The sequence below is a fragment of the Dromaius novaehollandiae genome, chromosome 15 (assembly GCF_036370855.1).
Source record: "Dromaius novaehollandiae isolate bDroNov1 chromosome 15, bDroNov1.hap1, whole genome shotgun sequence".
Lineage (NCBI taxonomy): Eukaryota > Metazoa > Chordata > Aves > Casuariiformes > Dromaiidae > Dromaius > Dromaius novaehollandiae.
The window spans coordinates 1546814-1668709 of record NC_088112.1 but is presented as its reverse complement, the minus strand read 5'-3'; the positions used below and the strand labels follow the sequence as shown (position 1 = coordinate 1668709).

At 55.6% G+C, this 121896-nt stretch overlaps 14 protein-coding genes and 1 long non-coding RNA gene across 25 annotated transcripts; 7 read left to right on the top strand and 8 right to left on the bottom strand.

Moving 5' to 3' along the window:
- Positions 1-435: 435 nt before the first annotated feature.
- Positions 436-8656, bottom strand: ZMAT2 (zinc finger matrin-type 2). Its single transcript, XM_026105491.2, has 6 exons — positions 8500-8656; positions 5476-5569; positions 4846-4969; positions 3425-3498; positions 2839-2984; positions 436-1280 (listed from the first exon to the last, which is right to left on the bottom strand). Exons 1-6 carry the CDS (start codon positions 8515-8517, stop codon positions 1137-1139), a joined length of 600 nt encoding a protein of 199 aa, XP_025961276.1. The 5' UTR covers positions 8518-8656; the 3' UTR covers positions 436-1136.
- Positions 8657-8760: 104 nt separating this feature from the next.
- On the top strand, positions 8761-16026 carry LOC112986291 (histidine--tRNA ligase, cytoplasmic-like). Of its 3 annotated transcripts, none has more exons than XM_064520745.1 (12): positions 8761-8952; positions 9173-9292; positions 10360-10455; positions 11279-11404; positions 11694-11801; positions 12005-12103; positions 12539-12632; positions 12874-13001; positions 13103-13345; positions 14182-14298; positions 14575-14721; positions 15170-16026. In XM_064520745.1, exons 1-12 carry the CDS (start codon positions 8887-8889, stop codon positions 15257-15259), a joined length of 1434 nt encoding a protein of 477 aa, XP_064376815.1. In that variant the 5' UTR covers positions 8761-8886; the 3' UTR covers positions 15260-16026. The 3 variants fall into 3 exon arrangements, with proteins under 3 accessions (XP_064376815.1, XP_064376816.1, XP_064376817.1); XM_064520747.1 differs by lacking the exon at positions 8761-8952 and adding an exon at positions 8954-9078; XM_064520746.1 differs by lacking the exon at positions 11279-11404 and having other exon boundaries at positions 10360-10506.
- A 57-nt stretch (positions 16027-16083) lies between these two features.
- Positions 16084-29757, top strand: HARS1 (histidyl-tRNA synthetase 1). 2 transcript variants are annotated; one of them, XM_026105492.2, is made up of 13 exons: positions 16084-16238; positions 16582-16668; positions 18561-18680; positions 19136-19231; positions 19817-19942; positions 21058-21165; positions 23089-23187; positions 25328-25421; positions 25663-25790; positions 25892-26134; positions 27472-27588; positions 28368-28514; positions 29234-29757. In XM_026105492.2, exons 1-13 carry the CDS (start codon positions 16161-16163, stop codon positions 29291-29293), a joined length of 1503 nt encoding a protein of 500 aa, XP_025961277.2. In that variant the 5' UTR covers positions 16084-16160; the 3' UTR covers positions 29294-29757. The 2 variants fall into 2 exon arrangements, with proteins under 2 accessions (XP_025961277.2, XP_064376814.1); XM_064520744.1 differs by having other exon boundaries at positions 16209-16317.
- A 1508-nt stretch (positions 29758-31265) lies between these two features.
- Positions 31266-34980, top strand: DND1 (DND microRNA-mediated repression inhibitor 1). 2 transcript variants are annotated; one of them, XM_026105490.2, is made up of 4 exons: positions 31266-32145; positions 32254-32715; positions 33533-33937; positions 34259-34980. In XM_026105490.2, the coding sequence occupies exons 1-4, from the start codon at positions 32061-32063 to the stop codon at positions 34273-34275; spliced, it is 969 nt and encodes a 322-aa protein (XP_025961275.1). In that variant the 5' UTR covers positions 31266-32060; the 3' UTR covers positions 34276-34980. The 2 variants fall into 2 exon arrangements, with proteins under 2 accessions (XP_025961275.1, XP_064376813.1); XM_064520743.1 differs by having other exon boundaries at positions 33533-34980.
- A 5295-nt stretch (positions 34981-40275) lies between these two features.
- On the bottom strand, positions 40276-45888 carry LOC112986309 (UDP-glucose 6-dehydrogenase-like). Of its 2 annotated transcripts, none has more exons than XM_026105514.2 (12): positions 45807-45888; positions 44046-44252; positions 43670-43771; positions 43332-43532; positions 42905-43102; positions 42688-42835; positions 42251-42345; positions 41990-42120; positions 41385-41524; positions 41136-41227; positions 40722-40832; positions 40276-40571 (listed from the first exon to the last, which is right to left on the bottom strand). In XM_026105514.2, the coding sequence occupies exons 2-12, from the start codon at positions 44205-44207 to the stop codon at positions 40467-40469; spliced, it is 1485 nt and encodes a 494-aa protein (XP_025961299.2). In that variant the 5' UTR covers positions 44208-44252; positions 45807-45888; the 3' UTR covers positions 40276-40466. The 2 variants fall into 2 exon arrangements, with proteins under 2 accessions (XP_025961299.2, XP_064376811.1); XM_064520741.1 differs by lacking the exon at positions 45807-45888 and adding an exon at positions 45018-45167.
- A 54-nt stretch (positions 45889-45942) lies between these two features.
- Positions 45943-48352, bottom strand: WDR55 (WD repeat domain 55). The gene is made up of 8 exons (XM_064520742.1): positions 48279-48352; positions 48017-48201; positions 47783-47883; positions 47535-47622; positions 47127-47306; positions 46898-46997; positions 46619-46788; positions 45943-46382 (listed from the first exon to the last, which is right to left on the bottom strand). Exons 1-8 carry the CDS (start codon positions 48294-48296, stop codon positions 46061-46063), a joined length of 1164 nt encoding a protein of 387 aa, XP_064376812.1. The 5' UTR covers positions 48297-48352; the 3' UTR covers positions 45943-46060.
- Positions 48353-50043: 1691 nt separating this feature from the next.
- IK (IK cytokine) lies at positions 50044-59208 on the bottom strand. The gene is made up of 20 exons (XM_064520738.1): positions 59105-59208; positions 58736-58802; positions 58400-58492; positions 57905-57964; positions 57155-57322; positions 56956-57070; positions 56594-56664; positions 56445-56491; positions 56015-56178; positions 55787-55895; positions 55310-55349; positions 54682-54901; positions 54299-54317; positions 53617-53693; positions 53213-53295; positions 52542-52599; positions 52013-52101; positions 51571-51679; positions 50780-50814; positions 50044-50340 (listed from the first exon to the last, which is right to left on the bottom strand). Exons 1-20 carry the CDS (start codon positions 59118-59120, stop codon positions 50313-50315), a joined length of 1668 nt encoding a protein of 555 aa, XP_064376808.1. The 5' UTR covers positions 59121-59208; the 3' UTR covers positions 50044-50312.
- A 50-nt stretch (positions 59209-59258) lies between these two features.
- Positions 59259-61071, top strand: NDUFA2 (NADH:ubiquinone oxidoreductase subunit A2). Its single transcript, XM_026105511.2, has 3 exons — positions 59259-59416; positions 59693-59799; positions 60872-61071. Exons 1-3 carry the CDS (start codon positions 59313-59315, stop codon positions 60961-60963), a joined length of 303 nt encoding a protein of 100 aa, XP_025961296.1. The 5' UTR covers positions 59259-59312; the 3' UTR covers positions 60964-61071.
- On the bottom strand, positions 60993-69733 carry TMCO6 (transmembrane and coiled-coil domains 6). Of its 3 annotated transcripts, none has more exons than XM_064520739.1 (12): positions 69580-69733; positions 69065-69186; positions 68700-68809; positions 68360-68543; positions 66620-66724; positions 65957-66042; positions 65157-65273; positions 64318-64429; positions 64052-64229; positions 63475-63569; positions 62659-62826; positions 60993-61618 (listed from the first exon to the last, which is right to left on the bottom strand). In XM_064520739.1, the coding sequence occupies exons 1-12, from the start codon at positions 69662-69664 to the stop codon at positions 61451-61453; spliced, it is 1530 nt and encodes a 509-aa protein (XP_064376809.1). In that variant the 5' UTR covers positions 69665-69733; the 3' UTR covers positions 60993-61450. The 3 variants fall into 3 exon arrangements, 2 of the variants coding, with proteins under 2 accessions (XP_064376809.1, XP_064376810.1); XR_010391704.1 differs by having other exon boundaries at positions 61485-61618; positions 62659-62839; XM_064520740.1 differs by lacking the exons at positions 64052-64229; positions 64318-64429 and having other exon boundaries at positions 65161-65273.
- A 189-nt stretch (positions 69734-69922) lies between these two features.
- Positions 69923-76599, top strand: CD14 (CD14 molecule). Its single transcript, XM_026105507.2, has 2 exons — positions 69923-72089; positions 73209-76599. The coding sequence occupies exon 2, from the start codon at positions 73219-73221 to the stop codon at positions 74584-74586; it is 1368 nt and encodes a 455-aa protein (XP_025961292.2). The 5' UTR covers positions 69923-72089; positions 73209-73218; the 3' UTR covers positions 74587-76599.
- A 117-nt stretch (positions 76600-76716) lies between these two features.
- LOC112986285 (uncharacterized) lies at positions 76717-83742 on the top strand. Its single transcript, XM_026105483.2, has 16 exons — positions 76717-77441; positions 77773-77843; positions 78216-78263; positions 78795-78920; positions 79107-79184; positions 79821-79903; positions 80094-80219; positions 80396-80497; positions 80874-81004; positions 81259-81476; positions 81717-81800; positions 81890-81977; positions 82167-82288; positions 82418-82579; positions 82786-82938; positions 83038-83742. The coding sequence occupies exons 6-16, from the start codon at positions 79881-79883 to the stop codon at positions 83209-83211; spliced, it is 1383 nt and encodes a 460-aa protein (XP_025961268.2). The 5' UTR covers positions 76717-77441; positions 77773-77843; positions 78216-78263; positions 78795-78920; positions 79107-79184; positions 79821-79880; the 3' UTR covers positions 83212-83742.
- Positions 83743-83852: 110 nt separating this feature from the next.
- Positions 83853-86151, bottom strand: SLC35A4 (solute carrier family 35 member A4). Its single transcript, XM_026105510.2, has one exon. The coding sequence runs from the start codon at positions 86148-86150 to the stop codon at positions 85179-85181; it is 972 nt and encodes a 323-aa protein (XP_025961295.1). The 5' UTR covers position 86151; the 3' UTR covers positions 83853-85178.
- Positions 86152-86234: 83 nt separating this feature from the next.
- LOC112986284 (SLC35A4 upstream open reading frame protein) lies at positions 86235-87495 on the bottom strand. Its single transcript, XM_064520737.1, has 3 exons — positions 87369-87495; positions 87122-87220; positions 86235-86934 (listed from the first exon to the last, which is right to left on the bottom strand). Exons 1-3 carry the CDS (start codon positions 87381-87383, stop codon positions 86737-86739), a joined length of 312 nt encoding a protein of 103 aa, XP_064376807.1. The 5' UTR covers positions 87384-87495; the 3' UTR covers positions 86235-86736.
- A 59-nt stretch (positions 87496-87554) lies between these two features.
- Positions 87555-92026, top strand: LOC112986288 (uncharacterized). Of its 4 annotated transcripts, none has more exons than XR_003259974.2 (4): positions 87555-88175; positions 88308-88373; positions 88460-89804; positions 90474-92026. It is a non-coding gene; the product is annotated as an uncharacterized LOC112986288 (long non-coding RNA). The 4 variants fall into 4 exon arrangements; XR_003259972.2 differs by having other exon boundaries at positions 88308-88608; positions 89029-89804; XR_003259973.2 differs by having other exon boundaries at positions 88308-89455; positions 89715-89804.
- A 10504-nt stretch (positions 92027-102530) lies between these two features.
- STING1 (stimulator of interferon response cGAMP interactor 1) lies at positions 102531-109473 on the bottom strand. The gene is made up of 7 exons (XM_026105503.2): positions 109232-109473; positions 108537-108781; positions 107692-107872; positions 106515-106623; positions 106119-106357; positions 103840-104026; positions 102531-102964 (listed from the first exon to the last, which is right to left on the bottom strand). The coding sequence occupies exons 2-7, from the start codon at positions 108779-108781 to the stop codon at positions 102795-102797; spliced, it is 1131 nt and encodes a 376-aa protein (XP_025961288.1). The 5' UTR covers positions 109232-109473; the 3' UTR covers positions 102531-102794.
- Positions 109474-121896: the final 12423 nt, after the last annotated feature.

The window sequence follows — 121896 nt, the reverse complement described above, 5'->3', positions numbered from 1 at the left end:
TAAATGAAAGCAGCAATGAAGCGGATTTAAGGAAGGGCAGAGGTGAAATGACGCTCAAAGCCAATACACAGGAAAGAAATGGGCCTTAATATATTAGCTAGTAAATTCTGGAACATAGCCCAGTCCCCTCTGGGATTCCCTAATGGAAACACAGGTCCCCAGCCCTGTCCTGTCCTTCCTCCCCCCTCCCAGTTTCTTACACACATCTCCAGCACTACTTTAGAAACCAAAGAATGAGGGCAACAGCTTGCACAGGGGAGTTGGCAGCTGAGCAAGTATCCACTGAGGGAGAGGGGAGACAAGCCCTGCCTTCGCCTTCATCAAGCACCCCAGGAGACCACCACCAGCTTTGCATACCTCAGGAAATGTCAGCCACTCTTCTCAGCAAGATGCAGAAGCTCTCAAAACAAAAAAGGAATCAAACTCCCACCAAAGGACCAATTAAAACTATCAATTTATTTATTTTTGGCAAATTGCACACACTTTTCTGCCATTTGCTCTATCCTAGATCAATCCTGAGGAGGAACTTCTCCCTTGGATTAAAGACACCATACTTATGCCATGAAACGCAAGGAAAAAACAGGAAAGTAAAACAGTCAAATCCCTTACTGATAAAATACACAGGAAAGTTTCGGCAACCCAGACTCCAAGCAGCCACCAGCTCTGCTCAGCACAAGCCATAAAGATTCAGGCTATACAAATCAGCACCACTCACTGTGGCACATTTCCTTCAGTTACATGATCTGAAAAGAAACTGAATCACTCTCTGCATCTCGAACGCACAGCTCCAAAACAACGTCCATTTGACAACTAGAATAATTCTGAGTGATGCTGTCTGTACAGAACTGTAGTACTTTATTGACACAAAAACATACCCAGCTGAATATTTCTCTGCACACACAAGGCCAGAGCACAGTGATGAGTAGCCAGATCTAGGACACAGAAGGAAATGAGAAGCTAATGACAGGTGGAGCTTGTTCTGCAGCACAGGTAGAGCGTGGAATCAGTTTTCAATTCCTCCAGCCAGCTTCTACTGGGAGATTTACATACAAGTCCTCAATCAAGTCTTTAAAGAGTCATCCAGAATCCCCTGGTAAAAACAATCTGTTTCAGGAAAGAGGAGAGTCCACAGCTGCTCAGTGATTCTTTTTGGTTGAACCAAAACCAGAGAAACCCATCACAGCTGCCATTTCATCGTCCTCTTCAAATGTCAAGTCTTCCTCTGCCCTCCTTTTCTTCTCTCTCTGCTTCTCCTTTTTGTAGGCTTTGGCCTTTTCCTCCTGCAGCGAGGAAAAGATAAGCAAAGTAATTTGAACCTCTTTAGCCAACTAAGCTTTTGAGACACTGGGCACTGCACAGTCATCCCCAGACCTACCCAGAACCCAAATCATATCTGAAGAAATAAAATAGCCAGAGGGAACCATGGACTGCAGTCTCCCAGGAGGTTTCCCATCACCTACAGACCCCCAAGAGTGAAGTCACACACACAGCGATTGTAGTCAAAGAGAAATGTCACGAAATTGTCAGCTCCTGCTTTAGAACAAATGTCAGAGACTTCATGTGGAATCAACACTGAGGCGAGAAGGAGCTGTTTTTAAAGCAGGAGGTGTTCCCTTGTACCAATGCCCTGTTTCAACGACTGCAATGTCAAAAGTCACTGCCTGATGCCTTTCAGAGTGGCAGAGTGACAGCTGCTCACTGGAACAGAAGCTGAGCTCTGAGTGGCTTTGGGGGTTTTGGCATCAAAGAGTTTGCACTGCTCTAATCAAAGTGTTTCACTATGCAAGGATCACAGGCCGTGGAACAGTGCCAGCCTTGTACTGGGTCGCGTAGAAGCACGGCTTTGGCTCCCAACTTCGCAACTGCTCCCACCATTCCCATCGCCGTTCACCACTCGGCAACTACAGAAGACAGCCATGCCCTGGAGAAAGCTACACCACAAAGTTGCTGCTGCTTTCTTTGTTGCCATGCATTGATTGGCAGCAGCTTTTCAACCCACAGCACTCCCTGTGCCACTGGGGCATCCATCTCTTACCTCCTCCAAACAGATTAGGCTCAGCAGCACCAAAGCCTGCTGGAGACAGAGCACAGGGCTGCTTTCTGTGCTAGGACTCCAGTAGCATCTCTAACAGGGCATCCAGCTGTGCAGCAAAGCTCAGGGCTCAGACAGGGAGACTCAAACACGCAGCAATTTTAATATTTGGCTTTTAAACGACCGCTGATCAAAAAGAAGCATCCACAAAAGCTCTCCAGTTCCCAGGAGAACTTTGTCAGCTGCTTTTCCAATGAATTCAATCTTCATTTCATGAAACTGCCATTTAAGCCCGGGTTTCAGAGGGATTTGATATCTTTCACTGCCTCCACACATCTTACAGCACATCACACCCCTCACAAGGCTCTTCCACACATTGGGAGGCCATGCAGGGGCAACGTGCCACATGGAGAAGGAACCCCAACAATCCCAAGGACCTTGTCGAACTTCAGGACGACAGGGGACAAATCTACAGATCTGCTTATCAGAGCATTTAAGTTCAAACACAAGGAATGGGAGATACAAAACAGGTGCACTGGCAGAGCTGTGCTTCTCTCAGTGGGAGCCTGAAGCATCAAAAGTTATTCTTGCACATAAAGAGGGAAAAGGATTTCCAGGGAGACCAGCAGAGAGTTAAAGAAAAACAAAAACAAATCAAACAAACTCAAAGCAGCATACCAGAGGCCCATGCTACCAAGAATAAGACTTCTGTTGAACAGAATTAGCAACTGGAGCTGCTTTCTTTATGAAACACATTTCTTGGGGGCCCACCAAGACAGCAGCATGCTGTCATTGTCCACGCTCACCTCCTCACGGAGCTCCTTCATCCTCTCCTCAAAATCATAGTCCTTCTGCTTCTCCTCCATCTTCTTCTTATTCACCTCAAAGCGTTTTTTCACCTGGTCCAGTGTGGAACGTTCCACCCTCATGGACATGCCCAGATTCCTCTGGTCTAGAGAAAAAGGAACGGAGCCAGCCATGTTCAGCAATATTCTTAGCCTTTAAAGCTCTGTGCATAGCCTCTTCCCTGACTCTACTTCAAATGTCTCAGCATGGCATCCTGTTACTGCTTGCCATCTATCCCCTTAAGACAGCTTCTATTGCCAGACTAGACTCAAGCACAGGCTGTACATGGTCATTCACTCCAGAAGCTCAGTACTGCCAACCTGACCTAGCCGCATTGAATCCTCATCCAAAGGGTGAGCACACAACCACTGAAAGTGCAGACAGCAGTTTTGCCCCCCATGTTCCTGAGTGACAGAGCCTAGCACAGCACTGTGCAACCACCCAGCCTTCAGTATGAAGGCCCAGAACACGTATCAACAGCCTGGAGCACTGCAGCAACCCTCTGAGTCAACCAACCCTCCAACAACCCACAAAAATTATCCTTACGTTTTTTGCCATTGATGTGATCCAAGAAGTTAATGGAGTCTTTCACCACACAGTCGCACACGTTACAGTAATACCTGACAGGAGAGAGAGACATTAGCTCCAATGCATGAGACAAACTTTGCTTCACAGAACCACCATTTAAGAACATCTGAAATGCAAAATCCATACATCATTTGGATCCATTGGTTCTAACCCAGCTGCTGCTCTAGGCTAAAATCAAACCAGACCAATGCCACAAAGCCAAAACTCCTCATCAGCATTACAGAAGCAAGCATAAGCCCAGCATTATAAACTGAATTTCCATTGCATCATCTGGTCTCAGAGTCACTGGAGGACCATGCCTTCCTTTGGGACAAAGCTCTTTTATCAGGACAACAGGGAACTTACTTCCATTGCAAAGAGCTTCAGTGAAAGGAAATGCGCAAGGCCATGCCCCAGATTTACACAGCTACCCGAGTTAACACTGGATTTGCCACTTCTGACCTTGATGCCTGTGCTACTGTGATGGAGGATAGAGGCCAAGACCCAAGCTGACCCATCACTAGGGCAGCTGTGGCATCTTTCCCTTCCAGTTGCAAGGAACAGGGTTGCATGGACCCTAAGATGTCACAGTGCTCGGCTGCCCTCCTCCAAGGCAGGACTAGCCAGGCAGCCCAGGTTCCTACCTGAGCTCCTGACTGCAGTCTGCTCTCACCTGGCTGCAAGGTAAGTCCTCCCACACCTATCACCTCTCAGAAGCGACTCTTAGCTTTAAACGGCACTGCTCCAGTCCTCTTTAACAGCTCTTGCTGCAAAAACCCAGCCAGGGCCTGCACTTCCATCCCTGGATTCTGTATAGGGCTGTGCATTTCCTTGGGCATTGCTGGCTACTTGGCTATGCCAGTGAGTCACTCACAGGCTTACTCTTACAATAGCACAACCTTAAAGCATTTTTTTTTAGCTGCTCAATGGCTTAGGGTGAGCTAAGAATCCTTTCAGCATTTGGCCAAACCCAACTGTCACAAATAGCAACCAAACACCATTCCTACAGACAGGCCTCTGGCTGCTTCTCTCACTCCCAGCACAGAGATATCAAAATCACAGACCCAAATCAACAGCAGCTAGCCTCTTCCTGCAAGCAGGCCTCCTGGCTAACCGAACCCAAGTGGGCAGCAGAGATCTGTCCCAGCTGCATTTTCACAGCAGGGCTAAGCAGCGCTGATATCAAGCAGTAATGCTGTAAGGGGCTCAGCCTGCTGCATCTCTTCCATACATCATCCCAGAAGGCTCAGTTTAGGTGTAATACTGTACAGCGCTATCTCACCAGGCTCAAAAGCCAGGAGGAAATCACTGCCTGGTACTCTCTAAGGATTCACCGCTTTACCAGAATCCCCAAGTCTTACCAACACAACCCTGACTCCAACACAAAGGCCACAACCTACCCTCCCATCTCTGACTGAGGGGTAGTTTTGGTGATGACGATGGTCTTCCCCAGCTTTGATTCCAGGTCCACCTTATAGTCTCGGTGCCGCAGGAGTTCCCTTTTGACAGGCTGAGCTGGTTTGCCTACAACATAAGCAGAAAACCCAAGTTCTCATCAGGAAAGGTCAAGCTTTACATGCTGGATTTCGTGTTGCCCTCAGTGAAGAGGGGCCCACCAAGAACCTGAGAACTATATGGTTCATTCAGGAATTACACATTTTTTGTCAAAAAAGGGTTCCATTTCCTCCTCGTTGTGCAGGCCAGAATTAAGACTCTTAGAGAGATCAGTAAGGCATCTTCAGCTCTGACTTGGGTCATCCCCTGAGATTTTCCTGTTTCCAGAGGCTGATCGTTCCTCTCCCTCCACAAAGAATAGGCAGACAGAGGCAAAGGTTCTCAGTAATTGCTTTTGTAACAATTATATTCAAACGGCGAGCACAGGAAAAAGGATCAGAGCAAGCCAGCCTTGAATTGCTGTTATTTCCCTTTGGGACTTTACTTTTAGCTGCTCTCTCCCTCTCAAACTCAAAGGGTTTGGGTGACTCACTGCCAAATGAGCAAAGCTTGCCTGGAGTCAGTACGTTACCCACCATCTTTCTTTTCTCTCTCTTCTGTGAGCCGCTTCTCTGCAAGTTTCTCATATTCATCTTTGTCCCACTTTCGGCGGAAGTCCAAGTTCTTAGTCTGAGAAGGAAATACAGTGCATTTACATTTGTTATACAGTTTGACTAACTATGAGGAGAGACTGGGGGAAGAATTGGAATCATTTGGCCTGTGATGCCACAGCAGTAAATTAAGGGCATTACATTATATCCCCATCTCCTCTGTTTCATACACAGAACCAAGGATATAGCTTAAGAGAATAATGCTCAGCATGCCTATATCTACTCGTTTCAGAAGGATTTCAAAGCACTAAGCAAAGTAATGAGTTCATCTTAATAGTTCCTGAGATGATCATCCATGTTTTACATTTGAAAACCAGGCACAAACGGGATTTAAACTGTTTGATCTAAGGACTTAAAAGTGCCACCTGACAAAACACAACATAGCCATTAGCTGATTATACCTACTTTTTCCAAAGTCAATTAAATGTGAGTTCCAAAAAATCATATGAGGAGACCACAAAACACAACATGAGCTATAAAGAGCTTAATTAAAATACATGCAGAAGTACAAAAGGATGTAAATACCTGCTCTCAAAGACATCAGCAGCATGTGTTTACATTATAGGAATCACAGCACTGAGTTTGCTATTAAACTCACAGTAAACTGTCCCATCCCCATAATTCCCCCATTCCAAATTTCAGAGAAGTAGGGAAAGGAAGAAATATCTTCAACACAGACCGGCTCTTAACCAGCTCCCCAAAGCACTCGAAACTGGGAATGACAGGATAAATTGCAGGAACAGAAGCAGAGTTCAGGTGAAGCTGGCAATGAAGATATACAAAGACTACTATTTTTGCAGGTAGCTCTGTCACCACCTGTTATACGTGGATTTTTATCTAGCCACCAACACTTGAGGGCAAAAGTGACATGAGAAGAACCCCTTTTCCACCCACATCTATTCATTCATTAAACTGGCAGAGTCTCTTCTTGATGGCTGCGTGTCATACAGTACAGGCCACACAGAAAACGTCTGAGCTGTAAGCCCTGGCCGTTACCGGGTGTTGGACACTTCTTTACTTTCTAAAGAAGGTAAATCTCAGATGATTAAAAAGTTTCACTTGGCATGGCAGAGGCAGTAATAAGTTCTCAATTTCATATTGAGAATGAGGATGGCTGTACTTTAAATCACCTCTGGGAAAAAAAGGACCCACATACACCCACCACCTTCTCCAGTTTAGTCAAATCAAGAATCCAATCACAATCCAAAGAAAATAAATCCCATGTGAAGCTACAGCAGCAGCACAATCGTTTAAGGTTTTCTCCTCTGGCAATCCTTCGAATGGAACGAACAACTACTGATAAGAATAAAAATGCCTTAGAGAAATGTAGAAAAATTCTCATTTATTCCCAGAGCTTCTTAAGCACTTTAAGTGTATCATAACAGGTTTTATTAGCCACCCTGAGCAAAGGAAAAAGGAATTATCATACAGTATAAATTAATGTTTTGGGGTGTTTTCCAGAATCTAGATTCTCCTGCATACTGACATATTATCACAAATCAAAGCTGGTTGGAGCCCAGAGAGGAGGAAATTTACTTGCTGCTTCACTCTCTGGTTATAATAAAAGAAAAATAGTCTTTCATAGATCTTTACCAGTCTCCCTAGGCCAGACACAATGAAACAAATCAAATCCAACTGCGAGCTATCTGTAGCAAGATTTTAGCTATACATTATCCAAAGGAACTTTCCTTAATTGGTCCAGTGGAAGCAAGGGTGGCTGCAAGCCCCAAAATCTTTATCTAACAACTGCTCGGGGTGACATCCAGTATTTCCCAAATAAGTAACAACAATTAAAAACTGAACCGTGCTCCAAAGCCTCCTGTTTGCTGCAGATGTAGACACTGAACGATCTGTTCAGTATCAAAGCCTATAACAGAATTCAGTAGTCTCAAGTTTGGCTTTAAGCTAGAGGAACACAACCACCAGCAGCTAAAAATAAAACACAGGCTCCAACCCATTCCCCAGTAGACATCCTGGGTTTTGCCCTCTCTCAGCATTGCTCACTTCTCAGCAAGTGGCTTCAAGTGATAAAATATTTGCAAAGAAAGCAGAAAAACACAGCCCCTGGTGCTGTGGTACTGACAGCTGCCTTGGGTATTACTGGAAGCGTTTACAACAGTCTGGCTCTCCAGTTTGGTTATACAAATGGCAGCCACTTCAGGCATCCGATCTCAGGAGGCCCAAACCCAAATCCTGCAGGATCTTGACAGGCAGAAAGACCTCACTGCCACAATACACAGATCAAGTAATGCCAGTAAAACAATGAAGTTAAGCAGGAGCCATCAGAGACTTGAGGATCACGATGAGGGGAAGGAACGTTTCTCTATGTGGGGTAGACAGTGACAAGTAGCAATTTTGGCAGAACAGCGCGAGAACCAGCCGGGACACAGGCAATTCCCAAAGAAACTGAAAAGAAGCTGGGCGAGACAAGAGGAGGAACAGAAGGAGGAAACTGCCTCTACACTCCATCCCTGACCCCAGGGAAGCCCCTGCCATGGGCCAGTCTCCCCCAGGAGGGTGAAGGGAGGGGGATATCACCACCCCAGGTCTAGCGCAGGCACAACTCTCTCTGTGAAGCCCAGCAGAAAGCAGGGCCCCCTGGCCCTAAGAAGGGGGCTCGGGGTGGGCTCCATCCCCCCTTTTGGCCACGAAGGCATCGGGGCCTGGCAGTGCAGCTGCCCACCTCGCACCGCCCGCTCCCGGGGCACGGTGAGGGGCACAGGCGGGGGCGGGGCCGCCCCCGGGACCCGGCCCCCAGGGGCCCTCACCCCGCGGCCTGCCAGCAGGCCCCGAGCACGGCCTGCCTGCACCGGGCACCCCTTCCCGGCGCCGCTGCCACCCGGCACCCCAAGAGCGGCCCCAGCCGGCGCGGCCCTGTCCCCCAACAAGGCCCAGAGCCCACGAAAAGAAAGGGGAACAGACCACCACGACCACACCACCACCACCTACCCCACTGCCCGACGCCATGTTGAGGATGCAGGCGATAAGGGAACGGAAACTGTCGCGCTCTGCCCCCCGGGTCGTAAAGCGAGGCAGTCCGCCCAACTACCACCGAGGCCCCGCCGCTTTGGCCTAGAGCGCCACGGGGAAGCGGCGCGGGAAGGGTCACGTCACGACAGCTCAAGCCTCAGCCGCCTGCGGTTGGCTTTCCGGCCAGAGCGCCGCGTCTCTATGGTTGCCAAGCGCTGCGCGCCGCTCTAGCTGTCCCATCGCCTGCTGTAGCGCCTAGAAACTCTATGGCGCCGGGGGCGGCCCCGCGCGCCGGCCCGCGCGAGGCGTCCGCTGCGCGCTGAGGGCAGCCCGGGGCGCAGCGGGCCGCGCTCGCCGCCACCGGCCATGCTGCGGCTGCTGCTGCCGCCCGCGGGCCTCCGCCTCTGGCCGCTGCGCCCCGCCGCCGGCCAGGTGAGGCCCGGCCCGGCGCGGCCGCCGGGCCCGGTCGGGGGCCGCAGGCTCTTGTCCCGGCCGGTGCGGGCGGCGGCGGCGGGCTCGGCGGGAGGCGGGCGGGGCCCGGCCCTGAAGACGCCCAAGGTAACGGGGGCGGGGGGAGGAGACGGGGGCACCGGGGCCGGTAACCGAGGGCAGCGCCGGCCCGGCACTGACGGCCGTTCTCCCGCCGGGCCAGGGCACCCGCGACCACCCCCCCGTGCACATGACGCTCCGCGACCGCCTCTTCGCCACCGTCGTGGCCTGCTTCAAGCGGCACGGGGCGGCCGCCATCGACACGCCCGCGCTGGAGCTCCGGGTGAGGCGGCGCCGGGGGACTCACGGGGCTGGGGGGCCCCTGCTCGCCTTGCTCGGGGCCGGGCGGGGGGCAGCTGTGGGGGCCCCTGCTCGCCTTGCTCGGGGCCGGGCGGGGGGGGGGAGCTGTGGGGGCCCCTGCTCGCCTTGCTCGAGGCCGGGCGGGGGGGGGAGCTGTGGGGCCCCCTGCTCGCCTTGCTCGAGGCCGGGCGGGGGGGGGAGCTGGGGGGCCCCTGCTCGCCTTGCTCGAGGCCGGGCGGGGGGGGGAGCTGTGGGGCCCCCTGCTCGCCTTGCTCGGGGCTGGGCGGGGGGGGGGAGCTGTGGGGGCCCCTGCTCGCCTTGCTCGGGGCTGGGCGGGGGGGGGAGCTGTGGGGGCCCCTGCTCGCCTTGCTCGGGGCTGGGCGGGGGGGGAGCTGTGGGGGTCCCTGCTCGCCTTGCTCGGGGCTGGGCGGGGGGGAGCTGTGGGGGCCCCTGCTCGCCTTGCTCGGGGCTGGGGGGGAAGTTGTGGGGCCCCCGCTTGGCATGGGGAGCCGGGCATGGGGCAGGGAGGCTGTTGGACTCTCTGTTGGGGCCAGCGTGTGTGTGGGGGGTGGGACTGTTGAACTCTTTTGCCCCCTAGGGCAGACTGGTAAGGCACGAGGCTTTGGGGGGGGGGGGGAATATGTGCCCTCCCCCCCACACACACTGCTCTGCTTGTGGGGCTGCAGCGCTCTGTCCATGGGGCTGTGGGAGGTCTGGGGAAGTTTTCCATCCCATGCTGCTTCTGCGGTGCTTGCCCATCCCTTGCCCACGTTTGTCTGTGGGGCTGGGGGGACTGAGGGACCCCAGGTGGTGGGGCGAGCTCTCCCCCGTGAGGCTCAGGACCTGGCAGTGGCTTTTGTGCTGAAAACCTGTGTGCATTCCCCTTGCTCCCCACCAAGTGATTCCTCACAGCAAGGTTGGGGATGGGGTTCAGGCCAGCCCGCCTGCTCAGGGGGTTGGGCTCTGGTGGCCGTTCTCCATCCCAGGGGCTCAGAGCTTCAGCTGGTGCTGCCCCATGCCTCCCCTAATGGCTGCCTCGCTTCTTCCTAGGAAACGCTCATGGGGAAGTATGGAGATGACTCCAAGCTCATCTACGAGTTGCAGGATCAGGGGGGAGAACTGCTGGCCCTGCGCTACGACCTGACTGTATCCTGCCACAGCCCTGACCACGTGGGGAGTGTGAAGTTCTTGTGGAGGGTACAGTGACATGCTGTGGTCTCTGCCTAGGTTAAAGCCATTAGCGTGAGTCATCCTTGCCCATGTAATGTTGCCCTGACCCATCCACATATCCCAGCTTCCTACGGTCTGGATGACCAAAACTCCGACTCCCTCACTCTGACCAGTTCATCCCAGCTGGTCTGACTGTCTCTATGAGACTCCCACCTCTAGCTGCCTCCTGGTCAATCCAATATCTGCAGCAAATCTGCTCTTTCTTCTGCAGTCTGTGAGTGTGCACCGGTGTCCTCCACAATACTGGTTTTACCTCTTCGTAGTCATGATCCCCACCTGTGTGCACTCCTCCTTCCCTGCCACCTTTCCCATGCCTCTGCACAGCTTTGGTAGTTCTGAGAGCAACAGTGATTACTGCAGATATGAAACAAGCATCTTTCTTGGATCTTCTCCATCTCTGCATGTTTCCCCTGGAAGCTCTTTTCTTTAATATCTCCTGCACTGTATATTGAATTTTCTCTGTATCACACCTTAAGAAAGCAAAGTGACCCAGCAAAGGTCTGTGTTTGCAAGGTGTTAATGTACTGCAGTTAAAAAAAAAAAAAAAAGAAATTAAGTTGTCCCTGTATTAGAAGAGCTGAGCACAGTTTCTCATACTCTGCATCAGCCCAGTCTGTGTTTTAGAGACCTCTTATGCAGGGAGCAGCCTGCAGAGTGACAGGAGGACAGGGCTGGCCTTGGGATTCACTTGTCTGGCTCAAGAAATCTCTGGATTCTGTCCTTAATCCTTTGGTCCCAGGTGCCGTTCGCTCGCTATTTGGCAATGAACAAAATCACCAACATTAAGCGCTACCATATCGCTAAGGTGTACAGGAGGGACAACCCGGCCACGACCAGGGGCCGCTACAGGGAATTCTACCAGTGCGTGAGTGTTGTAGCTGCTGTGCGAGAGGAGCTGGGCCGGGTCCTGCCAGGAATGTGGGAAGAGAGAGCTGGGGAATGGCGAGAGGGCTGGTTACCTCCAGGTGCTGTGTGGTTGTGTGATGCTTTGTGCCCTATTGAGCTCTGCAGCTGGAGCGGAGGCCCTGCACAGCAGTCCTGAAGCTGGGCTCCTGCTGAAGTAGAGAGAAGGGGATGCTATGTAGGAAGATGGGCTGGATTTCAGGAGTAGCCCAGCTATGCCAAGAATTTCTCTGCCTTTTCTTGTGCCCCAGGATTTTGACATTGCTGGCCAGTTTGACCCTATGATTCCTGATGCTGAATGCCTCAAAATAGTGCATGAGATCCTGAGCGAGTTGCAGCTTGGGGACTTTCTCATTAAGGTGAGAGGAGAGCCAAGTGGCTTTCCTGCATATGTGCCTTCCCTCCCATCCCCTGCTCCAGTGCACTGTGGGTCTGAGGGACCAGTGAAAAGGTACAAGGAGACTCCAACAGCCGTAGCTTCCAGCACCCCTTGGGCAGGGGCAAGGAGAAACTGCAGTGGGGCGATCTGCCCTGGGCTGAGCATGCCTCTTCCTCCCTCCAGGTCAACGACCGACGCATTTTGAATGGTGTGTTTGCCATTTGTGGCGTCCCAGACAGCAAGTTCATAACCACGTGCTCTACCGTGGACAAGCTGGACAAGGTAAGGGAGTACTGGGGGCTCTTCTACCTGCATCCAGTGCTGTATAGGATAATAACAAACGCCTGGAGGTAGCCCTGAAGCTGCAAAATGTGCATTATGCTCTTTTGGCAGATCACTTCCAATTTCAGGGTCTCGATGTCCAGGCTGGGCAGTGGTGTTGCTATTCCCATCAGAAAGAAGTATCACAGCAGTTAACTCATTAACGTTCATAAGAGGTTCTGAGTGCTCTTGGGCTGGTAGCAGTGGCCAGGAATAAAGCCTGGCATTGTCTGCGATTTCCGTTAAGGATTCCTGTGACATAGACACAGATCATTAGTGAGAGTGCTTGCTGTGAAGCATCTGCTCTCCTCCCACACATACTCTGACTCCATGGGCTGGTGGAGACCACGGATGAGGGCGTTCTGCAGTGACTGATGTTTTTGTCTCCCCTCACAGATACCGTGGGAGGATGTGAGGAGTGAGATGGTGGGAGAGAAGGGGCTCTCTCCTGAGGCTGCAGATCGCATTGGGGAATACATCCAGCTCCATGGTGAGTGCTGTGGGGTGGATGCCTTCTCCCTCTCAGCTGAAAGCCCCCCTCCAGCGTGCTCGATCTCTGTCCCTACAAGCGTGGCCACTCTCTTCCAGGGCAGGCAGACAGAGAGGGGCCAGTGCACCCTGGGCAGGGCCAGAGGGTGCAAAGCAGCCCAGGTGACTGGCTGGGCCCATCGTTGCCAGTGCTGCCCTGTTGTTGGCCCATGGCAGAGCCCAGGCACGCCTTGTTCCCACAGGTGGCCTGGACCTAATTGAGCAGCTCCTCCAGGACCCAAAGCTATCTCAGAACAAACTAGCCAAGGAGGGGCTGGGGGACATGAAGCTGCTGTTTGAGTACCTGACACTGTTTGGCATCACAGGGAAGGTGAGGAGGTGCAGGGGCAGGAGGGGGTGCTGCCCTCATGGCTGGGCAGCCCTGGGCTCCCCAGCTGCACCCAGTGATGGGACTCTGCTTGTGTCCTGCAGATCTCCTTTGACCTGAGCCTGGCGCGCGGTCTGGACTACTATACGGGGGTGATCTTTGAGGCTGTGCTGGTACAGCAGAAGAATAACCAAGTGGAGGAGCCGGTCAGCGTTGGGAGTGTGGCTGGAGGCGGTCGCTACGATGGGCTGGTGGGGATGTTTGATCCCAAGGGTCGGAAGGTGCCCTGTGTGGGAGTCAGCATTGGGATTGAGCGCATCTTCTCCATCATGGAGCAAAGAGTGAAGGTAAGTGCTACAGGCAGTACTTGATATGGGCAGGGCTCTCAGGAGCAGTCTGTATCATTTGTTACAGATGACAGAAAATGCATCGCTCCATAGTGCTCAAGGAAGGGACTTTGTGGAGAGGGCATTAATGTCTGAATTTCGCTGTGGAGGACAGATCCCTTTCCTCTTCTCTTCTGCAGCCTGCTGTGTGGCAGTCATTGGCATCCAAGGGCAGCATTTCTTAACAGAAACTAAGGAAGCGTCAGAGATGGGCCACGAGTTCTGGTCCTGGTTCTGTCTTGATTCCTGCGTGCTTCGGCCTAAGTCATTTCACTCTTGTCTCTCCCCTGTGAAGTTTTTCCCCTAGGGGTTGTGAAATTATAAATTCAGTAACAGCTGTGAAACTCACTTTGTAATGAGTGCCATAAAAAACCCTGTGAGGAAAGTAATCACTTTGCATTTAGTTCTGAGCTCATGATTGATAGTAAATGAGGCCAAGGCAATGTGTTTGTACATGAAGAATCAAAAGAAACATTGGAAGGTTGTCCAAGTCCCATCTGGGAAGGAGGAAGGCCAGTGTCCCACGGAAACAGCAGCACACAAATAGTTTCAGAATACTGATTCACTGGGGGGCTCATTAAACTTGCCCAGGCTGTCTTAATCGTGGATCCTGTTAGCTTCTGAAAGGTTAGCCTTGCTCAGTAACATTCACTGAACAGCGATGATTTGCTTTTAAATATATTTGTGTTAGTGAGCCAACAGTTAAGGTCTTAGGTGAGGTGGGATGACAGAGGTGAGCTCCTGTCGAGAGCTGCGGATTCCCTCAAAGCCAGTCATGAGTGTGTCTGTCCTTGCAGGCCTCTGGGGAGAAGATTCGTACGACTGAGACGCAAGTGCTGGTGGCTACGCCTCAGAAACACTTACTTGGTGCGAGACTGAAGCTCATCTCTGAGCTGTGGGATGCAGGCATCAAGGTAAAGCAGGGATGTTGGCTTGGCCCTGTTACATTAACTGCAGTCACAAGACAGAGAAATCAACCCCACTAGCTGTCTGTCTATTCAGATCTGGGCCTGTCTGAAATCTAGTGGACAGAGAAGGAAGACAGCTGTGAGCACCACAGGCAACCACTTGCTGCAGGAGTAATGAGGCAGTTTTCTATGGGGTTTTGTGCTGGCTGTTTTGCTCCATGATCAATCAGAACAAATTTTGCATTAATGATTCAAACAACCACCTGTTCTGCTCCCTTCTAGGCAGAGATGCTCTACAAGAAGGACCCTAAACTGCTGAAACAGCTGCAGTACTGTGAGGACACAGGGATTCCCCTTGTAGCCATCATAGGAGAGCAAGAATTGACAGATGGAGTTGTCAAACTGCGAGTTGTCACAACAAGAGAAGAGGTGAGAATACCCTTTTACACCAGGATTCAAAAGTGCTTCCAAAACCTAGAAATTGTCATTGGGAGGCTCCAGCTTTTCCCTCACTGATGGTGTTCCTTTGGGTAGCTGTATCACAGATCTGTTGGATGACTTCTCCAGAAAGTCCTCATCACAAACTGCATTGGGATCCACAGCAAGTCCTTAGGGCTGGATCAAACTGTGCTCTACTTAGCAGACTTAAATATATTTGTTTCCCCAAGAAGAGTGTAGCAATGAGCCCCTTCATTTTTCACTGTCCCTGCTTGGACACCTAAACCGTACTCTGAGGCGGGAGGTAGGACATCCTGAGTAGTGGGTCCTGTTAAGCCTGGGGGGATGGTCAGGAAGAGACAGTCTCCCGATCAGCAACACTGATTTCCACAGAGCAGGTTCCACTGCTACTACCTCTTTCTTGCTGTTTGCTTTGTAGGTTAATATCCCGAGAGAGAAGCTCGCTGATGAAATCAGAAGAAGGCTGGAGCCCTGCAGCCTTTCTGTGCAGAGCTGCTTGACTGTGTGAACTGCTGTGTCACTGGAAACCCCCAGAGCACTTAGCCATCAGCTGCCCACTGAGCTGTGGTCACCACCTGTTACCCTGAGGCTCATCTGCCTAGGCCAAGGCAGTGTTGAAATGGGGTATCTGCCTGGAAGGAGCAGACAGGTTTTAAAAGGCACAGACCATGCAGTCACCTTGTTAACCTTCTGGTTAACTGATCTGAGGAGCAGCACAAGTTTGTGCGCTCCTACTATCACGGTACCAGTAACCATGTGGCAACTTCTACGTGCTGTGCGCATCAGCTTGGTGACGGGGAGGGAACCTGCGGCTGGGGTGCCGAGAGGGTCAGCGGTGGGGGTCAGGTTCGCGGAGGAAGCTCTGCCGGTGCTCCGAGAGGTTCAGGACTTGCGTGAAAACCAGTCAGCCTACGCTGCGGTGCAGGCTGCGAAGGGTCAGGCCTGGCCTGCAGCCCCTGGGGAGGAGCCGAGCCTCGGGGGCTCTGCTGGCCAGCGCGAGGGGAGGTGAGCGGTGTTTGTGAGGTGTTCCTCCTCCTCCTTCTCCCCAGGTCTCTGCTGCAGAATATTGCAGCAAACCCGGGGGCGAGGCCGCTGGCCGGCGACCCTGCGTGGGGGGACGCGCAGGGGGCGCCTCCGCCCCTTGCCGGAGCCGGGCCGCCCCTTCCCGCCGCTGGGGCTCACAGGGGGTGCGCGCAGAGCACCTCTGCGTATTTTTTTTTCCTAAGAACGAACGAACAAATGAATGAATAAATAAATGAAGTGGAGGAAAGCGCACCGGCCTCGCTCTACCCAACCTCCCTCCGTCCCGCCCCTCGGTGTCCGGCGCGGCGGGAGGCTCCGGCTGCCCAGCCCAGCCCGGCGCGCGGCAGTGCGCAGGCGCGGGGCGCGGCGCAGGCGCAGGCGCGGCCATGGCGGGCCAGGCGGCCGTGCGGGCGCAGGCGGAGGCGGTGCGGCGGCTCAAGGAGGAGAAAGCCGACCCCGACGAGGTGCGGCGGCGCGGGGCTGCCGCGCTCCCGGTGCTCGCGGGGGCTGGGCCGGGGGCGGCGGATGCTGAGGGGACCGGAGGTAGTGGCAGCGCCGGGCGGCGGGTTGGGCGGGGCGGACTCGGGTGCTGAGGCTGGGGGGCTGTAGCAGCAGTGGGGCTACTGGGGAGGCTGCGGGTACCGGGCGTGCTGGGGTGGGGCGGCTGCGGGTACTGGGCGTGCTGGGGTGGGGCGGCTGCGGGTACCGGGCGTGCTGGGGTGGGGAGGCTGCGGGTACTGGGGAAAAGCCGAGGGCTGTGCCTGCCTGGCAGGTTTACCCCCACTTTCCTTTCTGTTCCCTCCCCAGATCTCAAAGGAGATGGAGAAGTTGCTGGAGATGGAGACGCAGCTGGGAGATGAGGGGAAGTCCAAGTTTGTGCTCAAGACCCCGAAGGTAACATCTTCGAACATCTTCACACGCCTCTCTGTACGCACAGCCTCCTTGCATGAACACCCACACGAACCTGTGCATGCAAAATTTTGGCACGCAGCACTGACCTGCCTGTCCTTGTTCTTGTTTCTGTTTCAGTTTCCTTTTTGCTCTTAATGGCTAGGTGTAGGAGAGAGAAGGATGAAAATATCCCTGACAGCATCCAGCCCAGATATCCCTGCTAAAACTTAAAGGTTTCTGGTGCTTCTGTGACAAGCCAACCACAAACTGATGCAATTCAGGAAATAAGTTCCCATTTGGTCAAGTTTTTTCACAGCTGCACACTATAAGAGGTCTTGTGTCTGCCTGGGTCTCACTGTTTGAAGTAGGGGCGTGACTTGTATTACCTCTGGTGAGCAGTTTAGGACTAGGACTCTTCAGTTTACGTAGCACTGACCAGTAGCACCAGTGTCTGCAAACATTGGCTCTCAAAGGTAAGGATTCTCAACACGATCATGTTCCCTGTTAACCTGACAGAGTGAGTGAAGCTGCTGGCAGGCTGAGTGAGCACACACTACTGCAAAGTGCAGCTGTGCTGGGGCTAGGCTCAGTGGGGGGGGGGAACTGCAAAGAATATGAGAGCCAAGGAAACCCAAGTGCCTGGTAGCGCTTGCCAGAAATGTTCAGCACACCTTACAATGTGGCAGGAAGTACAATGTGGCAGGAAGGAAAAGGGTCTTTTTTCTTATGGCTTCTGGTCTTGCATCAGTCTGTGGGAGTGGAGCCATCCTGTTTACAGGGCAGGTCTGGCCTGCTGCCGACATCTCTTTGCTCTTGAAAGGACAGACTTTCAGTTTTCAGGCCCCAGAGAACAATGTCTGTAATACAATTTATGCTGAAGTTTTTTGTAAACTGGATGTTTCTTCACTAGCAGCTGACCAGAGACAAAGTGCTGTGCCATGCTGTGACCTGTAGACAGCTTTGAGTGTTGTTCACTAATAGACCAGCTTATGCTAACATCACTGACTTACGGGAAACCCTTAAGAACTTTCTCCCCTCACTATTCCATTTCCTTTATCATATATCTTGGTGAACGGAGAAAGAGGATGAGTATCTTACTGTTTAAAGCTTTGGAGAGGGGATTTCCAGCTTCATGAGTTCCAGGGAAAACGCAGCGGGGGTTTCCGGTCTCTTAGTCATGTCAGGGCACTACTGAAAGCCACTCTTCACTGTGCAACCTGCATGCAGGGTGTTGCTGAGTGTAATCTACCTGATCTCTCTGCTTTCTCCCATCTGCCTGTCCCTAGAAAAGAGAGATCCAGTTAATTACCAGTCAGTTATGCGTTGCTGAAAGCTTAAAGGGGGGATCAAAATGATTCAGTGACTCTTAATAGTGAAGAAATTAAAAGGGAGCCCATCCCGGTGAACAGTAGATGGGCAGTTCGTAGGTAGCACGCTTTGAAAATATCTGACTTTTCTCTGTGTGAGTTCTTTGGAAAGTATAAAGCTACTCCTTGTTTGACAGCTTCAAAGAATGTCTGTCCTCTAAGCCCAGCTGTCAGAGTGGGTTACTGTATGGATCCAGCTGATAAATCTGAATCAAAGCTGTGGACAGATCCTCGCTGTATCATCTGCCTTAAGAGCACTGAGCCCTCTGGGTCCTGGATCTATATTAGCTTCTTTGCCTCCTTGCATCTTGAAACACCTGGCTCACGTTTAGCTCTGCTGACTGTGACAGGTTGTGTATGAGCGGAGTGCTGATGTTTTCCAGTATTCTTTGGTGCTGCTTTTTACCAGTTATCCTGACATCTGGTTTCTGGATATGAACTTAGCAGATCCTGCACCTCGCCAGGGATGTTCTCTGTTACCTCTAACCTGATGTGTTCTTTGCTCTTCTTTTCCTCATCTCATCCCAGGGCACACGGGACTACAACCCCAAGCAAATGGCCATTCGGGAGAGAGTCTTCAATGCTATCATTACCTGCTTCAAGCGCCATGGAGCAGAGGTTATTGACACACCAGTGTTTGAGCTGAAGGTGAGCAAGGGCATAGCAACCTGGCTGAGCTGGTTCAGATCCTGCAGTTGAAAGCTTGGCTGCACTTACAGGGTGGGAAAATCATTAACACTGACCTTGAAGGACCTGTGACCTCAGAAAACAGTGGATTCTCTGTAGTAAATTGGAGGACTAAGAAGTATTTCCTTCCATTTCCTGGGATGTCCTTTCTTTCTCCTCTTGTTCTCCGCGTGCTCTAAGGCTGATCCCCTAGATCAGCTTTTAGGTAGCACAGACAGGTTGTGGACTGTCCGTCCTTGGAGATATTCAAAAGCCATCTGGACGTGGTCCTGGGCAACCTGCTTTATGTGACCCTGCTTGAGTAGAGGGCTTGGACTAGATGATCTCCAAAGGTCCCTTCCAACCCTGACCATTCTGTGATTCTCTGATCCACTGTCACTGAAGATGTTGTTTGTTCACTTGTGCTTGTTTTGTAGGAAACGCTGACAGGGAAGTACGGAGAAGACTCGAAACTCATCTATGATCTGAAAGATCAGGGGGGAGAGCTGCTGTCCCTGCGCTATGACCTGACTGTATCCTGCCATGGCCCGGTTCCTGCAGTGCTGAGGGGTCTTGTTGTCTTTGGTATCCCCCTTTTGGGGCAGTCCTGTCCAGAGGGCAAGGGAGGAAGAGGGAGGACAGTCTTTTCTGACCTCTGTAGTGGTATGGAGATCATGAGCAGATGGTGTGGTTCAGTGTGGGCAGAGCTCTTGCTCAGTTAGTTGCTGTGTCCAGCACTTTGGTTGAGCGAAGTAACACTTGCATGTGGAGGGAAGGGAGATGTGTGTTGAGTGGGGTTTGTTCTACAGCAGGGCACCCAAACCAGGCTACAATGGTATGCAAGCCACACGGGAGTGAGATCTGGCCTGCGGCAGTGCAGGAAGGTGCCTGTAGGGACACCTGTTCTTGTGCTAGTGGCAGAACATGTGGGACTGTCTCAGAGAGCTGGGGAGGCCTTGGGGAGCTGCAGAGAGTCCAGACACTTGTTATTGCTTTGTCTCATGGGTTTGTGCTGCACTCATGGATTCTGGGGAGATAGCAAGGACCCAGCACTGCCTGTGGGCAATGACTGGGTGGGGTGATTCTCCTCATTTCTATCCTTAACCTTTCGGTCCCAGGTGCCTTTTGCTCGCTATTTGGCAATGAACAAAATCATCAACATCAAGCGCTACCACATTGCTAAGGTGTACAGGCGGGACAACCCAGCCATGACCAGGGGTCGCTACAGGGAGTTTTACCAGTGTGTGAGTTTGGCTGTTGGCAGGGGTGTTGCTGAGCAGGACTCTAGGCTGGGCAGTGGTTGTGGGGATATAGGACCAAAGTCTGTGCCACCATGAGGTCAGCTTCCCTGCGGCTGTAAGATGCTTAGGAGGATCCATTGACCTTCTCCTCTGTGTGCCCCTGTGGGTACTAAACACAGCTTGCGAGTGGGAGAGACTGAAGACAGCAGCCATAACACAGGGCACTGTTATAACAGGGAACTCAGTAATGTAACCTCCAGGTGCCCCAGGTAGCAGGCTGTGCTTCATACCATGGAGGAGGGCAGCCCCTTACTCCATCCCACAATGCCTATCAGCCTGGCCTAGGGGAAGAATTGCCTCCTGATCCCAAATTTGGCATCAGTTTAACATCTGGGTGTATGAGCAGGACACATGAATCGGGCAGGTGAGTCACTCAGCCATCGCACTTACTGCTTCTTACCTATATTTAATCGATCCTCCATTTCAAAGGAAGGTGCAGAAAAACCTAGAGGCCTAATTACAGAACAGTTCAGAAAGCAATTTCCGTTGTGGATCTCTCAGACATGGGAGCCCTGAGGAATGGGTTTGTTCCACTGTATTAACACAGTCCACAGGGCCTCATATCACAAACTAATTCTTAATTGAGAATATTACTGTTTCTTCATATAATCTCTGTTGATATCTTCCAACTCCCCATGCTGTCAAATTCCCATTTCCAAAATACTTGAAATTTGCCTGCTGTCTCATTTGAAAGATCATTCCAAGATGTTATTCCTAGGCTAATTAGAAATGGTCTTCTAATACCTAAGGTAAAATTATAGCTTATTTTCCTTGTGTCAGTGCAGTTATTTAAACAGTCGCTCTCATCCCTTGATACTGATTTTCTCCCCTTCCCAAGTATTCCCTTAGAGAAACCTTCCTTTCCCTAAACTGGGTAACTCAAGCTCTGATACCCTCTCTCCTTGAGGTGCTTCGCTTCTCTGCTTGGCCTAGCAGCTTTTTCTGCATCATTTCTTAAATATGATTGACCAGCCCTTGGCTGGGTTTTTCCAGTGAAGTGCTGCTGCTGCAGCCACAGTAGCAGTGCCAAAGTGCTCACTGCCTTTTCCTGTCCCCAGGATTTTGACATCGCTGGACAGTTTGATCCTATGATTCCTGATGCAGAGTGCCTGAAAATAGTGCATGAGATCCTGAGTGAGCTGCAGCTTGGAGACTTTCTTATTAAGGTGAGAGGAGAGCCAGATATCCAGGCAGGATTCTCTGCGCCACCATGCAAAGCAGTGGTCTTTGTCCCTATGGCTCTACCCAGCAGCACCTATTTCCTCTCTAATCCTCACTGAGGCCTGATCCAGAAACCCTAGTTCATCTGGCCTCTTCCTGCTCTTGTGCTGTCTCTGTTTACAGGTTGAATGTTGGTCCTCAGACTGCCCTTTAGGTGGGAATGTAGGGGGTTCCCTGAGGCCACAATTTAGTGGGGTTCTCTGTAGCATTAACCATGGTCCCCTGCAAAATGTCTAGCAGCCCAAATAACAGTGTGGCTGTCACATACACTGCCTGCAGTAAAATGCAGGCTCTAACGCAGGATCCTTGCCCTTGTCCCCGCTTCTGATGTGCCCTTAGTAGGGACATCTCCTGCGTGTGTGCAGCATTGTCTGCAAATTCCTGCCTTCCCAACTGGGTCCTTTCTGGGACTGAGACCTCTTCCTGAATACATATGCATTGCTTTAGGTCGCGCTTGCCGTTTGCTTCAAAACGGCTGTCATCTTGGTGTGGTAACAAATGGCCCTGGGTGTACAGATCAGCCAGGATGAGTACGAGTTTACAGCAGCAGGAGAGTGATGGTTAGAAGGATCTGATGTGCAGGAGGGCAGTGGGAGCTCCGAGGGAGACCCAGAGCTGGGCTGTTGTTGGGCTCTGCTGGGAGGTGAGAGGTGCAGATCATGTCTGACTGCAGGCTGGGTGTTGTGCTCACCAGTGTGGCCCCTGCTGAGTGGGAAGTGGGCTACCTGCCCTTGAACCAGTCTGGGATGAGCTGACCTGCTGTGCACAAGAACTGCCTTCAAGCTGAGATCCAGGCAGTTTGTGTTTGGTCAGTGTCAATAGCAGATCCCTTTGAGGACAGGCAGGCAACCCTGCAATGGGGAATGGCAGAATAACCTGCCTGTGGTGGAAACAGCTCCATGTCTTCCATGAGTGACCATCTGGTTCGTGTCAATGCAGGAGTATTTATAACCTTTGAACAGTCTTTGTTTCTGTCTAATTTAACTGCAGATGTTCTAACTAGCCATAGAAACGTTGAATCCAGCTAAGCCTTTGGCCTCAATTACCTCCTCTTGTGGAGCATAATTAAACCATGGAATTTACTGTGCTATCAAAAAAAAATCCCTCAACAAGATTTTAACATAATCAGATATCACTTTGTTCTTGCACTGAGAGAACAGGGTAGTGTACTGAATTCATCGCGGTTCATGGTCTGTTCCTGACCTGTTTTTAAACCTGCACCGGAGACTGATGGCATGTGTCCCCATATGGGCTTGTAGGTCCCACCAAATTTTTTCAGCTTTTTCCTCTGTTGAGTGGAGGTGTCTGTGGCTCTAGAAGGAGAAGCTGATGGCTCTACCCAGGCTTGGTAGGAATCAGTTGCACTGGTGTGGGGAGAGAGGCAGCTTTGCTCCCCAAGAATGAGGAGAAGACTGAAATTGCCCAGGAATTATAAGCAGCAAAAAACACTAGCAGCCACTTGCACTCCAGGTTGTCTGTGTTGTTTCTCTTCCACCATCCATTGCTCCTCCCCACTGTTCTAGCTGAGTCTGACTCTCCACATTCTGGTAAAGCTCATCTCATCTTGGTCTTTCCTTTCCAGTTCCTAATCAATGACAACATTTTGCCTACTTCTGACTGTGACTTCTTGAGTCTCTGGAGAGGTGCATTGGCAGAGGCTTTTGAAAATGCCAATAGCTGTCTTTTCTCCCTGCTGTTCTGAAATGGAAATTATCTTATCCACCAGAATGCTCAGCAAGAGTTCCCCATCAGGCTAGGGTGACTGCTAGTTTTTCTCTTCCATACCTAAAACCAGAGAGGAGAGAAACTGGGCTCAATTGAAGCATATGTTGGAGTTCATAGTAAATGACTTGCTCCCTGTCCCCCAGGTCAACGATCGACGCATCCTTGATGGGATGTTTGCAGTTTGTGGTGTCCCAGAGAGCAAGTTCCGGACAATCTGCTCCAGCGTTGACAAACTGGATAAGGTATGGGCTGGAATTCTGGGCTGCAGCAGCTGCTACTGGAGTTTCAGCAAGTCTCTGTCCCTGTGGGTTGCTCTGGCCAAGGGCCGTGAGAGCTGGCTGGAAAATGCCAATAATCGAGTTGCTCCTGTTCCTTCCTTTCCTTTCCCACATGAACCTTGAGGGGGAGGCACATTGGATGCTGCAGCCACATAGCAGAACTGGATTCTATGCTTTCCCTTCCAACATCCCATGTGGTGCTGACGGAAAGGAGGGAGGGAAAGGTGCTCTTCTCCTTGGAGGCTCTGCAGGTCTCTAAAATTAATATCCCACACCTCAGCCTTCTTAAGCTGCCACTGCTTATGAACCTAGAGCTTGAGATCCCACCTTTCAGACTGAGCCACAACATTGAAAAGCCTTTTCTAATGTGGTGGTTTGGGACTGGTGGGTTAGGGAATCGTAACTGTGTTCTGGAACCTTTGCTCAAATTTCAGAACTCAATAGGAAAGAGCTCTTGATGTAGTGGCAAATTTCTGTGGTAGTCTAGAAGTGGAGAACTTCATCATGCATAAAGGCAGTTACCCTGCAGGTGACAGGGCCAAGTCAAATGGAAATTGTTGCGCTGGCTGCAGGAATTGTGTTGTCCAGCAAATCTTGCTGTCGAGCAAGTGCTGTTCTTGCTTGGCAATGTCACGTCCAGCATCCTCACTGGGAACGTGGGGTCTGTAGTGTGTGCACATTGCTGGCCATGCTGTTTAGGGGTGATCAGGGCATCCCAGTAGAACCCACACCTCTGACGGGGTTGTGGGACCCTTGGGAGATGGAGTGAGGGAACAGCAGGAGGACAGGAGTGGGCAGCAAGAAGGACATATAGAAATGAGGTTTCCATGTTCACTTGGAAATAAGTGTCTGAGGAATTTGGAGTGAGAAAGAATGAGAGATCAGAAACACAGGCCTGAAAAATAACCCTAATGGGACATTCCTGCCTTCTGGCCTGAAGAAGGTGATCTGTTTGATCTCATACTGCATTATATCCCTCACTGCATGCGTCCACGCTCATTTGTTGCCGCTACCAGCACAAGGACCTCTTGCTGGGAACATGGCTCCTTGAGGCTGACAGCTGGCCAGGACTGTGCAGCATCCTAGCAGGGCTAACACAGCCCCAGTGTGAACGTGTCACTCAGTGCCGTAATCTCTCTGCCCAGTCCTGTGAGATCTGGTAGCTCATCGCAAGTTTCCTGTTCACTTCATTCACACCTGCACTGATTTGTGCAGGTGCTTTTATAAAACATGCTGTTTGTAGACATCATGTTTGAATGGCTTGTTTGGGTTTGGTATGATGCAGAACTTTCTGTGCACAGCTGCTTCTGTAAGACACAAGAGAGGAGGTACCCACGCACTCATGCTTGCCAAGCTGCCTCAAGAGCACTGGCTGTCGTGTGGTTCTGTAAGGGATTCAGGCCCTCATGTGACCTTTAGGAGAGAGAAGGTGGAACTAAAGTGGTCAACTTGTTTCTTCCTTGTTTTTCATCACTCATTGTTGGTGTTTGTATGCTCCTGACTCCATCCCCAAGAAAAACAGAGGGACTTCACCTGCTCCCAGCATAGTTCATCTTGTTTCTAGGACCGGGACTTGTTCTGCTTCCCCCATACATCTGTCCTGCTCATTCTGCATCCTTTGTTGTTGTGTAACAGATTTTACTCCTTGCATGTGCTTGCCTTCACCTGCTTTATGCAACTGCCACAAATCTGTTTGCTGCTTTGTGGTTACCTGTTTATTATATATTCTTGCTGAGCTCTGTAACAAAAGGCTTTTACATTGTTGCTGGCAGTGCGATTAGTAGTGTTACAAAATGCTCCTACAGTGTCAGTTAGTATATCATGCTTCTTTCCAGGTGCAGAGGAAGTATATTAATTATGTGCTGCTAAGAATACTTCATGGGTGTAACAGGCTTCAGCTTTGGCTACATTTCATTTTCTGTTTCTCTTATGCAGTCCTTGCCCACCCTGACACTGACGAGTCCTGCAGTGTAAAGACATGTTGGAGGCAGATGAGTCTGTTCACCTGTATGAGTCAGGACAGAGGGCCAGGGCTGCCAGAGAGTGTCCCCAGGAAAGGCTGTATCCCTGGGGCAGGGGCTGATGTTTTTGTCTTCCCTTGCAGATGCCGTGGGAGGATGTGAGGAGTGAGATGGTGGGAGAGAAGGGGCTCTCTCCTGAGGCTGCGGATTGCATTGGGGAATACGTCCAGCTCCATGGTGAGTGCTGTGGGGTGGATGCCTTCTCCCTCTCAGCTGAAAGCCCCCCTCCAGCGTGCTCGATCTCTGTCCCTACAAGCGTGGCCACTCTCTTCCAGGGCAGGCAGACAGAGAGGGGCCAGTGCACCCTGGGCAGGGCCAGAGGGTGCAAAGCAGCCCAGGTGACTGGCTGGGCCCATCGTTGCCAGTGCTGCCCTGTTGTTGGCCCATGGCAGAGCCCAGGCACGCCTTGTTCCCACAGGTGGCCTGGACCTAATTGAGCAGCTCCTCCAGGACCCAAAGCTATCTCAGAACAAACTAGCCAAGGAGGGGCTGGGGGACATGAAGCTGCTGTTTGAGTACCTGACACTGTTTGGCATCACAGGGAAGGTGAGGAGGTGCAGGGGCAGGAGGGGGTGCTGCCCTCATGGCTGGGCAGCCCTGGGCTCCCCAGCTGCACCCAGTGATGGGACTCTGCTTGTGTCCTGCAGATCTCCTTTGACCTGAGCCTGGCGCGTGGTCTGGACTACTATACAGGGGTGATCTTTGAGGCTGTGCTGGTACAGCAGGAGAATAACCAAGTGGAGGAGCCGGTCAGCGTTGGGAGTGTGGCTGGAGGCGGTCGCTACGATGGGCTGGTGGGGATGTTTGATCCCAAGGGTCGGAAGGTGCCCTGTGTGGGAGTCAGCATTGGGATTGAGCGCATCTTCTCCATCATGGAGCAGAAGTTGGAGGTAAGTGCCTTGGTGCTTGACTAGGAAGGGAGGAAGGTGAGGATTTATGCTCTTCCCCTGTGTCTGTTGCATCCCCCAGTCCAGGAGATGCTGAAGTGAGTCTTACTCACTGTGGTCCTTGATGGAGGAGCCAGCCAGGCCCCCACTCTGCTCTGCAGGAGGAGTCAGAATCAGGTCACAGTCTCCTCTTTCCTCTTGCTTGGGAGATGATCTCTGGAGGTCTCACTAGAGATAAGATCCTGCTTCCAGCAATGCTGGAGATGGGAGCCTGGCATGTTCAGCTGCAGATGGAGGGGGTACTTTAATTTCCAGCAGTACCAGGTACCTAGATGAGATGCCTTAGTGTTCCCCACTGCATTAGAAACCTAAAATGACCACCCAGCCTTCTTGGCAAGCCAGCACTGTCCTGCAAGCCTGACAGGGTGACAGCAGCCCTGTATGTGTACCCATCACATACAAGATACTATGGAGACCAGAAAGGGATTGGGTCTCCCAGATCAGGGAGTGTGGTGTGTCTGGGGAGTCCCAGATACCTTGTTTGTGTTCCCTTTTCCTCAGAGTTTCTCTGCCCATTCCTCATCTTCAGTCCTATTCAATGTGTGTCAAGTATGTCTCTGTAGGTTCCCAACACACTGCCTCCCGTTCACATCTCCCAGAGCCCTGTTGTGGGGAGCTCTCTCCTGGCAGCCAGATACAGTCTGAATTTCTCAGTGGAAAATGAACCCTCACCCCACTACCTCCAGTCCTGGATGGGCTGGTCCTTCTGCATGTGACCTTTAAAGGTTTCTCCCTCCAGAGAAAGCAGAGGCAGGAAAATGCCACTTTGAGTATCCACTGTCTTGCATGGAAGCAGGTGGCTCATGATTACTCCTGACAGTGCTGGAGCATATCAGCTTGCTGCTGTTACATCCAACCCATAGTTTCCAGCCCAGCTGTGAAGCAGACAGATGGCTCTATCCAGCTCCCACTAGGCTGCTCCTGAGCCACTCGGAGCAGGTTTCTGTGAGGCTGCAAACCCCTGGGTGCAGAGGAACAGTCTCTAGGCAAAAGGTGAGAGAGGTATTGCTCATCCTCAGTAGATCCTCCAGCCTGGACACAGTCGCAGTGCAGGAGGGAGGCTGTGTTAAGCCCCCATCACAGAACAATCCCAGAAGGTTGGATTTGGCTCCAGGATGGGGTCTGTGGGCCTCTCTGACTGCAATGGGGCTATGCTGCTCATCCCACTGAGCCTGGTCCTCTGCTGAACAGATGGACCTGGGATGTAGACCATTCCTGCTCATAGGGTCTGGGATATCTCTCTATGTCCGTGGCATTTATTGAGTCTGCCTCTTCTCCAGGCCTCTGCAGAGAAGATCCGAACAACAGAGACGCAGGTGCTAGTGGCCTCTGCCCAGAAGAAGCTCCTAGAAGAGCGACTGAAGCTCATCTCTGAGCTGTGGGACGCTGGGATCAAGGTACAAACTGCTGGTGGCCAAGTGAGGAGCTGCCTGATCCACTCTCCTGTTTCCTATGCCAGGAATGGACCAGATCTAGCTTTACTTGGGGAGGAGGGAGTTGTGGGGAGAAGCTGGGCAGCAGGCTGCCTTCCTGACTGGAGCCAGCCTCTTCTCTGTGTCCCAAATTGGACGTTCCCTGGGAAGGGCTGGACACAATTTGGTTACCTCCCTAGCACTGCAGGGGCTGTTCTGGCTGCGTCTTTAGCTTAAGACAGATTCCCAAGCCAGGCAACACTCCAGCCCCCGCTTCATGGCAGCTGTGATGTCATGCTGCCTCCAACAGAAAGCCAAAAACACACGACCTTTCAAGGAGGGGAAGGAGTCAGGGAGGAGCCAGGGCTGTTTTCTGCATGCAGAAGGTAAGCTGTGTGGCAGGTCATGCTCCCTGCTGGCTTCAGGCACCTTTCCCCCACCTTGGAGGCTGAGCAGTGCCTGGGTACTCTGCAGAGGATTCTGAACCTGCAGGGATATCACAGGTGTCAGCCCTGGTCTGCCACAGACTAGAGCTAAAGAGCTGGTGCTTTCCCACGATAAACAGGGTCTTATGGGTGCCTTTGGGCTGCATTCTGTTACTCATTAGCTGTAATGTCCAGCCTTCTCCTTTAGCCAGTCTCCTAGCCCACCCTGCACCCTGCTCACCAGACAGCAATGAGCAGACTAGGCCAGGAATGTCCGGCTGGGGGTGCAAAGAAATGGGCCGGTGCTGAGCACAGTGTTGTGCTTTGGGTCTCTTCCAGGCAGAGATGCTGTACAAGAAGAATCCCAAACTACTGAATCAGCTGCAGTACTGTGAGGACACAGGCATTCCCCTTGTTGCCATCGTGGGTGAGCAGGAGCTCAAGGATGGAGTTGTCAAGCTGCGGGTCGTGGCCACTAGGGAGGAGGTGAGGCCTGTGGTACCTCGGAGTGTGACTGCCAGCTACTTGACCCTTCATCCCAGCTCAGGCCAGCCCTCAGGACCCATCCATACCCGGTTGTTCAGCAGCAGTGCACTCAGGCTGTAGGTAGCAAGGTGGCTTTGCAGGCTCTCATTTTGAGCTTAGCATCCAAAGGGGGAGATTGAAGGAGCAAGGCACTTCCACCTGATGTGAGGGAAAGACTGTCCACACATGACAGTCGGAGGAATGAGAGCCAGTGCTGGCAGACTCGAGATGAGGTCCATGGATTGATGGCAGTACTTTAATAGGCCTGGACTTGTGTGTGCACCTTTGGAGACAAAGTGAGATGAGTGTCCTTAGCCTTTCTTGACTTGCTGTGCAGCACATGCCCTGGCCTCAGTTTCCCACCGAGCCTCCTATAAGAGTTTAGGTTCTCAGGTCTTTATACATTGCACCTCTCATTAGATCTTTTTAAGCTGTGGTCTCTCCAGGGACTTCTGAAACATATGACAATCCAGGTCTTCCCCCTGCACAGTTCCCCCGAGGCAAGGAGCACTGTCCCCTCCAGCTCTGGAGAGTCTCCCATCCCGTGGCCTCCTCAAACTCCCAGCTTCTCCTCAGTTCAGGGATCTACAGTGTGGGCCATTCCTCTGGGACCAGAGAAAATCACAATACGTCAAGCTGCTTGTGTTGTATTTATGGAACGCTGTGTTCCCCTATTGTAGGTTGATGTTCGCAGGGAGAGCCTTGCTGAGGAGATCAAGACGCGAACAAGCCAGACTTAAAGCCCTTCCAGCTGCATCTACTTGTTCACTGGATTTCAGCTGACAGATTTCCTCCCATAAATAGCAAGCTGTTTGTCTCCTTTACCAAGCGCTGTGGCAGCGAGTGTAGGGTGGGGGAGCCTTTGAAAGCTGCATTTATTCTTGTCTTGTGCCCTCCCTTCCCCAACGGGAGCAGAGAGGCTGTGTTGCCTTCTACAAAACACTGTGGCCCTGAGCGATTTGCTGGGAAGATGTCTTGTGAGAGTCCCTGGCAAGCATTGGCCTCCTGTCCGTGGTTGTTAAGGTGACATGTGGAGCCCCATGCTGTTGGCAAACCCCAGGGTCTTGGCTGCAGCTTCTTGTTCCCTTCGTTTTGAATAAACATCCAGTCTAACGTCTCTGCTCTGGCTTCAGGGAGGTGACCTTATCCAAAGCAAAATGTAAAGCCCATTCCAAGAAACATAATAAATCTTCTGTCTGTCCTATCCATACCTCCTGCTTTCTCCTGCTTTCTGCTTGGAGCAGGGATTCATTTACCTGCCTCCGCTACTCTGAGCGGGAGCTGACGTTAAATGCCATTTTGGCTGTTTCTTAAGCTGCAATTCCTTCCCGGCCCCTTGAAAGAGTGCTGCTGCAAAACGCTGTGCTGCGGGCAAAGAAACGCTGGGCTGAGGTCCGCCCCGGACCAACGGTGCAGGCTCGCCATGCCGCTGCGAGGGCTGAAATGGGTCTCCTTGCCTCCTGCCCAAAGAGCGCGGGTGCTCTGTCCCCAGCGGTTGCCCCCCACCTCCGCACCCACTCACCTCGGCGCTGACCCGCACCTCTCGCCCAGCACGGTGCTCTGGTCCCCTCTGCAAAGCAGGTATTTTTTTTGATTTGCCCAGCTTTTCCCAGGCCCCCTGTCCTATGGTTACAGAGCCCCGGGGGGTTGTGCAGTGCCCAAATCCTACCGCGGGGACCAAGAGCGTGGAGGCCGCGGGCGGCCCCGCAGGGCGCCCCGCTTGCCCGGGGGCGCGTCCCGGGCGGGGGGGGCGGCACCGAGAGGCCCGGCCGGCGGGACCCTCCCGCCCCGGGGCGGGGTAACCGCGGCCCAATGGGCGGGGGCGGCGCTGGAAGCTTCCAGGCCCCGGCGAGGGCGGAGCGGCGGCGGCGAGGAGATGGAGGCAGCGGTAGGTGCCGTCGGGGAGCATCCCCGCGGGTGCGGCCCTGCCGGGAGCGAGGGGGGAGTCGAGCACCGGGTCGCTGCGGCGGGGCCGGGTCCGCCGCACTTTGCTTCGAGGGGTGGAAGGGACCCCCGGGGGGCTGCCGGAGCTCCGGTGCTGCTGCCGGGCCCGGCAGCGGTGCCGGTGTCCGGAGCGGGGGCGCTGCTTAGCCGGGCGGAGGGGGGAGGTGCGGCCGTCGGTTTCGGAGCCGTCTCTGTTGGGGGCTGGCGAGAGGGGCTGAGAGCCGGTGTGTCGGGGCCGGATCCCCCGGGGCCGGTCTTACAGCGTTGCCCCGTCGTGGTCCGCACCGGCAAACACCGCCCCGAGGCACTCTCCGTCGGGCGGCGGCGGGGCCGGGCCCGGCCCGAGAACCGTCGGGGCGGCGTTGGCCTTTCGCTCTGCGCCTTCGCCCAGCTGGGCTGCACCGGGAGCTGCCGCGTTTGCTCCGCGAGAGCGGGATCCTCCCGGGAGCGCAGCCGGCCGCGCTTACGGCTCCCCCGGGCCTGGAGCCCCGGTCCCGCCCTCCTGCGTCTCCCTCATCTCCTCGGGGGAGCGGGTTGGCTCCGTGCCTATGTGCTCTTTAGAGACCACCGTGGTGATGTTAGCACCTCATCTGCTGGGGCTGTGCTCCCAGCTGGCCATGGGCTGCTTTGCCTTGAGAGCCAGGCCCTGCCCTTCCCGAGGGCGAGGGCGTGCCCACACGCACAAACCACCTGAGACGGGGCGGGGGGGGGGGAAGGATGGCCCGAAGGGGCGGGCAGTAGCCTGGGCTGTGGCGGCAGAGTGGCTGGATGCAAAGCTGGTCTTTCTGCTCCCTTTCAGCAGAACTGACCCGCTTTAGCGTCCCCACCCTCTATACAAAAGTGTTTTCTTATGGTCAAGAAAGGCCAACACCTTGAAGAGAGAAAGCAGCCGTTACCTGATGATACAAACAAAGATGCCTCAGGTTAAAATGTACCCAAGCAGATAACTTTAATTCCACTCAATTTATGGCCTTCAGGGGCCCTAGTGGGACCTTGCAACACTTAATGAGCTAAAACATAATATTGTCACATAAGTGGTGTTTTCAGTCCCTCCTTGAAGTTCTTGTGACCCCAAAGCCTGGGAAGATGCTGGCAGAGAAGGGAGTTGGCTCTCTGGGGGTCCCAGCCTGACTGGGATCCTGTGTCATCTTGGCTCTTTGCTCTAGCCCTTTCTTGCAATACTGCAGGCTATTGAGCAGGTGCCTATGTCTCTGCTTTTAAAGCTCCCATGGATATCTGTAGAGGAATTGTTCATGTCCTTATGCTCTACCAAAATCTCTGGAGTTGGCTGTTTCATGTGGAGCAGGCTTGGAGAGCACATGTGGAAGCCCTTAGGATGTACAGTGTTGGGAGCCCACTCGGGTTTCCTGGTTTCAGGGCCTTACCTTAAGGGCAGAGCAGCTAAGCGTTTGCTCCTTCCTGGCCAGCTGATGGTAGGGCTTATGGTTGCTTCCTGGGGTTGGGATGCCCCTGGTTGGGAGGCTGGAAACTCTTTGCCCAGAGCTGCACTAGCATCATCTGCCTTTGCAGACCTGGACTGACAGCATCAACCAAGCCAATAAGATGGCCCTGCTCACCTGGGTGAAAGAAACTGGCATCAACCTGGTGCAGATCAACGGGCAGAGGCGATATGGTGGTCCACCACCAGGTACGTGAAGGGCACCTTAGCATTGCCATGCCCTGGGAACACAGCATGCGTGGGCACGGAGGCTAAGCGGGTCTTGCCCACATGCGCTGTGTCACTGTGTGCCTGCAGGCTGGGTGGGTGACCCCCCACCGACAGGCTCGGAGGTGTTCATCAGGAAGTTGCCGCAGGACATGTACGAGAACACGCTGATCCCCCTCTTCCAGAGTGTGGGGAAGCTCTACGAGTTTCGTCTCATGATGACATTCAGTGGGCTCAACCGGGGCTTTGCCTATGCCAAGTACAGCAATCGGCGCAGTGCCAAGGTGGCGATCACCGCCCTCAACAACTTTGAGGTGCAGGCAGGCTGCGCCATCCTGGTGTGCAAGAGCACAGAGAAGTGCGAGCTGAGCATGGATGGCCTGGCCACTTCGCTGAGCCGGAAGCGCCTGGAGGCCATGCTGCAGGAGGCCGCTGAGGGCATCCTCAGCATCACCCTGTATCCCAGCCCTTACCAGAAACGGGCCCGGCTTGCTGTGGTGAAGTACAGCTCACACCGGGCTGCTGCCATGGCCAAGAAAAGCCTGATGGAAGGTACCAGGAGGCAAGCGGGAGGCTTGGTTGCTATGGGATGGTGCTGGGCCTTGTCTTCCTGGTGTCTCTAGGCACGTACTGGCCCCAGCTCCAGGCTCAGCTGAGAGGTGACTTCAGCCTTGAGACATCCCCTGTCCTCTCCCTATGTTCCCTCTAAGATCAGTAGTCCTCCATGAGGCTGATCCCTGGCAGTCCTTTTGCAAACCAAGCAGTGCTGGGGGCATCTGGAGGTCCTCAGTCTAATCGCCTGCTCAGAGCAGGAATGTCACCAGTACTGGTCTGTGTCATTTGGGACTTTGGCTAAGTTCTGCAAATCCCTTTGGTGGAGGCATTGCACCTCTCAGTGCCTTGTCTCAGGGCTCCACCGCCCTCCTAAGGGATGTGTTTCCTAAAGGTCCAAGCTGAACCTCTGAAGTCTCAATTTGAGTCCATGTCCCTAAGTTTTATCTGTCCCAATTGAGAAGTATTTGGCTCTGTCATCTTGGTGTCTGTCTCCAGGTAGTTGTAGGCTGTCTTTAAAAACACCCAAGCTTCACAGCCCTGTGCCCTAGCCTAGCTTGGTGGCAAAATGGAGTGGAGAAGCAGTACTCTGAAATGAGAGCTGGCCTGTGGCTGAGTGAGATGTCATGGAAGTGAGGGATCCTGTGTGGTTTATGCCCTCTGGGTCAGAGTTAGACCAGCCCTTGGGTCACCATGCCAGATGCTGGGGAACAGGAGGGGACAGTGTGATAATGGCTGCACAGCCGACAGTGCCTCTGCGAGGTAGAGGGCTGGCACACAAGTGTCTCCTGCAAGCTGGGATATCTCTCTTGCACAGGGAATATGAGGATCTGTGAAGAGGAGATGAGAGTGGACTGGCTGAAACCTGACCTGAAGCAGAAACTGCGATCCACTGAGGAGAAGCCATTGGCCATCTGGGTGCCACGTGGCAAGTCTCCATGGAGCTCCAAGCAGGTGCAGGTGCCCCTGTCTCCGGTGCTGTGCAATGTGCTGGACCGTCTGGATGCCCTGTGTCGGAGGCAACACCTGGGGACACCCTTGTTCTTCACAAAGTGTGTCCAGGCGAACCCTGATGGGTGGCTGCGGTTCTGGTGTCAGGTGGTGATCCCGGCGTACCCAGTGCCCTTCAGTGGGTTCACGTGGGTCCGGCAGGATGTGCGGGGTGCCAGCGGGCATGACAAGGCAAAGGACGTGCTGGCGCTGCAGGTGCTCAGGATACTAGGTGAGTCCTTACGCAGAGCCAGAACAATACCCACCTCTCCCAACGTCTTGGAGGATCTCCTGGGCCTGTGGGAGTTTTGAGCTCCATAGGGCAGGTTGGGACCCAATCTGGGAAGAAACCAGCCCAGCCTGGCAGGGTGGGCAGGGATCCCAGCCCAGAAACACTGCGAAAGCCTAGCCATAGGTAACTCCAGGAGCTGCAAGCATGGGATGAGGTTCCTGGTAGCAGAGGGCACAAGGAGCTAGGAGGTGGCTTTGTGGCGCTGAGCTCTTGGCTTCCTGCAGCACCGCACAGAGCCTGATGCTTTCCTCTCTGTCACAGGATGCCGGCTGGCCTAGGCAGTCATCCCACCTCAACCACAGGCCGAACCTGAGCCGTCGGCCTACTCATCACCAGTCCACAGGAGCGGGAGGCAGGCCCAGCCGGGGACGTGGTCCTGTTTGTTTTGGTTTGAGTTTGTTTGAGTTTGAGAGCTGGCTCAGGAGGATGGTGGTGATGTCACAGTCCATGATGACTGCCCCATCCTCAGCCAGCACTTGGTTCTGTTCTGTTCTTGGGGGGTGTAGGTTTTACCCACCTGGTTTAGCTTTTCTTTAACTGGTTTGTGTTGCTCTGCTATGGTGGGGAAGCCTGATGTAGGTCCTGGGAGAAGAGGAAACTGCTTGGAGGGACGCCTGGCAGTGAGTGAAGGCCAGGAAGGCTTAGGGGACCTCAGGGGCTGGCCTGGCATCATGGGCACTGTGTGTGGCCTTGGCTCTCCTGTGCTGGCATGCCTGGTATCTGAGGAGCAGCCTGGCTGATGGCATGAAGTTGATGTTCAAGATGGGGACAGGGCCATGCATGGGGACTGTCCTGGTAAAGGGGGTATGTCCCATTGGCTGGCAGAGCTGCTTTTTAACTAGGAGAACGTCTGCAGGCTCTTGGAGACGTGGGGCTGTTTGTATCCCTGGGCTGCGAGGAAGCAGCGGTGGGGTTACCAGCTGTCTATGAATGAGTCGTCAGCACCAGGAGGACTGGCCGCAAGCTGGCCACTTGGTATTAAAGTAGCCTGGAAGGCGCCTGCTTTGTCATGTTGTCTTTTACTGCCGCAGTTTCTGTGGCCCTGTTGGCAGCTCGGCAGGTGGGGTCTGAGCTCAGAGTCTGCCTGGGCTCTGAGCCTGTACAACAGAGTGGCAGCTGGTCCCTGGGCTCTCAGGTGTTGGGGGCTTCTGAGGCCCTGGAGCAGCCCATGAGGGCTTAGGCCCAAATGGGAAGAGGGGGCATTGCCTCCTGGTAGGATGGAGCGGCTTGCCATGAACTGGGGATCCCGGGGGAGAAGTATTGGCTGTGGAAGGCTTTGGGCAGGGTGAAGCTCCAGGCTGCATCAGGGCATAACTGAGTCCCTTAATCCTGGGGCTGCTGCAGATGCGCACTGTAAGGTCTACTGAGATGCCATAAAGGATGGCAGTTTGGGGGTGGGGGTTACAATAAAGCTCCTTCAGCTTTCGAGGCTGGCCTCTAGGGAAGCTAGGCTGGCGGACCCCGGCAGCATCACCTAAGTGGCTGGTGGGCTGAGCAGGCCACAAGATGGGCAAGAGCCTCTCCCTGTGTCTCTCAGTGAGACCCAGAGTGCTCAGCGTGCAAACCAGAGCCCTCCATGTGCTTTTTGGGTCACTCGGGATCCAACTGTGTGGTTCTTGGTTCACCCCCAAGGCCCACCATGTGTCTTTTGGTGATGCCAGAGCCCTCCATGTGCCTTTCAGTGCAACTTCAGTCCCTCCCTCTGGCTTTCTGTGCACCACAGAGCCCTCTGTTTCATCTGCTCTCTCGCTTTCTGAGGTGTTGTGATGCCCTTCGCTGTGTGCAAAGGCCCTGCCTATAAGGCCTTGCACTCTTGGTGCCAGCCAGAGCCCTGCATGTGCCCTTTGGTTCCCTCAAAACCTCTCCGTGTGCTTTTCCATGCTTCCCATCCCTGGGGACATGGGAGGCTTAGGGAGAGACAAAATCGCTCTGCCCTGGTCTGCCAGGCAGCTGTGATCTCAGTCCCTCCTCGGGAGGCTCCTCTGCAGCCTGGGGCAGCCAGGACCAAGGGCTGAGCCAGGCTGGGCGCAGGGCTCAGCCCCAGCCTGCCCGCTCCAACCCTGCTGCCTTACTGGCCCATCAAGGCCACCGCTCCGGCCCTTCTCCCCAGCGCAGGAGGAAGACGAAAGGTGTACACCAGCCCTCCAGTTAAATATGCTCCCTGCAGCTATCACTAGTGAGGCCATAGGCACAGCTTTGTTGTGAGTTGCCTCTCTGAGCACACAGAGTGTCTTGGGAAAAACATTGCTGTATGGGCCCAGGTCGAGGAGTGTTTCCTCTTCTGTGCCCAGCCCAGACTTCCCTGATTTGGTCAAAGAGGCTGAGCCAGCATCTCATTTACTAATGTTTCCAAGGTTGCAGGGAGTTGCAGCCCCAGACGAAGCCATCTTCTCCCCAGCATGGCAGAGATGGTGGCATCAAACAGAACAAATGTACAAGGCCTGTCGCAAAGCAAACTCTTGCCTCTTAACTCTCAAGGCATAGCTAACACTTCAGGTGAGCAGCTTGAGGAAAGGGAAGGCAGCAGGCACAGGAAAACCCACCCACGAGGGAGGTTGCAATTTCTCTAGTAAGGCTGGACTGACATTGGCAGAGGGAAATTTCACACCATGTGGCACCAAACCCCCACCTGAGCCACATGCTCCAGGTGGGGCCAGAGCGGCTGGTTGCACTTGCCAAAGCCAGAGGGTTTTGGTCGCTGTGGGACTCCTCCTTCCCAGCCGGCCTTTATCTTTGATGGCAGGAGGATCCTGGACAGCCTGCATGGCTGGCTGCAGCAGCTTGGCTTCCAGGTACGGCCTTGGTGCCAGCAGGGCTGCTACTGTGCCCAGTCTTGGTGCCTGGGATAGTGCCAGGCCTGGAGTGTGCTCAGGGCTGGTGCCCATGGGCTCTTGGTGGTTTGTACTCCAGGTGGAGACCATCAGCAAAAGGATCAGCCAGCGCACCCCAGGGAGCCGCGTTTTGGGGGCAGCTGCAGCTCTTTGGAGCTGCCCTTGCTTCCCCATGCAGCCTCTTGTGGCTGTCATCCCCCAGGATGGGGATGGGGATGGGGCTGTGAGGCCACTGCTACAGCAGCACTGCGAGGCCATCAGACGTGTCAGAAAGCTCTGGCAGTGGGCATGGGGGAGAGGGGGGAAGGCTGGTGAAGGGTGCCTGGCGGTGACAGGGACCATGAGGAAGGGCAGACACAGAGCACCCAAAGCTGTGCTGGGCAGGTGGGAGCGAAGGACAGGCAGGGACAGCGGCAGCCAAGGGCACGCAGGGCAGGAGCACGGACACAAGGCTGCAGCTCCATGCGCCTGGGTCCAACCTGCTCTGTCTCTTTTCCCTTCCTCAGGGCTTTGCTGGAAGGAGGTCACAGGGGAGCTGTCTGTGGGGCCGCTCTGACCCCCTGTGTGGGACCCTTCTCTGTGGTGTCCCCACTGTTGGTCTTGGGAAATGGCAGCCCTGCCCTGCACCACTAGAGGCACCGTCTGTGCGATGCCCTGAGAGATAGGACCTCTCCACCCATCTGGGTTCCCAGTGCCCAACCCGGCTCCTTCCAGGCCTTCAAAGGCTCATCTCCACACACATGTGCACTGCCAGAGCTTTCTGAGGCACTCGATAGCCTCACAGTGCTGCCATGGCAGTGGCCTCGCTGTCACAGCCCCACCCCTGTCCCTGGGCACAGCAGCCGCGAGGGGCTGTGCGGGGAGGTGAGCACAGCTCTGAAGGGCTGTGGCTGCCCTCAGCCCCTGGCTAGCAGGACCCACACACACACCGTGGATCGGGGCTCGGCTGAGCTCCCTGTGCTGGTGCTCCTGTGCCTGCAGGTCTCTCTGGGGAGGTGCTCGGAGGCCGGCACCCAGGTGAGGCCATGCTGCCCTGGCATGGGTGCTGCTGGGGCTGATGTGCCTGCATGGCTGGCTCACAGCCCCGGCACCGAGCTGTGCCCTGGGAGCCGCTCTCAATTTGCCCATGCGTGCACAAGCTGTGGTGTGCGTGGGCTTCACAACAGCACAAGCCCTGCTCCGGGGTCATGGGGGGGTGCCTGTTCAGCCCTGCTGACTTACGTGTCCCTCCTGGGGGAGCCCCGTGTCTCCCAAACCACTGGCTGTTCTGGTGTCCCTGCTGTGTCCCCCCCCTGCTACCCCCCGGGGCCCTGCTGGGAGGATGGTCACAGAGGGGTGGTGTGTGGGGCCAGTCCAACCCCTGTGCGGGACCCTTCTCTGTAGTCTCCCCACTGTTGGCCTTGAGAAGTGGCAGCCTTGCCCTGGCAGCGCCCCAGCACGGCTCAGGGTGCTGCGGTGCTGTGTGTTCGCCCTCTGTGCAATATGGGGCTGACCCCAGAGATGGGAATCTCTCCACCCAGCTGGGTTCCCGGTGTCCAGGGCTGGGATGTGCCTATGCTACTTGGGAACTGCACCCCCCCCCCACACACACAATGGCCCTGCACTTAGCTGCAGGGCGGCCACGAGGCTTGGGTGTGGGGCAAATCCATTGCTTGCCCCTGCTTGAGGTGCTCTTTCTCACACCCCTGCTCTGTTACAGGCAATGAGAAGCAGAGTTGGGCTGCATCTCCCAGCGTAGGTCCTAGGGAGAGGTCCTGTGTTAGGACATCAGCTACGTACTGTGCAGCAAGGTCACCCAGGAGAGGCATTGGTGAGTGCTCGCGGTATCAGACCCCAGGCCTCCAATGAGGCAAGCTTGCCTTCCTTGTAGAGCTCCAGCCTCTGGCAGACTGTGGCGAGACCGTGAGGTGCTGATGTTGTGACCCAGTGAGCCCTGCTGTGCAAGCAGCTCCTCCTGGGACACAGGGATGGCCAGCTCATCCTGCTCCTCGGCCAGGCAGCAGCAGACCTGAGGTCCCCTCTGAGCCAGGTGGGGCTTGCGGCTGTTTGGTCCAGGAACAGCCACCCATCCCCCCCCCCCGGCCTTGGGCTTTGCACCCAGGTTAACAAGCTGGTTGGCCCAACTCATGTGCTATGTAACAGATGCCAGCCACAAGGCCAGCTCCCCCACCAGCCTGGGCTCTCACATGGCTGACAGAGGTGGCAGCCTTCCCGTTGGTGCAGATCCTCATCCTGTGTCAAGGCCAGAGCTGGGGTGGGATTTCAGGAAGAGATGACAGAGGCACACAGCGAGGAAGCATTTAGAGACCAAGTTGGGACTCCTCCCTGCCTTGGAGCAGCGATCCTACAAGGCATCTGTCTGCAGGGTGGTGTCCGCCTCATCCCCATGCTGCTGCACTGTGGTGCTGCCCCTGTCTACATCCAGACAAGGGAAGCCCTGCTCCTGCTGGAGGAGGCACAAGAGGCTCTGGCCAGCAAGAGGCTGCACCATCAATGAGTTTGCTTGTGGTGTCGCTCAGAGCATCTGTGTCCCAGGCACCAGAGTCACACCAGACGGCACCGTACAGAGCTCCACATCCAGCTCCTCCCTCAGCATATGCCCTGCCTTCCACAAGCCAGCCGACACTGCTCAGAGCCACAGCCGGACCGCTTCCCTCAGGCGTGGAACCAGATCAGTGGGCACAAGGCAAAGAAGTATCTGGTCTGGCTTGGTGTGTCTTCCGGCCTGGTGCATTGGTCCCCGTCAGGAGCACATGAGCAGGAGGGTGGGTAGTTCAGCCAGGTGAAGTCTTGCAGCCAGAAAGTCCAGGAAGCTACTGAGGCAGGGAGGGGGCTGGGCAAGAGCCAGGACTGCTCCCACACAGCCTCCATGGGGATGCTGGGCTGGAGTTGGAGGAAGATCCTGCAGGAGCTGGAGTTCAAGCCTGAGAACCTGGTCCCCTCAGAGCTCACCATCACCCTTGGGCATGGGGAAATGGGCCCTGGGCACAGGAAGGTGCTCAGCAACTTCCCCATCTACCCCCCCAAGCCCCTGTGTGGCCAGAGGCCTGTGGCTACTGGCTGGGGAGCCCCCCCTGGGGCAAGGGTGTCCTGGTGGAAAGGGAGCAGGGGCTCTCTGGGTCTCCGTCTCCTGCTTTCCTGGGGGAAGGAACAAACCCCCAAACTCCCTGGCCTGAGTCAGTGCTTCCTGCCTCAGAGGCACTGGAGGAAAGGATGACTGCCCTGGCTCATGGGGCTGGCCACAGAGTGGTCCCAGGAGCACGGGGCTCTCCCCTTGTGCAGGAGGAGGTGGGCTCCCTCACCTTGCTTCTTGCCTTACACAATCCACTTGGCACAGGGGCTAGGCTGGCCATGGGGACGTGTCCTGCCTTAGTGTGGCTCAGAACCACATAGGAGGCTGCAAGCCGCCAGGAGAAGAAGCAGGGCTGGAGACAGGTTCACCCCAGCTCATGTAATAGCCAAGTCTCTTTATTACGACAGTCTGGAAGGAGAGACATCAGCCCAGCCTCAATGAGGCCCTAGAGAGAGGGAGTGCCTGTCCCCAGGAAGATTACCCATCTTATTCACGGTTGGCAGCACCCACCAGATATACATACATCATCTCTCCAGATGTATCTTATGATGTATCTGCAGATATATCATATCTTCATCTTCTTCAAGGGGGGAGCCTGGAGGTCCAGCTGGGCGATGGTGCTGGCAGTGAAGGGAATGCGCTGGCTGATCCTTTTGCCAATAGTCTCCACCTGGAGTACAAACCACCAAGAGCGATGGGCACCAGCCCTGAGCACACCCCAGGCCTGGCAGTACCCCAGGCACCAAGGCTGGCCTCAGTAGCGGCCCTCCTGGCACCAAGGCTGGGCTCAGTAGCAGCTCTCCCAGCACCAAGGCCGTACCTGGAAGCCAAGCTGCTGCAGTCGGCCATGCAGGCTGTCCAGGATCCTCCTGCCATCGAAGATAAAGGCTGGCTTGAGCATGGCCTGGTAGATTCGCTCATAGTCCAGCTCCTGGAACAACACACAAGGGGAGCTCACAACGGTGAGAATCAGGCCTGAAAATGGTGGCCTCTCCCAGCCGGGACCACAGGGTTACTAAGGGGGCTCAGCCCCCCAATTGGAAACTCTCGGCTTGGAGCTGGGCAGGAGGTGGTTGTAGGGCTAGAGGCTTCAGGGGATGGCTCGGAGTTGAAGGGGGAGGAATGAGCAGTCCCTCAAGGGGAAGGGGAACGGGGCAGAGTTGTTGCCCAGGTGGAGTAGCCACAAGGGTGCTGAGTCTCTCCAAGCAGCATGGCCAAGGCTGGGGCACCTTACCTTGAAGATGTCCCATTCAGTGCAGATGACGATGGCATGGGCGTTGTCACAGGCTTCATAGGGGTCTGAAGCAATAGAGACCAAGCTGAGCCCTGCAAGACAGGAACCGGCACAAGCACAGCAGGATGTTACCTCCTGGCACACAACTGCTGGGGCCTGGGATGGCACCAGGGATCTGTGGCAGGCTTTGGGGCTGGGGAGCATCAGTGGCCTGCAGTCCTGGCCAGCCCAGGCAAGCACTGGCCCTACCCCTCTCTGGATCCTCAGCTGAAGCAGTAGAGTGGGACAGGTCCTGCATGATCTGCTCCTTCTTCACCTTGGGGTCATAGATGTGCAGGCGGGCTCCCTCATCCATCAGGTACTTGCTGATGTGGATGCTGGATGACTCCCTGGGCCGAGAGAGGCAGAGCTGAGCCATGTGGGGGCCAGTGGGGACCCTGTGTGCCCACCTCAGAGTGATCTGTTGTTTGCTGCAGCCAGCTAGAGCCAGGGCCAAGTGTGTGCTAGGAGCCCTTGGTTTCCCAGCCCCAACTCCTCTCTGGGCCTGGCCTTCAGGTTTCCTTTAAATGCTGCCTTTCACTTTCCCCACAGGGCCCATGGCTAAACCAGCCTCTCCCCAGCTCCAAGTTCAGCTACCACCAGCCTGCTGACTTGCTGGGCCAGTCCCACCTCCCATCATGGCTCCAAAGGATTCCCTATCACCAGGACCTCATGGGAAAATAAGGTAAGTACTTTTACTGCCACTCTGAGGTGGAGCTGGAGCAGGACGCTCATTGCATCTGACTGCTGAACCACTGCAGGTAGGGGAATGGCCCGACTCAGACACTCCTTCCCTGCCCCCACCCAGCTGGTACCTTGTATCCCCTGTATCCTTTTTGAATGCGAAGCCCAGGAGTGCAATCTTCTTGTCTGTGACAGTGTTGAAGAGGCAGCTGATGATACGGGCAGCAAACCGTCGGCGCTGGTATTCATTGAGCTCAATCACCTGGTGGGAGGTGTTGTGACAGGTCAGGCCAGGTGCTGAGCCCCAGCCCAGCAGCTGTGGTGAGAACCAGCTCCTGGAGCAGGATTCCAAACCCACGCCTGGCTAGGACAGGAGTCTGGCCAGGCCTTACCTGCTGCCAGTACCGAGCCACTTCAGGCAAGTTGAGAGCCTCACAGAGATAGACCAGGTTGAGGACATCTTTTTGGAAACAGCTGCCCCCAAAACCTGCTCTGACAGAGCACCATGGTCAGAGAGTGCCAGCTGGAGACCCTAAGGGTTCCTTTGGAAAGGGGGTAGCTGCAAACCTCCTCCTCCACCCCAGCACTGGGAGAGGCAGATGACAAGCTGGGACAAGCCAGGGGGACACTAGGGCTGATAAGGGACAAGTGAGCTACCAGGTAGAGGTGTCTCATCAGTCTAGATAAGATGTCCCAGCCTGAATACCAGTGCAGACCCAGGGATCTTCCTCGTGCTTCCTGGGGCACAGGAGCAGAAACTCCCTGGGCACAGCATGGTGGGCCCCAGAGGGCTGCAGTCACCCACTGGGGCAGGGGGTGCAGGACTCACCCACGCTGGCCTTGAGGAAGCGGTTGCCAATGCGCTGGTCTGTGCCAATGGCGTGGGCTACTTCCTCCACATCAGCCCCTGTCACCTCACACAGGGCGCTGATAGAGTTAATGCTGCTAATCCTCTGGGCCAGGAATGCGTTGGCAGCCTGGACAAAAGGGATACGTGGGACCCTCATCCACATCTCCTAGGCCAGCTTGGGAATGGGAGCACATACCAGCTTGGAGAGCTCTGAAGACCATGTATTGGTAGTGATGATGCGGGTTTTGGGCACCCAGCGCACATAGATGCTGCTGAGGGTTTCAATCGCCCTTTGCCCCTCAGGCGTCTCATCACCACCAATGAGGACGCGGTCGGGGTTCTTCAGGTCGGAGATGGCCGTGCCTTCAGCTAAGAACTCAGGGTTCGACAGGACCTGTGGGGATGAGACTGCGTGGGTGTGGGACATTGTAACCCCCCACACCCCTTTCTTCCAGTTCTTGCTGTCCATGATCTAGCAATGAGATATGGTGGCCTCTCCTCTGATACCACATCTTCCTGTGCTCCCCAGCCACCCCCTAACTTGTGATCTCCCAGGGTCTCTAGCACCCAATGGCACTGGGAGTGAGGGCTCTGCTCCAGCATGCTGCCCACCCATGCTCTACCTGGAAGGACAGGTCAGATTTGGTGTTGGCGCTGAAGATACGCTGGATGCTCTCAGCTGCTCGCACAGGCACTGTGCTCTTTTCCACCACAATCTTGTAGCCTGTGGCTACCTGGGCGATGCGCCGGGCACAAGCCTCGATGTACTTCAGATCAGCCGCCCGGCCCTTGCCGAGCCCGAAGGTCTTGGTGGGAGTGTTCACCTGCCAGGAGAGCCAACACGTTGGGAGAGTTGAGTGGCCACAGCAGTCAGAACAAAAGGAGGTCCCTCTGTCACCAAGACCTGGAGAGGCACACTGCATGGGGCAGGTCTTAGCCATGGGCTGCCCTCCCCACTCACCGATATGAAAATAATATCAGCCTCTCTCACTGCCTTGTCGATGTCAGTTGAGAAGAAGAGGTTGATGCCACGCTGGGCCTCCACCACCTCCTGCAGACCGGGCTGCAAAGGAAAGGGACAGGCATGGGCCACTGAGAACAGGAATGCATGGCGGAGAGCTGGGTAGCACCTGCTGAGTACCCATCAGCACCCAGAGCCATACTTTTTGGGAAGCTGCTGAAGAAGGGGAACAGCAAGTCCCCAACAGCCAGGCACATCGGGTTACCGTACCCAGACACCGGGCTCTGCTAAAACACGGCATGCAAAGGGCTGTGGTAGAGGGGTACAGGACTGCAGCAACACCTCTGAGGAGCATGCCTGCCTGGCAGGGCCTCACCTCAAAGATGGGCAGCTGGTCCGAATTCCAAGCCTGAATACGCTCCTCGTTGACATCCACCACAGTGACATCAATTTCTGGGCACATCTGGGCAATGACGCTGCATGTGGGCCCCCCCACGTAGCCAGCCCCGATGCAGCAAATGCGCTTCACTGGCCCCATGGTCCCAGGGCCAGCCAGAACCCAGAGAGCAGGATTCACCGATACCTAGGGGAAAGGGCCTGGAAGTCATGCCGTGGATTAGTCCAGGGCAACTACCCCTCTGTAGGGCCAGTGGCACCCTCCAGCCACATCTGAAGCAGTGGGACTGAGGTGAGTACATGGCAGGTTGCCTAGCTTCAGGGAGATCAGCGTTCCTGCTGTTTGCCAAGAGCTCCATATTTGGCCAGGGAAGCTCCCATGCTGATTTATGGGATTTTAAATCCCATATAATGGATATAATCCCATAATGGATATAATGCAGGCTGCAGGCTCTTCCGGGTCACACAGTGCCACAAGAAAATGGTTTCCTTCCCCTACCTCGGTCCAGGCTGCCAGGGCTCCCCTGCGTCTGCAGCCACTGCCTCTAGCAAGGCCTCGAGGCCAACGTGCACCCTGCCCAGCAAGGACGAACCAGCGAGCACAGGTGGCAGTGCTGCCCTGTGCAGAGCTACGAGGGAACGTGGCAAAGCGACCTGGGTAGTCCAAGCAGCTCTGCTGGCAGAATCAGCACTTACAAACCACTGCACTGGGTCTGCTGAGCCTCAGGTGATGGTGACCACCAGCTCCGGGCAACTTCAGCCCAGCAGAGCCCGTGTAATGTGGCCAAAAGGTTCAACATCCCTGTGCCATGTGAGGCTGGAGGGGGCACCAGCCAAGTGCTGATGGGCACCCAGAGCTGGGGCAGGTTAACGCATACCCCCTGCTCCGTCCCTGAGCAGAGTGAGAGAAAAAAGAGGTTCCCTCATGAAAACAGTCTTTTTATAAACACACCTGGTGTCTAGGCTAATGAATGAATGACACGACATCTGTCCCGGACAGTGATGTGGGGGTAGCTGGTGGGTACCCTGCATCACCCTGCGCAGCCTCGTGGGGGGCACCGACAGAACAGGATGCCACCCCAGGGCCAGGCAGGCCCACGCTGCCTGTGCTGGCTCCCCGACACCCCACAGCACCCCACATCACACACCCCGGGGCTCTGCACCGCCCCAGGCTGGGAGGCCCGGACCAGGGCCCCCCCCTCGCCAGTGACCCCCAGCCCCTCAGGGCCTCCCGCCTTAGAGGCACCCAGCCATGCCGCCCCCCCACCTCAGGGCACTGCCCCACCAGTGATCTCCCACCGGTGACCCCCAGCCTTCCGCCATGCCAGGGCTGCCCCCAAAGGAAACCCACTCTGCGGATAGTACCACCCAGGGCCCCAGTCACCCCCAAACCCTCGCGCCCGCCCCAGGGCTGCTCCCTCACACGCCTCCAACACCCGCCATGAACGCTGCCCCCACCACACAGACACACACACACATTAGGGAGCCCCGGGGCCCCCAACCTGAGGCAGCCCCCTCCCAGGGCCCGGCCCCCAGGGCGGACACCCCCAGCCAGGCCCCCGCGGAGCCGAGCAGAGCCCCAGTCCGGGTTCCCCCGCCCTCCCCCCGCCCCCTTTAAGGGCCCGTCCCCGCCTCAGCTTGAGCGGCAGCCCCACCAGCCAATGAGAACACCGCCTCCCGGCGGCACGGCCCAATGAAGCGAGCGGGCCGGCCGCTGTCAGCACGGCCGCTCGCGCCCTACCTCGGCGCCGCAGCCGCTTCCCGCCGGGCGCGCGCGACGCCTGAGCACTGCACCTTCCGGCGGCGACAGCAAGGGCCGCCCAGGGGCGTGGCCAAGGAGAGCCCCGCCCCCCGCGCAGAGCAGACGGAGCCAGGCAGCGACGAGCAGAGCTTTATTGGCCGGCCCCCTTCCCGGGCCCCGCCCCCCGCCGCAGTCACCCCGGGCCCGGGCTCCCACGGCGGGGGCGCCGCGCGCCCCTGCGACATCCCCCTGCCTCAGTCACTGTCATCGCTGTCGCTCCCCGCTGCCGCTTCCTGCGCCACCTCCGCCTCCTCGCGCAGATCCGCAAAGAAGTCCTCGCCGCTGCCCGCGGCCTTGCTGCTCAGGGCCTTCAGTGGCCCCCCCTTCTTCTTCTTCTTCCGGTAGTCGTCCACCACGATGGAGGCCAGCGAGGAGATGTCCCAGAACTTCACCTTCTGGTCGTGGGCGCAGCTGGCCAGGAGCTGCCCCCCCGGGGCCACGGCCAGCTGCTCGATGGGCTCCCCTGTGTGCTGCCCGACGCAGCCTAGCACCCGGTTTGGCAAGACGTTCACTGCCCTGAAGACAAGGTGAAGGACGCCTGAGCGAGGACCTTCCTGGGGCAACCGTGACCTCAACCAGGCCGAAAGCCCATCCCTGTGGCATCAGGTCAGACACGTGCCTCCCAGGTGCCAGTGCAACCTTTGCTCACCTTCCTCCTTTTCCGTCCTCCTCGCTCCCACCCAAGGCCGATCTGGTCCCATATGCTTCCCAGAGCCTCTCCCTGTCCCAGCCCAGACCCCGAGCGCTCTGACCTGATGACTCCATCGAGGGACCCCGTGCACACGATGTTCTCTGTGATTGGGACCATGCAATCAATGGACTCGGCCCTCAGAGCAAAGCGGTCACTGGTGGCCCCAAAGCCATCCCAGTTGAAGAGGTAGATTGTCCCCTCGCTGGAGCCACAGGCCACTTTCTTCCCCCTCTGAGCAAGGCAGAGGAATGTAAGAGGGAAGCAAGGAAAGAAGCCTGGGGATACGGAGAGCAAGCCATGGGGCTGTGGCCCTTGGTCTGCAGCAAGGCCCAGCACCTACCTTCAGGAGAACAACAGATGTCAGGTCCCCATTCTGTGGCTCTGAGAGCAGCTCAAAGCGACGCCTCTTGATGTTGAAGACACCCAGGGTGCCATCACCGCTGCAGGAGACAGAACAGGCCCATCAGGGGTGCAGGATCCTGGGGCAGGGTGCAGACAGCCCTGGTCACGGGGGAATGCCCTACGCGAGCACAAGGAGCTGCTCTGGGCACTGAGGAGCCCCGCAGTACCTGGCAGTCAGCAGGAGCTTCCCATTACTGTCCACAGCCATAGCGCTGATGTATTCCTCATGCTGCCGGGCCTCCAGGACCGTGGCTCCCTTACGCAGGTCCCACACCTTCAGCGATCCGCCATCATCCCCCGTGGCAAAGACATGATCGTTGATGGGCAGCACGCAGTTGAGGGCCGAGCTGCGGAGACCCCGGCCCCGCACCAGCACAGTCAGGGCACAGGTTCTTCCCCCGGCCCCTAGCAAACGGAGCCCAAAGTGTTGGGGCTGGTTCTCCAGCCTCTGCCTGCCCGGCCCCAGGCTCGTGTCCCAGTGCAGGAGGGAAGAGGAACGGAGTGTCGGGGTACCTGGGGTGAGCCATCCCTTCCCTGGGGGGATGCCCAGCCTGCGGTGGCCTGCACACACGTACCTGTGAGCCTTGGAGAAGCGCGTCTCCATTCGGCCTTCCTCCACCGTCAGGATGTGGATAGACTTATCCTTGGACACAGTGAAGAGCCCTGGAGAGCCGCGTCAGCACCGAGGGCACCGCTATCACCCGAGGAGGGCACGTGGGTCCCCTTGGCCCTTCGGGGACGCGCCCTGGGCTCCTGCCCTGCCTCCCAGCCGAGACATCCAGCAGCCGAAGCACCCAGCAGCCCCGCGGGGTCGCGCACTCACTCTGCCCGTCGAGGGAAAAGGCCACATCCCGGCACGAGTTCAGGTGGTGCCCCGAAGACCAGAGCTCCCGGTTCTCCCCCTCCACGCACGAGTACGAGTACCTGCAAGCACCGGCTCCGGCTTGGGAGGGCCCGCGCCGCCACGTGAAGCCCCCCGGGGTCCCGCGGGGGCCCTGCCCCGCCGCACCCGCTGCCTCTGCCCCACGCCAAGGCCCGGACCGGCGGCCCCGCTCACAGGTACACGTCGCCGTCCACGTCCCCCGCCGCCAGCACGGCCCGGGCCGGGTGCAGGGCGATGGCGTTGGCCGCCGCCTCGAGGAGGATGTCCTCAGGGGTGTCCCGCCGCCGCGGCTCCCTCCCCGCCTCCTCCTCCGCCGCCGCCTCCTCCTCGTCGTCGTCGTCGTCGCCGGCCGAGCACACCTGGGGCAGAGCGGCGCGGTGAGCCTGCGGCCGCCGCCGGCCCCGCCGCCGGCCCCGGGCCTCCCCAACGTGCTCACCGCCCCGGCCGCCGCCATGCCGGCACGGCCGCCACGCGCCGCGCCGTGCGCAGGCGCGCGCCCCGCCCCCGCGTTTGCATGCAGCGCCCGGGCCCTCCCTGGGGCGCGGCCAGCCTCGGCCACCGCTCGCTGGAGGTGACGGTTCATTTGCATGGAGCTACGTCGCAGGTTCTTAGCCCAGCGCGCCGCAAGCTGTGGCGGGGCCGGCTATAGCCCAGCGGTTACTTCGGCCGAACATGTTTCGCTCGCCCTCGGCTTCGCCGGGGGTTCGAACCCGCGGGCACCCCTGGCCCTTTTGGCGCGCGCCAGTCCCTATTACAATTTGTTAATTTACCCGGTTTTTTAATGTATGCTCTTTCTTAATTACACATTTGCACACCAGGCTCCCGCTGCCCCGCTCAGGAGGCCGGTGGGAGCCCTTAGCAGCACCTCACTGCACCCTCCGGCAGGGCAGAGGCAGCCAGAGGAGCCCAGGAGCACCCTGGCGGTGGCCTCTTGTGCGGCCTCCACCGAGGGCCCTGTAACCCAGGGGAAGGGAGCAGCCAGGGCCCCGTGGTAACCGATGGCCCCGGAGGGAGTTCAGCCCCCTTCAAAGGCTCAGCTGCGAGAAGCACACAGCCCAGCACCCTATCAACCCCCCCCCCCCCCCCCCCCAAGCCATCGGTGGTGTCCCTGCCTTTGTCCTTAGGGACTATTCCAGCTCCCTGCAGGCTGCACACTGCAGTGGCAGCTTTGCCGCCTGGTGGCTGTGCCCCCAGGCTCCCTGTTACGCCAGCCCCACCGCATCCACCACGCAGCTGGTCCCCAGGCCAGGCCAGCCAGCACCGCGGTGTCACTCCGAGCCCTGATCCCTGTTACGCCAGCCCCACCGCATCCACCACGCAGCTGGTCCCCAGGCCAGGCCAGCCAGCACCGCGGCATCACTCTGAGCCCTGACACCCCACCTGCCTCTGAGACATGCTCTGTGCACATCGCGCCACAGCACTGGGCAGCAGAGGCCAGCCTGGAGGCTGGGGCTGCGCAGCCCAGGGATGGTGGCTGCTCCCATGCTAGGTGCAGTCCCACCACCTGCCATTTTGGCAGCTTGGACAAATTTTACACCTAGGAAGGAGTATGACTCCTCCATGATGCATGATGAGATCCCTCACACCAGCATCTAATTTCTTTCCCATGAACCAAGGCCCAGCTGCTTGGTAACACAGCTGCCTCAGGTGTATTTCTTCTGGTAGGCTCAGCAGCTACTTGAGTTGCTACAGTTGTAGCTCAAAAACACTATTAGAATAGCATTTACTATTTCTCTAGGCAGTAAGCCTTAATGTACTCTAACGCTTACTGGTTGCACACAGGTTCTCACAGCCAGATAGTGCCCTGGCACTCCACATTTCATAAAAAGGGTAAAAAGAAAGCTGCAATTCCTTCCTAACTTGTTACTAACTTCTCTACAGGTATAGCAGCATTACTGCTATAAGCTTAACTGCAGTTCATTTCAGGTTCCAACAGCTGAGACACTCCAGCCTGCCCCAGACAGCTCCCATGCAGGATATTCTTAGCTGGGACAAGGGAGCAGAGGTGGTTCTGTTACGCCAAGGGTAGCAGAACCAGGCAGCAACAGGCTGTAGCTCCAAGTGGATGGTCACGACCAGGGGAGGACATGAGGATACTGGCACAGCCCTCATGGGTGAGGGAAGGAGCTCATGCTGCTCTCAGTGCATCCAGGCACCCTCTCTCTGCCCACCCACACACCCAGACACACCCAGACATTCCCTCAAAGTTAGTGCAATTTTATTGCAGCTACAAGGGTTACAAATCACAGGCTGCACAGCCAGCTCCACAGTGGGGAGAGCCTGGGCACACAGCCCCACAGCACAGCGTCAGACAGCACGCATCACCCCAGCCTGGAGCAGAGAGATTGCTCAGGGGCTGAGGAGAGGGAGAACCCAGCCTGCAGCACGTCAGCAAGCTCTAGGAACACAGCATCCAGTGGGCTGGGGCTCCAGGAGCTGGAGGACAAGATGTGGGAACGCAGCCAGGGCATCAGTACTTGGGCCTTTTCACCTCAACCCTGAAACGAGACATAGAAGCGATGCTGGTGAGAAGGACATGGGGGCAGACAGCTCAGTTCCCCTCCCTCCCAGCACTCAGCACTAGAGCCCAGTGTTTCACCTCACAGCAGCATGCTGGGGCTTAACAGTTCCTGGGTGCACCCAGCCAGACAGCACACAGCTGACTGCCTGGGTCAAGGAAGAGCCCAAACAGGGCCCTCAGCTGTCAGGGCTGCTCAGCACCCACCCACAGCCAGGGACAGAGGTGCCCTGCAAGCAGTGCAGAAGCTCCACCATCTCTCCAGCCCCACTGATGAGAGCTGGCAGGGAGATTGGGAGTCCCTGCCTCCTCCAGCCCCAGGGAGAGGTGGCAGGAGGCAGCCATGCTCTCCCCCCTGAAGGACACAGGCCCCAGAGCTGCCAAGCTACTGAACTAACAGCAGAAGCAATTATACTAACCCATCAGCCTCCAACTTCTTTCTCTTCTCGATGATCTGCAGAGAAAACACAAGCTCTCATTACCCTGAGGGTAGATGGCTGCCTGGAACCGCACAAGGGCAATTCATTTCTACAGGGTCAAGGTACCCTCAAGGGAAAGGCAGGGTGGAGCTCAGGTCTTGCAGCAGAGGGCTGAAGTCAGTTGAGGTAAGGGGAAACTGTGCCACAAGCTGCCCAAAGCCTAGAAAAGCCTGGCCTGTTCCCTCTTTGCTCCATCTGGGCCAGCCAGGACAGGCCATGTTTTCTTAGCATCTGTTCTTGCTTTCTCCTAGGCCATCCCATCCCATCAGGCTGTTCATGGCCAGCTCATCCCATCATGACAGCACCACCAGCTGGGGAACAGGGAGCCAGTAACATACCTGGTCCCCTCCAAGCCCATGCAGATAGCTCAGAGCTGCCAGCTTTGGAAGGATTCATCTGCTGCAGAGCCCTTGAGGGCCCTCAGCAAAGCCACCCTGGATCAGGGCTGCTCCCAGGGTAAGAGCTGCAAAAGGAGAACCTGAGGCTCCGGATACCTCCTTGTTCCTGAAGCCCCAAGTATTTTGGTCTGGCTGATGATCTGCTAAGGAGCAGACTCAGCTTCTGGAAAGAACCAGACCTGCTGCACGTCAGCAATGCCTGGCTGCAATGACACAGGCTGGACCAGAAGGAGGCACCCGTGAGTGCAGAGCTGCGGTAGGAACTCTCCTGACCCCCGAATGTGCTAGTAGTTCATGCTCCAGGCAGACAGCAACCCAGCTCCAGGCACTCACCGCACTGATCTTCTTCCACTGCCGGTCCAGCTCTGCCTTGTCATTTGTCTCCTTGAAGCGACGGGTTTTCCGTCCCTCGGACATCTTGATTCCGTACTGGAACGCCGCTCTGGGGAAGGAGTGAGATAGAGCTCAGAACTCAGAGCAGATGCACTGGGCTGACAGTGGAATGGACACTTAGATCTGCTCCAGTTACCGGCCCACTCTCCACAGGGCTGGCTTGGATCTCTGAAAGCAGCAGCTGGGCTGAAGTCCCAAAGGGAGATATTAACAGCAAAGACAAGCCACCAGGCACGGGACTTGAGGAATCTTCCTCTAGCCCTCACCAGGGGATCCCCTCCTTGATTTAAGCTCCCCCAGGACATGGGTTTGGCCAGTGTTACTGTTCCCACCCAGAACCCTCCTCCAGCTGCATCCAGCCCTTCACAACTGCTGCACTCACTTGGGCAGAGCCTCTTTGTTGTTCATGTATTCACTGTACTCCTCCTGCGTGTCGAAGTCCCAGCGGCCCAGAGGCCCTTTCTTGTTACCCTGCAGCAAAGAAGAGAGAGACTCGGTCCTGCTCCTCAGTCAATGCTGGCCAGGGCTTCTCATGCAGCCTGTGGACCCAGGCAAGATCTCAACCTCCCGTCAGCTCCAGTTCAACGCTACAAAGAAGGCAGCATTGAACTCTAGCACCAAGCCTGGATTAGGCTCCGAGATCCCTTCCCTGAGGAACGCCAAATGGTAGATGCTGTGGAATAGTTAGTCGAGACAGGCTAGCTCACATCCCAGTGGATATTTGCTCCCTAGGACAATAGCTCCTTCACAGACCCAGGCACAAGGCACTTCAGCAAGCCCTGAAACACATTCAATGCCCAGCTCCAGAGCATCCAACCCCTTTCACAAGCATGTTCCCCTCCTGTGGGCTTCTCTGAGCCTGCACTGATGCCTAGCTCACTGCCTGGTCCCAAAAACTTGCAAGGGCATACCTGATCCATTTTGCTGTAGTCCACTTCTTCATCGCTGTCCACAGCCATATCATCCATTCTGCAAAAGAAAAGCAAGAAGAGTGGTTGAAGCAGGATCCCTGGGACACAACTGGGGACCTCATGACCTAGCTACAAAGCTCATGAGGCAGCAAGCTGGTGGGAGCCATCTCTCACAGCCCCAGGCCAAACATGCTCAACTCCCAGACCAGAGGGAAGTTCTTCCACCAGCAAGCCCTAAAGGTAAACCTGGATCACAAGGGCATCCAAGGTCAAACTGCATACACTCCTAAGATAACTCTGCAGGCTGAAAGCTACTCTTCTTGTGCTGACTGATTGCTTTGCAGCTGGAGCTCAGTGAGGACATCCTTTACCAGGGCACACTGCAGCCTCCAAGCCCCTCTACCTCTCCCTGGGAGAGGACTGGGATGGGACTGGGTGGGGGCAGCAGGCTGCAGGTAGCTGCTTCTAGCAGAGACCTGCTAGGAAAAAGTCATCTCTACCTGAACCGAGGACCCAGGGAGCATTTTACTAACTAGTTGCACAGGGTGGCAAGGCCCCCAAACAGAGACAGCAAGGGGCAGTGGGGCTGGCGTGCCAGCTCTTGCTGCCAGAGAACGGCAGCCCCTCGGTGCAACCCACTCCTACCCCACAGCTTCCTGGGGCTCCCTTACGTGGCAGGGTAGCACTCGGCATAGCTGTTCGACATGCCAAAGAAGTCGCCCAGTTGCTTCTTGTCTTCTGGCTTCTTCAATGTGATGCTGGTAAAGGAAAGCAACAGCACAGCAACACCACGTAGCCCCACAGCAAAGGGCTGAGCACAGCCAGGCAAAGAGCAATTCTCTCCAACCCCCCCACAAGCATACACTTGCCCCACCACAAGCAACTCTGAGGCTGCAAGACTTGTATGCAGTGTATAATATGCAGCAAGGTTTGGGTGACATTTCTCCACTACAGCAAAAGGAGCCCTTCTGCTCTGAGGAAAGGCAGCCACACAGCTATGCTCATGCAAGGCTTGCCCTCAAAGGAAGCCCAGCCCTGCAGTCAACCAGGCTGGCACAGATGATAAAGGATATGTCTCTGTTCCCTCCCAGCCAGCAGCTCCAGCAAACTTCTCATTGATGGATTTGATGAGCTCCTTGGCTGAGCCAGGTCCTGGGGTACAGAAAGCAGCAGACTGAGTTTTGGTGGGGGAACAGCTCCCCTTGATACACATGCAGGGCTGGCAGGAGCTCCCTTCCACATGACCAGTTCATACAGCCTCCTGTGGCAGCCAGCAGCAGCCTGTTGCAAGGTATTTGGGATGGACAGTCCTAGGATGGGACAACAGGCAGCAGGACAGGCTCCACACAAGATAGAAAAGGAGGAGCTGGGAGAGTAACTGAGGAGCAACAAACTCTAGTCTGATGTCAGGGTGGGACTAGTGGGCGGCAGTTTTTGCAGGGCTGATCCCAGGAGATCCCGAAACCTCCTTAGTTTACAGCCAGCACAAGACCTGCTGAGCTGGTCCACTGCCAGGGAAAGATCTGCACACACACTCAGGCAGGCCTGGCAGGCACTAGCCTGGAGGCACAAGGCTCTTCACTCCAATCCCCATCCCTCAGGGCAGACAGTACCCCCTGTCATAGCAGCCTGTGGGAGCACGGAGAGCTCATGTAGGCTACAGAGACAGAGCTAAGCAGCTGTTCTGCAGCCTGCAATCCCATCCGGTCTTGCTCAAACATCTTGCCTCACTCAGACATCCACATGACTTGACTCACCTTTGTCGATGTCTGTGGGCTGGAAAGAAAAGGAAGAGATACAGTGTTAGCTGGGAGAGCTGGAAGCAGACAAGTGACAGTGCTGCAGGATATGCAGCTCCACCTTAGACTGTCCAAGGCAAGTGTATGCACACAGGACCAAGCCATAAGGGTCACTGGCTTGCTCCAGTCCTGCCTTACTGCTGAAGAAGGGGACAATCGCCCAGCCACCCACCAGCCCCTGGCTCTGTGAGAGAGCTTAGCAAGAGCTGAACATAGGCACACGTGACATGACCAGGGAGACACCCAAAGCCACCAGAGTAACCACACTATTCTCAAAGCTGCACTCCTCAAAGGGCAGAGATCAGGTGAAGAAAGTCCATGCTTCATAAGGAGGGACTCACCTCATCATCAGCTTTAGGCTTCTCAAAGTAGCTGTGTCTCTTCTTTTCCTCCTCCCGCTCCCGGTCACGCTCTCTCTCCCGGTCACGTTCCCGGTCCCTGTCGCGCTCCCGGTCACGTTCCCGGTCCCTGTCGCGCTCTCTCTCACGGTACCTTTCCCGCTCCTTCTCTCGTGGCATCTTCGCAGTGGAGGGTACATAATCCCCAATGTCTTCAAAGATGCTAGAAGTGGAAAAGAGCCTCCAGTTATGAATGGTGCAACAAGAGAAGCCACAGCCACTTCCCCTTGAACTGGAACCTAACAAAGAAGCACACAGCACTAGCAGATAGTTAAGGATGCTCACTGACTTCCATATCTATCTGAGATATCACTGCATCTCTGCTCTCTCCTACTGCCTGGACTTACGTCCTGTGGACCAGGACAACACAGAGCCCTTGCATACCTCAAATCTGAACAACAAGCAGGGCTCATCCCCAGCCTGGGCCACCTTGTCCTAAAAACAACTCAAAGAAACAACATCTGAAGAGGCACCTTGCTCCAGATACCCTAAACCCAGCCCTCTCCCAATCCAAAGAGACATTCCAAAGAGCAGAAAGCTATGATTTAACAGCCCTAGCAGGGTCACTTACTTCATATCAGCTTCAGGGGGTTTCTTCTCATCCAGCTTCCCTGCAAAGACATAGCAGCAGTCAGAGGCAGGTCATTCTCCACCACCCACGCTACTTCCCTGTCCCCACCCTAGTTCCCAAGTCCCTACAATAGCAGGCCTGGAGGATGGCCTCATGAGTTTCTCTGAGGTTCCTACATCTTATCGGACCTCCTCAGCAAGCTACCATGCCCCTCCCTGGCAAGGGGCATTTCCCCAAGGAACTGTGACTTAACCATAGAGGAGAGAGCAGCTGTAAGTTCCCAGCAGCCAGTCCCTTGTGGTCCTGGCACAGAGCAGCCCACCTTCATGACCCAGCGCTCAAGGAACTACAGGAAGTTACCGTCCTCCAACTCCACCACCTCATGGTGCAGGCAAGTACGACACCACCAAAATACATCCCATTCTTTTGAGGTGTGCTTCAGACAAAGTCCTGCTATTGGCTCACTTGAGCGCTTACCTTTGTCTTTCTTCTTAAGCTTCTTGTTGCGGGTCCCTTGCCTGAGATAGGAGAGGATCTGTGTCAATTTGCTGATGACAATATCGTTTGTGGTCAATGTAGTTTGTGCCTGAAAGAGGAATCCCCAAAGAAGCCACTGATTCTCTAGCCAAGCAGCCCCTCTTGCCAGGCCCTGCCCTGGCCAGTTTAAACCAAAGTAGTCAGGAAACCTGGATGCTAGCTGGGTACCTCCATGGTAGGGCAGTCAGCCTTGCTGCGGATCAGCGTGGTTGGGATATCAGTGTCGGCGTACTCGTCATCCAGATCCACCACATAGGCCATCCTCCCCGGCAGGAACAGCTCATTTCGTTCATAGGCTTTACTCTTGAACAGAATGCGGTAGATGTTCCGCCCTGGGGGGAAGGAAATGTGTCGGAGAGCTGCTCTTGAGAGAGCGATAGACAGTCTCATGCTGAGGCATCTCTCCTAGCAGGAGACTGAGATCTCTGATCAGCTACAGATGCTTTCTCAAGCCCTCAAAATCAGAATTTCTACACAATGAAGACATTCCCATTTGCCAGACCCTCCCATCCAACGAGTTAAGACTTTCATTCTTCCACCCACCCTTCAAGGCACAACCCATGCAAGGTGGTGAGCAGCCACAAACGCACAGTCTTACCCAACCGAGTCTTGAATTCAATTTTGTTTTCAGGATCTTCATCTTTCCTGAAAAGACAGAGAAGCATTACAGTAAGCGTTTGTACGCCTCATCCTCCTCCTCTCTGGGGAGCCACTGCACTCAGGAGCACAGCACCCTGAACCACTTACTTGGTTTCCTTTTGGGGCTTCTCCATCATTTCCTCCTCTTCCTTTTCTTTGCTGGCAATCTCAGCTCGTACCTGGCCACAAAGCAAACCCATGCATTAGAGACCAATCCATGACACAGCTGCTCATCTGAACCAGCAGGAGTTCCTCTACTAGATCCCCAACCCCTCTTAAACCTCTCCCCAAAAGAGCAAGCTGTTCCAGGAACACACTGACAACACTGGACTGAAGAGTCTGTGAGCAGTGACTACTACCTTCTCCCCACCCTCTGCCACGAGAGGAGAGGAGGAGAGAACAGGGGAATACAAGTGAAACTCTGCCAATCCAGGTGCTGCCCAGAGCGACATGGTGCTATCTGTGCTCACCTTCTGCAGCAGCGCAAAATCCAGACCCTTCACCAAGTGAGTGTGCTCCATGTCACCACCCAAGAACTTGGACTCCTGGATCAACTGTCTCCTCTTCTCTGCTGCTGACTTATCCCTATACAACAAGAATAGAGCAAATTGTGATAGAGTCACTCTGGAGCAGGCCGGCAAGACAAGGCCTGGCCACAGGCTCACGTACGCCTCTGCAGTAGGCCCCACAGCTCTGTAGTTCGCAGTCGTGCTGATCAGCTCTGTTTCCTCATAGTCCTTGTTGACACCATCTCTCCTCTCCTTGGCTCGATCCCTGTACTTCTCAGCCAGCTCCCTCTCACGCTCTATCTCCTGCTGGCGCAGCTTTGCATAGTAGCTGGGGTTGGAGAAACAGCTCAGTGTTAGAGTTACAGGATTACACTTAAAACACCTGGCCAGCTAACACAGCTACCAAGCCCCCCTTCCCCCACCTTTTCTGCTCCCTACCCCTTCCCCAAACATGTGCTAAAGCACCAAGGGACACAACATGCTTTGAAAACACTAAACAAGATGAAGCTGTTGTACAGGCTCACTGGAGAGCTGAGCTCCTTCCAAAGGGAAAAGTCCCAAGTAGAGTTCTGCTGCACAGGTGTGCACCAAGCAAAATGCTCACTAGTATAGATGCCCCAGCACTGTCCAGATCTGTCAGTCACCTGCAGAGCGCTCTCCCACTTCTTCTGGCAGAGAAGCTTCACCCTCACCCTGCTGCCACCCTTCTGCATCTACTCCCACAAGCAGTGGCAGTCACTCAGTCTAAACCCTTCTCACTCTACGTGGCTCCTTTGCTCTTGCTCCAAAGTCCCAAAATAATCCAGGCCATTTAGGGTCTTCTTTGGCAGCGCAAGCTGCTGAAGAATTGCTTCCATGGGAAGGAGATGACATGGAAAGACGAGTCTTGATACATCACTCCCCCATTTACCTTTTCTTCTTCCTTCTGCGAGCAGCTGGATCTTCATCTTCGTTGTACTCCCGGGGCATCCTGGAGAGGAGTGAGAAACCACACACGTTATAAGCTGCACAGACTCACACCAGCAAAGGCAGCTAGACAGAACAGTAACTCAGGCACAACAAGGCACTGAGATACCCAAAGCCTTTCACAGAATGAAAAACCAAAGCTGCCTCTTGAGACTCCTCATGTAGGTTTTAAAAAATGCGCAAAATCCACTCTGTGATTCCCAGTAGTTCTGACCAACTTGTTTATCCAATTAACTCCAATAACATGTACACGGTTTGCATGGACGTGAGCACAAAGCAAGGCCAAAGTCTGCTCCTTGGGCCCTGCCTGCACACTCAGTAGCACAGGCCTTCAAATAACCCACTATAGAGTACAGGTAGAGAAAATCAGACAGAAACAGTCTTGATGGGAGAAAAGCCATGCTCTGTCCCACAGCTACATGAAATGCACTCTACTCACTCATGGTGGCGAGATTTGGATGGTGGTGCAGATGTTGGCGCAGCCCGCGGGGTCATAAGAAGCTTTCGGAAGTCTTCATTGGTCAGCTTGGATCTGCAATGAAGACATGGAAAAAGTAACCATCACCTCCCAAAGAAAGATCAGCCCAAGGGATGGGTACCGTGGAGACTGAGGGCATCCCGCCTGCCAGGATTGAACACAGGGCAGCCATGGAGGGAGCCCGGAGGCTGCGCCGGATCGGTCCCTCTCAGCCTCCAGATATGGGAATCGGCATCATGACCCTGAGGCCAGCGGTCCTGGGTCAATCCCGCCCCGCCAGCTGGCCGCTGTACTCACTGGTGGAAGGAGTGTGCGTCGTCCACATCGTGGCCGTCGGGGGCCAGGGGGTTGGAGAACGGCTCGCCTAGGGGATGGGAGGAAAGAGAGAGCTCAGAATCGGCCCCCCTCCCGGCCGGGCCTCGCCCGCAGGCAGCGAGGGGGGCAGCGGTCACCCCGCTCGCCTAGGGGCGCCCGCCGCCGCGGGGCGGCCCAGCAGGGGAGCGCGGGGCCCGGTATCACTCCCAGGAGCCTCTGCCCGGGGGGTTCCGTGCCCCGGGACGGCCCTGAGCGCCGCCGCCCGGCGGTGCTGCCTCCACCCGCCGCGGGTGCCCCCGCGGCCCCCAGGAGCGCCCCGGTACCCCGGGAGCCCCCGCCGGCCCCACTCACTGTCCCGCTCCGGCATCCCGGCCCGCTCGGTGCAACAACCCCACACCGGAAACACCCCTCGCCCTCCCAGCACGCCCCGCGGCCCGCTCTTCCGCCCGTGCGCCGTGCCCTCCCCCCCGCATTGGCCAGCCTCGGAACCAGGGCCGCTGCGATTGGCGGGCGCCGGAGCCCCGCCCCCTGCCGTCGCTAGGGGAGGCCCGCAAGGAAGATGGCGGCGGCGGCTGTGCGGGGCATCGGGGGCGGCCTGGGCCGGAGCCTGCGGGAGCTCCGCATCCACCTGTGCCAGCGCTCCCCGGGCAGCCGCGGCGTCAGGTGCGGGCGGCGGCGGGGCAGAGGCTGGGGCGCGGCGCCGCGGCGCGGCTGCGGGCAGCCCCGGCTGTGTGGCGGCAAGCGGGCGCGGGTCGCGCTGCCGCGGCAGTTCGGCCCCCTTGGGGCGCTCCCCGCCCCTCGTTAGCCTGGCAGGGCGCCGCGCAGCCCCGCCGGGCCCGGGAGGCTCCATGGGGCGTGATGTGCTGTTGAGGTGGCCCCCGGGAGGGGACTCGGCCATGCCCCTCCTGCCCTGGGCATCAGATGCCACTCTCTTCCCAGGGACTTCATCGAGCAGCACTACGTGACCCTGAAGAAGGCAAACCCGGATTTCCCCATCCTGATTCGCGAGTGCTCTGAGGTGCAGCCCAAGCTGTGGGCTCGATATGGTGAGTGGGGAGCAGGTGCCTGCAGCGAAATGCCTGCTAGGAAAAAAAAAACCCCGTCGTACCACAACACGACGTCTGCAGGAAATTAGGAGTTTGGTGATTAAAGCAATGCAAATCCCCCCCGAGGGAGCAGGTCTTGGTGAAGGACATGGCTGGGGCCCCATTACTTTAGAAAAGGGGAATGCAGGAATGCGGATAAGAATGCTATTACTGTGCTTGAGATTCAAAGTCTTGCCAATTAGTGATAATTCTTGCTTATTAAACTGCTGTAATAGAAGTCTTTATTACCTCTGGTGCATTATGGCTGTGTAACCTGGTGGGAGGCACAGAACAGACCCACTCACGAGGAGGTGTTTGCCAGCTTGTGTCTGTTAGCTCCCATCACTGTAAGATGCCTATGCTAAAAAAGTGTTTTCTGCTTTTTCTTTCTGGTTTCACTGTATCTTCAGTGAAACACTAAGGAAAGAGCAGGAGAGCTCCTAGAGAGGAGGCTTTGGTTTCTTCTCCATGGCATCTGGGCTAGACAAAGATCATTCAGAAACTTTCCTTTGATGAGATGCAATGATTCCTTAAACATGAATTTCCCACTGTGAGAAGGGGCAGCAAAGCCTTCAAGTACAGTGTGTCTCTTCTGTCTTGTGACTTGCAGGAAGACACAGTGCAAGGCAGGAACTGCTGCAGAAGCAGCAAGTCTTTCAGCAGTGTTTTACTGAAGTGTTGTGAGGCTCTGGATGTGTGTGGGTTGAAAGCCTCCAGGTTGCTTTGGGGACGTTACCGCAGCCTCTGTTCAGCTGTGCTAAGAGTTAACAAGAAGAGGCAAGCAAGCATGGCACGCTGCATTGGTTTTTCTAAGGGAGAGGCTGAGTCACAGGGTGAAGGGAAGGTGGAAGTGATCACAACAAGGCACACTGGAGGGTGCTGGGTGATAAAGGAGAGTGGCAGCAGCCAGAGCTGTGGCTCCAGCGACGCTGGCTGAAGCCTTGGAAAACCTAAATCGGGGCTTTGGCTGGCCCTTCCCATAGAAAAGGAACAAGGCACCTGCTTCCTCTCTCACCTTCTGTCTCTCCTACAGAGTTCGGCAAGGAGAGAAGCGTGCCGCTGAATAACCTGAGTGTGGATGAAGTAGCCAAGGCCTTAGAGAACATTGTGAAAAGCAAGGTCTGAAGACAGACAGTGAATCTGCACATGCTGAAGACTTTTCTGATGGGCTTTAATGTGAAACATGTCTATCATTAAGTTATTAATCACATAAAGGCATATGCTCACCCTGAACTTTGTGTGTTGCCCTTAAAGCTGCGGTGACAAAAGGAGACACCGGAGTAAGCCAGCAAATTCAGCAGGGTTTATACACCACCTTCCCAGAAATGAGAGTCTTTCTGCACTGGTTGCAGCACAGCTCTGCCCCAGCCACACATGGTGAGGCATAGAGGAGCCTGCTGGACTTGGTTCTGAGCAGGTGACTGTAAGGACCTTGGGGAGGGGGAACGGAGAACAGCCATACTCTGCCAAGGACCCCCATCTGGCACTGACAGCCTTGTGCTGGGGCTTACAAACCATCCCTAGGTCAATGGTGTGTGAAAGCAGAGCACACTGAACAGTTTATACCTCCTTGTAGCACAAGGGCAGGTGGAGGCGAGGGAGACGGCATCACCTAGGAGAAAGCAGGCAATGCAGCAGCCTGCGTGGTACCAGCAGCAGAGGCTCCCACTGGCTGCGAGGCCATATCCAGCAGTGCTCGCACCCGCTCCTGGAGTTCTGGGGTGCTCTGATGCTGCTCAAGGGCCCGGTGCCCTCCTTGGCTGACGAAGTCAACAGCAGCCTGTGTGAGGAGAGAGGGGTAAGAGCTGGCTGGATCCTGGCTGCCTCCTGAGAGCTAAGGCAGCTGAGTAGCCACTACAGTTGCTTCTGGCCCCACAACTGCCATTGTACACCCCAGGGAGCAGGGCTGGAAAATTCAGCAGAGCCCTACCAGACACCAAAGCCCAGCGTCAGGTAAACAGAGCAGCCCAGATCATTTTAAGCACAGAACTGTGTTGATTCCCCTGCACACTGAACACCTGTAGTCAGTCCCAAGAGCTCTGCGCAGAAACAGACCTCAGTACCTGGGCTTGTGCCAATCTCTGAGAAGGGGGAATCACTAGCCCATTTCTCCATAGCAGCCCCAAGCTGTTTCTGCACAGACAGGATGCTGGGCTGAGGCTGTGGAGAGTTGTAATGGAAATAGTAGGATTGGGCTGAATGAAGCATCAATGGAAATGTGTGTGAAAGCAGTGGAAGAAACAGCAGGACAAGGGTTCAGAGACAGCCCGTATTACTGTCAGTTGTGTTCCTGATTATCAGTAAACCACAGAGGAACATGTTTATATGAATCCTGAAAGACCATGCTTGCTACAGCTGCATCATAGACAGCTTGGCAGTGGAAATCCATCTGCTTGACAGCAGGAGGATAGCAAAAAGGGTCCAGCAGCAAGGCACATGCCCTTCTTCTCCCACTTAGCCTGACAGAGTGAGGAAAAACAGATGCTAGGCAGCAGGCTGGCCTGGAGCCTATGGAGCCTGAAGTAAGCACAACTGAAGCAAAACCCCATAATAATCAGCTACTCCTTAAGGGTACAAACAACCTGTCCAAAAAAACACTTTGTCCCTGTCAATCAAGAGGAACCCCAGAGACATGACAAGGACTTCTGTCTGCTGTGTCATACAGTTGACCCTGGTCCCTCCTCAGGCACAGGTCTGTGTGCTGAGTCGTGCGAGGGCAAGAGTTGGAGTGGGTGAAACCATCTTTGTTTAAATAACCATTCTCATCCCCTGCCATAAGATCTCACGCTAAGCTCTGCCGTGTGAATCCTGCAGCCCTACCTCCGGCCAGTGCAGGAAGAGGAGGTGCAGCAGCTCGAGACATTGCCCCACCACTTCCGAGTCAGTGAGCATGAGGGTGCCCAGCAGTGGGGGAATCACAGCCTGCCGGTGCAGCTCCTGGCAGTAGGCCGGCCCCTTCTCCGCTATATTGCACAGCACGGTCAGGACCTGGAGGGAAAAGCTGTGACAGGATCAACCAAGACTCCATTAACGAACAAGGGATTTCTGACAGACTTTGAAGGGCTGCAAACAACCTTCCCATCCCCTCCCTGGAGGTCAGGCAAGCCATGTTTCCCCAGCTCCATATGCCCACTGATGCCAGCTGGTTTTTGAATGCCCTTTAAAAGCTTTCCTCATCTTCACTGTGCTGGGGACTGTTCATCCACCTGCCCTGCTCTGGTTTGACTTGGCAGGATCCCTCCCTCAGCAGTCAAGGCCAGATCACCCCCCGGTAGAGCATCCTCCAAGAGGAAGGCATTGGGGTCTTCCAAAAGAAGGTGGCAGCAGCTTCCCTAACCCGCTCCATGTGTTGGCAGGCCTGGCACCAAGCTAGCGTCTGCCTCAGGTTCCTGCAACAACGGGAGTAGGGACAGCAGCGGATCCCTCCTCTGCTGGGACAGGCCTCTGCCAAGGGCAAATACAGAGGCAGTGACTTTAGGGGAGGCAGATGGGGATGCTAACACAATGCAGGATTCTCCGCCAAGCTGTTATCACTGTCCCAAGTCAGCCTCCAACCTGAGCACTGCACGAGAAAGATTCATGTCCCTGAAAGCTGAGTGCTTTTTCCCACATCTGGGGTGCAAGACCAGTTCTTACCAACACGCTCACTGTCTGGGAACACGGCAGGAGCTGCAGCAGGGCTGGGAGCAGGTCCAGAGTGAGCACAGCAGAGCAGAAGAAGGGCTCATCCGCTAGGAGGGGTGGAGGACGAACATGTTAATGAAACCGAGGCCTCAATGCAGGAGGTGGCTGTAGACAAGGGACAGAGATGGTACATGCCAGGTGCACTTGGCAAACACGAGGTGGGCTCACAGCACACGACAGGCTCGCATTCAGACTCACATGGTGCCAGAGGACAGATGATCCCTGCCCACTACATCTTATCAAGTTCAAAACCTATCCTGGGGACCAAATCAAGGTGGCAACACACGTAAGGGGAAAGGCCTGTTTGATTTCAGAGCATTTCTGCTGTCACACCTTAGAAGGGAGAATTTTTCCATCCTACGGGCATTGCCAGGTGCTTGACTTCAGGCACCTCCTGGCAGTCCCTCCTGTGCTGACTGTGGCTCTGCTGGGAGGCTCTTTGTGCAATGATCTCCGAGTCTCCCATCTATCAGGACAGGTCCAGCAGCAGCAGCTCTAGCTCTGCTCGTGGCCGCACAGGGACACTCACCCGTAAGGTTGTTCAGCAGCCAGAGACATTCCTGCACAATGAATGGGTGCTCCTGGAAGAAGCATTGCAGGATTATGAACAGGGCCACGAGCAGGCGCTCATCCTGGATCTGGACCTCGCAGACCACCGTCTCCTCTGCAAGCAGGTTGCTGAGGCACCGCAGCACTGGGCAGACAAGCTGTGACGGTGGGAAATGTAATGTCCTAAAGCTGGACTGCATCCCCACAGCAATGCTGAGGAAGGCAGGAGCCTTGCCTAAGTCTTACCAGCTCCAGACCCTCAGAAGTGCTTTGGGAGATTTCAGAGGCCAGGCTGAGCAAGAGTGAGGCAAGAGCAGGTATAGTCCCCAGTGACAGCAATGCCGCATTGACTGTATGGCTGCAAAGAGAAGGGACAACATGGTTGCTCTCTGCACCCAGCATGGAGACTGCAGTCCGTGCCAAACACCTGGACCTGGAATTGCTTCCTGCCCTCCTGAACCACCAGGGGCTTCATTCCATGTTCAAAGAACAGCTCATGTCTGGGCAGGCGCTTTTAGAAAGTTTAAAAGCCCATGGAAAATAGACGAATCCTCAAAGTGGCTCTGGAGACAACCACCCTGGCCCTTCTCTGAGTACCCACATACCGCTCTCCCCTCTTTCAGGGCTGCTGAAGGATGTGTCACCAAAGCAGCCACACTGAGGCACACATAGGTTGCTGGCTGCAGTCAGCCTGGCCAGGGGACACTGAGTCAGCCCCATAACCTTGAGGATTCAGGGAGCTTGGGGATGGCAGGTCCAAACATGAGGTGGTGGTGGAGGGTTTTTCAGAGGACTAGGAACAGCCTTGGGTTACTATCAACAGTATCACCCTGAAAACAAACTCAGCGATCCTGTAAACAGCACGTGTGCGCTAAGATGTGGGACTGGACGTGCCCAGCAGGAGAGGGAAATTGCTTTCCCAAAGGAAAAAGGCGAGGGGAGGCAGTCCAGGTCAGAGCCCTCGCACAGGACCCAGACCGGCAGCAACAGGCTCCGCACAGGCCTGCACTCCAGCTGACAGAGCCTTTGCGCTTCTGTATTTGGCTGCCCCAGGGGACTCTAAACAAGAGGAAAAGTGTGTTTACCTACAAACAATGTAGTGGAGACACCAGGCAAACTCCACAGCAGCTCCTGTCCCAGACTTGAGGCCGGAGCAAACTAGTCGAAGCATGTGCTGGGGGAGACCGGAGTCTAGAACCAAGCTGGAGGCAGAAAGGCAGAGTCAGTGGAGCCACAGGCTGGAGCACAAGCAGGACAGACAACTGACAGGCAAAAACCAGCCCCCGCTGCCAGGCAGGGAGCTGCTCTCCCTCGTGCTCTCCAGGCAGGGCCACACATTCCAAAAAGCACCTGGAAGAGACTCTCACCAAAGGGCTACAGACACAGGCACTGCTAAGGTGCAGTGCAAGGCAGCTGCAAGTGCTCAGCAAACACCCACTGGCTGCTTATAGCCCATCAACTAATAAATCCAGACCGCTCGGTTATCTCTGTCATGGAAAATGCCATGCCACGCACTAACATCCCTGTCCATGGCAGAGCCTCGGGGACACTCAGAACACCTTGGCTGGGGTCACATCTTTGGCACTGGGGACTGTCAAGCTGATCTTTTCCCCGGCAGGAAGAACATGCCCAGAGTTTCCCCATTAGCCCAGTCTGCTCACCACTGTCCTTTACTGAAATACCAAGGCTGTCTGCTCAGATGAGGCCGAAGGAGCAGAGCCAAGCCCTGCACCCTGATCTGCATAAAATCTCCATATTTCTGGTAGGCTTCTGCTCTGAACTATTAATATCACTGGAATGGGAGATGCATCATTGTCCCTGGCATGCAAATACCATGCTGGGCCCCAGGGCCCATCCTGATACAGGGTAAGAAGTTCAGACTCACGGTACAATCTCTGTGGGGGCTTCTTTGGCTTGGAGCAGCTGTGACAGGACATAGCCCAGACCTTCCAGCACAGCCTCATGGGGGGACTGCAATTAAAGAGAACAAAGCTAATTCCACAGAACAAACCCACAGGGAACCCAGGGCACTGGCCACCATGCTAGGGAAAGGGCAATACCTTTATGTAACACCAAACCCAGCGGCTAAGAGGCACAGCCTCTCCATGCCTGGGGAAGAAGGGGCAACAGATGGAGCCAGCTCAGGCCTTATGTGAACAGGCCACAGCAGCCGCGTTGCTCTGGACACTCAGATCTGCGAACAACAGCACTCTGTGCTGGCCTTGTCTGCCTGCTGGACCCAAATGCAACGGGGAGAAGCCTACAGGTCACTGTGTTAGAGACAGTTTATCTGCAAGCCACAGTTATGCATGCGAGAGATTCAGCTGGAGAAAAGCACAAGGCTCCGAGTCCCTAAGCTGGTATGCTGGAGAGCCCATGCAAGCCCCTTGCCTGTGAAGAGACACTTTGCTGAGCAGTCTCCACGCACAGCCATTGCTGCAAGGAGGGCTGGTAACGCAGTACTGTCAGACAGCGTCTAAAGGGCACAAGGAAAGGCCTCTTTCAGGGCATGGCACAGGAAGAGCCTTGGCAGAGCTATTTCACCCACCTGGATGCAGGACGCCAGTGCTGGAATAATGCCCTGAGGCAGAAGCTGTTTCCTCACAGCCTCGCTTTCTACTACCAGGTTCCCCAGCGTGTACAAACACAGCTCCTGAAACACACCCAAGAGAGCAGGTCACCCTCTCCATGATCCCCAGCACGACCCGGGCCAGCCTGGGTGCCCAGGGCATGGCAGCCAGCAGGACTTTGGGGCCCTGCACCCTGGGCCATGCTTCCCCAGAGCGGGGCAGAAGCTGTCTCCAGAGGGGCAGACACAGGTGGATGAAGCTGGACTCTCCCAGCTCCCCTTGTTCCCAATTAGATTGGCTTCAGTTTATCCTTGTTCTCTTGCTCAGGCTGGGACTGGCAGAACATCTGATCATTTCCATTTCAGAGGTTTTCCAGACCTCTTATTCCTATCACGTTTCTCTGAGACCCCTCTAATTCTAGGGTATCCTCTTGGAGGCTGCCTATGTGCTGCATTAAAACATGATGATTGTCTTGGAGTTAGTCCCCATCTTGTCCCTTAGCTCCAATCCTGTCTGCTCCTCAAAACAGCACTACATGCCAGGCAAGGCACTCTGCTCCACAGCTCACACACGGTTCCTTCCCTAAACTGACCACTCGCTCCAAATACCATCCAAGTGGCACAGCCTTCCCCTCCACCATCAAGGGCTCTGCAGGCATCTCCCGCTGCCTTTGTGCTGCCCATTTGCCCAGCCCAGGTAGTGCTCTCAGATCCAGCCCCTGCAGGCACCGGCTGACCCGGCTGGCAAAACACGCAGGCATCCCAAAGCTAGTCCAACTGTTCACTCCCTCGCCTGGATCAAACTCCATGGTTTGGAGCCACAAGCACCCTGCTCTTCTCCTCCATCTGGATGAAAGCTGTCCGTTTTTGGCTTGGCAGGTCAGCCAACAAAGTATCCATCCTCTTATCCCAGCCTGCAACTGCTCATGTCTTTCAGTAGCTCCTTGCAAGCAACCCAAGGTCTTTTAAACATCTGAAACAACCTGCATCACCTCATTCTTGGTGCACAGACACCAAGCCCACAGACCTGATGATAGAGTCCAGGTGCCACAACCCACAGTTCCCCTGAAGATGCAGCTCTGAGCTAGAGAGGGCAGCTGGTCCTGGGGCTGCACAGAGGAAGCCATTGCAAGTGGGACAAACCACTGCAAATGGCAGAGCCCAGGATGCAGTTTACCTAATTAAATATATCAGAGTGAGAAATGGGGTTATCCCCTCTGCTTGGCACGGGGGAGGCCACTCTGGGGTGGTGGGCCCACTCTGGAGCCCCCAGGTCAGGGGAAGGAGAGGCTGCCAGAGTAGCTGGGACATGGGGCAAAGGGCTACAAGATGGGTGGGGGCGTGCTGGGCTGGGTTCGCCTGGCTGAGACAAAGCTCGGGGGGATACACATGAGCAGCTGGCAGCCGCTTGGAAGAAGGTGCAAACATGATAGGGTCAGGCTCCTCTTGGTTTTGGGCCCGGGCACAGCAAGGGAGGTTTTTCGTGCTTGTTGGATCCCAAGACTCAGCCAGACAAAGCCATGACTGCCCTGGGCTAGCAGTGGGGACAGTCCTGCTCCGAGGGAAAGGTTGGACTAGAGACTTCCAGACGGTCCCACCAGCACTTCTATGTGAGCCCTATTAGGCCAAGGCTGGCCAAAATAGGTCCTACTGAAAGCCAATGGCTATCAAAGGAGCATCAGGGGCGAGAGCCCTGGCAAACACAGGCCTGGATCTTACCGTGAACTCAACGCTGTGTCCTGAGAGGTAGGTCAGGAGATAAGAGGTCACCGGCAGACATGCCTCAGCCACAGCAGGGTCGCTGGAGTGAGAGAGCTCATGGAGACAGCGAGCTGCCTCCATCTGCATGTTGGCCAGGCTGCTGGTGAACAGTCCAATGAGCACCCGAATGCTGCCATCCAGCCTGGAGGAACCCAGAGGGTGCTGTTACCTCCTGCCTTCCCATCCTCAGCCATGCACCCCATGCCCATGCAAAGAGGGAGACAAAGGACCATGCTGGGCATAGCCTTAATAACACTGCTTTGGGCTGGCAGCCACACAGTGTCAGACTTGAGCTGACCTGACAAATTTTTGCTGTGTCTCCTTATTCTGCAGAGCCCAGCGGAGGCGGCTCAGCGATCTTCTCCTGTCCTCTGAACTTCTCTGCACGCCTCTGAGCAGTTCCGAAACCTACCAGAAGACAAAGAGCTGGGTGAACGTCAAGCAGTGCCAGGGTAAAGATTTCATCCCATTAACCCCGGAAGCAAAGAAATCCAGGGCACAACTGCAGGTGGTCATGATGGACTTCTCCGCGTAACCGTGTCTCACGGTGACTCTGAAAACACTCCCCAACCCCCCCCCGCCACATAAGCTCGTCAGCATTCCTGGAGCCTGGGGAAGGGCCCCAAGGATCCTCATCATCATGCAGTGGGTCACGTTCTTCACCTCCTCCTCCGTGAGGGGGTCCAGCACGATCTCCGCTCCATCCTGCCCACCCTCTGCCACGGGGTCTTCCCGCAGAAGCCGCTTGCTGACCAGCTGCTCCTGCCGCCGGGCCTTCCTGAGAGCTGCAATCAGACCGGTCCCGTCACCACCCGCTGACGCCAAGGCACGCTTCGATCCCACCAAAGAGCCGCAATTTTTTCAACGGGGAGAAGCTGCCGGTTCCTTCGGGCGCGAGCTAGTAGGGACGCAGGGGGCAAGGACCGAGCTGCAACCCGGCCCCCCACGGGACTGAGGGCTGGGGCTGCGCGGCGGAGCACGAGGCCGTGGCAGAGAGCCCCGGGATGCCGACCCGTGGCCCCTGGGTCATCCCAGCCCCGGGCCCCCCAGGCACCCTGGGTCACTCACGGGCCCACCGGCCCCCGGGTGCCCCGGCCTCCCCGGCCCGACGGCTCCAGGGCGCGGCCCTGCGGGGCTGCCCGCCCGCCTCCGCCTGGGCCGCTTCGCCGGCTCCCGACCTGCCTCTCGCTCCCGCCGCCGGGCGCGCAACTCCTCCAGGCCGCGGCCGCTGGCCCGAGCCCGGCACCGCCTCCAGCCCCACATGGCGGCGGGGAAGCGGCAGCGGGGCGGGAGCGCGGCGGGGCCGGGAGAGGGGCGGGGCGGGGCCGAGACGGGAACGCGGCGGGGCGGAGCAGGGGCGGAGCGAGAGCGCGGCGGGGGCGGGGACTAGAGAGGGGCGGGGCCGAGAGAGCGGCGGGGAAGAGGGGCGGCGGGGCGGGGCCAGGAGCGCGGGGGGCGAGAGGGCGGGACGGAGGTGGGGCAGGGGGCGGGGCGGGAGCGGGGCGGGGCGGAGCAGGGGCGCGGCGGGGCCGCGGGTTTCGCTGGTGGGCGGTGGGGGCGCCTTGCTGGGGAGCTGGCGGGCTCCGGCCTCCCGGCCCTGCCCGGGCCTCCTGCCATTAGCGCAGCGCTATCCCGGCGGGAGCCCCCGGGAAGGCAGGGCCCGGCCCGGCCCCGTCGCTGGGCCTCACGCTGCAGCGCCATGCTGTGTCGCCGGCGTGGGGCGCCCTGCTGTCCCCTCGGTGCCCGGGAGCAGGGCTGGGCCCTCCGTGTCCCCCTTGCGCGGTATGGCCGTATGTCCACATAAAGACGTGAAACAGCCCGTCCAAGGATGGGCTTTGCTGAGATGCCAGCAGGTCATCCCTTTACTCCGGCTTAACAAAGGAGCCGGGCCAGCGCCGTCCATGGCCGGGGCAAATGGAGCTGCCCTGTTCGGTCGCAGAGATCATGTGGTGGCCGTCTCCACCTAAGCACTGGGTCGCGCTCTGCCATGACCTCCGCAGACGAGGTGCTGAGGCCTCATGTGGAAGTACAGATGTGAGAGCACACCGGTGATGGAAACTACCAAGAGGATGAACTCGAGCCTTGCAGGGCTGAAACCGGCCAGTCTCCCGGCTCAGGCAAGGTGTCCGTCTCCACGGGCGTGGATTTCCTTCTCGATGAATCCAGAAAAGCCTGGAGACTCACCAGCAACATAAGACAATGGGTTTTGGTGTCCTGGCATCTTCCACGGTAGAAATTACAACCAGAAGGATCTCCTCCAAAGGACGGGTGCAAAATCAGATGTCTTTAAAGCTGAATGTGGCTGACTGCTAAGGAGATGGAAGAGCTCGGTTTTCACAAGAGGAAGCTGTTTGGGCAAATTTGCAGCACATAGCAAGAACGGAGAGTTAAAAAGTACCAGACCCAGAAAGTTAGAAGTACTGATTTCACTGAGGGAAGTACTGAGGAGACCTCAAAAAGGCTGCTACAAGTTTTCAGCAATTTACACGGAAGCGGTTTCATGCAACCCAAGCATGGAGAAGGAGAACCGCTGGATTGCGCAAGAAGAGGAAGTGAAATTAGTGCAACATTGAGCCCGCAACGCTGAGAGCAAGAAAAGGAACCGCGCCGGAAGGAAATCTTCCATTCGCCCGCCCCAGAAAGACAGCACCAGAGAGCCTGGACCGGATGCTCTGGGCCCCAGAGGTTCTTGTGCTGATCATGTCTTCCTGCTGGGTCACGTCAACAACAAACCAGGAATTGCATCTTCCAGCTGCGCTGATTCATTGTCTTTCTGGAACCTTTTAGCGACATAGAGAAATCCTTGTGGAGGAAAACTAGGATCTTTCAAAATGCCCAGCGATCTCTGCTCACTGACTGGCAGCATTAAAACTTGGAGCAGGCATGGTCACCAGGAATTAGCCCTGGAGCACAGGGCAGAGGGTGTGGTTTCCTGGGCCAAGCCAAGGAGCCAGCTTGCCAAGGATGCCTGACCTTGGGTGAAGAAGTGCCCTTCGCAGCATTGGGCTGTGTAGTGTGGAGCAGGTTGTGCGAGAGGCTGATGGGGATGAAGAATATTTTGTCAGTAGATGTCCCCATCCTACGTGGGACACAGGGATCCAGGGACTGTCTGGAGGCAGGGTGTGACAATCCTTCTTCACTGGTGGCTGCCGGGTGCTGACCACCCAGCAGACTCAAGTGCATTCAGGGCACCCCAACCCCACTGTTCTCGATCCTTCCTAGGAAAGCTGGGACTATTGGCACTTAGACCAAAGCCCCTCCCTGCTGGCAGCCGGAGGCAGCTGTGATTATCTGGAAGCCCTTCGCTACAGGGAAGTGGAGCAGAAGTGACTTGGAGTGGTTGCTTTCCAAGGCACAGGAGGCCCCGTCATGCTCAGGAAGTTCCTCAGCAGGAGTGGTGCAGTGCCCGGGAGCCTACTGCCACGTGTCTGCCAGCCCTGGGTGTGTGGATCAAGGCTGGTGGTGCAGGAGGGGTTTGCCAAACACAGGCAGGACAAGGCTGCAAAAGAGGAAACAGCAACTGGAAGACTCCTGCAGGCTGTAAAGCCCCCTTAGCCTGGAGGCAGGAGAAGATCTGCCTCCAGAGAGCAGAGTGCTTGCAGAGCCTTTGGCACTTGAACATAGGAGTTGGCAGCAGCAAGAGGAAGTAGCCACAGCGTGGGGAAAGATTTCAGTCGTGACCTGGCTGGTGAGTCCCTGGACGTCCCACCCTTGCTTAGTGCTGCTTCACCGGGGAGGGGGGGGTCATGCAAGTGCTCCTTTGCACTAGGAGGATAGTCTTTCCCTCGGAGGGTGGTGCAGCCCCATGAGAGCACAGAGAGGTGGGGAGATCTCTGTCCTCGGGGATTTTTGAGACTCAGCCAGACAAAGCTGTGGCAAGCCTGGGCTAGTGCCAGCAACAGACCTGCTCCAGGCAGGAGGTTGCACTGGAGATACCCAAAGGCCCCTTCCCGCCACTTCTAGGGGTCCTCGAGAGAACCAAGGCAGTGCAGTCTTAGGAGCTTTTAATCTTTGACTGCTGCTTTCTTGCAAGCTGTTAATAAGACTCTCCCCTCAACTGGGCAGAAAAGCAATACTCAGTGCTGACAGGGGCATTGGAGAGCTTCAGAAATGATTTCCTACTATCCCCTTGGCAGTTGGTAATGGATCAAATTTCTGTGTGAAAAAGAGGAAAAAGTGAAGCCCTCTGCTTCAATTTCCTGTCCCAGATTGTGCAGAGAGCCGTGCAGAAACACAGAGCTGTGGCTCTTCCGTCTCGCAAACTGATAGATCGGGCTTTGTTGTGCGTTGCTTGGCATTTCTATTTTTTCCTGATTCTCAAAATTTGCCGGTCACTTAGTAACAGGAGGCTCTGCAGCAGGGTGGCCCAGGCATGAAACTTGTGTGGGTCGTGGCAGACACTGCCCCGGGGGGAGCCCCCCCGTCTCTGCATCCCAGCCTCGTCTTGCTGAAATCCTGCTTTTGGGGTTGGGTCAGATCAGTCAGATCACGCAGACCCGGTGCTGAGGAGCAGGTGCCACACGTGTAGCTCTCAGGTGTTTCACCGATGGTTTCAAAGGACTGAGAGCTTTGCGCTGGGTAACCAGTGACCAGCCACACAGGTGCTGACGGAGGGTGCTGGACCCACACAAACGGCAGTCGGGCAGGCACGAGGAGGGCAGCTCCGTCTCCATGAGGCTGTCCTGTTGCTGAGGCTCTCCTGTGCTGAACAGGCTCAAATCAGCCCTTCCTATCCCTCGCATGCTCCTCTCTGCTGCCACTGCCATAGCAGAGTGCTGCCTTTCATCATTGCTCTCCTAATTTCCAGGCTGTTCGCCATGAATGCAGCCATCCTCCTTCTGCTGGGGCTGGGCCTGGTGGAGGGAGAAGGCAGGTGCTTCTTCAACCGCACTGAGGAGCGTTGTGTGTGCCGCAGCCTGTCCGAGGAGAGCCTGGGGAGCATCATCCAGTGCCTCCCGGCCTCTGTTGTGGAGTTTTGGGGGGGAGACCTGGAGAGGTATGCAGCCTTACCCATTAGCGACCTGCAGCCCTCCACCATTGACATGCTGGAAACCCTCAGCATCAGGAAACTCGTCTTTGGTGGCCTCCTGGTGCCGGAGGTCCTCCTCGCCCGGGTCTTGAAGTTCTTTTCCTACACCCGAGTGCAGGAGCTGGTGTTTGAGAGCTGCAGTTTTGTGGGGAGAAGCAACTGGACTGAAATGGCTGGGCAGAACTTGCCCATATTGACCCTGTGCTTCCACAACGTGACATCAGCCCCTCTGACAGGCCAGGAGCAGGGCTTCTCCAGCCTGAGCAGCTGGCTGGAGACCCTACAGGAGCTGGCAGTCACCAGCTCCCATGTCACTGCCCTGCCCTGTGCCATTGGCAAGGTGTTCAGAGCTCTGCGTTCCCTGGACATGGCACAAAACAGCCTCAGGGATGACAGCTTGATGCCCGCCTTCTGCGAGGGTGCGTTCCCACAGCTCCAGCTACTGAGTCTACGACGCAACAACCTGACATCCTACCACAGTGTGTGTGAGAGCCTGCAGCTGCTGCGCGAGCTCCAGCATTTAGACATCAGCCAGAACAAGCTCATTGCTGATCCGGCCTCCTCCTGCCAGTGGCCGATGTCCCTCCGAATCTTTAACTTGTCTGGTACCAGCTTGGATGAAGTCCTCACACCTCTGCCTCCCAATCTAGAAGTGTTGGACATGAGCTGCAACCACCTCCGTACTTTAGACATCTCTCTTGGCTCCCTGAAGACACTCCTCCTCAGCCAAAACATGCTGCAAGATGCCTCTTTCATCAGGAATTGCCCCATGTTAGAAGTCCTCCATCTAGATGACAATTTGATCCCAGAGCTGCCATGGGACGAGCTGCAGCTCCTGGGGCACCTGAGGGACGTGGCTGCAGCTGGCAACCCCTACAACTGCTCGTGCTCCGGGGCCAGGGGGATCCAGGCACTGGCAGCAATGGTGCACCTGGGGCTGGCCTGGCCCTTGGACTATGTGTGCCACTCGCCCCCTCGCTACCAGGGTGTTCTGGTGAAGGATGTGCCCGTTTCAGTACTGCAGTGCAACAGTGCTGCGGTGATCACTCCCATCTGCATTATCCTCGCCTTACTCTGCGTGACCGGAGCAGTCTACCTGGCCAAATCCAGGCACGGGATGTTCCAGGCCTGCTGCAGGGCTGTGAAGAGGACGTAGGACCCTTCCCACCAGCGCTTCCCATACAGCAGCTCGGCCCTGGCACATTCAGCTCCAGGGGCTGCAAGGCTGGGAGCTGCCCATGGGAAGTCTCACAGGACCCTGACGTGCTGGTGGGAAACTCTTTGGGATCCCCAGTCCAGCCTCCCCCATGGAACAGGACTGTCCTAGCATTAGCTCAGGGTGGCCATAGCTTTGTCTGGCCAAGTCTTGGAAAGCCCCAGAAATGGAGTTTGCCCTTGCTATGCTCTGTCCCAGGGCTGCACCCTCCTAGAGAGAAAGATTTTCCTAATGCTCAACCTGAACCTCACAAGACCTAGTTTGCACCCATTGCCCCTGTGGTCTTGTCTGCCCCAAGCAAGAGGACTTTGGCTCCATCATGCTTGCACTTCCCTCAAGCAGCTGCAGGCTTCTCTCTCCCCCTGCAGCTCATCTTGGTGAGAGGATCCCAGCCCAGCTCCCCCCACCTCTCTCGTAGCCCTACACCCTCCGGCACGGTTGTCCTGACAGCCTCCTGCTCTTGCTCCTCCACCTGTCCTGACCTGGGGGCTCCAGTCTAGGCCATAGCTGTAAGAATGTCTGGTTCGTGATATCTGCTTAATGCTATTCATTCTAATGCTGTTCAGCATAAGAGAAAAAACACAAGAAAGGAAAAGTGATAAATGAAACACCTGTGTATGCAAACCCTGATGAGCAGGAGATAACGGAGACAGTAACAAAGACCAGAGCTCTCAAGGCACTGGTGGGTGACCCTCTCCAGTGTGACCTCAAAGAAGTTCAACTGCAAACTTTGGAGCTGCTGAGAAAACAGGTTTATTCTGGGTTATCAGAATGGGTTTCATAGGAAAGTCCAAACTGATTATGGGATGTTGAGGATTGTGGGAGTGTGCAAAACTTACCATGGGATGTTTAAGAGAAGTATCAAAGCTGAAAGGGAGGGGTCATGGTGAGTGGCTGGGGAAGGAGCAAGCATGAGAAAATAGAGAGGATGGGGAAGAAAAGGGGCTGGTCACAGATAAGCAGGGCTGGCCAAGGTGCTTGTCTGACTGAGCCCTGCACCTAGTCTCCACATTTTCTGTGTGACCTCCCTCTCTATGCTTTGTGCATGTGTGTATGTATTGGTTGTGTTACCTGCTAGCAAGCACAAGCTGGACAACCCACTGAGTAGGAAACCAGAATCTAGAAATACCCAAGGTCAGAGCTGGAGACTGGATAAATCAGGCCCAGGGTCCAGGCATGGATCCAGGATGGTTTTGAGGTCTGCTGAAGGGTTCAAGGGCCTGCGGGTGTGCGTGTGCCTGGGCATTGAGGGTGTGTGCCACAAGCGAGTGTCAGTCCTGATCAGCTGGAGGGGAGGGATGGAGTTGGGCAGCCTGTGTGCTTGTGTTCATGTGAGTGCTGTAGATGTTTAGGTGGGTGCTAGTAAAGGCATGTTTGATCCATGGGGCTGGCTGTGTCCATACTGTGGGTCTATATCTTTTGAATTTGCACTCAACTTCACTACTGGCTTGACCTGGGCATGGAGAGCAGCAGCTTCCATCTAATGAACTGGGAAGGAGAAATCCTTGTGTCTTAAAATCCTAAGACTTGCCTTCCCTTGACAGCACCCAGGTAAGGCCTCTGCCAAGCCAAGGGGATAATCTGAACCCTTACTTCATGGCCATGCTCCTCCTGACAGAGACCCAGGTGCCATTTGCCTCATTTGCAGTGACGGCTCATGTGCAACCTGACATCGCCCTCACGCCTGAAGACATTTGGGGAAGCAAAGGTTCAGGGAAGCAGGGGTAGCTCCATAATCTTCTGCGAAGGGGAATAGTGGCAGACACGAGACAAATGTGTGCATCTCCCTGTGGTGCCTGGTCCCATCCAAATGCAGGGGGCAGGGGCTGTCCTGTGACCTCTGTCTTGCATCCCACAGTCTGTGTTTCCATGCATCACGGAGACCCTGGCTTTAGCATTTCCTTTCATGCTTTCTTGGTATGACTGATTTCAAATAAATGTGGTTCTATGGTTTGTGGTTGCTCCTCATGTCTAGAAAGCCTTCATGATGGTCCAGGGTCCCTCCTCTCCTGTTCCCAGCTTGCAAGGATGCCACTCGTGGAGCTGGGAGCATGCTAACAGCAGGCAAGTGGGGCCAGGTGCCCACTGGCTTCTCATTGCCCCACCAGCTTCTGGAGCTAGGAGCAGTGCCGGGGGAGCTGGGCCACAGGGTATGCAGGGGGCAAGTGCCCCAGGGCACTTTGCCAACCCAGCATCAATTATGCCCAAGCGGCGCCGGGACGGCTGGCCTCACACCCCAGCAAGAGCCTTGGCTACGATTGCCCTCCCTGGCTGCTTTGTCCAAGGGCCTAGAGAAGTCCTGGGGGTGTCATTGCCATCAAACAGCCCCACATCGAACAATCTCCAGCATCGTAGAACCTCGCTACTCCTTTGTCAGTCGGGCTCAGTGTTGCAGGATGTGACGCCTCCAGGCTGGGCTCTGTCCCTTCCCAGCTCTACCCACACGGTCGTGCCTGACACCCATTAATAATACATGGAAACGCGATCGCCCCTTGTAACTTCATCCCCTGCCCTGTCCCAAACACTATCTCCAAGTTTGCTCATATCAAGCTGGTCATGGATGCTGAGGAGGTGAGTGTCCTTGGGTGGGACAGCACAGGCTGGTTTGGGGGGATGTTTCCTCTGCCTTTGGCATGGCGTGGCCTGATGCTGCCCAGCCTGAGGGGCTTGTCCAGCTCCTGGCAGCTGCTGAGTGGTTGGGGCAGGACCCAGCTCAGTCCTCCTTTACCGCCTGTCCCTCCAGGCCCAGCAAGATGTGTGCGTACGAGCAGCTGTAGGACTCCACCATGCAGCAGGTAGGGCCAGGGCTTGGGACATGGCTGCCTGCAGTGTCCCAGCTGCTTTGGGCACGGGCCCTGCCCAAACCTCTCCCCAGGGAACTGGGGTTGGGTGCTGCCACCTTGGGGACAGCAACAACTGTGGTGGCACTGGGACCATGGGTCATACTGGTGGGACTGGCCTGGGTGGCGGTGGTGGGGAGCGGGTATCCTCCCCTCCCGCAGCAGTGCTGAGTGCCATGGTAACAACAGGAGGGCTCAGGGTGATGGGAGATGTGAAACCCCTAGGACCTGGCTGTGAGGGGTGGGGATGGCCCCTTCCCTGCATCACCCCCGTTTGGTATTACAGGGCCAGGGGAGAGCCAGGTGGCCAGCAGCGAAGACCCCGCGCAGCTTCTTTTTGCGGAGAAAGGGGTCCAGGTGAGAGTGGCAGGGACAAAGGAACTAAGGGGATGAGGGTCCACAGGGGATGAGAAGGGAGCAGGGGGTCCCATCTCAGCCACCTGCCAGACCGGGAGCCCCAGCAGAGGCCTGTCACGCTCAGGATCCCAAGGGGTGCTGAAGCCTTTGGTTGATCTGCCCTATGCTTCTCTGGGTCCCTCTCTTGTGAGGGATTTCTGAGAGTTAGCAGACACTAGGAGAAGGAAGGGGGTCTCCCCTATCCACCAGGCCTGTGCTAGGCCCTCCATGCCATGCCCAGATCCAGCAGTGCCCAGTCCCTCCTGCAGCCTGTGCTGGTCACACTGGGACTGCGGAGAGCTGACCGTCAACGTGCTCATTCCCTCATGCCAGGAGAGCTGCTTGACCATCGATGGCATCTTTCACTTGGACGCAGGACAGGTACTATGGGCCCTGGGTCCCCCTTCTAGACCCCCATCCCCATATCCCTCCCCAGCTGGGTGCTCCAGGGCCATGTTGGCCCCAAGCAGGGGCAGCTGGCTCTGCAGCTCACCTGGCTCCTCTCCAGAGGCACCGCGTGCCACTGCCAACTCCTCAGGGGTTGCAGGCAGTGCTTGGCACCTGGGGCTTAGTCCAGTATGTGGCTCTGCTGCTGCTTTTCACCACCTCCTGTCTCCTCTTGGGTGCTGGGATGTGGCTGCCATCTGTGCCACACTATCTGTGCCGTTATCTGTGCCGTGCCGTCTGTGCTGTTATCTGTGCCGTGCCGTCTGTGCCATGCTGTCTGTGCTGTGCTGTCTGTGCCGTGCTCTCTGTGCCATTCCATAGCATCTGTGCTGTGCCATCCATGCCACACCATCTATGCTGCACTACCTCATCTATGCCAATGCCATCTGTGCTGTGCCACCCGTGCCAGGCCGTGCCAGCTTTGCCATGCCATGCCTGCTATGCCATCTATGTCTTCCCTTCCAGGAGAAGGTTTTGGAGCTGGCAAGACCCCAGTTGGCCCTGGTGCCCCTCGGCTATAGTGTGTCCCTGCTGCTGTGGGACCCCCATGGTCCTGGGACGCAGCTGCCACTCCAGGACATTGTCTGGCAGGTAAAGACACAGCTGCGAGGAGGTGACGGCGTGTCCAGCATGCTCTGCGGTGCCGGGCTCTGGGCTCCCACCCAGGCTGGGGGTGCCAGGCTCATCCAGTCGGCCCCAATCCTGCTGGTACAAGTGTGAGACCCAGCCACGGGTGCCAGGAACCCCTGGCTCCCATCTTGGCTGGCTTGTCCCCAGGTGATCAACAGTGTTTTCCAAGAGCTGGAGGCTGCGGGCGGTGACACGCAGGGCCTGCAAACTGTCAGCCTGGTCCAGGTACGGCGGGAGCAGGGCTGGCTGGGACAGAGTGCCCCGGGTGGGGGTCCCACTCCCTTGCTGCTGCTGGCCAGCCACTGCTGTGCTGTGAGGCTTACACAGTACCAGCGTCCGACCCCAGGGGCTGGAGATCTTGAGAGTTCAGGTTCTCTCACCTCCTCACGGGACTCTGTAGGTGAGGGAGGCCTGGCCTGCCCAGGGGGTGTCTCCAAGCTTCCCCAGGGGCATGTCACCTGCCCTACTCCAGCAGCACGGTGGGCACAGGGAGTCCTCTAACATCTCCTTTCCTACCATGTGGCTGGGCTTTTCCTGAGGCTGACCCCTCTTCGTGGCCTGAAAGACCCTCCCATCCACGCCCAGATGGCACGAAGGAGATGCCAGCTCCCACTGCCAGGCTAGGCCCTTACTTTTGGGTCCAAGATGCTGCCAGGGCCTGCCAGGCTCTGCGTGCATCTGGATGTCCCAGGGCAGTGGCTCTCCTCAGCCCTGGGCTTGGAAATGCTGGAGGTGCTCCAAGACATATCCCTTCCCAGTGCCCATGTTTGCATGGGCATGAGTAAACGGGGGCTCCAGTGAGCACAGCAGGTCCCAGAAGCCCCATCTTGCTGCTCTCTGTCTAATGCTGCCCCGTTCCAGGTCTGCACCCAGGGAGGAGCCTGGGACCTGCTCCGTCCTGGCGGCCAAGCCTTGCAGGTGATGGACATCGCTCCCCTGGGCCTGTAGGTACCCAGTGCCCCATGGTCTGGCATCTGCACCCAGGGGCTGGGGCTGGTGGCCAGTCCTGGGGCACAGGGCTGGGCATGGGGTGTAGTGCCTAGCCAGGGGATGGGCAGGGGTGTCCCTCAGGGGCATGGAGGAGGTGGGTGAACATGGCCCCTCTTGCTTGCTCTTGGCTGTGTCTACTTCCAGGATGGTGGAGGAGGTGACAGAAATTGCCGTGCCCGAAGCCCGAGCTGCCATGAGCATCTATGCGTGGGGGCTGGGTGCCCTTCCAGCACCGTTCCTGGGGTGCACGCAGCTTCCCATGGCAGATAGGTGCTTGGCTGTGCAGGGGTGAGGGATTTGGGTGGCACCCGGGGAGAGATGCTCTGGGAACAGCTTGGTTCATAGGGCCGGAGCTGGGCCAGTGCTTAGGGAGGGCTCGGGCTGGAGGATGCTGGGGCTGGCTCAGCCACCTCCGCAGCCCCGCTCACCCACCCACCTCTCCCCAGGACTGGCAGCCTCTTCACGCTGACGCTGGAGCGAGAGCTGGAGGGATGTGGGCGCCGGCGCTCGGCCCTCAGGATCCTGGCAGTCCCCGGGGGCCCCGAGCCGTACGTACCAGAGCCATAACTCTGCCCCGGGCTTGGGGTTGAGCCAGGTCCCCTCTCAGGGACTCCCGTGAACCAGTGGGGCCGGGCGGGAGGGCGAGGACGGGGTTCGGCACCTGGAAGAGAAACTGTTTGGGCCTCAGTGGGGCAGGAGAGACCTGGCACCCCAATGGGATCCCGTGCCTGGGAACTAAGGGGGGGGATCCCACCACCCCCCAGGCACGTGGGCTGGCTTGCTCCCACTCTGGCCCAGCCTGGATAATGGGGAGACCAGTCCCAAAGACCTCATGGACTGGTGCCCAGGCCAGCTGGGGGTGCGGGACCCATGCTGCTGCTGCCGTGACCCTCGGCTCTGTGCCCCACTGCTCCCCTCGCGCAGGCTCTCTCCCCTGCTCGGGACGCTGGCTACAGGACACGCGCCGGCCAGCGCCGGCTCCCTGCCCTGGATCGTCGAGCGGCTGCTGGAGGGGAACAGCCTCACGTTCCTGCTGCTATGCGTGACGCTGCCAGGTACCCCTGGGAAGGGGATAACCGCCTCGGGGGGGCCTTCCCCCCACCCGGCTCCTGGCATTTGGTCCCTGCTCTCCCGCTGCCCTGTCCCCTGCCCGGGGATGCCCACAGCCACCAACAGGCCAGGCACCAGCTATGCTCATCCGCCCCAGCCTGGTCTGTCTGCAGCGATGCCGTGCCAGGCTCCGGGACGTCCCTGTGCCCATGGACACCGTGGCCCCTATCCAGGCATCCAGGGCTCGCTACTCTTTCAGACACTTCGGGAGAAGAGATCCTGGCAGCCCTGGCACTGGCCGAGCGGGTGAAGGGGCTGGCTAAGACGGTCTCACCCACCCACTGGGACCCTGAGCAAGAGGCCGCGGTGCGGCGGGCGGAGATCCGAGGGCTGCGGGCCGAGCTGCTGGCCGGAGCCAGCCGTTTGGAGCAGGAGAGAGCCGTGGCCCGGCTGCGGAGAGCCCTGTGGGAGCTGCAGGTAGGGGGATGCCCTGGGCACCACGCGCCTCAGCTGGGGCCGGGGGTGGCACTTTCTCCCCAGTCAAATGAGGTCCTGGCTATGTCCTGGTGTCACAAACCCTTGTCTGGCACCGTGCGCAGGGGAGGGAGCCAGGGGTGGCCTGCCTGGGGTGGGGGGGAACAGTGGGGTGGGCCATGCCCATGCAGCTCTGCCATGCCTGGAGGTCTCCAGCGCCCCAGCAAGGATGTGCTTTTCCAGGTGCTGAAGAGCCAGAGGTGGGAGAAGAAGCAGATGGCGACCAAGGCGTTCAGGGCAAACCAGATGCATCAACCTGGTGCCAAGGTGGACACAGGCCAGGCCTCCCTCTGTGGGGGCAACCTGGGCACAGGAGAATCCTGGTGACATAATAATGTCTCCTCCTGCTCCCACAGGACCTGGGCCCTGCAGGGAACCCGGCACTGGGCAAACAGCTTGGGACCCAAGAGCCCCCGGACAGAGCCAGCCTGGAGCAGGGCGGAGGTACAGAGTACAGGGATAGAGACGTGCCACTGTGCCCTGGTGGCTGATATATGGGCATGGGGCATCACTTTAAATTACAGGAAACCCCTCTGCTCAGGGGGCTGGAAGAGGAGAGGGGCTCGTGGCTTGCTTTAAACTGGCTTCTCCAGCCCCCCACGTCACTCGTTTTCCTTCCCTCTTCCTGACAAGAAGCCAGTGCTGCCGAGAGCTGCGGGAGAGGGAAGACCCAGGCCCCTGGGAATGCGGGACAGGGCCTGCCAGAAGAGCCTTCGCCGGGCAAAGCGCCGTGGGCACCGAGTGGGGCTGGCATGGTGAGCGAGACCCTGCTGGGTCCCTGTCTGGGGCTGGCCAAGGGAGCGCAGCAGCGGGGCCCCAAAGGCTTGGTGCCTTGCCGCAAGCCCTGCAGCCCAAGCCCCAGTCTCAACCCTCTCTGCTCTCAGGCGAGGAGCCAGTGCCAGCCATGCCTGTCCCAGCCATGCCTGTCCCTAGAGGTCCAGTTCTCCCTGGCCAAGGCCCGGAGGCAGCGCCTGCAGGCTCAGCACCACCTGCTCCTCCAGCAGGAGCTCGGGGAGCTTGGAGATGAGGCAGTGCCAGGCCAGGAGGTGAGTGGGTGGTGGGCAAAGCAGAGCCCTGAGCAGGACGGGGAGAGACTGAAGTAAACCCTTCAGCAGGAGCTCCAGGCTCCCTCATCTCCTAGCACCTCCTTGGAGCTGCTCTCCTGCAGCAAGGTAGCAGGCAAGAACCTCAGGCAGCTGCGACCTCCACAGCTGCTCTGTCCCTGTCTTTGTCCTTGTCTCTGCCCCTGTAGTGGGACACAGCTCGCTGGCAGCGGGAGGTAGCTGTGTTGGGCCGGAGCCTGGAGACAGCACGGAGAGAGTGCGAGGCAGCCGAGCAGGACCTGGAGGCCCTGCTGCACAGCCACCGGCAGGAGATGGAGGCCTGGAGGCAGCACACACTGCAGGTGGGCATGGGATGCAGGTCCAGGCTGCCAGCATAGCCCTGCTTGCAGGGGGCAGGGACAGCACCAAGGCCATGCTGGGAGCCCTGGATATCCCCACAGGTGTTTCAGGCCCAGCAGCGCCTGGCAGAGGAGCAGGCAGAGGAGCTGGATCACCGGTACCGGGCACTTCTGCAAGAGGTGCTCCGGGATGCTGTGGAGCTCTCTGCACAAAACCAGCAGCTGAGGGCAGCCCGGCAGCGAGGTTCAGCCGACGCCACCACGCAGACATCCTGAGCCAACAGCCCCAGGGTGGTGGGCGCAGCTGCCACGGCAGGAAAGAGGGGATGTCCCCAGGTCCCTGCCACCTGGGCCCACACCCTGCGGCACGTGTGAGCCACCAGCCCCGACACCAGGCGGATGGGCAGCCCCTAGCTCTAACTGTGCCCCAGGGCAAGTCCTCCAACCCAACCTGCTCTGGCTTCCGAGAGCTGCCGCTGCAGGAGTGTGGGGAGGGTGCCAGGACAGGACCCCCACTGGCAGAACTGAGGAGTTTTTCACCCCTCTGCCCCCGCCCGGGGAAAACCCTGCCCGGCAGCGGGGCAGGTGTCTGCAGGAGCACAGGCTCGGGCACAGCTCTGCCGCCCCAAGCCAGAGCCTCAAAGGCGCACGAGGTAATGAGACCAGACAGCCGCGCGGGCAGGGGTCCCCGCAGGCACCGTGCTGATGCAGATGCAGGCGAGCACAGCAGCAGGAGCAGAGCAGGCACCACGGGAGATTTAACAGCCCTGGGGGTGCTGCCACATGGAATAAAGTGGGTGCCCTTCACCAATGAGCGTTGTCAGGCTCAGATGCGCCCTGGGCCCCTTGAACGGCGACAGCATAGGGCTCTGCCAAGCAAAGCAGATGCCTTCCTGCAGGGAGGACAAACACACACATGCTGTTGAACAGCAACTTTAATAATCCTGGCAGAGCCAGCACCAACTTCTGCCTGCCAGGAATTCACCAGCAGCAGCATTCATGCAAATCCAGGTGCCACCTCCCCTGTGGGGAGCGGGCAAAAGAGTCTCCACGTCCCCATATTCCCCACCTGCTCAGCACAGAGCAGTGGTGGTAGGTAGCCCCACTGCACCCAGGAAGGGCAAACAGGCCCCAGGGACAGAAGCTCTTTGGCCAGGACCTGGGGTGAGGGACAGGCTGGAAAAATGCCGGGAAGAGGTGGGGCATGAGGCTCTCCAGAGAGCAGCACACAGTCCTGTGCAGAGGACTGGTACCTTTAAAAGACTAGAGGCAGAAAACCCTCTTCCTCATGTTTCTGAGTGCTCAGAAGCAGCATGGACCAGCCCAGGGTACCCAAGGACTTCAGTGCCAGGCTCCCCCAGAGATGAGCGCTGGGGATCAGCTGGGCACAGTGGGTGGACATGGCCCCCGGCCACAAAAAAGCACCGTCCCATAGTGTCACAGGAATAAAAATGGCACCAGAGCAACGTTGGCCTGGCAGATTGTGCAGCAGGATTCAGTAAACATACATGTGAGCCTGCAGCACACCAGAGCTAACCGCCGCAGGGGGATCTCTGAGCCAGGAGCGTTTGCCGGCACAGGAGAGGGTGCGTTCTTTGGTGCGTAGAAAATGGGCACAAGCAGTTGGACGATGCAGTACGCTACGTGCCAGGCTCCGTTCCAGAGGCTCAGCCCACCCGATGGCACAGGAACCCCAGGACATGGAGTAATCCCTCTTCCCAAAGGCACTTGGAGCCCGGCTGGGCAGGAAGCTGGCCAGGCTGGAGCAGGGCCCAGCCAGGGGCACTCTGACACAGGGGCCAGTGCGGCCTTGCACACACGTTACACTGCTGAAATGGGGGCAGAGAGGTCCTGGCCCATATTCTACAGAACTGAAGGCTACCTTCCCCAGCTTCAGGAGTGGGAGGATTTGGACTTCATCCTGCAAAGAGCAAGGCACAGAAGGAAGGTGCCCAGCCAGCATTTTTGGCTGCAGACCTTTGGAAACAGGGGCAGGGCACATCTTCTCCCGGGGTCCTTGCTAGTCTTGCACACACTGACTAAAGCCATCGTATGCATTTGTTCCAGCTCAGTGACAACTCACATTCAGCTGCCCTGCCTCCTTGCATGCACACACAAGGGCAGAGGTTGACAGTCCAAGTAGCACTATGCTTCCAATTTAAGCCAGCCCCGGTGCAGCAATGACAGCCCTAAATAATGACTAAAGGCTACCCTGGTGCCGCATGCAGGGCGGGAAGGTGGTGCTATGTGACCCCATAGTACAAATGAACAGCAAGGCCGATACTTGCGACAGCGATGAAGAAGAAGAGGGTGAGCTGCAGGTCAAACAGGGTGACGGACAGGAGGGCGTTGACCAGGATGGAGCAGGAGATCACAAAGAGCCTGGTGATGTTACTGCTGTGCTTCATGACTACAGACATGATCAAGCCATTCAAAGCCTGGCTGACCACGATGACCAGCACCCAGGAGGAGAAGCCCCCCAGGAAGCCTCCCTCTGGGCTGCTCCAGAAGTGGCCAGTCACATTGAGCAGGACCCCAAAGAAGTAAAGGAAGAGGTTCTGGAGGCTGAGAGGTAGAGCCTGGGCTTTCAGGATAGCTTCTGTGTAGACAGCAGACAAGCCTGATATGAGGCAGTACACTGAGATCAGCAGCAAGCCCACCAGTGTGATGTGCAGCTGCATCCTGGAGGGGCTGCCAGGGTCATGGGGGTCCTGCAGGCCTCCACAGCTGTAGCTCACCCCAGCAGCCGTCAGCAGGAAGAGAGCCAGCCACTTGCGCATGCAGAGCCTTTGGTGCAGGAAGAAGCTGTAGAGAAGCGCTGTGCTGACGATTTTTAAGTTACTCAGGACCTGGTAAGTGCTGGGATCCATAAAGAGCTGCATGTGAACCACCAGGTTGTTGTTTGCAGCATAGAGCAGGGCAGAGAGAGCAAAGGGGGCAACATGATACCATGACACAGCAACTCCCAGCAGCTTTCGGTCCCAGATCACCAGGAACAGGAGGGAGAACACCAGCTTCGTCAGCTCGATAAGAACCACAACAGATGAAGAGCTGAAGGGGATCTTCCCATCCACCTTACACAGGTTTAGGAGGGGAGCGTGAGAGCCGTATATGGCTACAGACAAGATCAGCATCAGTCCCCACAGCCCCCTCCGAAGCACCCAGTTTGCAGGGCTGAGCAGAAAGCCAGCAGCATTACCAGACAACATTGCCATTTTCAGGTGGCAGCCAGCAAGGGCAAGCTGCTAGCAGGGCAGGGAGGCCAGACAGAGTTGTACCCTAAAACATTTCAGAAGAGATCAAATACCACAAATTTAATGAGTTCGATTAAGACATGCTAGCCATTACATTTCTGGTGTAGTGGAAGGGAACGGTTTTGTTCTTCATTCAGGAGAGCGCTTCAGGCCTTCCCAGGAAGCCACAAAAGCATGTTCCTCGGGCACAGTCATCACTGGAGGGAAGGGCACATGGGCGGTCAACGCGATGACATGTCACCGACAGCTTCTCACTCCACAGGGGAGCAGGGGGAGAGGCAAGGGGAAACGGCAGCTGGCAAGCACTTGGCTGCTGATGCTTCTAAGCTATGATGAACAGAGGAATCTCCTCTCTCTTGATACTCTAATAAATATCCCAGAATCAGACCTGCTGATGTCTCATAGGTATCTGATAAAAAGCATTTTTCCAGTGGAAAAGAAAGGTGTATGTGACTGCTGTCCTCGAAAGCCCTGGGAACCTTCTGCTCCTGCTGTCTAACTGAGAAGAGCTGCTTCTAGAGAGTGACCTCTGCCAAAGGGCTCCTCTCTAGTCCCGACCTTTTTTCAGAGAACTGAAATAGTCCCGGATTGTCTTCTCAACGTTGGGAACCGCGTAGTTCTGAGCTGCATATATTCCCGTGCAGGTGCCGGCCACAAATCCTAGGACCGCCGAAAAGCGAAGTTTGGCTACGATATAGCCTGCCAGAAAGCCTTTGAGGAAGGGAGAGGCCAGCAGCGAGCCATCCTGCAGCGAGAGGGGAGAGAGCAGCGTGAGGACATGGGGCGCTTCAGCGACGGGGCAGAGCTGAGCCCCGTGTTGCGTCCCGGCGCGAGGCCTGGCCGGGCTCCCTGGTGCGGGCCCGGGGCCGCGTCTCGGCCCCAGGGGAGCTGGGAAGGCGGCGGCGGGGCCCCGACACGCGGCTCCCGGTTACCTGCCCCACGCCCGCCTGCACCTCGTCCTCCACCCGCCGCTGCAGGCTCTCCAGCTGGTCCTTCAGGAAGGCGAGGTCCTTCAGCTTGGGCACCGAGTCCTGCGCGAGAAACACGCGCTGCAGGCGGCCGCCACCCCCGCGCGGCGCGGCGCGGCACGGGCACCGGGGGGGAGCGCGGCCGCTTGTCCGCTCACGGGCAGGACGAGAAGCCCCAAACCGAACACGCCCGTCCCGCCGCCCCGCTCACCTTATCGTCCGCCATCTTCCCGCCGGCGGCGCCCGCCGCGCACGCGCGGCCCGCCCCTGCCGGGGCCACGCAGGGCCGCGCGGCGCCATCTTGAGGCGGAGCGGAGGGAGCGGGGCCGGGCCGGGCGCTGCGTGCGGCGGTTGCGTCATCCCCGAGCACCCCCCCTTCTCCCCCCCCCCCGTTCCCCCGTACCGGCAGCCCCAGGGGAGGCACCGGGGCCCTTCCTGGGAAGGGGTCGGTGTGGGGCAGCGCGACCCTCACTGCGGCCTCGGTGCTAGTGGCACGGCAGAGCTGCCGGAGGCTCCAGCGGCTGCTGGCGGTTCTCCCCCCCAGCCCCCGGTGCCCGGGTGGGGTGACGGTGCTGGGGCCAGGAAGGGGCCCCGCAGAGGAGAGGTCTGGCCCCGGTGGAAGGAGAAGCCTTGGCGGGCCCGGGGCCTGCTGCCGGTCCCCTGCTCTGAGCCCGGGTCCTGGTGGCTGAGTGAGGGGTGACATGGGGTCTGGGGGGGCTGGGAGAAGGGGGACGCCTTCAGCACGAACGGCGGCGGGGTGCAAATGCGCCTCTGCATTTTAGGAGGCATTTCAGGAGACATCGCAGAGCTGTGAGAACGCAGCCCGGCAGCTGCCCTGGGCAGCGCAGGGAGGACTCCCCTCCCCGGCTCTGCAGACCAGCAGAGGAAGGTCCCATGGGTTTGTCAGGCCTCAGCAGAGCATTTGGCTGAGCTTGGTCTTCAGGAACCCCCATGGCTCTGTCCCAGGGGACGCTGCCATGGTGCCAACGTTGGCTGCAGTAGTGGAGTGGCCCCACAGGTGACTGCCCCTCTGCTCCCCCTGCCCCCTTTCCACTCTGGCAAAGCTCTGCCTTGGGCTCACGGGTTTTGAGATCCCAGTCAGCCCCTGGCTGGACTGTTACCTGCAACCACTGAGTCTCTGTTTGTTCAGGCCTAGGGAAGGAGCGGCAGCAGATGAGCTTGAAGGCCTGGGAAGGATGCAAAGGAGAAGAAAGAGGTAGAGAGAATGTGCTGTCTTTGCTTCCTGGCCCGCTGGTGGAAGACAAGCCTTGGTATAGTGTGAGAGCACCTTCTCCTTGCCAGCTCCATGGGAACGTTTCTGTCAAGTGGAGGAGGAGCTTCTGCAGGATTCTGAGATCCCCTGCACAGTAAGTGATGAAGATACTGGAGCAGGCTGAGCCCAGCCCTTGGGTCACTCTCTTCCCTCTGCTCTAACTGCCCGACCTGAAGAGGTAGGTAAATGGGGTCCCTGATTATAGAACCCCCAGTCCTTTTCTAAGCCTTAGTTTTTACGCCTCTGTTTTTACACCTCTACCTGCACTGCCCCAAGGATGCTGTGATCCACCTGTGGGCAGGGGAACGTCTTCCTAGCCATGGGGGGACCAGCCCCTGCAGTCAAAAGAGGATTCCTGTGAAAGAAAATGTTAAAATACCAAACTGAGTTAAGGCAGCTGGGTGAGAGTGGGAGTCCGGAGCTAGGATTAAAGGGAAGCACTGTCAAGGCTGGGAGGGCACAACTGTGGTTCCTGTGTGTCAGGACCTGCCCTTCTGCAGCCCCTGTTTCCTCAGGGTCTTCTCCCTTCACGCCTCCACTGCATATGGGTGAGCTCTTGTGTCCTAAAGACTCATTCCATGTAAGTCTGTGTGACTAGATACTGCAGGTGTGGATGGAGAAATAGCTACCAGAGAACAGCAGGCCAAAGAGAGGAAGAGTACCTGCTGAGAGATAGATTGTGAAAGTCTCCCAAAAACTGATGAGGTCTGGAGACTGCCAGTGGTGTTGAATCGCCAAGAGCTGAAAGACTCAGAATACCACGAGTCTGCTGAATCTGTACAAGGCTGCTAACACAGGCTAGCATCTGCTGTGGGTTGTGTAACTTGGACCATGCCCAAGAATGCGGAGGCTGCTGTGTGCAAACAGAGACTGCAGGATTATACAAGCATCTAATGAGAGAAGAGCCCCTCTGTGTGACGTTGTGAGCACCTACCTGGAAGCCCCTGCTGCGTCAGTGTGACGCTGCACTCCTCAGTAAACAGCTGCGGTCGGACCCCTGGGGTTGCTGCCCAGGTAGCAGCATGGTGAGTGCAAGTGACCTGTGTGAGTAAGTCACTGTGGTGTGGGACTGGTTATCTGCTGCTAGTAATACCAGCTTGAGTCTATTAATAGCAACAGCTTAAGGACTGAAAGGCTTTCTGATAAATTTTAGCTCTGACTCGATCCCCCTTAAGGTAAAAGGTAATTTACACCACTTAGACCCCTGTTCCACATCTCCCCAGAAGGAGAGCTTGGGAAGGGGAGGAGTTGGGGACCCCTGTCACCCAGCTGTGTGTGTTGCAGTGCCTGGAGACCAGCAGAGGATACACAACAGCTCACCGAAGAGAGCCTGCAGGTGCTGATGTGCGTGCAGTCCCTGTGCCACCACAGCAGGTGAGGAGGCTCACCCCATAAGGTTGGTCAGGGAAAGCAGGTTGTCCCCACAGCCCACACAGGAGAAACCAGTTCTTAGCTGTGGCTGTGCAGTGCCTGGCTAATGTAGAGGGGAAGAGCCGTGGCTAGCGGGGACTGCTCTCTAGCAACATGTTTGTTAAGTGAAAAGTCATGTGGAAAGTGAGCGTATGCTAGTGCAGTCTAGAGAGATGTAGAGCACAGAAAAAAGCCAAGCAGCTTCCAGTGCAGAGGTCTGAGAAATACTAAGGCTTTGAGTCTGTGTCTCAGACCAGCCCTACTCCTGCTTATGTGGCAGGTTCTTGCCTCAGGGCTCTGGTGTGGGCCTAGAGGACATCCACTCTGGAGGCTCTTGGCCTGAGCTCTCCAGTGACTGGCTCCCCTGTGTCTGTCAGGACCCCAAATGCTGTGGCTGGGGTTCTCTCCTGCCCGCTCCCTGGTCGTAGGCTGTGGTTCCTGGACAGCTTTCCTTTATCCAGCATTGAGGGGTAGAGGCAGCCCCCTTGGGCTCTCTCCTGCTGCAGGTTTCAGGGCAGAGATGATGGTCTCTTGCCGTATCAGGCTATGTCCAGCCCAGGGACAGTGCCAGCAGCAGGAACAAGGAGCAGAATCTTTCCCATCCTTATTAAACCCTCTTCCTCTCCCTTTCAGGAGCAGAACACCTGTGTTTGTGCAGACGATGCTGTGGGCTCTTCCCTCACTGATCGGAGTGGATTAGGAGTCAGTGCTTTTTTTTCTGGGGACAGAAGGCAACCAAGGCATCCTGCCTGTATTCACATCTGCCGTGATTCCCCAAATCGCTCTTCTTGCCATGAACAGCTTCGTGCTTTCTCAGGAAGACTTGGGGGAATGCTCGGGTATGATGAGAGCAGCAGCCTGGTTGACTCTTGCTTTTACTGCAGACAAAATCAGTGAGGAGAGAACAAAAATGAGCTAGGCTAAAGCTGGCAGCTGATCCTACGCAAACTGCTGTGACTTTGCTGCCTGGGGCAGTGGAGATGCGCTCCTGGCTTTGCTCCTAAGGGCAGAGTTACCCAAGGGGTGCAGCAGGCTCGTAGGGCCTTAATCAGGGCCGCAGGGCAGGACCAAAGCAGGAGTGATGGGCAGGAGAAGGAAGCTCCATGTTTTACTTCTCTGTAGCACATCCAGAAACTAAAGTGGCCTCCCCTTTGCCCTGGAGCTCCAAGCACACTGATGAGGTGGCAGCTCTTCTCCAGTGCTGCTGGGATGAAAAAAGCCTCTCCTGCCCTGCTGGGCTGTGTTCCCAGCACTCACAGGTTATGCCTCCCTGAGGAGTGGGTGAAACAGCAGCTGCTGCTGTCCTTTCAGGGGATTTTAGGGATTGGGTGAACCTCCTTAATGGCAAAGGAGAGTCTGGATCGAAGAGAAAACAACTGACCTAGTCAATAGCTGTGTCTCTTCTGGGGAGATCTCTCTGCTAAGAGATCAAATGTAGTAGCGGTTCCTAAATACAATAAAAGTACAGCAGGACTCACTGTGGGGGAACAGAGCTGGCTGGGACTGAGCGCTCCTCTGCCAGCTACCACACAAAGGCCTGGGGCATTTTGCTCCACTTGGCTGTTGGGGGCCAAAGTGGGAGGCTCAGCTGGCCATTTCTGCAAAAGGCAGGACAATTCTTGGGCACTACTGGAAGTGGAGTCTGTCTTCAGTCTCCAGTAGCCACAAAGATGGCATGCAGGAATCTGATTCATGTGTCTGATGCAGTTTCTAGAGCAGAAACTACTTTTCTCCTCACTCAAGAAACGAGCAGACAGGGTCTCTGATTTCCAGTATTTATTCATATTCAAGCAATGATATTAATATTGTTTTATGACAGTGCTTTACAGCCTTGTAAATGGAACGTAAGTACACAAGTAGCTGAAATTTTACTTTCCGTACCTTTGTAAAAAAGAAAGAAAGAGCGAGGTGGGACAAGAAAAGCATGTGTAAAGGGGGAAAGAGAGAAGGAACCCAAGGAGAACATTTCCTTCCCCCACCATGACCCACGGAAAGAAGAGATGCAGTGGGCAGACAGCAGTAGGGACATGGAGGTGGCTCTCAGCTGCCCTCTCTTAACTCCAGCAGCACAGCCCAAGAGCTCTTCCCAAAGGAGGAACTGGGCAACAAGCAGGTGAGTTGTCCTGCAAACAGTTTTTTCTTTTTTTTTGCCATGGATTAAATAAATGAAGAGCTGCTTTGTTTCAGTTGTGGCTCTCCAAATTTTATTCCCAAGGACAAAAATGAGGCAGCATGCTGATAACGCATGTGATTCCCACTCAGCTTTTCCCAGTAGCTCCGCAGCAAGGGGTGTGCAGGCTGCCAGAAAGAGAAAAAGCCAGTGGGGGCAAAAGTGCCGCAGGCCTGCCTGCTTCCATTCTTCTGCAGTATTTTATCCATGGGTTAATGAATGTAAAATCTAGTTACTGCTCCTTCTGCAGGGTTGTCTGGAAAACAAGCTCACTTACCCTTTGCAGCTCTCCCTGGTATTTCACAAGATGGCCCCAAACAGCTGGTCAAAGGATGGGCAAGAGATGAGGTATCAGTTACCCACCAGCAACAAGTACAAGGGCAGAGCGTGGTTTTCTATTGCCTGCCTGGCAGGCCCATTTGAGGGTCCACACTAAAGTGCTTTGCCCATTTTTGCACAAAAAAAAGAGCAAGATTCCACATTCTGGCACTTTCAGTCCATACCGCATTGGGAATAAACCCCTGGTTTTTTTCAAGCAGAAGCAGAGGGAAGGCCTGATACACTGCAGAGTGAGTTTGTATCACTCAGCTGCAAGTGACCTAAAAACCAGCCGCCAAAGAGCCCAAGATTTCCTGCTTAGCACCAAATGTGAAACTAATACCAGGCACCAGAGAGTGCCCGGGGGTCGTGCATGATTGATACGAGTATGGCCAGACCTGGCATTTCAGTCAAGCTGTGCCCAGCAAAAGCTTTGCTAGGGCCTCCTGCAGAAGCTCAAGAACATCAACAGCCAAACTTGGAGCGCCTCAAGTGGGCTGCAGATGAAATGTAAGTGTGTGTTCTCACCAGCACCTTTAGCAAATGGCGTGGTTTGGCCAGAATGCTTCTAGGTGGGATGAACAGGAGGAGCTTGCTCTGAGGGCTGTCCCACAGCAGCAGCAGTCCCTACTGTGGATAAAACACTGCTGGCTGCTTCCTCGAGAAGTCTTTACAGTGAAGGGCAGTCGAGGGGCCACCCCATCCCATGCACAAACACACTGTGATCTGTCAGTGCCCAACTTTGTTGCACGTGCTTCAGGGTGCTGCTGTTGCAGCTCGCCCCTCCAAGCTTGGTCCCGTTCACAGTGAACGTGACATTGTCTGTTGAAATGGCTGTGCTGGCTTTTGGGCCAGCCTGTTTCCTACAGGCAGCTTCATACAGAATCACAGAATGGTTGAGGTTGGAAGGGACCTCTGCAGATCATCTAGTCCAAGCCCCCTGCTCAAGCAGGTTGCATACAGCATGTTGCGCAGGGCCCTGTCCAGATGGCTTTTGAATATCTCCAAGGAGGCAGGCTCTACAACATCTCTGGGCAACCTGTTCCAGTGCTCAGTCACCCTCACAGGAAGGAATTTTTTCTTTATGTTCAGAAGTAACTTCCTGTGATACTGTTTGTGCCCATCGCCTCTCGTCCTGTCACTGGGCACCACTGAGAAGAGTCTGGCCCCATCCTCTTTACACCCTCCGTTCAGGTGTTTAAACACATTGATAAGATCCCCCCTCAGTCTTCTTTTCTCCAGGCTGAATAGTCCCAGCGCTCTCCAGCACTCCTCACGTGGAAGATGCTCTAGCCCCTTAATCATCTCAGTGGCCCTTCGCTAGACTCACTCCAGTAGCTCCATGTCTCTCGCATTCGGAGCCCAGAACTGGACCGAATACTTGAGGTGTGGTGGCCTCACCAGGGCTGACTAGAGGGGAAGCATCACCTCCCTCGACCTGCTGGCAATGCTCTTCCTGATGCAGCCCAGGATGCTATTGGCCTCCTTTGCTGTAAGAGCACGTTGCTGGCTCATGGTTCAATTGGTTGGCTCAAGGACACTTGGTATGCTGAGGCCCCAGGGGGGCCTGGGGCAGGAAGCAACCCAGGCTCACACTAGGGATGGGGCATGCAGGGCCGGCTGAGGGAGCTTGGCTACTGCTTGGTTGGTAATGTCACTAGTTACTCCGCGAAGAGCAACTCTTCATGAGAAGAGGCATGCAGGTTACACCCGTCGTGTTTTGCAGAGACCTTCAGCACCCAAACAGCTCCCTGCCATCAGTCAACATCTTACAGTCCAGGCTGATCTGGATTGCTAAAATATTGGAAATGAAATGATGCAGAAAAAGCCTTTCTTATAATTTAGTGTTTTCACCATACTCTTCTTGTGCAGTTACCACTGAGGTTTTCTATTTGCTGGCCCAAGAAATATCAGAAGATCAGGAGCCATGTGCCTGCAGACCAGCTCACAGGGAAAGATGCCGGGGCATCAAAGCTGCCATTATGCCCTCAATCAGAGCACAGAGCCTGCAAAGTATTTTGCTTTCCCACCAGAGCTGCACCTCACCTTCCTCCTGCTAGACACAGTTTTACTTGACACTAGTATCCAGAGTGACTGATGAGGACAGCATGCGGAGGAGAGCACACATCTGTCTCTGTCACCTGCTGTTGATCAAATTTTTCAGCATCAAAAAATGCCAAGTAGAGCAAATGTCTCCTCTTTTACCTTACCTCAGCCTGTCACTCTGAAAGTGATCGCAGCATGACTAATGCTGCCAACATTGCTTCGGCTTCCCTCCTCTACGTCCTCAGAGCTTTAAGTTGCCTTTCTGCTGCTTTGCCCATGCACCTTTCCATGAGAACTAAGCACTGTGCAGATGTGTTCAGTCTGACGTGGTCACTGAGGGTGCCAGCAAAACCCCAAACTGCAGCACTTACATCTCGGGAAATACGTGCTACTGAGCCACAGGGGAGTTTGAGGAAGCAAGAGAAGTGCACGTTGCAGATGCTTGGCCCACAATTTTATACATGATTGCGGCACTAGGTTTTCTATATATGTCACCCCCATGGAGGCCACTCCAGGATTTGAAGGCTCAAGGGTTTAAAGGTGTGAATTTGCAGTCACAGCTACACACTAAAACAGGCAGCGTGCAGGAGCATCAAGTCAGCCCAGTGAAGGCTCCCTGACCATCAGACTGGCTGCTCTCAAGTTTAATTTATACAGACTCATAATATACTTCATACTGCTCGCACTGAGCCAGCAGGAGGAAGAAATCAAAGGCACTGCAGAGTCAGTGGCAGATGCACCATGGAGCAGAGGCAGTTAATTAATATCTAGTTTAAATCCAAGAGGCATGAGAGGCCAAACGTGGCTGACAGGCATCCTGAAGCACTGGGTTGCTCTTGTCCTTGCTGTGCAGGATGCAAAACTTTAACCATTGGCAGGAGACAGCCCTTGGGGAACCTGACGTCTTTCTCAATCCCTTCAAATAAACCCACTTTTCAAGCAGAGTTTTAACTACACAAAGGTAAAAAAATCAGTGTGATTGCAAGGGACCTTCTTGGAGCACATGCGCAAAACTTAAAAGTGAGAACAGTGCAGGCTGACTTCGAAGACTGCGATGCTGCTGGAAGAAGCACTTGAGGGCAGCACGGCACCACTGAACAGCCATCGCTGCTCACTGCCTGTAACAGCTTCTTCAGGAAACACGCACCCGTGGCCTGTCTGACAAGCATCTTCCTGCAGAACAACACAAAGCACCTTTTCCTCCATCAAAGCACACAGCTCCCACCGGCTGCATGCACACGTATTTGGTGATACCTCGTTTTATTCCAGCCCCACAAAGTGAACCCCACAGCGCAAGCTGATTGTGAAGCACCGTCATTCACGAAGTGTTACTACTGCTCCGGAGCTGCAAAGGTATCAGCCAGATTGACCTGCTCTTTAGAAATTGTGTGGGTATAAAATTTAAGGATCCAAGTAAAAGTAGGTCCTGGTTGATCTTGTTAGCTGTTGTCAGGCTTCAGCAATAGTTACCCTTGGCTGCTTCTCCCCTCCCACCCAGCTCAGATAAAGCAGCAGCCTGAATTTGCAAGCCTCCCTAATTTGACCTTTTAAAAAAATCAGGAAGTTTCTTCCCAAATGCTTCAAGACCCAAGTGAGGATGAGGTTGTTGCTTGCGGGGGTGGTGGGTGGGCGGGAGCACAAGCAAGGCTGGGAACGCTTCGGGCTGCTCGGCACCGGAGATGGTTTTACAGTGAGTCAGGTTTCGGGGTCTTCTAGAGGATCTGTTTTATTAATGTCAACATTTGTATTCAAGCCACTGCATAACATTTTAAAAGCTTTGAAATTCACTCTGGCTCTTCCATTAGAAGGAAATGTTATAGCTAAGACATATATTTGGCACAAGACTTCAAGACACAGCAGACAGTAGTTACCAGCAATGTAAGCAGAAATGGGAAGCCGCTACACATTTTCTGTGACCCAGTCACTGACTACCAGCATTATAAAAATAGTCCTTTTACCAGCCTTTGCAAGCACAAGGTCCCGCAGGCACAATCAGCAAGAGCAAGAGGGAGAAAACCAGCATCAGGATCAGCTGCTCTGATTTATGAACAAGTAAGTGATAGCATAGCCAAGAGCAAGGAATGGATCTGGAGACGAAAAGGGTCACTTCCCCATGACAAGTAGTAATGCTCCCCCAAAACTCTTCAAGCAGTCCTGGATACCAGGGGATCGATATGTGGACATGTTGGTGAGGACTTTAAAAAGCCAGTGCTGAAGAGAGCACAGCCTGAGCTGAGAAGAGACGCCAGATGAAGGGAACTGGCTTGCAACGATAGCAACATTTTGTTGATGTGCAACACAAGTTATCTTTGTGAATTTTTCTTGCCTTTCAGCTCTGGAGTAAGAGCAACCCAAACCTGGCCAAGGTGCCAATGTCCGTTACAACCCAGCAAGAGATGGGATGAGGTTTCCCAGAAGAGCTGGCTGGGATTTCCAGCTCCCAACGTGGCGTGTCTCTCACAGTGAGCATCCCTGAGCAGAGGATTAAATGGCACACCAAACTGGCCATGGTCCCTCTCACGGCCATATGTGACACCGGTTTGATACTGCTTCTCATAAGTGTCTGCTGCACCAGGAACTTCTAAATGCAGATCCTGTATGGCAAGGGTTGAACTGATGCTCTGCACCACCCCACGTTCGAGAAGACCAGCGAAAGGAGGCAGACTCCTGCAGTTTATTGGTGCATTTAGTCATCATAGATCCCAAATGGAAATTGGTGGTTAAAATAAGCAGGCTACTTGGATAAAGATGGCAGTTCACTCTTTTTTATATGTACCAGAGCCCAGATGGGCGGCCAGGTTTGCCGAAGTCAAACAGCAGCACAGTTCAGCGGCTCACAGCGGTGGCAGGAAACCCCGTCCTCTGCGCCAAGCCAACATTTACCAAGAGAGGGATGAGACCATTCCCGAGTCTCCAGAGAAAAATTGCCAGTGAAATTTCTCTGCTAATGTTTCAGTACTTTTTTGTGCCATTTAAAGCAGCAGCAAGCTGGAAAGCTGGATGGCTCAGGACCTCTTTTGTTTGCCAGTTGTTGCTCTTGAAATTATTTAGCACTGAGATGAATGGTGGTATTTGCTGCCACTGCCATTTACAGGAACGTGCTCCAGAGTATCATACGGACACCAACCTCTCAACTCAGAAAAACCACAAGTAAAACTGAAGAGGAGGTCTCCTTTCTAGCCTTAAATCCAGAGCCACAAAGATGTCAGCATCAGCTGGGAGTTATGTGCAAAAGAGATAAGGGTTAAAAAACTCCAAAAGGGCAACTGCAAAAGGCAGCTCTGGAGGGGCTGCCCTGTTCTTGGCAGCCTGCAGCCCACGCGGGCAATGGGCTCACCCACCCGAAGGCTGCTCATGCGACTGGCGCAGGGCTGGCAAAGTGTTCAGAGCTCCCCACTGACTGCTGACGTCCTCCACGGCAATGTGGATTGAAACTGGCTACCGAGCCAAAAACACCTCTCATCTTAAACCTGGTGAGGACAAGGCACCTTTCAGCTCCCACCCTTCCATTAAATATTGGTCTCTATGCCTGGAGTCAGTCTTAAAATACCTAGGACTTTCAGGACAGTTATCTTTAATATACATTTCCCTTCAGAGAAAAAAAAATATATATGTTTGGAGAGCCTAAAGGGATTTTAGGTGGTAAGGGGAATGTAACCTCCATGAAAAGAAATCTGAAACTTGCCACTTCCAAACCCAAGCACCTGGTCTGCACTGGGCCTTTGAGAAAACTCATCTATTTGCCATACAGAGGTTAGAAACTAAGACTCTTCTCTGCTGTATGGAGCAGGACTGATGGATCACCACAGGCGGTTAGTAGTCACTGCTGATTTCTAATCACCACAAGGAGGAAAGACCAAAATGTGCCTCCGTAATGACTGCCAACCTGGCTAACTCCATGGTTGCAAAAGAACAGGAGCTGGGCTCATTTGAATCCAAACAGCGCTGACAAAATTTGCTGGGCAAACAGCTAAGCTGTGAGGAGCAGCTGTGGGAAGCCTCATCCTTGCTCGGGAGCTACAGCCGAGCTCAGCCCTGGCACCAGTCCTGGCCAGAGCTAAGTTGCGGCCACACTGCGCCCAGCTCTGTGCCTTGCTCGTGCAGAGCCTGGCCCACAAACTGACTTCCCCGCTTGAGCTTGGACCTGTCTCGTCACTATGGACCTGCCTGGCAATCCCCAGGCTATGGCTGACCTTGGTACCATCACTGGGCCTGCACAGCTCCCCTTGCTTGCGAGCGGTGGGATTGCCCCCCATCGAGGAGGTTTCTGGCTTGCCTGCCCTCGCGGGGCAGCCATTCTACTGCTTCCTGAAGCATTTCTTCATCCTGGGGGCAGAGAAGAGCATCTCAGGCTCAGGAGCAGTGGGGAAAGGTGTCTGGCAACACCAGCCTGCTGGAAAGCCAGCATTGCTGCTGGTGGGGCCGGTGGGCTGTGACCCTGGGCTGCCGGTGCCTCGAGGCCCTCCTCGCTCCCACCAGCTCCACAGTCACCAGCGAGGTCTCCCACCTGCAGCAGGGCCAGCTGGCCCTGTGAGGAGCTGCCAGGCACCATGGGGCAGTGCTGTCGCATGCAGGGCAGCTGGGCCGGGGCCGGGAGCTGAGATGGACACCAGCTGTCCGGGGATGCCTGCCTCGTCCCTGCGGTGGTGACCATCGCACTGCGCCAGGAACCTGTGGCCCTGCAAGCTGCCATGGGCTCAGCCCTCGTCCCTACTACGGCAGAGGACCTAGCGCAGTGGTGAGGGCTACGGCCTGCCATGCTGGACACTTTGTGCACACTTAGAGAGAGTCAGTGGCCAAAGCGCAGATCTGAGTCAGAGCTGCTGGGGAATACTGCAATGAGTGCAAAACCTCAGCTGTTTTGTGGATATCAGATTTGGGGCAGGAGGCAGTTCTCCTTTTCCTGCCAGCTTGGGCAGGGAGCTTCCACTTGCTTTTGAGGCTTGCTTTCCTCCTGCATGGGATTCAGTTCTGCCTGCGATTTGCGCTGCTGGCAAAGCCTTCCAGCCTGCCTGCTTCCTCAGCGCTGGCAGCGGCAGGAGCTGAGCCTTTGGCCGGCAGCGTGGCTTCCCCTGGAAAGAGGCTGCACTGACAAGTTTCCTCTGTGCTTGTGCCTGCTGCTCTGTTTGTCCCCTGCTAATACCAGCCAAGCTCATCAGCCAGCTCCGACTGTGGGCAGTGATGGCAAAGAGAAGAAGTCTCCGTGTGCTTGAAGTGAACAAGGAGCCGGGGAGAGGAAGGGGATGGTGTTCATGCCCTCATGAGCTAAAGGTTGCTGCATTTGACCCTTTCTAGACCTCGCTGGATCCCTGCAGGTGTTCAAGGCACAAACCCGTGGGGACTGCGGTGGCACTGGCTTTACTGCTCCCCCAACTGCTCTGGCTCTGTCCATGTTGCTAAACTCAGCCCAGATGCTGTGAGTTTATCTCCAGTCTCAGCATTTCCCCATGGGATTTGCTCTGTGCCCTCGGGACTGCTGCACTGCTCTGAAGCAGGAGGCTGGTGCGTGGCAACAGGGTCGGCAGGAGCTGCTGCTGGAAGTCCCAGTTGAAGCTGGTGGTCAAACTGGGCAGCACTCCTGATCTGTGCCTGTCCTTGCAAGGGTGGCCGTGTTGCCAGGGGCTCCTTCTCCCACCCTCGGGGACTCTGTGGGCTGTGGTGGGACCATCTGCCTCTCTGCCCTCAAATGTGGGATCTCCCCAGGCAAGGCGCCTGGAGTCTTTCGTATCCCTACAATACGCCCCGTCTCTGGGGAGACTGAGTTTATCTTCTTGCAGCAGCTTCAGGGTGGCTGGGAGGTGTTTGAGGGGAGGCCAAGGTCTGCCTGCAGCTTTCCATCTTTCCCCCACTCGGGCAGACACAGCACTGCGCACTTGGCACTTCCTGGTGGCCTCAGCAAAGACGCCCAAATCCTACGCAAACCAGCAGGCCCAGAAGAGCCAGCTCTTTGCAGCAGCCTTTGCTGTCACAACCCCTCCCTTAGTAGCCCTTTCATCTGCCGTTTTTGTCTTTTGCACAGATGCAATACCCAGAGATTAAGCTGCAGATTAAGGTTTTACTGAATCCTGAAATGGGTTCCAACTCCCAGGCCCAGCGGCACTAATGTGCAGCCAGATCTCTTCCGTCAGCTTGCTGGGCTGGAGGCGGGAGAGGCATTTCCCACCTCCTTCTCCCCATGTGCATGAAAGATGGAGCCCAAACATTTACCCGGGCTTGTTTGCTGAGAGGCAGCCGCTAGGTAAGAACAGTTTTGTCCTGCGAAGGAAAGGTGGGGAGAGAAGGGAGGAGTTGGGGCTGTTTCACCAGTGGCTTCCCAGAGAGACAAGGAAGCTGTGGCCGACCCATCTTTACTCAGGGTCCCACCGGGGTGCAGAGGGCTTGTCCGTACAGCACGTCTCCAGGCCAGGAGAGCAGTGCCTGCCTGTGAGGACCGGCACACGCTGTCCTGCAGGGCCCGCTGGGTTCACAGACATCCCTGGAGCCTCGCCACACCGGTGCTGTGCGAGGGAAAAGACGTGCAGATGCTCACGGCACAGCGGCAAAAGGAGTCAGGATCCTGAATCACGAAAACCAGCGCTCTCAGCCTTGTTTGGAGCACCTCTGTGCTCTGACCCCTGCGTGGCGGGGAGCAGTGTGCGTGCACAGTGTGTGTTCCCCTGGCAAGGATGGGCCTTCCCTGTGCTTCCCAGGAGCCTGTCGCCACGTGGGCACTGCTGGAAAGCCTCCGTGGTAGCAGCAAGGGACCTGGCTGTCCCTCGAGCAGCCTTCCACAGCAGCCGAGCCCAGAGGGAGCCCGGCTTCGTGGCTGCACCGCTTTTCCCGGTGAGGGTGCCTGCAGGCAGAACCAAGAAGTCAGCTACCTCAGAGCTGCGCTGAGCAGACCCACTGCACATACCCTGCCCCTGCCTCTGCCTGCCCAATCTAGCCTGAGCAGCTAGAGAGGGCCTGGCTTGCTGGGCTTGCTGAGGGTACCTCATACCCCAGCACCGAGCGGCTGGGCAGCCCAAAGTATGCTGTCTCGCACCACAGACCCGGTGCAAGCAGTTCTAGCATTGCACTCTGCCCTGCTCTCAGAGCTCCTGCTAGGACGTGTCCATGGGGTCAGAGCCCTTGCCCTACCCACAGCTGTCATCTTTGTCCCCCGGGGTCCTCATCCTTCTCTAAATGCCCCACTCCCACACTAGTGCCCACTGGTATGTGTCTCTACACGGCCATGGCTGTGGAGATGCTGGCCTGGGACAGCTAGCAGCCTTGGCTTGGGGGATGGCCACAGAAGAGAAACACATCTGCAGGAAACCAGGCCGGCCCCAGGCTGCCGGGCACAGCCGCAGCTGTCAAGCCCGGGGAACAGAGGCGCAGGCCAAGCAAAGCCGCGTGCTCATGTCCTCAGGGCAAAGCAGGACTGGCTCTTCTTAGCTCCAGCCACAAAAGTGGCCAGAGGCGTTTGGGAAAAAGGAGGGTGACAAACAACATGACAATCAGTTCAGATAAAGTAGGTGAGCATTTCAGCAGGTGTCTCTGCTCGCAGTCTGGCCCTGGTGTGCATACACCTAATTCGGCTCCTTTAGCTGCAGAGAGGAATCTGTCCCCTTGAACAGCCAGGCCAGAGCAGCAGGCAGGATTGCTAAGGCTGCTGGAGGAAGCCAGCATGACCAGGGCATCTGGCATGTAATCCAGGGCTACAGAAACTCTTCCATGGAGGGCATGGGAGCAATGAGGGCAGAGAGGGTGTCAGCAGGTGCTGCAGCCAGCTCTCAACACAGAATTACTGGAAGCAGCAAATGTAGGGAGATTTCTCCTGCTGTAGGACTGTCGTATCTCACACTTCCCCAGGCCTGACCTCTTTTTCCACTTCCAAATCGCGTGTGGGTGGAAAATGAGGATGTTAGTGTGTAAGTGCACAGTGGGTCCATCAGGCTGGAGGGCTCATAGAGGTCCTGCACATATTCCTTGTGCCTGCACAAGCTGTCAGATTAGTCAGGCCATGCAGCTTGGATGTTTTGGGGACTGAGCACATGCATAAACACATGTGGGTGGGATTTCCAAAGTCCTGTCCAGCATCACATGATGTCCAAGGGCAGACTGCGCATTGTGCTCAAGATTTGGAATAATACAACATCCACCAGAGGAAAATGCCTTCTACGACACATGTCAAAGCAGATTAAAAAGGCCCAGATGAATTTATATATATGAGAAATACATAACATAAAGGACAAATAAAATGGGAAGCAGGTCACAGGACTGTGGTTTGAGTCAGCTGTTTCCAGCAAACACGATCCCTGGGTGGTTATGGTAGTTATAGTTCCTGCAAGAGGTTGGGGAACGCTGCCATGCGAGTGATTTGCTGTGAAAGAACAAGGCTTGGAAAAAGAGGACCAAAGCCCTGAGGCTGTGGTGTGGGGCTACATAGCACTGGTGCTTCAGAGGCAGTCGCTTCGCAGAGGCTGTGGCAGGTCTGACTTGCTTATCTGGAGGCTGAGGTCTGTCGAGCAGAGGGTCCCCTCGCACACAGTGTACTCCTCCTGACACTGCTGCTGGAGGTGCCGGAGAAGCTCTCTGGACAAAAAGTGGGCCTCAGCTTCCCCTGACTCTGCAACAGGAGACAAAACCCACCTTCACCGGTTTGGCCTGAGGAAGGGGTCTGGGCAGGGAGCACAGCCTCTGGGGGATTCCTCAACACACACACACACACACACACACACACACACAGAGAACTGCCTGAGAAGTCAAAATACGGTTCTTGCCTCCCTGCTCCCTGCACCAGAGAAAGGAAAGTAAACACAAAATGTAAGAAAAGAGGTAAAATAAGACACTGTGTGCTGGATTCCCAGCAGTGCTTGTTGTGATGGGAACTACCTTGCTGTGTGGAAATGCTTCTTCCTATCAGGGAGTGCATTGAATTTGCTTTGAAAAACAATGAGATTCATTTCAGTGCGAATCCAAAGAGCTGCTTTCAAGCCCTGCTGCCCAGGCAGAGGTGGGAGATGGGAAATGCAAGGAAAAAGGAAGGAAAGCCACCAAGCCACAGCATATACATCCTTCACACTGCCAGGGAGAGCTGTACAGACCCACCCATTTCTCCCAGGAAACTCAATGCTTACGGGAGTCAGTCCTTCCCCTGAAAGGCCGTTGTTGTATTTAGTGTTTGGCAGGGCATTCCTGCCACCCCAGAGGTGAGGCCTGCTTGTCTCAGGTGCCCCTGGGGACTTCAATAGGGACCAGCTCTGTCTGCATCCTCCTTGCTCCTCTGAGACCACCAGCAAGAAGTCCTTCTGTGTTGGCAGACAGCCCCTTCCCCTGCCATGGCAGAGCCCTCCTCAGGCCCGTGGGAGCAGGGATATCAGCCAAACGCTGCACAGCTCCTGCGTATTTCCCCTCATTTGCTCCAATCCTAGATCATTTAAGAAGCCCCAAGAGCACAGCCACTGTGCTGGGTGCCCCTACCCTCCTCCCCTGCTTGCTCACCCTCATATGCAATGAGCCGGTAGGTGCCCGCACACTCCTTGGCACTTTGTAGGATCTCCTCCAACGTCCTGTAGAACAGCTTGGCCTGCTCCACACGGTCCTCCCGGCTGAAGGCGGCACAGTCGTCCTGGGACATGGCGTAGAGAGACTGCAGCGGGGCGGCGTACTCTACTACACAGTGCCTGAGCTGCAGGGATGCAAGAGGAAGGCATGGGAGAAGCAGGGCTGAGCCCCCAGCAAAGGGGCTTCTGGGGAACCCCAGCCCTGGGCAGAGCCCTTGAGGCGAGGGCATCTCTGGGTCTCCAGGGAGCCCCTGCCTCCTGCTCAGCATCCCTCCCTCTGCAGCGGCTCCTTGGCCCGCTCTGCACGGGTGCTGTGTGCTGGGGCTGCTGGGACAGCTATAGCAGAGCAGGCCCTGGGGCTGCGCTGTGTCCAGCGGGACAAGGGGGGCTGACACGGCAGGGAGCCAGCTGCCACTGTGACCTCTGCATCAGACAGGCTCAGAGAGCTGCCTCCGTCCCACAGGGCACTGGGGCACAGTGACCAGCTTTGCTGTGCTCCAGAAGATGAGCCCAAGCCACGATTCTGGGGGTGATTTTCGCCATGGAGTTTGGATCCCCATGAAGACTTCCCTTCCCGGACTCATTTCTGATCACACCTTCTTGGTAGCTCTTTTGCTAGAGAAGGGAAAGCCTGAGCATCCTTTGGAGAGTAGGAAAACAGAAGATGGTGAACACTGGCAAGATAGACATAAAGCTAGAAGGAGGCTAGGCAAAAAAAAAAAAAAAAAAAAAGTTGAGAGATTTGTTAAAGCCATAAAAATTCCTCGTAAAATCAGTGTTGAATACATCAGAGGCAGAAGCTTGCTAGGGAGTTAAGAGGGCTGATGGATGATTAAAAAACACACAGAGCTTTCAAAAAAGGCAGAGAAGTGACATTAATGCTTTGCATCTGCAAATGGGGCAGCACAGGCCACAGAGACCAGCTACAAGGAACTGTCTCAGGCCAAAGCAGTTGAGATGACAAAGACGTCAGCCAACTGCTGGGCCTTGCTTGTGTCCTTCTGGTGAGAAGAGCTGCGAACGGACTACCAGAGGGTCCAATACACTAATCAGCTCAGAGGGTCGCAGGTGGGACGTCAGCTTCCAGAAAGAGCCCTGTGAGGGAGCAGGTTACCAATAAGTCTGATACTTACACGGGGTAAATTGGCAGAAGTGTATTAAAAGGGAGAGGTAGCGGATCCCTGGATAAATTCAGAGTCGTGAGAAGCACTAATGGCCTTGGAGGGCAGTCACCCCAGTGATGAGGGAGCTGGAGCAGGCCCTGAAGACAGGAGCTGGCCATGCTGCGTATTCACGAGTGAACCAGCAGTGAGTGGAAGTGACGGATTTTACTGATGACACAGTGGGTCAGGGCAGGTCCAGGCTTCAGAGCTGCTGGAGCTTGCTTGGCACCAAGTGACTCAGCAGGGATTGTCAGACGAAACTTGGCATGAGTATGTGCAGCATAACGGGAAAAATCCAGTGGTGCCTATACTCCCCCAGGAACAGGGAAGCCTTCCCTGTAGAGGAACCCTGTAGAAAGAGGCTCTGGAGTCTCTGCAGCCAGGGCTTTGAAAGCAGCAGCTCAAAGCTGCCATCAAAAGGCAGATTAGGAGGAGTCAGGCGAGAAGCAGTGCTATGCTACTGCCTCTGACTGTGGCAGTGCCAGCAGGATTAACGGGTGCACCTCTGGTCCCCCCTCTCCAAGGGCGCAGGGGGCCGAAGCCAATTTGCCTGTAGTCATGGAAGAGGATGAACGCCAAGGGGGTGGGGGTGGGGATGGAGTAATTTAGGGCTCACCAGCTTGGAAAAGAAATGACTGGGGGAATGGGACAGAGTCTAATTAAATAATGAACAACATGGACATTTTCAAGCACCTTTTCACAACAAAAGGAAATACTCATTCGCTCCATGGCAAATGACACCGTGGACCCCCACATCTGCTTTTTTGTTAGTTTTCTGCTGTTTCCCTGAGTTAAGACAATTAACTGGGGGTTAAGTGACCCCAACCCCCCCTGCAAAGGCTGAGCCTGGGAGCATACCACCAGGAGGAAGGGGTACAGATGGCAGTGATGGACAGGCCCCCCCATCTTACCGAAGACTGCTGGAAGCTGAGACCATCTAATAGGAGAGGGGTCACTGTCCTGTCCTTATGGCCATTGCTAGGACAGGATCCGAGGCCAGAAAGACCTTTGGGCTGATGTATGCTGACTGCTCTGCTGACACTTCTCAGCATACCTTGTTGTCTTCATCCCTGATTGCGTAGAGGCTGTGTTTGTAGACTCTTCCTTTCGTGCCAGCTCGGGTCAGGGTTGTTTCGGGGAGGTCCATCAGGTACTGGATATTGCTGTCAGCTTTCTCCAGGTCGTCACAGATGTCACAGCTCAGAGGGATCAAGATGTGGAGCTTCCAGCTCTTCCTGCGTGCCAGCACATTGGGGTTGGCTCTGCTGAATTTCTCCATTGACTCTTTCAGGCCTGGTGGAAGAAAGTGTTGGGAAGAGCTGCCTGGGCTGAGAACAGCTGCTCCCCAGTTTGCTCCCCATTTCCCTGCTAACACTGTAAAAGTGGGAGGATTGTTATTAGAGGCTATTTCTATCTGTAGGAGTGATAATGCAGGGAAACAGCTACGTACGTGGCAGAACTATTTTTAGGTACCCAACATAATAAGACCAGGCGAGCCCATGAGCGACGTTCTGCTTGGACCGCTCAGACATCTCGGATATTTCCACAGCTGAGGGCTTCTGTGGAGGGAAGAAAAGAAATACTGGTGATGAAAGTGGCTGCTTGGGCTCTTCTGCAACAGTCAGCTTCCTTACGGGGATTAGAGAGAGGCTGCCATCTCCAAACAGCTCTGGAGAGGGAGCAATCCTGCTGCTCCCGCCACCGCCACGTTGGGCAGGGAGGCCAAGAGCCCTCACCGGCCCGTGCAGCCTGGTCGACCACTGTGGCAGCCTAGTGTCCACCTCCTACCCGCAGATGAGGAAGCTGATGTTGGAGTGAGCCTTCTGGCTATACCATCATTAGTGATCATGCGCGCTAGTGCAACTTGCATATCTGCCCAGTGCTCCCAGCACTCAGGAGGAGGCACCCAAGCATCTACTGGAGAGCTTCTCCAGTAGGGATGGTGGGATTTCCAGGGCCACTGATGGCCCCTGCCAGCTCTACGTGTTCATGTAGCAGGAACTGGGTGTTCAAAGCCCACAGGCACCTGAAGACTTCCCTCCCCAAAGCACCTTTCCATAGCCTGGGTGATCTCTTTCCCCCTCTGGCTCTGCCAGGGTAAGGCGGAGCCTTCTGCGAGGCTGCAGATGTGCTGTGCAGCGCAAGCGTGGCTCTGCCGCATGTCTGCTAATTAACCCTTTGGAGACTGTGCAAGCTACCCTTTCCCCCTCAAGCACTAGATTGATTGACAGGTTTAAAAATACCCATGTTTTCATCTCAGTCGGGCTCTGCCTGTGCCGGGGATGGTGCCAGCGCCCCAGGGCAGTTGAGCTCATTAAAAGTCTGTCTGAGTGCAGGTGGTTACCTGGCCCTCCTGCTGGGACGCACGGCAATATCGGGCCGAGGAGATCAGCTATTCAGGGTTGAGCTAATCAGATGGTTTCTCCTGCAGCAGGGCCCCGAGCTGGCTGGGCAGGAGCAGCAGTGCTGCGTGTGGGTGGCCTGTACATGCCACCAGCCAGCAAGGGCCCAAGCAGAGCTGTGCCCTCTGCCCGTCACCAGCCTGGGGATTGCCCACACACCCCTGTCCCCCTGTAACGACCGCTGCCTGTGAAGCCTGGCCAGGCTGGAGGTCGTTGGCCCCTTACGTGGAGACCGAGGGCGAGGATCAGGAGCTGGCAGAGGCAGGCGAGGCTGAGGTGGAGGCCGAGCAGCTGCCTGTCTCCATCGAGAAGAGCCACATAGGCTGAGCCGCAGACAAGCAGCAGGGTCATGTGCCAGTGCACGGGGAGGCAGGCGTTCAGGGCCCTCCAGAAGCTGCCGTGATGCCTGGGTGGGAGAGGGACACAGGTAACAGGCTGGTGCCCTCCCGCCTGCCCTCCCTGGACCCCGTGGCACGCCACCCCTGGCACTGGCACTGGGGCATGCTGCCCGGGGCATGCTCCCACCTCCCTGCCAATGCTGCCCATCTCCTTGAGCCGTATGGGGCCCCAGGGGTAGGCGGCCTCTGTTCGGACCACCCTGGGGTGCCCTCAGCTGGGACAGGCCATGGGTCTCGTGCAGCACCTGTTGGTCTCAGAGAGGAGCAGATGCAGTGTTGTGCTGGACAGCAACAGACTCATTATCTCCAAAAGCCCCATACGCTCTGGTGCCTGAAGTTAGGAGAAGACTGGGAGCTGAGATTTATTCCCCAGGCATTATAGGTAAAGAGCAAGCTGGGGAGCTATAGCCTAGAAAGGAGGGAGGGGTCCATAGACACAGCAGGGAATGGGGCGGGCAGGAGAGGGGGAGAGGAGGAGGAGGAAGAGCTGAGACGAGTGAGGCTGATGGAGAGCAGTGTGTGCTGCTGGAGGATGGCAGACTGTCGGCATGAAGGGCACGCGTGGGGAGTGAGCAGGAGCGGGTCTCCACAGGACACCCCGCAGGCTGCTATGGTCTTGGCTCCAGGGTGGCCCCACGAGCCCACGAGACAGCCCCCTCCGCGCTGGCTCACCTGGCCTCAAGGTGGAAGATCTCCTCTGCAAGGTAGCAGGTGCCCTTGAGCAGTGCCCCGATCTGGAGGGCCGCAAAGTGGGAGGTGAGGGCGCGGGCAGTGTGCACCAGGGGCTCCCCGGCGAGGTACAGCACCGCGGCGCACAGGGCCAGGAGGACGTATGTGGCACGCTGTGCTCGCCCCTCCCTGGCCTTGGGGATTAGTGGGGCAGCGGGGTTGCTTGGTGTTTCCAATTTATGAGCCATCTGCAGCAGAGAGGGGTGTCAGCAATGCCTGTTGTGTCCCAGTACCCACAACAGCACCTTGGCGACTGCACAGCCAGAGCTCACTGAGCACCCCAAAGAGTGCAACAAAGCTCTCCTTCCCCTTGGCTCACTCCTGAAATGCAGCCACCTCTGGGGAAGGTCCCACATGTCCTGAGCAGGGCCACCTCGGGGCTGCAAACACGGCGCTGTCCCAGGGGCCTGCCCCAGCCCTGGGCTCACAAATTGGCCCCCAGCCCCCAGCACCGCCAATCCTATCCCACTTTCCTGGCATTGGCAGAGATGGCACCGGAGCTGCCCAGCACTCCTCTGGGCCACTGGCCCCCATCAGCTGCCCCCTGCATGCCCAAATTGGCCGGCAAGTGAGATCCTGGCTGGCCATCCCCCTCCCAAATCAATGCCAGGCCCATGCCAGCTCTTGCCGCTCCATACCTGTGGGGCCGTTGCTCCTCTTGCAGCAGTCACCTGAGCAATTAACAGCTGCAAAATGGATGTTGCCTGGGTTTCTTCTGCTGCATTTAATGAGCTCTCCTTCCCAGCCTGGACAACTGCAGCCTCTGGCTCTTTCTGGAGGCTGCTGCTGCAGCCAGTGTCCCAGAACCCCTGCGCTGTACAGGTTTCTGGCACCAAGGGTGGAGCCGCACGGTTCCCAGCACCAGAGCGCAGAGCAAAATGAAAACGGAAATGGAAGGAGCTACTAATAGCTGCAGGCAGTGCGGAAAGCACTGCAGCCCTCCCACACTGGGCACTCACAAGCTCTCTGGGCCTGCAGGAAATCCAGGCACTGGGCAGGGCAGGGGGACTTTCCAGGTTTTGACATCCAGGAGTTCACCCCTCCAAAAAGCCTCAACATACCAATCAGCTCATAATGTGGCTAAATGAAGCTGGAATGAAAAAGAAAACCAGAAACCTTGGATTTATTAAGTGCAGCAGGTTGCCAGGGGTGAGCTGGACCTCGGCAAAAGCAGATTCCTTCTAGCAAAGAGCCTGGAAGGAGGGTGACGCGCAGCAGCCTGGACCTGCACTCCTCCACAGAGCTTCAGGAGACAGCAATGCGTGAGGCAGGGCGCACGGGCACCAGCAGCACAGCAGGGGTTTGCTGCGGCCGGGCCCTTGCTGGTGAGGCTGCTGCCCCTGCCAGTCTCACTATCCCGCTCAGCTGCCGGCCCCCTGGGAGGGATGGAGAGGCATCGCCTGGGTGGGCAGTGGTGAACCTGAGAGAGCCAAAGCTCAGCTGGAGTGGGAACCAGTGGGAGCCAGCGAGTGGTGTGAAAAACAAGGAGAGCTCCTAGAAGTACATTGGCAACAGAAGGAAAGCTAAGGGACATGTGGGCCCGCTGCTCACTGGGGCAGGGGTCCGCGCAACCATGGACCCCCAAAAGCCTGAGGTACTCAAGGACTTCTTTGACTCAGTTTTTACTGCTGAGGTTTGCCCTTGAGCCTCCCAGTTCCTTGGTCCTAGCAGCAGAGTCTGCAGGCATTACTCACACAAGAAGATGACTGACTTAGGGTGCACCTGAGCTGGCTGGACACACACAAGTCCATGGGACCTGGCGGGATGCATCCAAGGGTACTGAGGGAGCTGGCTGATGCCATTGCGAGGCTGCTCTCCCATCTCTTTGCAAGGACATAGCAATCCTGATGAATGGGAAAAGGCAAATGTCACACCTAGCTTCAAGCAGGGCAAAAAGGAGGACCTGGTGAACTACAGCCTGCTCAGCCTCACCTCAGTCCCGGGGAAGGTAATGAAGCAAATCCTCCTGGCAGCCAGTTCAAGCACTTGAAGGACAAAAAAGGCATTGGGAATAGCCAGCAGGGATTTAACAACAGCAAATTGTGCCTGACCAACCTGATTGCCCTCTACAACAAGAGAGATAGCCATGTGGCTAAGCGGAGAACAGTGGCTTACCCTGACTTCAGCAAAGGCTTCAGCATGGTCTCCCACATTCACCTCATAGCCAGACTGGGGAATGTGGACTAGGTAAGTGAATGTCCAGAAAGTGCTCTGGGTGAGATTTCTTTCTGTCCAGGGACACCCATGGAAGCAGGGAGACTGGCAAGGAGCCATTGCAGACCCACAGACCGCAAGTACCTTGTGAAGAGGTCTAAGCAGGCTGCGGCAGGCACACAGCATAAGATCTTCATTCAGCCATGACTACAGGTCATATTAATTCAAGCATTTGCAAAACAAAAGGGTGGGAAGAAGGAATAAATGCACTGAGAGACTGATATTGTGCCACCTGTGCTTGTCTCAAAGGTCGAGGAGTCTTGTTTTATTAGTACCTTAGAAAACCCAACAAACCTGCTTTACAGGACATTTGACTTGTTTTCCTGGTCTGAGGAGGGCTTGCTGGTCTAGCCCAAGTCCAAGTTTCTCTTCAACATAAAGGCTGGTTAAAACATCAAGCAAATCACTTCCTCCTCTGGCCCCGAGCTGTCCCTGCCTGCTGGGACTGTGCGGGCCACTTCTGCCTGTCTCTCTGATCATCTCCGTCTGGCTCCCATGGCGTGCCGGAGCGGGCTGCCTGCCAGGCCCTCGCTGGAGCAGGCTGCCCTGCACTCCACCTCCTCCCTTCTAATGGGGCCCCTTAGCAGCTGGATTGCACTCGCGTGTATGGAGTCTGGACACCTTCTTACAGTTCTACCTTCGGAGCACAAATATGCATGTTATTTCTGTCCCTTTCACTTCTGCTTTGAGCCAGCCTTTGCCCCACAGCCCCAGACCCGCTGCTTACAGAGCTGTTGCCAGGGTACTAATTACAATAAAAGAGCAGCATGAAAGAGCCATTTTCTGCCGCAGGCTGCAGAAGCTGACAAGACTAGAGAGAGATGAGGATCAGAGCAATTGCATCCACAGCTCACAGGCCACTTGCAGATGTGGACAAAAGCCGGGTGAGCACTCTCTACTCTGGCTCCTGAGAATTACCCTGTGCAGGCAGGCACCTCTGAGACAGTGGGGAGAGGGTGCTGCTTGCAGTATAAAGGACTCAGCTTGGCATTTTTCCTGGGAATTCAGGCAGTTTGTGTGCATTCATAGCCCCTCTCCCAGCCACTGCTTCTGGCGTTTCAACCCACTTTGCATCACCCCCACCCCACTTCACTCCTGAACACGTTCTGTTCTCCTTGCCACCCCAAGCCTCTGTAGGCTCTCTGCCATACTGCTTGTGGTGCACAGTTTGGAGCAGAGCTGTGGTGCTAGGTCCAAGAGCCAAGTCTAGGCTCTGTGAATGGGATCTGAATGCCTCCAGTGGAGACCGCGACATCTGAGCTCGCCTCCCTGTAAGCCAATGTTGGCAACCCCAGCCCTTGCCTCCCCCGTGATGGAGCTTGCTGATGGGTGCTGGTCTCTCCCCACTGACACCCATGACAGGCAGCTACCCAGGAAGGGTGAGCCAACCCTCAGACAGCTGCTGAGTGAGACACGCACTGCTGTGGGTTTCCTGCTGGCGTCACCTCTTTTACCCAGGGGAGTCACTTTCTCAAGGTCTCTGTGTGATGTCCTGTTTAGACCCAGATGTTAGTTACTGTCTCTTCATGCAGCGTTAGAAATCCTAGTAGACCTGCCTCCATCAGTCATACTCCTCTCCATGGGCTGAATTAGCCCTGCAGGGCAGAGCAAGGCTCTGCTTTCGTGATCAGACTTCTCCAGCTGCTGCACTGCAAACCCTCTGGCCACAGTGTGGAGATCGCCTCCCTGCTCTGGACATGGAGAACCCAGCACCTTGGCACAACCGCCAAGAAGCGAGCACAGAAGATGCCTGCGTTTCCCTCCCTGCTCTTTTGCTTTAGTTGATATGTTACATTTCCAGATTGTGCCTTGTTTGGTAGCAAATGGTAGGCAGGCTGGCCTCTTCTTAGGATTGTCGTTCCATAAGCTTGGGAGTTCATTAAAATTCCCTCTTTTGGTACTTGCTGTTATTCACTCAAGGAGAGGAAACAGGAAGCCACATATTATGCCAAAAGATTTTACTGATGTATAAAAAAACAGCAAGCAATTTCCCCAAATCAATGTAATGGCACTTCCAAACAGGCTAATGCTGAGAGCTCTGTTTGAAATTTAATTGGGCAAAGAAATCAATCTATAAAATGCACCCACACTGCAGAGCCCATTGAGATTAGAAGTTTCTCACCCCAGAGGTTTTTTTTAAAAAAACAGCATGACAGGCAGTGCAAATCCATCATATGACATGTGCCATGGCATTTTACTAACCATGAAGCTGCATGTGCTTGCTCATGAATACCACCGTGTGTGGCACAGATGGCCACAGATGGGGCACCTTGTTTTCCCCATGCCCTGTGTCCCAGGCCACGTGCTATCCAGGAGCAGTGTCCAGCAGTGCTTGCACTCCCAGCGATGGGAAGGCAGCGCCCTGGCCTACCCTTTGTCTGAAAGCCCAGCTATCATCTGCGAGACACTCCTGATGCAGCCAATTCACAGCAAAACCACCTCATTATGCTATTGCAGATGTCCACGGTCCCCTGCTGGATAACTGGCTCACCAGCACCAAACTAATTAATGCTAACCACCCACAGAATCACAGAATGGTTGAGGTTGGAAGGGACCTCTGCAGATCATCTAGTCCAAACCCCCTGCTCAAGCAGGTTGCATACAGCATGTTGCCCAGGGCCCTGTCCAGATGGCTTCTGAATATCTCCAAAGATGCAGACTCCACAGCCTCTCTGGGCAACCTGTTCCAGTGCTCAGCCACCCTCGCAGGAAGGAAATTTTTCTTTATGTTCAGAAGTAACTTCCTGTGATACCGTTTGTGCCCGTTGCCTCTCGTCCTGTCACTGGGCACCACTGAGAAGAGTCTGGCTCCATCCTCTTTACACCCTCCCTTCAGGTATTTAAACACATTAATAAGATCCCTTCCCTTCCCTTCCCTTCCCTTCCCTTCCCTTCCCTTCCCTTCCCTTCCCTTCCCTTCCCTTCCCTTCCCTTCCCTTCCCTTCCCTTCCCTTCCCTTCCCTTCTCCAGGCTGCACAGTCCCAGCTCTCTCAGCCTCTCCTCATATGGGAAACACTCTAGCCTCTTAATCATCTCAGTGGCCCTTCACTGGACTCACTCCAGCTAGCTGGAGTAGTAGCTCCATGTCTCTCCTATAGCTCCATGTCTCTCATATAGTGTTGAGCTCAGAGCTGGACCCAGTACTCCAGGTGTGGCCTCACCAGGGCTGAATAGAGGGGCAGGATCACCTCCCTTGACCTGCTGGCAATGCTCTTCCTAATGCAGCCCAGGATACCATTGGTCTTTGACACAAGGGCACATTGCTGGCTCATGGTCAACTCGGTGTCTGCCAAGACCTCCAGGTCCTTCTCTGCAGAGCAGCTTTCCCCCAGCACATGGTGGTGTATGGTTCCTGCAGGTCAGCCCCCAGCATGTACTGCTGCATGCTGGGTAGCTTGGGCTTGCTGGTTCTGGACCACCATCCACTTCTGCACTGTTGTGAGCGGAGTGAGACAGGGCCAGGGCAGCATGCAGCTGGGTGTTATCTGGATCCGTGTTTTCCATGGCCTCTGCAGCCAGCTCTGCCTCACGTTTCTGGACCCCCAGAGGGCCCTACAGCATCCCTCTGATCAGCTGCTCTCCCTATACGCACCTGGGCAGCAATGCGGGAGCTCATGGTTTGACTTCCCACCTTTGGGAGCAAGACATCCAACACAGCCGAGCTAGCCCACAGCACAACATGGACTGGTTCAAGAAGGGCCTTGGTGTACTGATTGGGGCAAGGAAGGGGGTCAGCCCCACCTGAGATCATAGTGCCATGGATGTGTGCCTGTGGGCTGAGTGGAGAGCTGCAGCCAGGACTTGGTTTAGCCAGTGAAGAGTCTTGATTAAAAGTCTGAGAATTTGTGATAACCTGGAAGGAGAATGCAAAAATCCCACAGTGATAAGAGGTGGAATCCCTTGTGGGTAGAGAGATGATGTGAATTTGCTCTAAAAGTCTCTCCTGATCTCTGGAGACTTGGCAGACCTGTGTGTCTGGAGAGCAGAGGGCTCAGCATACTGCTGCCCAGCCCAGTCAGGCTCTTCGCAGCCCAGGACATCCTGGTGTATCCTGCTGAGCTTCCTGGGGGAAGAACCCAGAGGCAGCAGCATGTAGCAGGGCACAGATGGAGCAATGCTGTTGCAGGCAGGGGCATGGCCTGGTGGCATGCACTTCTGGCACTAAGACCTCCCAAGCCCAACCAGGGCAGCCCAGACACCCATGTCAAGGGTGCCAGTGGGCACTAGGGTGGTCTTCAGCCAAAGGCCTAGGTCAGGCTCTGGGCATGGCTCCACCAGCCCACCTGCTGGGGAACGGATGCCCCATGCCAGGCATGGCTCCTTGGTCATCCTGCTGTGCACTTGGGCATAGCTGCGGGAAGCGGGAATGGGTGCAGGACCCAAGACAGCTTGTTACCCTGTGGCTCTGGCAAACTCGTGCCTCTGGAACTGTGCGCTCTCATCCCTCTTGGACTTGTGCCGCATGCTCACGTGGCATCTGCCCACTGCCTCATTGCAACTGCATTTGTTCACCCTCGCCACAGCTGCCTGCTCGCCCGTGTACGTGTGCACTTCCACCAGTCTGCATGGCTGTGCACGCACTGGTGCCCAGGTTTCCCCTGCCTGGTGCACAGCACACGTTCAGAGCCCCTTCAGAGGCTTCCTGCCTTGATGTTCAATTTCTGTCAGAGGCCCTTCCTCCCTGCACTGCTGCACCTTGCCAGGGCACAGCCCTGGCCTCCTACTGCCTTTCCCCTTGGCATGGAGGCACCACGTGTCCTGGAGCAGGCCAGGAGGTGCACGGCACTGGGCTAAAACTGGGCCACATGGTGCTGTGAGGCTCTCAAAGCACCTGAGGGTGCCTGGTGCAGCAGGCTGGGGGCTCTCAGTGCCCCTTTGACAGCACCTTGAGCACATGGTGTTGGGGAGCAAGAGAGAAACCCTGGCTCCTAGCTGCAGATGTACATATATCCTGGCTGGGCCAGGGGCACACATGAAGTTTGTCAGCTCACATCTAGGCCTGGGCAGCAGCTTTGCATCCATGAGGCTTTTTCGGCTCCTCTGTGGTACAAGGCAGATTAGCTGCTTCCCCTGTGCTGAGGTTCAATATATTGGCCGTGATCAACAGCAACCAGCAGAAGACGAAAGGATTTTCTTGCTTTCCCCTTAAAATGCAGCTGCTTTGAGAAATAAGGAGGACAGAGCTGCTGCCTGCTCTGGGGCTGCTTTGTGCACAGAGGGCTGCAGCCTAGGGGAATGAAGGGTGCCCCAGCCTGGGGGCTGCAGGCCTGCAGCAGAGGGTTGATGCTGTCTCTGGGAGTGAGCACAGCCGAGGAATGGGCTCTGTGCGCTAAGGGCTGTGTTGTACGGAGGGAGGGTAGCCCTCTCCTAGCCTGCATGGGGAGGCCAGGGATGGAATGGGCAGCAGGGCCGCAGTGAAGGCTCTGTGCTGTGCTTTCAGCCCACAGCTCAGCAAGCTCCCCAGGGCTGCTGTGGGGCGCTGGAAGTGGGGAGGAAACACTGCGTGCACTGGGCAGGAGGCTGGCAGGGTGAGGAGCAAGGTGCGCTGGGGAGCTGGCTGCTGGCCCTGTGGGAGGCTAGACCCTGTTAAGATAAGGTCCTGGATGTACGTGGTGCCTCCCTATCCAAAAACCAGTCCAGGAGCATGATGTCTTCCCTAGCATCTCCCAGGTAAACGACTGCTTCTGGGGCAGGCAGGCCAGCAGCAGGTCTAACGTAGCCTGCTCCTGCTGCGGGATGGGCACTGCAGCAGCAGCTTGCTCGCTCCCTCTTTTCTGTGTCATGTGCTCTGGCCCTGCAAAAGCCAACAGAGCTGTTGGCTTCAGCCCCGTGACAGCCTTACACGGGGGATGCCTGCAGGGACAGGAGTCAGATGCTAGGCTGCTGTTACAAGCATCTTCTGGTCCTTTGGCTCAAAAGTGCTGCAGCTGGGTCTGGCGTTTTAGTACCGCAATTGCAACACCAATGTACCCTCAGGGATCCTGCTCGCTGCTGGTGGTTGCTTTATGGCCCACCCTAGGAAAAACACAGCACTCTGCTATATGATGCGTTGCACTGGGCTGTGAACTGGATCAATCCCTCTGATGCACTGAGGAGCCTTCCCTGTGCTGGGTTAAATCTTGCAGAGACAGGAGACCTGCTTCCTCCAGCCCCCAAGCACCCATTGTGTCTCATTTCATCAGCAAAGCAGTTTTGTTGCAGGGCAAAAGAGGTCACGGTCAGATGAGCTGCAGAGGTGTAGTGGCCAAAGGAATTGGCAAATGCTCCCAATGTCCCCAGATTAGGTGGGGTCCTGATCTTCACTCACAAAGTGTACCTGAGCATGGGATACCTTTCCAGGAATGTGACCAGCTTGAAGGATCCTTTGCCTCCCCCTGACCTCAGGCTGTGATCCCTCAGCAATGATGAGTTTGAAATGCTGATGGCAGCATGGACCATGCCTCTGGCTCTGGCTCATGGGGCCACTCTGCCTGCTGCATGGCCCTTATCCGTTAAGGTTCTTCCTTCCTTTGTGGCACCGAAACTTCCTGCCTGACAGTTTTTATCCATTTAATAAACACCAGTGGATTTCTTACCTGTGATTTATTCAGTCTTCTTTTGATCGCCTGTAAACTGCCAGCGCCTGCAGTATCCTGTGGCAAAGAGCTCCCAATAGGTGGGGAAGCTCCTTTTGCTTGTTTTGAAGCAGTCCCAGGCTAGCATTGTCTGGGATGCCCGTTCTTGTCCTGGGAGACACAGGGACAGCCAGCCAGCCCCTGTCCCCCTCCACAGATCACTCATGGTTTCACAACTCAGCCATCTCTTTACCAGGCTTTAGTGTTTCAGCTACTCACTCGTTCTTCAAAAAGAAGCTGTTTCGTACTTGACTGTCTATGTCAAAATGCTCTGAATAGCTCTAGATCATCAGCAAATGTTTTTCCCTCCCTTCTCCTCTTCCAGATCATGTGCATTAAACAGCCCAGGTCTCAGCACAGATCCCTGGGGGACTCTTGTTGGGACACCACTACACACACATGTACTCCTGCCCTCTATCATCTATCAGTCACTTCATTTCCTGTCCTTTGTCACCAGTTGCCCTGACATTGACACTTAGAAAAGGGAAGTGGTTATCTTTGAGTCTTCTCTTGTCTCCTGCTGTGTGTTCTCTGGGTACCTGATGGTATCAACCTGAGAAAAAGTGAAATGCTCTTAGGCAATGTTGGTCAACCACCTGAAAAGTGAAGGAACAGCTTGCTGTGGGGGAAAGAGGAAAAAGAAGTTTTCATTACAACTGAGTACAATAGACTCTCCTGTGTATTGCTTTTGTTTTCTTCCACCTTCTGTACTTGCTTGGGTGTGTATGCACTCACCTTATGATTGGCCTTCTTTTTACAGGTATAGGCAAAGCTGGCCTCAGGGATGAAGCCACCAAGACCTTGCTGACAGCTGATGGTTGGTCACTATTGCAGTCCGGGGGCCACCTGGAAAGCCAGTCTCACCATAGCCCTCCCTGAATCCCACCTCTGCAGCAAAGGAGGGAAAGTCATCTGCAAAGATGGGATCCCATAGCTGGGTAGCCACAGGAACCAAGAGGGCATCTTCAACACTAGTGATTCTTGTTTTAACCCATTTTCCAGTGACTGTGTCCCCTCTTCTCCTGCAGCAGTGCGTTCATCAGCTTTGCTGGGGATGCCTTGTGTAACAGGGAGGCACAGAAACCCCAAATGAGGCCAAATCCCGCTGGTACAGTGCTAAAAAGCAGAGAAGGAGACCCAACAACTGATCCTAGAAGACTGCTATTCACACAGCTAAGGAGGATGAAAGGGGGATAAAACAACTTGGGAATGAGGAGAAGAAAAGAGAAGTGTGAGGGGAAGGAGGGAGATTGTCTCTCTAAAAAAGCTTGGCAGGGAGCACCATGGGAACAGTGCCTGCAACTACTAGTGGTCTTCTCCGCCAGCTCTCAAATGAAGGGAGTCAGACACACTGGGAGATGCCGTACAGGGGTAAGGAGATGTGGGAATGAGCAGGGAGCTCCAGCACTGCAGAGCCTGGATGTGTGAGGGCAGCATGCTGGAGAGCTGAGTAGGGCAGGCCACAGGGTTGGAGGAAGGGGCAATGTCCAGGTGGAAAATGGAGCCAGAACATGAGAGCTGGAAAGGGGTGCCACACTTCCTTTTCCCATGGAAACAAGTGTAATTACATATGTTCATATCTTTCCTTTCCCTTTTCCTCTTCTCTCAGCCACTTACAGGAAATTTCTTGTCACTTTCTTGGCAAGGACACGCATCCAAGAGATTTACAGGAGCCCATCACTGCAGCACAGACAGGTAAGCCCATGGCAAAAAAAAAAAGGGGGGGGGGAGGGGTCTATGATTTATTGTGGCAAATGATGGAGATACAAGCAGGCTGACTAGTGTGGGTGGGATGTTCACACAAATATGCAGGGCAGCCTGAACTGCCCAGAAGATTTGCAGCAAGCTGGGAGCATGGGAATGAACAATTTAGGGCCTGTCTGTAAGTGTCTAGCACTGTCTGGATTTCTGCCCCAAAAGCTCCTGTTGTTTCTCTTTAAGCATGTTCCCAGCTTAACCATTATAGGATTGCCTGTTGAGGACAACTGTTGTTGTCCTCAGTATCCCATGGAGGCTTCCTCAATGCTTGCTGAGCTCAGCAGCTTCCCAGCCTGGGACTGAGCTGAAAGCTCTGGGTCCACCTCCCCTTGTTTTATTTTGTTCTTCATATGGCAATTCTCCAGCCTACCGCTGAGATCAGCATGGTCATGAGCTTAAGGTGGTGCTAGACTCTGTGATCTTTCGCTCTGAAGACATGTCCCTCAGTGAGCTGAGCTGGAGAGGATGAGTCTGATCTTGAGTGACTAGGAAGATTTTGGTGGTCTTGGGCAAGTCAAGACTTTGTATTCGAGCTTGTCCCGTGTCCCACATGGTGGCAGTGGCAGTCTGAGGTTCCTACTGTGGCACTCCCTTTCTCACCCTTCTCCTGCCCACACTGCCATGTACTCATAGCTGTTTGTGGGGCTGTGCTGTGAGCTAAATCCAGGTTTGCAAGAAAACCAACAAAATTGTACAAAAAAAAGACGTTTGGGCAAAGAAGGGGTGGTTATGACTGAAAATGAAAACCATATCAACAAAAAAGCATGACAAACTCTTTCAATCTGTAAAAATTGGCAATACTTCTTTTTCAGGTTTGGATCTTTTTTCACTGAAATCTCCATTAATACCTTTTTTCCTGTTGAAAAATCCATTAAGCTAAAAAAACCCCTAAAGCCTGCTTTATTTAAAGAAAAAAATCTCTGTTTCTTGGACTAGCTGTAGTTTTAAGCACATTTAACTGAGACAAGAGCAAGTCACTTTAAAAGTGACTTCTAATATGTTTTAAAATAGTGACAATTCTGGTTTTGAATCATTCAGCACACGGTAAAGGACTTAGAAATGGAAAATCGCTTTGGGGGCTCATGCCACTGCGGAGTACTTGGGGAGGCCTATTCTTGTTGAAGATGCCCCACTCATTTGGCCACTGCTGGACTTCTGCTGCCAGGGTCTCTGTGAAAATATGGCCCTTCCACACCTTTCTGTAGCCAAGAAAAATGCTGGATCAAGGTAGGTTGCATGTGTGTTATATTGCACATGGTGGAGGTGAGCTCAGTACCAGGTGACTCTGGGGCTGGGCTGCTGTCTCTGCTTTAACAAACCAAACCTGGCTGGTGAATGGCAGGCATGGTATGAGCGCTACTGTGAACCTTCTCTGGGATACCTCCAACCAGCCTGAAACAAGCTGAGAAAGGTCCTCGATGCTGCTCTTTGCATTGCATGAATTTTCCCAGGCAAGGGAATAAACAGTACTTCCTATGATGGGGATCCCAAGCCCATAGCACCCATCCTGCACCTAAGTGACACATGCCTTGCTGGCAAGGGCCTGCTCTTTGGTGTCAGGAATACCTTTTTCTTATTCCTGCTCTCTTTGTTACCAGGACATGCCCAGACCTGAGGATACCACCACAGAATTGGTGAGCTCTTTCTCCTGACTGCACTGGGCTTAAGCTGAATGCACACTATGAAGCCAGTGAAAGATAGAGTTTTAACCTCTCCTGGCCTGCTTCCTCCAGCCACTTTCCTTGCACTAGCATGAGCAATTGTGTGGAGAACCAGGTCAGCTCTCAGCCCCGGATGACAACTAAATCTGGGAGAAAGTAGAAGTTACTTTTGGATCAGATGATACAACTTAAGCACAACTGCATGTCAGAGAGGGTCTAGCTATCGTGGGGGTGTGGGCAGAACTGCTCCTCTCAGCAACAATTTGTAGTTAGATCTTTCTAAGGAGATTGTGAGATTGTACCTTCTGCTTCAACTGTCAGAGACTATGGTGCATAACAATGAAAAAGAGAAGGGCTCCATCCTGCTAGAAACTTGTTATGACAGGTCCAGGATATCCAGAGTACACAGAGAACTACAGTGTAGAAATTTTCATGGTGGCTTTCATGGCAGGGTGGTCAGGGAACCAGGCTTTGTTCCAAGCCTTGCAAAGAAATCACACTCTCCCCACAATCTGAGTGCCATGCTGTGATGCAAAAAAACCAAACCCCTCAACTCTTCTTGCGTTAGTTGTCTCTCCTGTATCATGGAAAGAAGATAAACACTGTCCCTCTTCAGTGACATCAGTGAACGTCACCCTGAGATTTATAGTTACGGTAACTTCAGCTCAGAGCAATGAATTGCCTGCTGGAAATTTTCTTGTGGACAAGGTATGTAGGTGGTGATGGTAACTTCTGAAGTTTGGTTTGTGGTTGTTTTGGTGTGTTCTTTGCCTTTCTCTAAAGTATAAGATCTGAGATCATTCTGGAGCAGGATGCCAGACTTGAAAGCTTTATAGTTTGATGTGTTACAAGAAATCCTATGTTCTGCAATCTTTTGTTCATGTTTTCACGTTAAACTGACTGCCATGTTCAAGCCTGTGATGGTTTGTGCCACAGGCCAGATTAGCAGAGATCCTGCTGCTCTGTGACCTCAGTGGATGATGGAGGGCACATCCGTTGGGCTCATGTGGACAATTTCACCTTCCTGCTGTATACCATGATAAACTCAGTGGCTTC

Bases quoted from the DNA above. Each gene is read 5' to 3' on its own strand.
- ZMAT2 (XM_026105491.2), bottom strand. The intron at 4,970-5,475 runs GTGGGTAACGTA...CTTATGTTGTAG, and splicing joins AGAGAGAGAAAAGAAAGATG to GCAAACCAGCTCAGCCTGTC. The intron at 2,985-3,424 runs GTAAGGATAATT...CTTTTTCTCTAG, and splicing joins TCACATCAATGGCAAAAAAC to ACCAGAGGAATCTGGGCATG.
- LOC112986291 (XM_064520745.1), top strand. From the start codon at position 8,887: ATGCTGCGGCTGCTGCTGCCGCCCGCGGGCCTCCGCCTCTGGCCGCTG. The intron at 12,104-12,538 runs GTAAGGGAGTAC...CTCCCCTCACAG, and splicing joins CCGTGGACAAGCTGGACAAG to ATACCGTGGGAGGATGTGAG. The intron at 13,346-14,181 runs GTAAGTGCTACA...CTGTCCTTGCAG, and splicing joins TCATGGAGCAAAGAGTGAAG to GCCTCTGGGGAGAAGATTCG.
- HARS1 (XM_026105492.2), top strand. From the start codon at position 16,161: ATGGCGGGCCAGGCGGCCGTGCGGGCGCAGGCGGAGGCGGTGCGGCGG. The intron at 16,239-16,581 runs GTGCGGCGGCGC...TTCCCTCCCCAG, and splicing joins AGAAAGCCGACCCCGACGAG to ATCTCAAAGGAGATGGAGAA. The intron at 25,791-25,891 runs GTGAGGAGGTGC...TGTGTCCTGCAG, and splicing joins TGTTTGGCATCACAGGGAAG to ATCTCCTTTGACCTGAGCCT.
- DND1 (XM_064520743.1), top strand. From the start codon at position 32,061: ATGGCCCTGCTCACCTGGGTGAAAGAAACTGGCATCAACCTGGTGCAG. The intron at 32,146-32,253 runs GTACGTGAAGGG...GTGTGCCTGCAG, and splicing joins ATATGGTGGTCCACCACCAG to GCTGGGTGGGTGACCCCCCA. The intron at 32,716-33,532 runs GTACCAGGAGGC...TCTCTTGCACAG, and splicing joins CAAGAAAAGCCTGATGGAAG to GGAATATGAGGATCTGTGAA.
- LOC112986309 (XM_026105514.2), bottom strand. From the start codon at position 44,207: ATGGGGCCAGTGAAGCGCATTTGCTGCATCGGGGCTGGCTACGTGGGG. The intron at 42,836-42,904 runs GTATGTGCTCCC...CCTTTTGTCCAG, and splicing joins CTTCAGAGCTCTCCAAGCTG to GCTGCCAACGCATTCCTGGC. The intron at 40,833-41,135 runs GTAAGGTGCCCC...GTGTTGTTCCAG, and splicing joins CTGAATGGGACATCTTCAAG to GAGCTGGACTATGAGCGAAT.
- WDR55 (XM_064520742.1), bottom strand. The intron at 47,884-48,016 runs GTGAGCGGGGCC...CGGTGCTTGCAG, and splicing joins GTGGACGGCGACGTGTACCT to GTACTCGTACTCGTGCGTGG. The intron at 46,383-46,618 runs GTCAGAGCGCTC...CCTTGTCTTCAG, and splicing joins TCCCTCGATGGAGTCATCAG to GGCAGTGAACGTCTTGCCAA.
- IK (XM_064520738.1), bottom strand. The intron at 56,665-56,955 runs GTGAGCACAGAT...CTTTGTGGCCAG, and splicing joins ATTTTGCGCTGCTGCAGAAG to GTACGAGCTGAGATTGCCAG. The intron at 55,896-56,014 runs GTACCCAGCTAG...TTCCTCTTTCAG, and splicing joins CTGACTGCCCTACCATGGAG to GCACAAACTACATTGACCAC.
- NDUFA2 (XM_026105511.2), top strand. From the start codon at position 59,313: ATGGCGGCGGCGGCTGTGCGGGGCATCGGGGGCGGCCTGGGCCGGAGC. The intron at 59,417-59,692 runs GTGCGGGCGGCG...CTCTCTTCCCAG, and splicing joins CCGGGCAGCCGCGGCGTCAG to GGACTTCATCGAGCAGCACT. The intron at 59,800-60,871 runs GTGAGTGGGGAG...TCTCTCCTACAG, and splicing joins CAAGCTGTGGGCTCGATATG to AGTTCGGCAAGGAGAGAAGC.
- TMCO6 (XM_064520739.1), bottom strand. From the start codon at position 69,664: ATGTGGGGCTGGAGGCGGTGCCGGGCTCGGGCCAGCGGCCGCGGCCTG. The intron at 68,544-68,699 runs GTCAGCTCAAGT...GGGTTCCTCCAG, and splicing joins ACACAGCAAAAATTTGTCAG to GCTGGATGGCAGCATTCGGG. The intron at 61,619-62,658 runs GTAGGGCTGCAG...CTCCTCACACAG, and splicing joins TCTTCCTGCACTGGCCGGAG to GCTGCTGTTGACTTCGTCAG.
- CD14 (XM_026105507.2), top strand. From the start codon at position 73,219: ATGAATGCAGCCATCCTCCTTCTGCTGGGGCTGGGCCTGGTGGAGGGA.
- LOC112986285 (XM_026105483.2), top strand. From the start codon at position 79,881: ATGGACATCGCTCCCCTGGGCCT. The intron at 80,498-80,873 runs GTACGTACCAGA...CCCCTCGCGCAG, and splicing joins GTCCCCGGGGGCCCCGAGCC to GCTCTCTCCCCTGCTCGGGA. The intron at 82,580-82,785 runs GTGAGTGGGTGG...CTGCCCCTGTAG, and splicing joins AGGCAGTGCCAGGCCAGGAG to TGGGACACAGCTCGCTGGCA.
- SLC35A4 (XM_026105510.2), bottom strand. From the start codon at position 86,150: ATGGCAATGTTGTCTGGTAATGCTGCTGGCTTTCTGCTCAGCCCTGCA.
- LOC112986284 (XM_064520737.1), bottom strand. The intron at 86,935-87,121 runs GTAACCGGGAGC...CTCTCGCTGCAG, and splicing joins TGCAGGCGGGCGTGGGGCAG to GATGGCTCGCTGCTGGCCTC.
- STING1 (XM_026105503.2), bottom strand. From the start codon at position 108,781: ATGGCTCATAAATTGGAAACACCAAGCAACCCCGCTGCCCCACTAATC. The intron at 106,358-106,514 runs GTACGTAGCTGT...TTCTTCCACCAG, and splicing joins CCTAAAAATAGTTCTGCCAC to GCCTGAAAGAGTCAATGGAG. The intron at 104,027-106,118 runs GTATGCTGAGAA...GCATCCCTGCAG, and splicing joins TCAGGGATGAAGACAACAAG to CTCAGGCACTGTGTAGTAGA.